At 44.4% G+C, this 131,389-nt stretch overlaps 5 protein-coding genes across 6 annotated transcripts in view; 4 read left to right on the top strand and 1 right to left on the bottom strand.

The window, feature by feature from the left end:
* LOC106600501 (sodium/calcium exchanger 3) overlaps positions 1-318 on the top strand; it is a 195,505-nt gene extending 195,187 nt beyond the window's left edge. The window contains 1 exon segment of the mRNA XM_045707892.2: positions 1-318. This exon segment is cut by the window's left edge and continues 820 nt beyond it. The gene's annotated coding sequence lies outside the window, so the exon portion shown is untranslated.
* Positions 319-17,228: 16,910 nt separating this feature from the next.
* Positions 17,229-69,482, top strand: map3k9 (mitogen-activated protein kinase kinase kinase 9). Its single transcript, XM_014192389.3, has 12 exons — positions 17,229-18,127; positions 23,613-23,830; positions 26,625-26,820; positions 39,960-40,140; positions 45,528-45,676; positions 46,535-46,710; positions 46,988-47,228; positions 56,929-57,057; positions 57,399-57,519; positions 58,002-58,114; positions 59,888-60,763; positions 62,486-69,482. The coding sequence occupies exons 1-12, from the start codon at positions 17,698-17,700 to the stop codon at positions 63,073-63,075; spliced, it is 3,420 nt and encodes a 1,139-aa protein (XP_014047864.1). The 5' UTR covers positions 17,229-17,697; the 3' UTR covers positions 63,076-69,482.
* A 10,137-nt stretch (positions 69,483-79,619) lies between these two features.
* Positions 79,620-83,715, bottom strand: LOC106600624 (tetratricopeptide repeat protein 9A). Its single transcript, XM_014192155.3, has 3 exons — positions 82,920-83,715; positions 82,458-82,640; positions 79,620-79,881 (listed from the first exon to the last, which is right to left on the bottom strand). Exons 1-3 carry the CDS (start codon positions 83,404-83,406, stop codon positions 79,799-79,801), a joined length of 753 nt encoding a protein of 250 aa, XP_014047630.1. The 5' UTR covers positions 83,407-83,715; the 3' UTR covers positions 79,620-79,798.
* A 3,222-nt stretch (positions 83,716-86,937) lies between these two features.
* med6 (mediator complex subunit 6) lies at positions 86,938-93,349 on the top strand. 2 transcript variants are annotated; one of them, NM_001140009.1, is given in 9 exon segments: positions 87,056-87,091; positions 87,395-87,557; positions 88,138-88,229; positions 90,387-90,469; positions 90,821-90,929; positions 91,688-91,806; positions 91,983-92,010; positions 92,240-92,740; positions 92,879-93,349. In NM_001140009.1, coding segments are annotated over 8 exon segments (750 nt in total). In that variant the 5' UTR covers positions 87,056-87,069; the 3' UTR covers positions 92,374-92,740; positions 92,879-93,349.
* A 671-nt stretch (positions 93,350-94,020) lies between these two features.
* Positions 94,021-131,389, top strand: part of pcnx1 (pecanex 1) — a 179,663-nt gene continuing 142,294 nt past the window's right edge. Inside the window, 2 exon segments of the mRNA XM_045707680.2 lie at positions 94,021-94,565; positions 96,321-96,535. Of these exon segments, the coding sequence (XP_045563636.2) occupies positions 94,413-94,565; positions 96,321-96,535 (368 nt within the window). The 5' untranslated portion in view covers positions 94,021-94,412.

Genomic DNA, 131,389 nt, shown 5'->3' with positions numbered 1-131,389 from the left:
TCAAACCAAAACACATTTTTTGTTTTTTGTTTTTTTTTTTACAAAAAAAAAAGAGGAAATCAAAGATACTATTTTCAGATCTTACATTATGGAGAACAAAAAAAAATGTTATATAACTAATGGAAAATATATTGTTGATAATGAGTGACAATTGAATGGACTCATAGTATTTAGTAGTATTTTATTGGCTTAGTTTCTTATTAAGGAACGAATTCAGCAGCAGAGTCGTCAGAGGCAAGAGGAGGAGGAGGAGGAGGAGGAGGAGGAAGAGGAGGAACAACAGAGAACAAGCAGACGGATCAACTATCAAACTACAGACAGGAGGAGGAGGAGGAGGAGGAGGAGGAGGAGGAGGAGGAGGAGGAGGAGGAGGAGGAGGAGGAACAGAGAACAAGCTAAGTACAGACGGATCAACTATCAAACTACAGACAGGAGGAGGAGGAGGAGGAGGAGGAGGAGGAAGAGGAGGAGGAGGAGGAGAAGGAGGAGGAGGAGGAGGAGGAGGAGGAACAACAGAGAACAAGCTAAGTACAGACGGATCAACTATCAAACTACAGACAGGAGGAGGAGGAGGAGGAGGAGGAGGAGGAGGAGGAGTGGAAGAAGGTGAGGAAGACATAGAAGGATAACATTATCAAAGTGCCCTGAACATTACTTCAGTACATCTGTCTATATATAAGTATTTCCATATATTCTGTATATTTTGACTATTTGTTTCAATGTGGTCACATTTAGCTCCTTCAGTCCTACAGGGACTACTGTGGCTTGGTATGGGGGGGGGGGGGGGGGGGGGGGGGTCGTATATTGGGAAAAGGATATCAGTGTCGCAAATGGTACCCTATTCACTATATAGTGCACTACTTTAGACCAGGGCCCATACGGTTCTGGCTTTGCACTTTATAGGGAATAGGGTGCCATTTTAGATGCGCTCCAATGTCTTCTTCATGTTTTCTAAAGATCTATTATATCTCCCTAAAACGTTTAAGAAATTGCATTGTTATTTTTATTTGTTATTACTATGAATAATATCTTGGTCTTACAAAGTTTTCAAAAAATCCCCCCCCCCCAAAAAATTGTGTTTCTGCAGAGAACTGTAACAGATTGATAATTTACAGGTATTTTTCTACTGGTCTTCCATGATGCACTTTGCTAATATACATCTATTTATTGAGACTTCTGCTGTTAAAAAAAATTATAATATGCTACAAAATGCCAATATTGAACTGTAAGACTAGGAACACCTGTCATCCTCTGTAGTTCACTACCTGCATGGTCTGAAAGGGTTGAGATGAGATGGCCTCATTGACAAGCTTTTCATTACATTCACGTGACACTTAATCAGAGTAAATATGCGTTATCATTTGTTACATATTCAAAGGGATATATGCGTTAAATAGAATGCCCGCTGGTATGGATGGGGGTTAGAGAGCAGCCAGGAATGTGTTTGGGTGTAATCATGTATTGAAGGCTGTTATGTTTAATGTGCCTGGTAACTCACAATCTACAGTAAGTTACATCCCACTGGCTCAGAGAGAGACAGAGAGGGAGAGCGAGAGAGAGAGCTGAGACAGAGAGAGCAGAGAGAGAGAGAGAGAGAGAGCTGAGACAGAGAGAGCAGAGAGCTGAGACAGAGAGGGAGAGAGAGAGAGCTGAGACAGAGCCACAGAGAGCGACAGAGAGCGACAGAGAGGGAGAGAGAGAGAAGAGAGAGAGAGAGAGAGAGCAGAGAGAGACAGAGAGGGAGAGAGAGAGAGAGAGAGCTGAGACAGAGCCACAGAGAGGGAGAGAGAGAGAGAGAGACAGAGAGAGAGAGCAGAGAGAGACAGAGAGGGAGAGAGAGAGAGAGAGAGAGAGCTGAGACAGAGCCACAGAGAGGGAGAGAGAGAGAGAGAGACAGAGAGAGAGAGCAGAGAGAGACAGAGAGGGAGAGAGAGAGAGAGAGAGAGACAGAGAGAGCAGAGAGAGACAGAGAGGGAGAGAGAGAGAGAGAGAGAGAGAGAGAGAGGAGAGAGAGAGAGAGAGAGAGAGAGAGAGAGCTGAGAGAGACAGAGAGAGACAGAAAGGGAGAGAGAGAGAGAGAGCTGAGACAGAGCCAGAGAGAGAGCTGAGACAGAGCCAGAGAGAGAGACAGAGAGGGAGAGAGAAAGAGAGCTGAGACAGAGCCAGAGAGAGAGACAGAGAGGGAGAGAGAAAGAGAGCTGAGACAGAGCCAGAGAGAGAGCTGTATGTGGCACTGGAGATGTGTGTAGTGGGTTGTACTGTAACACAACTGGTGATTTGGTTTTATGACATTAAAAACTCATGTATACTGATTTCAAGCTTTCAACAATCAGATGTTGTTTTCTTTATATATCTATAGATCTATAAATATACCATATATACTGTAGTCTATTATATAAGTCAGTCATTGTTGGTCATTTTAAATCTGTGTAGAGAAGCTAAAGAGCAGAGAGGTACAACTGCAGTACCAGGAGTGTATCCACTACAAAAACAAAGAAACTGGGTGGGACCTACCTGAATTTGTCCAATAGAGACTCTCGTTTTCGTTACAAAACGTTTTTCATTTGCTACGGACTGCAACTCATAGAGATCGTCAGCTTGTAGTCCTAAAAAAAATAAATGAAATGTGTTACTTCTGGTTCGTTCAGGCCATTCCTATTGGGAAAATTAATGGCTTTGTAATAAACGTTCAAAAATAATGTCTGAGGTTAACACAGGTCTAGGATATCTTCTATGTTTTGTTCTGTAATATAATATCAGTCAGTTAACATGACTGAATTACGAGGCCTTAGAGGCTTTTTCTGAGGACATACTGTAATTGCTTCAGAATTCAAATAATTGCTTGAAAATTCACACAAAAGTGACATTAGCTGATAAAGATTATCAAAACATATCAGATCTCCTAAGCCGGTGACCTTATTTTCTGCATTTGTCCTAAAATCCCATTAATTCCCCAACAAGACATGGAGGAGGCTGGTGGCTCTTTATGAATACACCCCAGTAACACGATGAGGTCATCAGAGGGCGACCAGGAAGTTGCAGTGATACTCTGGTACCACCAGGGGATGTCAATCTCAACCTCCAGCCCCTGTGATGTGGTTATCTCTTCCCTTCGCTTGGTCTGCTCTGCTCAGGTTTGGACTGCTCAGGTTTGGACTGCTCCGGTTTGGACTGCTCCGGTTTGTTCTGCTCCGGTTTGGACTGCTCCGGTTTGGACTGCTCTGGTTTGGACTGCTCTGGTTTGGACTGCTCCGGTTTGGACTGCTCCGGTTTGGTCGGCTCCGGTTTGGACTGCTCCGGTTTGGACTGCTCTGGTTTGGACTGCTCTGGTTCGGTTTGGACTGCTCTGGTTTGGACTGCTCTGGTTTGGACTGCTCCGGTTTGGACTGCTCCGGTTTGGTCGGCTCTGGTTTGGACTGCTCTGGTTTGGACTGCTCTGGTTTGGACTGCTCTGGTTTGGACTGCTCTGGTTCGGTTTGGACTGCTCTGGTTTGGACTGCTCTGGTTTGGACTGCTCTGGTTTGGACTGCTCCGGTTTGGACTGCTCCGGTTTGGTCGGCTCTGGTTTGTTCTGCTCCGGTTTGGACTGCTCCGGTTTGGACGGCTCTGGTTTGGACTGCTCTGGTTTGGACTGCTATGATTTGGACTGCTCTGGTTTGGACTGCTCTGGTTTGGACTGCTATGATTTGGTTTGGACTGCTCTGGTTTGGACTGCTCTGGTTTGGACTGCTCCGATTTGGACTGCTCTGGTTTGGACTGCTATGATTTGGTTTGGACTGCTCTGGTTTGGACTGCTCTGGTTTGGACTGCTCTGGTTTGGACTGCTCTGGTTCGGTTTGGACTGCTCTGGTTTGGACTGCTCTGGTTTGGACTGCTCCGGTTTGGACTGCTCCGGTCTGGTTTGGACTGCTCTGGTTTGGACTGCTCTGGTTCGGTTTGGACTGCTCTGGTTTGTACTGCTCTGGTTTGGACTGCTCTGGTTTGGACTGCTCTGGTTTGGACTGCTCTGGTTTGGTTTGGACTGCTCTGGTTTGGTTTGGACTGCTCTGGTTCGGTCGGCTCTGGTTTGGACTTCTCTGGTTTGGACTTCTCTGGTTCGGTTTGGACTGCTCTTGTTTGGACTGCTCTTGTTTGTACTGCTCTGATTTGGACTGCTCTGTTTTGGACTGCTCTGGTTTGGTCTGCTCTGGTTTGGTCTGCTCTGGTTTTGTTTGGTCTGCTCTGTTTGGACTGCTCTGGTTTGGACTGCTCTGGTTCGGACTGCTCTGATTTGGTCTGCTCTGGTTCGGACTGCTCTGATTTGGTTTGGACTGCTCTGGTTTGGTATGGACTGCTCTGATTTGGACTGCTCTGGTTTAGGCTGCTCTGGTTTGGACTGCTCTGGTTTGGACTGCTCTGGTTTGGACTGCTCTGGTTTGGTTTTGACTGCTCTGATTTGGACTGCTCTGGTTTAGGCTGCTCTGGTTTGGACTGCTTTGGTTTGGACTGCTCTGGTTTGGACTGCTCCGGTTTGGACTGCTCCGGTTTGGACTGCTCTGGTTTGGTTTGGACTGCTCCGGTTTGGACTGCTCTGGTTTGGACTGCTCTGGTTTGGACTGCTCTGGTTTGGACTGCTCTGGTTTGGACTGCTCTGGTTTGGACTGCTCTGGTTTTGTCTGGTCTGGTTTGGTTTAGACTGCTCTGGTTCAGACTGCTCTGATTTGGTTTGGACTGCTCTGGTTTGGACTGCTCTGGTTTGGACTGCTCTGGTTCAGACTGCTCTGATTTGGACTGCTCTGGTTTAGACTTCTCTGGTTTGGTTTGGACTGCTCTGGTTTGCACTGCTCTGGTTTGGACTGCTCTGTTTGGACTGCTCTGGTTTGGACTGCTCTGGTTTGGACTGCTCTGGTTCGGACTGCTCTGATTTGGTTTGGACTGCTCTGGTTTGGTATGGACTGCTCTGGTTTGGTTTGCACTGCTCTGGTTTGGACTGCTCTGGTTTTGTCTGGTCTGGTTTGGTTTAGACTGCTCTGGTTCGGACTGCTCTGATTTGGTTTGGACTGCTCTGGTTTGCACTGCTCTGGTTTGTACTGCTCTGGTTTGGTCTGCTCTGGATTGGTCTGTTCTGGTTTTGACTGCTCTGATTTGGACTGCTCTGGTTTGGACTGCTCTGGTTTTGACTGCTCTGGTTTGGTCTGCTCTGGTTTAATTTGGACTGCTCTGGTTTGGACTGCTCTGGTTTGGACTGCTCTGATTTGGACTGCTCTGGTTTGGTCTGCTCTGGTTTGGACTGCTCTTGTTTGGTTTGGACTGCTCTGGTTTGGACTGCTCTGATTTGGACTGCTCTGGTTTGGACTGCTCTGGTTTGGACTGCTCTGGTTTGGACTGCTCTGGTTTGGACTGCTCTGGTTTGGACTGCTCTGATTTGGTTTTGACTGCTCTAGTTTGGACTGCTCTGGTTTGGTTTGGACTGCTCTGGTTTGGACTGCTCTGGTTTGGTTTTGACTGCTCTAGTTTGGTCTGCTCTGGTTTAATTTGGTCTGCTCTGGTTTGGACTGCTCTGGTTTGGACTGCTCTTGTTTGGTTTGGACTGCTCTGGTTTGGACTGCTCTGATTTGGACTGCTCTGGTTTGGACTGCTCTGGTTTGGACTGCTCTGGTTTGGACTGCTCTGGTTTGGACTGCTCTGGTTTGGACTGCTCTGATTTGGACTGCTCTGGTTTAGGCTGCTCTGGTTTGGACTGCTTTGGTTTGGACTGCTCCGGTTTGGACTGCTCTGGTTTGGTTTGGACTGCTCCAGTTTGGACTGCTCCGGTTTGGACTGCTCTGGTTTGGACTGCTCTGGTTTGGTTTGGACTGCTCTGGTTTGGACTGCTCTGGTTTGGACTGCTCTGGTTTGGACTGCTCTGGTTTGGACTGCTCTGGTTTGGTCTACTCTGGTTTTGTTTGGACTGCTCTGGTTTGGACTGCTCTGGTTTTGTCTGGTCTGGTTTGGTTTAGACTGCTCTGGTTTAGACTGCTCTGGTTTGGACTGCTCTGGTTTGGTTTGGACTGCTCTGGTTTGGACTGCTCTGATTTGGACTGCTCTGGTTTAGGCTGCTCTGGTTTGGACTGCTTTGGTTTGGACTGCTCCGGTTTGGACTGCTCTGGTTTGGTTTGGACTGCTCCAGTTTGGACTGCTCTGGTTCAGACTGCTCTGGTTCAGACTGCTCTGATTTGGACTGCTCTGGTTTGGACTGCTCTGGTTTTGTCTGGTCTGGTTTGGTTTAGACTGCTCTGGTTCGGACTGCTCTGATTTGGTTTGGACTGCTCTGGTTTGGACTGCTCTGGTTTGGACTGCTCTGGTTTGGACTGCTCTGGTTCAGACTGCTCTGATTTGGACTGCTCTGGTTTAGACTTCTCTGGTTTGGTTTGGACTGCTCTGGTTTGCACTGCTCTGGTTTGCACTGCTCTGCTTTGGACTGCTCTGGTTTGGACTGCTCTGATTTGGACTGCTCCTGTTTGGTTTGGACTGCTCTGGTTTGGACTGCTCTGGTTTAGTCTGCTCTGGTTTGGACTGCTCTGATTTGGTTTAGACTGCTCTGGTTTGGACTGCTCTGATTTGGTTTGGTCTGCTCTGGTTTGGACTGCTCTGATTTGGTTTAGACTGCTCTGATTTGGACTGCTCTGATTTGGTTTGGTCTGCTCTGGTTTAGACTGCTCTGATTTAGGCTGCTCTGGTTTGGACTGCTCTGGTTTGGACTGCTCTGGTTTGGACTGCTCTGGTTTGGTCTGCTCTGGTTTAGATTGCTCTGGTTTAGACTGCTCTGATTTCGACTGCTCTGGTTTGGACTGCTCTGGTTTAGACTGCTCTGATTTCAACTGCTCTGGTTTGGAATGCTCTGGTTTGGTCTGATCTGGTTTGGACTGCTCTGGTTTGGACTGCTCTGATCTGGTTTGGTCTGGTCCAGTCTGGTCCATAAAACCTCCATCAATATGTATTGTTCATCTCTTTCATGAGACATCAGGTCAGTGCCTTTACTACAGACATACTGTATGTACATCATGTTGGGCTCCTGAGTGGCGCTGCGGTCTTCTACATCTCAGTGCTAGAAGCGTCACTGCAGACCCTGGTTCAATTCCAGGCTGTATCACACCCGGCCGTGATTGGGAGTCCCATAGGGCGGCGTACAATTGGCTCAGTGTCGTCCGGGTTAGGGTTTTGCCGGGGTAGGCCGTCATTGTAAATAAGAATTTGTTCTTAACTGGCTTGCCTAGTTATGTAAAATAAATAAATAAATGACAAACAAGCACAGTAACGTGTGTGTGTGTCAAATCAAATCAAAATCAAATCAAATTTATTTATATAGCCCTTCGTACATCAGCTGATATCTCAAAGTGCTGTACAGAAACCCAGCCTAAAACCCCAAACAGCAAGCAAAGCATGTGAAAGAAGCACGGTGGCTAGGAAAAACTCCCTAGGAAAAACTCCCTAGAAAGGCCAAAAACCTAGGAAGAAACCTAGAGAGGAACCAGGCTATGAGGGGTGGCCAGTCCTCTTCTGGCTGTGCAGGGTGGATATTATAACAGAACATGGTCAAGATGTTAAAATGTTCATAAATGACCAGCATGGTCAAATAATAATAATCATAGTAGTTGTCGAGGGTGCAACAAGCACGTCCGGTGAACAGGTCAGGGTTCCATAGCCGCAGGCAGAACAGTTGAAACTGGAGCAGCAGCACGGCCAGGTGGACTGGGGACAGCAAGGAGTCATCATACCAGGTAGTCCTGAGGCATGGTCCTAGGGCTCAGGTCCTCCGAGAGAAAGACAGAAAGAGAGAAAGAGAGAATTAGAGAGAGCATATTTAAATTCACACAGGATACCGGATAAGACAAGAGAAATACTCCAGATGTAACAGACTGACCCTAGCCCCCCGACACATAAACTACTGCAGCATAAATACTGGAGGCTGAGACAGGAGGGATCAGAAGACACTGTGGCCCCATCCGATGATACCCCCGGACAGGGCCAAACAGGCAGGATATAACCCCACCCACTTTGCCAAAGCACAGCCCCCACACCACTAGAGGGATGTCGCCAAACACCAACTTACCGTCCTAAGACAAGGCCGAGTATAGCCCACAACGATCTCCGCCATGGCACAACCCAAGGGGGGGCGCCAACCCAGACAGGAAGACCACATCAGTGACTCAACCCACTCAAGTGACGCACCCCTCCCATGGACGGCATGGAAGAACACCAGTAAGCCAGTGACTCAGCCCCTGTAATAGGGTTAGAGGCAGAGAATCCCAGTGGAGAGAGGGGAACCGGCCAGGCAGAGACAGCAAGGGCGGATCGTTGCTCCAGCCTTTCCGTTCACCTTCACACTCCTGGGCCAGACTATACTTAATCATAGGACCTACTGAAGAGATAAGTCTTCAGTAAAGACTTAAAGGTTGAGACTGAGTCTGCGTCTCTCACATTGGTAGGCAGACCATTCCATAAAAATGGAAACAGGCATGTCAACATAGGTGTCTGTTTGATTATCCGATCCGTTCTTACCCCTCCCCTCCTGAGAGTCTTATAGAAGACAAGAAGAGTTATGTTACCAAGTGCCCACAAACAGAATGATATAAACCAACATTTTTTAAAAATAATTTATCTTATCTACACCAAGGTTAGGCTCAATTCCATTTCAATCAGGGTTGGGGTCAACTCCATTTCAATCAGGGTTAGGGTCAACTCCATTTATATCAGGGTTAGGGTCAACTCCATTTCAATCAGGGTTAGGGTCAACTCCATTTATATCAGGGTTGGGGTGAACTCCATTTATATCAGGGTTGGGGTCAACTCCATTTCAATCCGGGTTAGGGTCAACTCCATTTATATCAGGGTTGGGGTCAACTCCATGTATATCAGGGTTGGGGTCAACTCCATGTATATCAGGGTTGGGGTCAATTCCATTTATATCAGGGTTGGGGTCAACTCCATTTATATCAGGGTTAGGGTCAACTCCATTTCAATCAGGGTTAGGGTCAACTCCATTTATATCAGGGTTGGGGTCAACTCCATTTCAATCAGGGTTAGGGTCAACTCCATTTATATCAGGGTTGGGGTCAACTCCATGTATATCAGGGTTGGGGTCAACTCCATTTATATCAGGGTTAGGGTCAACTCCATTTATATCTGGGTTGGGGTCAACTCCATGTATATCTGGGTTGGGGTCAACTCCATTTCTATCAGGGTTGGGGTCAACTCCATTTCTATTCCAGTCAATTCAGAAAGTAAACCAGATTCCAATTTCCTCATTGAAAAGCATTGAAGATAATTGGAATTGGAATTTCAGTGTACCTGAATTGACTGGAATTGAAATGGAATTCAGCCCTACCCTGGTCTACATACATTCAAACGATATATTTATCATGATGCCTGTCTTGTTTCTTTGATGGCGGATCATTTTGTTAGTTTTGTTGTAATCATTACTTTGTCACGTGAAAGGAGTTGATGCGTGGTCCTGTGTGTCTCAGTTGGAAGAGAATGGCGCTTGCAACAGCAGGGTTTGTGAGTTTAATTTCCAAAAGTATGGAAAATGTATGCACACTACTGTAAGTCTCTCTGGATAAGAGTGTCTGCTAAATGACTACCATGTACATACCCCGTGTCTCTTTCACTCAACATGCTGTTCTGTAGAGCTTCCATCGCTTACTTTGTCTTCAAACTACAAGTCTTAAAAGAAAAACTACAATTACCAGATACTGTACAGGTGCAGGAAGTGAAACAGTGTCATTTTAAAGTCAGATCACTAAGAGATGTTTTTTTTTTTTTTAGACATAGTTGGGCCACACAGTTTGTTGTTTTACACCAGAATGTTGTCATTATCACTAATGCAAAGGCGATAAGAACACATTTTAATGGATTTTCTTTATATCAAAAGAATTGTAATTGGTTAAATATTAATGTCTGAAGTGAAAGGTGCAGGACGGGTCTTTGAGAGCATGTCACCTATTGGTTCTTTGCAAGACAACAGACAGACCTCCATAATACACAACTATTCCATAACTATCTACAGTATGCCCTGTGTTGTAATCACCAGATTACACTGGATTTTGCAGAGGTCAGAAACAGTATTTAAAAAAAATAGACATATTAGAAATTCAAGATCACATTTCTCAAAAGCGTAATTTTTTTTATTGTTGTTGTGTAATCTCATAATGCAGGTCAGAGGAGGTGGATTTGTTTTGTTTGAATATTTATTATAAATCACCATATTTATTATAAATCACCATATTTGTAACAAAATCTTAAAGTTGTTTCTTTTTTGAATCAGCATTGATGTAACAGTATGTATGGCAACTTTGAAATAAACTTTTATTTCACATTGTGATTTGATTTTACAAATATTTAAAAAGACATGATCTCTACTGATGTCCTAGGATATCAAATAGACGTTAATAATATATTTAACAAAAACTTTAATATAGATTTAATATAGACGTTATTAATTTTGCTACTGATAAAAATTAAAAAACAATCCCATGAATTGACATTTTCCTACCATGTCCATCTCACTGTAGCTGGGCCTTAAGCTCTCTGGTCAACAGTAGGGCACTATACTGTAAAGGACTCTGGTCAACAGTAGGGCACTATACTGTAAAGGTCAACAGTAGGGCACTATACTGTAAAGGTCAACAGTAGGGCACTATACTGTAAAGGACTCTGGTCAACAGTAGGGCACTATACTGTAAAGGACTCTGGTCAACAGTAGGGCACTATACTCTAAAGGACTCTGGTCAACAGTAGGGCACTATACTGTAAAGGTCAACAGTAGGGCACTATACTGTAAAGGACTCTGGTCAACAGTAGGGCACAATACTGTAAAGGACTCTGGTCAACAGTAGGGCACTATACTGTAAAGGACTCTGGTCAACAGTAGGGCACTATACTGTAAAGGACTCTGGTCAACAGTAGGGCACTATACTGTAAAGGTCAACAGTAGGGCACTATACTGTAAAGGACTCTGGTCAACAGTAGGGCACTATACTGTAAAGGTCAACAGTAGGGCACTATACTGTAAAGGACTCTGGTCAACAGTAGGGCACTATACTGTAAAGGACTCTGGTCAACAGTAGGGCACTATACTGTAAAGGTCAACAGTAGGGCACTATACTGTAAAGGTCAACAGTAGGGCACTATACTGTAAAGGACTCTGGTCAACAGTAGGGCACTATACTGTAAAGGACTCTGGTCAACAGTAGGGCACTATACTGTAAAGGACTCTGGTCAACAGTAGGGCACTATACTGTAAAGGTCAACAGTAGGGCACTATACTGTAAAGGACTCTGGTCAACAGTAGGGCACTATACTGTAAAGGACTCTGGTCAACAGTAGGGCACTATACTGTAAAGGTCAACAGTAGGGCACTATACTGTAAAGGACTCTGGTCAACAGTAGGGCACTATAAAGGGAATAGGTTTCCATTTGGGACTGTGTTATTAAGGTGACACAACCAAACACACCCTATAAAGGGGATGAACCCATCACATATAATCATAACCAATAATAACATGGACCAGCAACAAGCAGAGTGGAAACCATGTACCAACAAGATCCAGTAAGACTACCATGACTGTACTGTTAAGATGTCTACCATGACTGTACTGTTAAGATGTCTACCATGACTGTACTGTTAAGATGTCTACCATGACTGTACTGTTAAGATGTCTACCATGACTGGTGTGAGAGGCTTGGTTAATGACTGTAAAGTTAAACTGACTGGTGTGAGAGGCTTGGTTAATGACTGTAAAGTTAAACTGACTGGTGTGAGAGGCTTGGTTAATGACTGTAAAGTTAAACTGACTGGTGTGAGAGGCTTGGTTAATGACTGTAAAGTTAACCTGACTGGTGTGAGAGGCTTGGTTAATGACTGTAAAGTTAAACTGACTGGTGTGAGAGGCTTGGTTAATGACTGTAAAGTTAAACTGACTGGTGTGAGAGGCTTGGTTAATGACTGTAAAGTTAAACTGACTGGTGTGAGAGGCTTGGTTAATGACTGTAAAGTTAAACTGACTGGTGTGAGAGGCTTGGTTAATGACTGTAAAGTTAAACTGACTGGTGTGAGAGGCTTGGTTAATGACTGTAAAGTTAAACTGACTGGTGTGAGAGGCTTGGTTAATGACTGTAAAGTTAAACTGACTGGTGTGAGAGGCTTGGTTGATATTCACTCTAATGCTTTTTGACACTTTGGTTCACTCAGACTTGACCTGAGCTGGTATCCATGGAAACGTTTGATATGTCAATGAGGATCGATGTGAACGTCTATGTGACCTGTCCGGAGCGTCCTATTGGCCGTGTCTTATCACAACATAGGTGTCATGACCAAACTGGATGGAATTCAATCAAAGCTGCTATACAGGTTTAACGGTTGACGGGGCTCTACTGTATATCTTTGACGGTAAGATAGAGAAGACATGTACATCCCACATGGCACCCTATTCCCTATTTAGTGCACTACTAATGAATATTCAGTAGGGCCCTTGCTATCTCCTCATAATGTCACAACAACACAACACCCCAAACACCTTACTATCTCCTCATGTCAAAACAACACGACACACACCTTGCTACCCCTCATAATGTTACAACACACACCTTGCTACTCCTCATAATGTCACAACAACACAACACACACCTTGCTACTTCTCATAATGTCACAACACAACACAACACACACCTTGCTACCCCTCATAATGTTACAACACACACCTTGCTACTCCTCATAATGTCACAACAACACAACACACACCTTGCTACTCCTCATAATGTCACAACAACACAACACACACCTTGCTACCCCTCATAATGTCACCACAACACAACACACACCTTGCTACTCCTCATAATGTCACAACAACACAACACACACCTTGCTACCCCTCATAATGTCACCACAACACAACACACACCTTGCTACCCCTCATAATGTCACAACAACACAACACGCACCTTGCTACTTCTCATAATGTCACAACAACACAACACACACCTTGCTACTCCTCATAATGTCACAACAACACAACACACACCTTGCTACCCCTCATAATGTCACAACAACACAACACACACCTTGCTACCCCTCATAATGTCACAACAACACAACACACACCTTGCTACCCCTCATAATGTCACAACAACACAACACGCACCTTGCTACTTCTCATAATGTCACAACAACACAACACACACCTTGCTACTCCTCATAATGTCACAACAACACAACACACACCTTGCTACCCCTCATAATGTCACAACACAACACACACCTTGCTACCCCTCATAATGTTACAACAACACAACACACACCTTGCTACCACTCATAATGTCACCACAACACAACACACACCTTGCTACCCCTCATAATGTCACAACAACACAACACACACCTTGCTACCACTCATAATGTCACCACAACACAACACACACCTTGCTACTCCTCATAATGTCACAACAACACAACACACACCTTGCTACCCCTCATAATGTCACCACAACACAACACACACCTTGCTACTCCTCATAATGTCACCACAACACAACACACACCTTGCTACCCCTCATAATGTCACCACAACACAACACACACCTTGCTACCCCTCATAATGTCACAACAACACAACACGCACCTTGCTACTTCTCATAATGTCACAACAACACAACACACACCTTGCTACTCCTCATAATGTCACAACACAACACACACCTTGCTACCCCTCATAATGTCACAACACAACACACACCTTGCTACTTCTCATAATGTTACAACAACACAACACACACCTTGCTACCCCTCATAATGTCACCACAACACAACACACACCTTGCTACCCCTCATAATGTCACCACAACACAACACACACCTTGCTACCACTCATAATGTCACAACAACACAACACACACCTTGCTACCCCTCATAATGTTACAACACACACCTTGCTACCCCTCATAATGTCACAACAACACAACACACACCTTGCTACTCCTCATAATGTCACAACAACACAACACACACCTTGCTACTCCTCATAATGTCACAACAACACAACACACACCTTGCTACTCCTCATAATGTCACCACAACACAACACACACCTTGCTACCCCTCATAATGTCACCACAACACAACACACACCTTGCTACCACTCATAATGTCACCACAACACAACACACACCTTGCTACCCCTCATAATGTCACAACAACACAACACACACCTTGCTACCACTCATAATGTCACCACAACACAACACACACCTTGCTACCCCTCATAATGTCACAACAACACAACACACACCTTGCTACTCCTCATAATGTCACAACAACACAACACACACCTTGCTACCCCTCATAATGTCACAACAACACAACACACACCTTGCTACCCCTCATAATGTCACAACAACACAACACACACCTTGCTACCACTCATAATGTCACCACAACACAACACACACCTTGCTACTCCTCATAATGTCACCACAACACAACACACACCTTGCTACCCCTCATAATGTCACAACAACACAACACGCACCTTGCTACCACTCATAATGTCACAACACAACACAACACACACCTTGCTACCCCTCATAATGTCACAACACAACACACACCTTGCTACCACTCATAATGTTACAACACAACACACACCTTGCTACTCCTCATAATGTCACAACAACACAACACACACCTTGCTACTCCTCATAATGTCACCACAACACAACACACACCTTGCTATCCCTCATAATGTCACAACAACACAACACACACCTTGCTACCCCTCATAATGTCACCACAACACAACACGCACCTTGCTACTTCTCATAATGTCACAACAACACAACACACACCTTGCTACCCCTCATAATGTCACAACAACACAACACACACCTTGCTACTCCTCATAATGTCACCACAACACAACACACACCTTGCTATCCCTCATAATGTCACAACACACACCTTGCTACCCCTCATAATGTCACCACAACACAACACGCACCTTGCTACTTCTCATAATGTCACAACAACACAACACGCACCTTGCTACTTCTCATAATGTTACAACACAACACAACACACACCTTGCTATCCCTCATAATGTCACAACAACACAACACACACCTTGCTACTTCTCATAATGTCACAACAACACAACACACACCTTGCTACTTCTCATAATGTTACAACACAACACAACACACACCTTGCTATCCCTCAATGTCACAACACACACCTTGCTATCCCTCATTGTAATGGTCGTCGTTAGATGGAGAAGTGAACCAAAGCGCAGCGTGGTAAGTGTTCATGATTTCTTTATTATCACAACACACTCAAACAAAATAACAAACGGCGACAAACGAAAACGTACAGTTCTGTCAGGCAACAGATGCTAAACAGAAAACAACCTCCCACAAACACAGGAAGAAAACAGGCTGCCTAAGTATGATTCCCAATCAGAGACAACGATAGACAGCTGCCTCTGATTGGGAACCATACTGGCCCAAAAACAAAGAAATAGAAAACATAGATATTCCCACCCGAGTCGCACCCTGACCTAACCAAACATAGAGAATAATAAGGGTCTCTACGGTCAGGGCGTGAAAATCATAATGTCACTTATATTTCAAATAGTTGGATTGTTCATTTTTGTTTCAGGGAATTATACATGAAATTAACCTTAACTTATTTTATTAATTTATGCCAATTTTTATTTTAGATTGTTTTGATTTTGGTCAACAACATAATAAAAGAGACAGTTAGAAAAATCCTAGTTTGGATCTATGGTGCATTTTTTTAGACATGGTAGATCTATTGGAAATGATGTTAGCCCACACTGTTAGCCTACGCTGTTAGCCTACACTGTTAGCCCACACTGTTAGCCTACACTGTTAGCCCACACTGTTAGCCTAAACAGTTAGCCTACACTGTTAGCCTAAACGGTTAGCCTACACTGTTAGCCTACACTGTTAGCCCACACTGTTAGCCTACACTGTTAGCCCACACTGTTAGCCCACACTGTTAGCCTACACTGTTAGCCCACACTGTTAGCCTAAACGGTTGGCCTACACTGTTAGCCTACACTGTTAGCCTAAACTGTTAGCCTACACTGTTAGCCCACACTGTTAGCCTACACTGTTAGCCCACACTGTTAGCCCACACTGTTAGCCTAAACAGTTAGCCTACACTGTTAGCCTAAACGGTTATTCTACACTGTTAGCCTACACTGTTAGCCTACACTGTTAGCCCACACTGTTAGCCTAAACTGTTAGCCTACACTGTTAGCCTACACTGTTAGCCTAAACGGTTGGCCTACACTGTTAGCCTACACTGTTAGCCCACACTGTTAGCCTACACTGTTAGCCCACACTGTTAGCCCACACTGTTAGCCTACACTGTTAGCCCACACTGTTAGCCTAAACAGTTAGCCTACACTGTTAGCCTAAACGGTTAGCCTACACTGTTAGCCTAAATCGGTTAGCCTACACTGTTAGCCTACACTGTTAGCCCACAATGTTAGCCTACACTGTTAGCCTACACTGTTAGCCCACAATGTTAGCCTACACTGTTAGCCTACACTGTTAGCCTACACTGTTAGCTTAAACTGTTAGCCTACACTGTTAGCCTACACTGTTAGCCTACACTGTTAGCCCACACTGTTAGAGGTCTGTATTTCAAAAAAAGAATCTACAAATGACTTTCTATGCATTTGAAAATTGTACATTAAAGGCGGAGGGGAATGAGACCCAATAAGCATGCATGGCAGAGAGGCTCATCGATCTACATATAGCACTGCATTCTTAATAACTAGCCTACTCATTATGACGTGTAAATTCAGCGACCGAGCAGAGTTGAGCATGGCACAGCAGCACAGCAGGCTGGGTGGGTACAGCGCTGACCACTGCTGTGCGGCTGAAACCGCTACCTCATTGTTTCTGTTGAACACGTTGCTGTCCATGGTGCTGAATGTTTTATAGTTGCTCTTTATCTTGTAGCGGGTTTGCCTTGTTGTAACCCTGTTAATAATATTGCCACTGTACGGTAAAGGCGTTTTCTACAACATACTTCTATTACGGTTGTGTCACACACACACACACACACACACACACACACACACACACACACACACACACACACACACACACACACACACACACACACAACCTCAGTCCAACACACAACCTGAAGCTATAGGATCAAGGTAAACACGTGATTGATGCAGACGTGCGCCAATCATATCGTAGGAGACAGGAGGCATGATTCCTCTGTTGGCACATTTGGCTGGCTGGGAATAAGAAGACATAGGGTGGTTTATAGCGCATGCACAGCAATAGGGGAATTATTAACGACGGAAAGTGGACGTGGGAAAGGGTTGAGAAAGGAGGAAAATATTGGTCATTTCCTAAATGGGAATTGTGATTCTTGATTTACTCCTGCAGGTAGCTAGGTACCCACTACAGAGATTAATGAATACTGCAACAACCAGAGTGGGGCTGTTTTCAACAGCAGCAGCGACGCTTCACCGGGATTAGCCCACTAGGCTGCTTAGCTCTCACGGTGGCCGGGGTGGCTTTGTACCCAAGGTGCTGCCACCATCCCTCGTGTCCCGGTGCGTGCAGGTGTTGGCTACGAGCTCCGCAAACTGCACCCTGTAATCCAGGACCAGGTTGCCCCTATGGATCGCTTCAATGGATGCCTCCAAACCCGCTTTTGACAACAGCCTGAGTCCCAGCAGAAGGTACGTCTCTTCTCCTGATGGGTTGGAAACTGAAGCGTTTTGCTGGCCGGAGAATGACACTGTCGCCGGGATCGTCGGCGTTGATGCTCCTGCTAGCGGCCCAGGAGGACCGGACCTCTCAGGCTACTGGACCGCTGTGTTCGACTATGATGCTGGGGCGGAAGACGAGCTCAGCCTGCGGAAGGGTGACCTGGTGGAGGTGCTGTCGAAGGACTCGTTAGTGTCCGGGGACGAGGGCTGGTGGACGGGGCTGATCGAAGATCGCGTTGGCATTTTCCCCAGTAATTATGTCAGTATTGGGAATGGAATCTCTGAGAAAATACGGGACAGAGACACGTCGGTGAAGGAATATTCTGATTACGCCGTGCCTTCACTACACCGTGAGTATCTATTATAGCAGCCCACCGTCTGCATACCAGAGGTTGTCGCTATCGCTCATGTTCAATGTTACAATGTTTCATTGTCCTGCACGTTTTATCCCGGTTATCTGGCCACTCGGACAATAACCCCCCCCCCCACACTCTGTAGGTTTACTGCTATGTCATCTCTGTGCAATAGGCTACAATCTATCTACCGGGCAGTCTAGACTCTGTAGCTGGTAGACCGTTATAATGACTGGCGTATTATATATTCTCTCTGTCAAACAAGGCCTTGAGCCTGCACCATAGACTGTAGGTAACTATCAGTACAACACACCCCGCTTAGCATCCTATCAGGGCCGCTCGGCTCTTCCCTCTGTACGTACAGCTTTGAAAGCATCACTGGTACGTACCGCTATGCTGAGCTAGTCTAGTATTGGACTAGAGGGGCCTAACGTCACTCCTTAGTCCAAGGACCTTACATGTTCTGTTTCAAAAGAAAATTGGTTGTGGAAGCCAAAAAACGGTCAAAATACTCCATCTAAAACTTGAATCGATTCTCAACTGCGGTACGGTTCTAGAAACATAAATCCCACTACTTTCATATCACATCAACAACAAAAAACAAACCAAAAAAACGCAAATGCTAAAAACACACTTAACTGTTCACTGTTTTAACTGGTTTTAACACAGTTGCAGCAGACAGTATCTTTCAGTGACAACATGTTTGTAGTGTGTCTTCCGTTTACAACACAGGTGTTCAGAGATGTGTTACAACTCTGTAAACAACAGTTGTATAACATGGAGATGTGGCCTTTGGTAACCTTTAACTCTATTAAAGCTGTGTATCAAAATGATACTTTTTGTTTTTAGAAAATTATTTATCGACAAAATAAATATAAATATACTGTTACTCTGTAGTCTGTATCTTAGATATACTGTTACTCTGTAGTCTGTGTCTTAGATATACTGTTACTCTGTAGTCTGTGTCTTAGATATACTGTTACTCTGTAGTCTGTGTCTTAGATATACTGTTACTCTGTAGTCTGTGTCTTAGATATACTGTTACTCTGTAGTCTGTATCTTAGATATACTGTTACTCTGTGGTCTTAGATATACTGTTACTCTGTAGTCTGTATCTTAGATATACTGTTACTCTGTAGTCTGTGTCTTAGATATACTGTTACTCTGTAGTCTGTGTCTTAGATATACTGTTACTCTGTGGTCTTAGATATACTGTTACTCTGTAGTCTGTGTCTTAGATATACTGTTACTCTGTAGTCTGTATCTTAGATATACTGTTACTCTGTGGTCTGTGTCTTAGATATACTGTACCTCTGTGGTCTTAGATATACTGTTACTCTGTAGTCTGTATCTTAGATATACTGTTACTCTGTAGTCTGTGTCTTAGATATACTGTTACTCTGTAGTCTGTATGTTAGATATACTGTTACTCTGTAGTCTGTGTCTTAGATATACTGTTACTCTGTAGTCTGTGTCTTAGATATACTGTTACTCTGTAGTCTGTGTCGTAGATATACTGTTACTCTGTAGTCTGTCTCTTAGATATACTGTACCTCTGTGGTCTTAGATATACTGTTACTCTGTAGTCTGTGTCTTAGATATACTGTTACTCTGTAGTCTGTGTCTTAGATATACTGTTACTCTGTAGTCTGTGTCTTGGATATACTGTTACTCTGTAGTCTGTGTCTTAGATATACTGTTACTCTGTAGTCTGTGTCTTAGATATACTGTTACTCTGTAGTCTGTGTCTTAGATATACTGTTACTCTGTGGTCTTAGATATACTGTTACTCTGTAGTCTGTGTCTTAGATATACTGTTACTCTGTAGTCTGTCTCTTAGATATACTGTTACTCTGTAGTCTGTGTCTTAGATATACTGTTACTCTGTGGTCTTAGATATACTGTTACTCTGTAGTCTGTCTCTTAGATATACTGTTACTCTGTGGTCTTAGATATACTGTACCTCTGTGGTCTGTGTCTTAGGTCTGAAGCTGGAGAATTCCCAGATGTTGTGGAATGATCTGAGGTGGTTGTTACAGATGTTGGGGAATGTTCTGAGGTGGTTGTTACAGATGTTGGGGAATGTTCTGAGGTGGTTGTTACAGATGTTGGGGAATGTTCTGAGATGGTTGTTACAGATGTTGGGGAATGTTCTGAGGTGGTTGTTACAGATGTTGGGGAATGTTCTGAGATGGTTGTTACAGATGTTGTGGAATGTTCTGAGATGGTTGTTACAGATGTTGGGGAATGTTCTGAGGTGGTTGTTACAGATGTTGTGGAATGTTCTGAGATGGTTGTTACAGATGTTGGGGAATGTTCTGAGGTGGTTGTTACAGATGTTGTGGAATGTTCTGAGATGGTTGTTACAGATGTTGGGGAATGTTCTGAGGTGGTTGTTACAGATGTTGTGGAATGTTCTGAGATGGTTGTTACAGATGTTGGGGAATGTTCTGAGGTGGTTGTTACAGATGTTGGGGAATGTTCCCGGTTTTCTGGGTATTCCCTATATAGTGCACTACTTTTTAACTAGAGCCCTATGGGACCTGGTCAAAAGTAGTGCACTACATGGGTGATAGGGTATGGTTTGGGACCCATCCTCCATGTTTCAGAGGCAGCATGGCTGCTGGCCTACTTTCACATCACGTACTGTACAACATCTCTAGTGAAATATTTATCAAGGTCAGTCAGGCTGCTTAGCAGACTGTTAGTGATTCACAATGTCAACGTTTTACCACCAACATACAGTACCTACATCACCCACAGACTCTATTGTATATGGAGAAGTAGTGCGTCAACTAACGAGAACAGTTAAAGGACTGTAAAGTTCGTCGTAAGAAGGAGACCAAGGTGCAGCGTGGTAGGTGAACATTTTCCTTTATTAAAAATGAACACCGTCAAAATAACAAAATACAAAAAAAAACATTAACGTGAAGTTCTGCAGGCTACACAGTACCGAACAAAAACAAGATCCCCCCCCCAAAAAAAACAGTGGGAAAAGGCTACCTAAATATGATCCCCAATCAGAGACAACGAAAGACAGCTGCCTCTGATTGGGAACCATATCAGGCCAACATAGAAATATATCATCTAGAATGCCCACCCAAATCACACCCTGACCTAACCAAATAGAGAAATAAACATGCTCTCTACGGTCAGGGCGTGACAAGGGCTCTATTCAATCCGCATCGTGGAAGTTCAGCTTTACAACATGATTGAAATTTAAAGTCAGTTTTCCCTCTTTAGCGGAGGCAGCACTCATGGTAAACGCTGCAGATGTCGGGCTCACTTACATTTCTATCTCAGAATCTGTAACGCTTCAGCTTTACAGACTGAATAGAGCCCTAAGTCTTCAGCTTTACAGACTGAATAGAGCCCTAAGTCTTCAGCTTTACAGACTGAATAGAGCCCTAAGTCTTCAGCTTTACAGACTGAATAGAGACTTAAGTCTTCAGCTTTACAGACTGAATAGAGCCCTAAGTCTTCAGCTTTACAGACTGAATAGAGACCTAAGTCTCAACCTTCATGATTTCCTGGTGCATTGTAGCCTGGGTACCAGTCTGTTTGTGCCATCATGCCACTTGCCACTCCTTGTCATGTCGGCAAGGAGTTGATATGATAGCACAAACAGACCTGGAACCAGGCTAGGTGCATTGGTGTCCAATATTGTCTCTTGGTATCCCTGTTTCTCTCTCTCTGTCCAATATTGTATCTTGGTACCCCTGTTTCTCTCTCTCTGTCCAATATTGTCTCTTGGTATCCCTGTTTCTCTCTCTCTGTCCTACTGTATACTAGTATAGGTCTCTGTTCCTCCTTCTCTCCTTTCAGTTCTAGAGGTTGACTCTCTCTGTCCTATCTATGTTGTATGTAAGTTCTCTGTCCCACCCTGTTCCTGTCATCTCTATATCCTTTACACCCTGTTCGTCCTCATGATCTCGTCTCAGTGGTGGACAGGAGTGTCTGTTCCATAGAATTAGGAGTTTGAATTCTAGAATGGACATGAACCTTCTTATGATGCAATAAAGGGCAGACATTTTGGTCAGGGTTGTTAGGTCAACCATGGCCAGACAGTGCTGTGATGAGATATTGTGTAAAATAATGAATTTGAAGACTTTATCTACACTGTATGTGTGTTAGCTAGCCTGCCGGTTTTACAGGAATGATTCTATACATGTTTTCCATTAACTCACAATATGCCAACATTCCACTGAAACAATACAGTCAATCCACATCAATACACTGGTTGACATCAGTTGATGAGAGGACAGACCAGTTGTACTGATAATGTATCATATAATAGGACTCACAGCTTTCCAAGACAACAAAAACTAGTCTGTTTACAGATATTTTTAGAGGCTATTTATATATAAAACTGGTATAAAAACCTGTTTAAACTGTATTCATAATTTATGACAATATTGTAGGTTGACAATAGGTATTATTACACGTTTTTTGATGTATCCATACTTTTGTTCTCTTGCTTAGGTAAAAATCAGGATTCTGCCTCTACTGTCATTCATTCCAATTAGACTGGTTTGGATTTCTCCCTCACCAACATGGCTGCCCATTCTGGAACTTTGAGGGTTTTTTAATTTAACAGGGTCTCTGTGGCCTGTTCATATCACTCTATATATTCCAAAATCACTTTTTGTTCTGTAGCCTGTTATATCTACATTATCTTTTGTCTGTAGCCTGTTATATCTACATTATCTTTTATCTGTAGCCTGTTATATCTACATTACCTTTTGTCTGTAGCCTGTTATATCTACATTATCTTTTATCTGTAGCCTGTTATATCTACATTACCTTTTATCTGTAGCCTGTTATATCTACATTATCTTTTATCTGTAGCCTGTTATATCTACATTACCTTTTGTCTGTCATTGCTCACTCTCTGTCCTCTTTCTCCGTACCCCTGTTCCCTCTCATATCCTGTTCCTTCTCATACCCCGTTACTTCATACCCTGTTCCTTCATACCCTATTCCTTCATACCCTGTTCCTTTGTTCCTTCATACCCTGTTCCTTCATACCCTGTTCCTTCTCATACCCTGTTCCTTCTCATGCCCTGTTCCTTCATACCCTGTTCCTTCATACCCTGTTCCTTCTCATACCCTGTTCCTTCTCATGCCCTGTTCCTTCATGCCCTGTTCCTTCATACACTGTTCCTTCTCATGCCCTGTTCCTTCTCATGCCCTGTTCCTTCTCATGCCCTGTTCCTTCATACCCTGTTCCTTCATACCCTGTTCCTTCATACCCTGTTCCTTCTCATGCCTTGTTCCTTCTCATGCCCTGTTCCTTCATACCCTGTTCCATCATACCCTGTTCCTTCATACCCTGTTCCTTCTCATGCCCTGTTCCTTCTCATACCCTGTTCCTTCTCATGCCCTGTTCCATCATGCCCTGTTCCATCATACCCTGTTCCTTCATACCCTGTTCCTTCTCATGCCCTGTTCCTTCTCATACCCTGTTCCCTCTCTCCTTCAGTTCTGGAGGTTGACTTCTCGGAGCTGACCCTGGAGGAGATCATCGGGGTCGGTGGTTTTGGGAAGGTGTACCGTGCCATGTGGCGGGGGGCGGAAGTGGCGGTGAAGGCTGCGAGGCGCGACCCCGATGAGGAGGAGGGACAGATCCTAGAGAGCGTTCGTCAGGAGGCTAAGCTGTTTGCAATGCTGCACCACCCCAACATCATGGCCCTACTGGGGGTAAGAATCCTGCTGTATCACCCCAATATCATGGCCCTACTGGGGGTAAGAATCTTGCTGCACCACCCCAATATCATGGCCCTACTGGGGGTAAGAATCCTGCTGTTTCACCCCACTATCATGGCTCTACTGGGGGTAAGAATCCTGCTGTTTCACCCCAATATCATGGCCCTACTGGGGGTAAGAATCTTGCTGCACCACCCCAATGTCATAGCCCTACTGGGGGTAAGAATCCTGCTGTATCACCTCAATATCATGGCCCTACTGGGGGTAAGAATCTTGCTGCACCACCCCAATGTCATAGCCCTACTGGGGGTAAGAATCTTGCTGCACCACCCCAATGTCATGGCCCTACTGGGGGTAAGAATCTTGCTGCACCACCCCAATGTCATAGCCCTACTGGGGGTAAGAATCTTGCTGCACCACCCCAATATCATGGCCCTACTGGGGGTAAGAATCCTGCTATATCACCCTAATATCATGGCCCTACTGGGGGTAAGAATCCTGCTATATCACCCCAATATCATGGCCCTACTGGGGGTAAGAATCCTGCTGTTTCACCCCAATATCATGGCCCTACTGGGGGTAAGAATCTTGCTGCACCACCCCAATATCATGGCCCTACTGGGGGTAAGAATCCTGCTGTATCACCCCAATATCATGGCCCTACTGGGGGTAAGAATCCTGCTATATCACCCTAATATCATGGCCCTACTGGGGGTAAGAATCCTGCTATATCACCCTAATATCATGGCCCTACTGGGGGTAAGAATCTTGCTGCACCACCCTAATATCATGGCCCTACTGGGGGATGGAGGGATGAGATATGAGATCCCTGCTGATAAGAATCATGGCCATGGGACATGTGGATAAATGAGTCTCCCTATGGGACCTGGTCAGAAGTAGTGCACTATACAGGGAATGGGCCCTGATCAAAAGTAGTGCACTCTATAGGGAATGGGCCCTAATCAAAGGTAGTGCACTCTATAGGGAATGGGCCCTGGTCTAAAGTAGTGCTCTATGAAGGGAATAGGGTGACATTTGGGATGCAGCCCTACGTCTTCTAACCCAGGTGTACGTCTTCTAACCCAGGTGTACGTCTTCTAACCCAGGTGTACGTCTTCTAACCCAGGTGTATGTCTTCTAACCCAGGTGTATGTCTTCTAACCCAGGTGTACATTTTCTAATCCAGGTGTACATTTTCTAATCCAGGTGTACATTTTCTAATCCAGGTGTACATTTTCTAACCCAGGTGTACGTCTTCTAACCCAGGTGTACGTCTTCTAACCCAGGTGTACGTCTTCTAACCCAGGTGTACGTCTTCTAATCCAGGTGTAAATCTTCTAATCCAGGTGTACGTCTTCTAATCCAGGTGTAAATCTTCTAATCCAGGTGTACGTCTTCTAACCCAGGTGTACGTCTTCTAACCCAGGTGTACGTCTTCTAATCCAGGTGTAAATCTTCTAATCCAGGTGTACGTCTTCTAATCCAGGTGTAAATCTTCTAACCCAGGTGTATGTCTTCTAACCCAGGTGTACATTTTCTAACCCAGGTGTACGTCTTCTAATCCAGGTGTAAATCTTCTAACCCAGGTGTACGTCTTCTAACCCAGGTGTACATTTTCTAACCCAGGTGTACGTCTTCTAATCCAGGTGTAAATCTTCTAACCCAGGTGTACGTCTTCTAACCCAGGTGTACGTCTTCTAATCCAGGTGTAAATCTTCTAACCCAGGTGTACGTCTTCTAACCCAGGTGTACGTCTTCTAATCCAGGTGTACGTCTTCTAATCCAGGTGTAAATCTTCTAACCCAGGTGTACGTCTTCTAACCCAGGTGTACATTTTCTAACCCAGGTGTACGTCTTCTAATCCAGGTGTAAATCTTCTAACCCAGGTGTACGTCTTCTAACCCAGGTGTACATTTTCTAACCCAGGTGTACGTCTTCTAATCCAGGTGTAAATCTTCTAACCCAGGTGTACGTCTTCTAACCCAGGTGTACGTCTTCTAACCCAGGTGTACGTCTTCTAATCCAGGTGTAAATCTTCTAACCCAGGTGTACGTCTTCAAACCCAGGTGTAAATCTTCTAACCCAGGTGTATGTTTAGGTGCACCTGGAGATGCATATACCTGTGTTGATGAAGACATATACCTGTATTGATGAAGACATATACCTGTATTGATGAAGACATATACCTGTGTTGATGAAGACATATACCTGTATTGATGAAGACACACCTGTATTGATGAAGACATATACCTGTATTGATGAAGACATATACCTGTATTGATGAAGACATATACCTGTATTGATGAAGACATATACCTGTGTTGATGAAGACATATACCTGTATTGATGAAGACACACCTGTATTGATGAAGACATATACCTGTATTGATGAAGACATATACCTGTATTGATGAAGACCTATACCTGTATTGATGAAGACATATACCTGTATTGATGAAGACATATACCTGTGATGATGAAGACATATACCTGTATTGATGAAGACATATACCTGTGATGATGAAGACATATACCTGTGTTGATGAAGACATACACCTGTATTGATGAAGACCTACACCTGTATTGATGACATATACCTGTGTTGTTGAAGACCCACGCATGGCATTATAATAAGAATAATAAACATGTATTGCATTTTTTTCTGAACCCTAATAATCATCATTCCTGTATGTTTTAGACGTGTAAAATCGATCATTTCAGCTTATAATGATACGATGTACTGTACTGATTCCTGATTTGGTTCATTTCCACTCCTCTCGTTTAACAGGTGTGTCTCCAGGAGCCGACACTGTGCCTAGTGATGGAGTTTGCCCGGGGAGGACCGCTGAACCGAGCCCTGTCGGGGAAACGTATCCCACCATGCACCCTGGTAGACTGGGCCGTGCAGATCGCCCGTGCCATGCACTACCTCCACTGTCAGGCCATCGTCCCCGTCATACACAGAGACCTCAAGTCTAGCAACAGTAAGAGAATGTTAATATACGTGATATTGAAATAACATAGTAATAACATAGTAGTGACATAGTAGTAATGTAGTAATAACATAGTAGTAATGTAGTAATAACATAGTAGTAATGTAGTAATAACATAGTAATAACATACTAGTAACAGTAGTAATGTAGTAATAACATAGTAGTAATAACATAGTAATAACATAGTAGTAATGTAGTAATAACGTGGTAGTAACAGTAATAACATAGTAGTAACATGTAGTAACATGGTAATAACGTTGTAGTAGCATGGTAGTAACATAGTAGTAACATAGTAATAACATAGTAGTAATGTAGTAATAACATGGTAATACCGTGGTAGTAACATGGTAATAACATAGTAGTAACATAGTGGTAATAACATGGTAATAACATGGTAATAACATGGTAATAACGTAGATATAACGCAGTAATAACATGGCAATAACATGGTAGTAACATGGTAGTAACATGTAGTAATGTAGATATAACGTAGTAATAACATAGTAATAATGTAGTAGTAACATGGTAATAACATAGTAGTAACATAGATGTAACATAGTAATTACATAGTATTAACAGTATTAAAATGGCAGTAACATGGCAACAACATAGTAATAACATAGTAGTAACATAGTAGTAACATAGTAGTACATAGTAATAACATAGTAGTAACATAGTAGTAACATAGTAGTACATAGTAGTAACATAGTAACATAGTAGTAACATAGTAGTAACATAGTAGTAACATAGTAACATAGTAGTAACATAGTAGTAACATAGTAACATAGTAGTAACATAGTAGTAACATAGTAAAAACATAGTAATAACATAGTAGTAACATAGTAGTAACATAGTAGTAACATAATAATAACATAGTAGTAACATAGTAATAACATAGTAGTAACATAATAATAACATAGTAATAGCATAGTAGTAACATAGTAGTAACATAGTAGTAACATAATAATAACATAGTAGTAACACAGTAGTAACATAGTAACATAGTAGTAACATAGTAGTAACATAGTATTAACAGTATTAAAATGGCAGTAACATGGCAACAACATAGTAATAACATAGTAGTAACATAGTAGTAACATAGTAGTAACATAGTAACATAGTAGTAACATAGTAGTAACATAGTAAAAACATAGTAGTAACATAGTAGTAACATAGTAGTAACATAGTAGTAACATAGTAGTAACATAGTAGTAACATAGTAATAACATAGTAGTAACATAGTAGTAACATAGTAGTAACATAGTAGTAACATAGTAATAACATAGTAATAACATAGTAATAACATAGTAGTAACATAGTAGTAACATAGTAGTAACATAGTAGTAACATAGTAACATAGTAATAACATAGTAATAACATAGTAGTAACATAGTAGTAACATAGTAGTAACATAGTAGTAACATAGTAGTACATAGTAATAACATAGTAGTAACATAGTAGTAACATAGTAATAACATAGTAGTAACATAGTAACATAGTAGTAACATAGTAGTAACATAGTAGTAACATAGTAGTAACATAGTAGTAACATAGTAGTAACATAGTAATAACATAGTAGTAACATAGTAACATAGTAGTAACATAGTAGTAACATAGTAATAACATAGTAGTAACATAGTAGTAACATAGTAATAACATAGTAGTAACATAGTAGTAACATAGTAATAACATAGTAATAACATGGGCATAACATTCAATGAATCACTTGTGTTGCACATAGCCATGGGAAGATGTTTTGAGTTGGGGGGTTCTGACCGCGGGGAGGGGAGTAGCCTAAGCATAGGTTAAGATTGGATAACAGTAGTCACTGCCGCCTAAGTTAATTTAACTCATGACTGTTTGCAAAACTGCGCACATCTGTGCTGCATAATTACAACGTGTGTGTGTGTGTGTGTGTGTGTGTGTGTGTGTGTGTGTGTGTGTGTGTGAGGGAGAGAGAACTAGAGGAGTGTTGTAACTAAATTAGGAAACACAACGTTGTGCCTATTAAAACGGAGCACAAATGGACAGTTATGTGATCCGTCGCGAGAGAAAAGCGCTCACCTCGATCCAGCACCATCAGGTGGAAAGCGGCACTCGCTGGGCCTGCGTTAGACAACTGGGCTGGTATTCTACCTCTTTGACATGGGCAGGAGCAGGCCTTCGAGGCCAGGGAGAGAGAATGCCACGTTCCTTATTTGATATTGGTCCCGTTCCCTTTTCTCCAAGTTTTAGAATTATTAACTAATAGAAAATAGAATTAATCAATCAATCAAATGTATTTATAAAGCCCTTCTTACATCAGCCAATGTCACAAAGTGCTATACAGAAACGCAGCTTAAAACACCAAACAGCAAGCAATGCAGATGTAGGAGCACGGTGGCCAGGGAAAAACTCCCTAGAAAGGCCAGAACCTAGGAAGAAACTTAGAGAGGAACCAGGCTCTGAGGGGTGGCCAGTCCTCTTCAGGCTGTGATAGGGTGGAGATTATAAGAGTACATGGCCAAGATGTTCAAACGTTCATAGATGACCAGCAGGGTCAGATAATAATAATCACAGTGGTTGTAGAGGGTGACACAGGTCAGCACCTCAGGAGTAAATGTCAGTTGGCTTTTCATAGCCGATTATTCAGAGTTAGAGACAGCAGGTGTGGTAGAGAGAGAGGGTTGAAAACAGCAGGTCTGGGACAGGTAGCATGTCCGGTGAACAGGTCAGGGTTCCATAGCCGCAGGCAGAACAGTTGAAATTGGAGCAGCAGCACGACCAGGTGGACTGTGGACAGCCAGATGTCATCAGACCAGGTAGTCCTGAGGCATGAGAGAGAGAATTAGAGGGAGCATACTTAAATTCACACAGAACATTGGATAAGACAGGAGAAATACTCCAGATATAACAGACTGACCCTAGCCCCCCGACACAACAAACTACTGCAGCATAAATACTGGAGGCTGAGACGGGAGGGGTCGGGAGACACTGTGGCCCCATCCGACTATACCCCCGGACAGGGCCAAACAGGCAGGATATAACCCCACCCACTTTGCCAAAGCACAGTACCCACACCACTAGAGGGATATCTTCAACCACCAACTTACTATCCTGAGACAAGGCCGAGTATAGCCCACAACGATCTCCCCCACTGCACGAACCCGAGGGGGGCGCCAACCCGGACAGGAAGATCACGTCAGAGACTCAACCCACTCAAGTGACGCACCCCTCCTAGGGACAGCATGGAAGTGCACCAGTAAGCCAGTGACCGAGCCCCCGAAATAGGGTTTGAGGCAGAGAATCGCAGTGGAGAGAGGGGAACCGGCCTGGCAGAGAAAGCAAGGGTGGTTCGTCGCTCCAGTGCCTTTCCATTCACCTTCACACCCCTGGGCCAGACTAAATCAAAATCAAATCAAATGTATTTATATAGCCCTTCTTACATCAGCTGATATCTCAAAGTGCTGTACAGAAACCCAGCCTAAAACCCCAAACAGCAAGCAATGCAGGTGTAGAAGCACGGTGGCTAGGAAAAACTCCCTAGAAAGGCCAAAACCTAGGAAGAAACCTAGAGAGGAACCAGGCTATGAGGGGTGGCAAGTCCTCTTCTGGCTGTGCCGGGTGGAGATTATAACAGCACATGGCCAAGATGTTCAAATGTTCATAAATGACCAGCATGGTCAAATAATAATAATCATAGTAGTTGTCGAGGGTGCAACAAGTCAGTAACACAAGAGTAAGTGTCAGTTGGCTTTTTCATAGCCGATCTTTGAGAGTATCTCTACCGCTCCTGCTGTCTCTAGAGAGTTGAAAACAGCAGGTCTGGGACAGGTAGCACGTCCGGTGAACAGGTCAGGGTTCCAGCAGGTCTGGGACAGCAGGTCTGGGACAGGTAGCACGTCCGGTGAATAGGTCAGGGTTCCAGCAGGTCTGGGACAGTAGGTCTGGGACAGGTAGCACGTCCGGTGAACAGGTCAGGGTTCCATAGCTGCAGGCAGAACAGTTGGAACTGGAGCAGCAGCACGGCCAAGTGAACTCGGGACAGCAAGGAGTCATCAAGCCAGGTAGTCCTGAGGCATGGTCCTAGGGCTCAGGTCCTCCGAGAGAGAGAAAGAAAGAAAGAGAGAAAGAAAGAAAGAAAGAAAGAAAGAAAGAAAGAAAGAATTAGAGAGAGCATATTTAAATTCACACAGGACACCGGAAAAGACAAGAGAAATACTCCAGATGTGACAGACTGACCCTAGCCCCCCGACACATAAACTACTGCAGCAAAAATACTGGAGGCTGAGACAGGAGGGGTCAGGAGACACTGTGGCCCCATCCGATGAAACCCCCCGGACAGGGCCAAACAGGTAGGATATAACCCCACTCAATCACTACACTCAATCATAGGACCTACTGAAGAAATTAGTCTTCAATAAAGACTTAAAGGTTTAGACCGAGTCTGCGTCTCTCACATGGACAGGCAGACCATTCCATAAAAATTGAGCTCTATAGGAGAAATCCCTGCCTCCAGCTGTTTGCTTAGAAATTCTAGGGACAATAAGGAGGCCTGCGTCTTGTGACCGTAGCGTACGTGTAGGTATGTACGGCAGGACCAAATCGGAATGATAGATAGGAGCAAGTCCATGTAATGCTTTGTAGGTTAGCAGTAAAACCTTGAAATCAGCCCTAGCCTTAACAGGAAGCCAGTGCTCCAGATCACTATCCACCACAAGGAGAAGAGTAGAGGGAGAGAGATAGAGGGGAGAGGGACAGACAGAGAGGGAGAGACCCAACTCAACTCAAACTAAACTGTCTATCATACAGCAGAGCGTGTCTGACTCCAAACCCCCACAACTGAATAGATGAGAGCATATCATGAGGGCACCACTTACAGAACAAGAGCTGAGATCTCTCCATACAGAATGGGGCCCAAAACAGAGCTGAGATCTCTCCATGCAGAATGGGGCCCAAAACAGAGCTGAGAGCTCTCCATGCAGAATGGGGCCCAAAACAGAGCTGAGATCTCTCCATACAGAATGGGGCCCAAAACAGAGCTGAGATCTCTCCATGCAGAATGGGACCCAAAACAGAGCTGAGAGCTCTCCATGCAGAATGGGGCCCAAAACAGAGCTGAGATCTCTCCATGCAGAATGGGGCCCAAAACAGAGCTGAGATCTCTCCATGCAGAATGGGGCCCAAAACAGAGCTGAGATCTCTCCATGCAGAATGGGTCCCAAAACAGAACTGAGATCTCTCCATGCAGAATGGGGCCCAAAACAGAGCTGAGATCTCTCCATGCAGAATGGGGCCCAAAACAGAGCTGAGATCTCTCCATGCAGAATGGGGCCCAAAACAGAGCTGAGATATCTCCATGTAGAATGGGTCCCAAAACAGAGCTGAGATCTCTCCATGCAGAATGGGGCCCAAAACAGAACTGAGATCTCTCCATGCAGAATGGGGCCCAAAACATAACTGAGATCTCTCCATGCAGAATGGGGCCCAAAACAGAGCTGAGATCTCTCCATGCAGAATGGGGCCCAAAACATAACTGAGATCTCTCCATGCAGGATGCAGAATGGGGCCCAAAACAGAGCTGAGATCTCTCCATGCAGAATGGGGCCCAAAACAGAGCTGAGATCTCTCCATGCAGAATGGGGCCCAAAACAGAGCTGAGATCTCTCCATGCAGAATGGGGCCCAAAACAGAGCTGAGATCTCTCCATGCAGAATGGGGCCCAAAACATAACTGAGATCTCTCCATGCAGGATGCAGAATGGGGCCCAAAACAGAGCTGAGATCTCTCCATGCAGAATGGGGCCCAAAACAGAGCTGAGATCTCTCCATGCAGAATGGGGCCCAAAACAGAGCTGAGATCTCTCCATGCAGAATGGGGCCCAAAACAGAACTGAGATCTCTCCATGCAGAATGGGGCCCAAAACATAACTGAGATCTCTCCATGCAGGATGCAGAATGGGGCCCAAAACAGAGCTGAGATCTCTCCATGCAGAATGGGGCCCAAAACAGAGCTGAGATCTCTCCCATGCAGAATGGGGCCCAAAACAGAGCTGAGATCTCTCCATGCAGAATGGGGCCCAAAACAGAGCTGAGATCTCTCCATGCAGAATGGGGCCCAAAACAGAGCTGAGATCTCTCCATGCAGAATGGGGCCCAAAACAGAGCTGAGATCTCTCCATGCAGAATGGGGCCCAAAACAGAGCTGAGATCTCTCCATGCAGAATGGGGCCCAAAACAGAGCTGAGATCTCTCCATGCAGAATGGGGCCCATATATAAATATCCTATTTTTACCCCTCTCCTTTACCCCAATACCATTAACATATATATTAATAATGCATTTTAAAAAATTATTTTATCGTTTTGTATTGCAACAACACAAATTCTTACACATTTTCTGCAGTTTTACCACCTCACAACCAGGGAGGGCTTCAGCACCTCCAGCAACCCTTCCCACGGCTATGAGGTTGCACATGACACCTCACACTCGTCAGCCAAGTATTTTCTAAGTGGTAGGAAAAATGTTAGGAGAACCTCAATGATACCCAGTTAGATGAGCATTGATACAGACAACAATGAGAGTTGTAGAAAGTGTGTGTGTGTGTGTGTGTGTGTGTGTGTGTGTGTGTGTGTGTGTGTGTGTGTGTGTGTGTGTGTGTGTGTGTGTGTGTGTGTGTGTGTGTGTGTGTGTGAGCCCTGCAGGATCCCCTAACCCCAAGCCTATTATACAGGATTTTGTCCCATGCTCAGTCCATGCCTTCCTATTGGCTACTTCCAGTCAACATAGGCAGATTCTCCTCTCCCGTTGGCTTGCGGTTAGCCCCGTTCCCTTTGTTGTGTTAGACTGTTTTGGGATGACAAGCCAATAACGGGTCTATCCCAGATACACGCTGTTAATGTACGTAAGCCCACGTCCAGGGGGCATCCCCACACTACATAAAGTTACACTTTATTAGGTTGTTGTTTACCTGGTGAGCACTGGCAGAGCCCCCCCCCCCCCCCCCCCACAAGGCGAAGGGGCCCATGAGCTTTGGGGGCCCCAACCCCTGGAAGTCGGGCCCCCTAAATAGCATATGAACACCTCATAAGCCATGAATTATTTACAGGAAATTCACTTTAAAGCCGCAACATTTTCTCTCAGCCTCATGACAAAATGTGTAGAATAGCAGGAAAGATTTTTATCAAGGATTCTTGAAAGTCGGGACAATCCTAGTCCGGCAAGGAAACAAAGATTTTTTTTCTTCATTTAATTAACAAAATTTTTTTTGCATTATTTGAGCTTTTAGTGGAATTTTATAAGGAAAATATTTGTTTTGGGGAATTTTCTAAATACTTTCAATATTATTCATTTCCATGTCGACTCTATGCCTGGAAATGCCCTGGTCTGGAGCAAAGGATCCCAATTGCAAACTCTCCAAAAAAGTTTTTAAGATAAAAAAAAAACTAGCAATAATGGACATTAACTGAAATAAATGTATATATAGCTTCTTGCAATTAGTCCTCTGTGACTTTAAATAATATTTCTCTCAAAAACTGTTACTCCTAAAAGATGTCTGTTAATTTGGTCAACAGTCAGATTGGTCTAAAATCCTAAATGAATCAGGAATAAGCAGGGTCACCTATACCATAAGGAACCTTTGTTCATGTCCTCATTACATCTAGTGCAACAAGACCACTCATGGTCTGGTGTCACGGCTGTCAAGAGGAGAGGACCAAGCTGCAGCGTGTGTGTAGTTGCACATTTTTATTTACTCTGTGAAACTATGCAATACATCAAATAACTGAATAGACAAAACAACAAACCGTGACGCAGAGGAGAAACAAACACTACTCAAAAATAATCACCCACAAAACCCAGGAAGAAAAACCCCTACTAAAGTATGATCTCCAATTAGAGACAACGAAGACCAGCTGCCTCTAATTGGAGATCATCCCAAACAAGACCAACATAGAAATACAAAAACTAGAACCTAAGAACATAGAAATAGGACACATAGAATAACCCCCCCCCCCCCCCCCCCCCGTCACGCCCTGACCTACTCTACCATAGAAAATAACAGCTTACTATGGTCAGGATGTGACATCTGGAATGTCCTCTACTGTTGATAGATCCCTTTCCTGCAGTCAATGACCAAAAGGCCCTCTTTGGTCTCATGGGTGGAATGTTATTCATATTTTTCATAATTTCATAATTCATTATTTTTTGTAAAAAAAAATTTAACATTGAAAAAAAACAGTGTTTATGTCAAACGGTTTTGTTATATTTCAGTTTTCTGCGATGTACAGTTGAAGTCGTACGTTTACATACACTTAGGTTGGAGTCATTAAAACTCGTTTTTCATCGAATCCACAAATTTCGTGTTAACAAACTATATTTTTGGCAAGTCGGTTAGGACATCTACTTTGTGCATGACACAAGTAATTTTTCCAACAATTGTTTACAGATAGATTATTTCACTTATAATTCACTGTATCACAATTCCAGTGGGTCAGAAGTTTACATACACTAAGTTGACTGTGCCTTTAAACAGCTTGGAAAATTCCAGAAAATGATGTCATGGCTTTAGAAGCTTCTGACAGGCTAATTGACACCATTTGAGTCATTTGGAGGTGTACCTGTGAATGTATTTCAAGGCCTACCTTCAAACTCAGTGCCTCTTTGCTTGACATCATGGGAAAATCAAAATAAATCAGCCAAGACCTCAGAAAAAAAATTATTGACCTCCACAAGTCTGGTTCATCCTTGGTAGCAATTTTCAAACGCCTGAAGGTACCACGTTCATATGTACAAACAATAGTACGCAAGTATAAACACCATGGGACCATGTAGCCGTCATACCGCTCAGGAAGGAGACAAGTTCTGTCTCCTAGAGATGAACGTACTTTGGTGTGAAAAGTGCAAATCAATCCCAGAACAACAGCAAAGGAACTTGTGAAGATGCTGGAGGAAACAGGTACAAAGTGAATCTATATCCAAAACGGCTTAAGGACAACAAAGTCAAGGTATTGGAATGGCCATCACAAAGCCCTGACCTCAATCCTATAGAAAATTTGTGGGCAGAACTGAAAAAGCGTGTGCGAGCAAGGAGGCCTACAAACCTGACTCAGTTACACCAGCTCTGTCAGGAGGAATGGGCCAAAATTCACCCAACTTATTGTGGGAAGCTTGTGGAAGGCTACCCGAAACGTTTGACCCAAGTTAAACAATTTAAAGGCAATGCTACTAAATACTAATTGAGTGTATGTAAACTTCTGACCCACTGGGAATGTGATGAAAGAAATAAAAGCTGAAATAAATAATTCTCTCTACTATTATTCTGACATTTCACATTCTTAAAATAAAGTGGTGATCTTAACTGACCTAAGACAGGGAATTTTTAACTAGAATTAAATGTCAGGAATTGTGGGAAAACTGAGTTTAAATGTATTTGGCTAAGGTGTATGTAAACTTCTGACTTCAACTGTGTATAAAGTGTAATATTGGGATGCAAACTCTAAATGTAATACATTTCAACTCTATATCTGACATGGTACAGGTGTCTTCTTTTATTAAAGCCCATAACCATGTGTGTGAGGTGTAGACTTTTGTTTCAAAGTAGATTTGTTTAAGACTACCAATAAACACTCTGTGTGACCCTGATTTAGCCCACTGCATTAAAAGGTTAAACAAACAAATGTGGAATCCCCATGTTCACAACAACCATAAACTGTCAACTTCATCTGCCTGATAGATTAAGATACGATTCAGGTTCAAATATGTTACATTTTAATTAGGTTTTAGAGTCATAAAGAAACTACGTAAAAACTAAGTTGCTGTGTTTTCTACTTGAATGAAGAATAAACATTTTTTTTTTTTTTTGGTCAAATTTGTCAAATTAATAATTTTCCATATTACAAATGTTTGTATTGAACTTTTATTTTGAGGCAAAAATATGTCTGTTTTGAGTATCTGTTGTCAACTCTGTCAGTGGCTTATCAACTCTTCAACTGATGGCTAACCCCCTTCAAATATATATATTTTGTCAATATTCTGAAGAAAAAAATTCCTGCGCTTGTCCTACGGGATAATGTTTGCTTTATAAATGCTGCTTTTTCTTCTAAATCTAGAAAAACATGCCAAAATGTAAATGAAATTAGCCCTAGATCTGATTTGAATTCCATTGTCAGTTAATTGAATGACTTTAGCCTACTTCTCATATTACGGTTCATTGTACTAAAGCCCATCCGTCTAAACCCACAGAACTACTCCGGTACATGAGGAAGCCCCAGCCTGTAGTCTGCAGACACACCCCTTGTTTCCTATATAGTGCCATGTGGGACACCTGCAGCCACAACAGCGGGCCTGGCATTGTGAGGAAGAATAGAGACTATAACATAGAGGGTAGGGTGGAGAGTAGAGCAGAGATAGTGGGGTGGAGAGTAGAGCAGAGAGAGTGGGGTGGAGAGTAGAGCAGAGAGAGTAGGGTGGAGAGTAGAGCAGAGAGAGTGGGGTGGAGAGTAGAGCAGAGAGAGTGGGGTGGAGAGTAGAGCAGAGAGAGTGGGGTGGAGAGTAGAGCAGAGAGTGTGGGGTTGGAGAGTAGAGCAGAGAGAGTGGGGTTGGAGAGTAGAGCAGAGAGAGTGGGGTTGGAGAGTAGAGCAGAGAGAGTGGGGTTGGAGAGTAGAGCAGAGAGAGTGGGGTGGAGAGTAGAGCAGAGAGAGTGGGGTGGAGAGTAGAGCAGAGAGAGTGGGGTGGAGAGTATAGCAGAGAGCGTAGGGTGGAGAGTAGAGCAGAGAGAGTGGAGAGTAGGGGGGTATATGGAGACTGGTGGTGTATATGGGGACTGGTGGTATATGGGGACTGGTGGACTGGTGGTGTATATGGGGACTGGTGACTGGTGGTGTATATGGAGACTGGTGGTGTATATGGGGACTGGTGGTGTATATGGAGACTGGTGGTGTATATGGAGACTGGGGGTGTATATGGAGACTGGGGGTGTATATGGGGACTGGGGGTGTATATGGAGACTGGGGGTGTATATGGAGACTGGTGGTGTATATGGGGACTGGTGGTGTATATGGGGACTGGTGGTGTATATGGGGACTGGTGGTGTATATGGGGACTGGTGGTGTATATGGAGACTGGTGGTGTATATGGGGACTGGTGGTGTATATGGGGACTGGTGGTGTGTATGGGGACTGGTGGTGTATATGGAGACTGGTGGTGTATATGGAGACTGGTGGTGTATATGGAGACTGGGGGTGTATATGGAGACTGGTGGTGTATATGGGGACTGGTGGTGTATACGGGGACTGGTGGTGTATATGGGGACTGGTGGTGTATATGGGGACTGGGGGTGTATATGGGGACTGGGGGTGTGTATGGGGACTGGGGGTGTATATGGGGACTGGTGGTGTATATGGAGACTGGTGGTGTATATGGGGACTGGGGGTGTATATGGAGACTGGTGGTGTATATGGGGACTGGTGGTGTATATGGGGACTGGTGGTGTATATGGAGACTGGTGGTGTATATGGGGACTGGGGGTGTATATGGGGACTGGTGGTGTGTATGGGGACTGGTGGTGTATATGGAGACTGGTGGTGTATATGGAGACTGGTGGTGTATATGGGGACTGGGGGTGTATATGGGGACTGGTGGTGTATATGGAGACTGGTGGTGTATATGGGGACTGGTGGTGTATATGGAGACTGGTGGTGTATATGGGGACTGGTGGTGTATATGGGGACTGGTGGTGTATATGGAGACTGGTGGTGTATATGGGGACTGGGGGTGTGTATGGGGACTGGTGGTGTGTATGGGGACTGGTGGTGTATATGGAGACTGGTGGTGTGTATGGAGACTGGGGGTGTATATGGGGACTGGTGGTGTATATGGAGACTGGTGGTGTATATGGGGACTGGGGGTGTATATGGAGACTGGTGGTGTATATGGGGACTGGGGGTGTATACGGGGACTGGGGGTGTATACGGGGACTGGTGGTGTATATGGGGACTGGTGGTGTATATGGAGACTGGTGGTGTATATGGGGACTGGGGGTGTATATGGAGACTGGTGGTGTATATGGGGACTGGTGGTGTATATGGGGACTGGTGGTGTATATGGGGACTGGTGGTGTATATGGGGACTGGGGGTGTATATGGGGACTGGGGGTGTGTATGGGGACTGGTGGTGTATATGGAGACTGGTGGTGTATATGGAGACTGGTGGTGTATATGGGGACTGGGGGTGTATATGGAGACTGGTGGTGTATATGGGGACTGGGGGTGTATATGGAGACTGGTGGTGTATATGGGGACTGGTGGTGTATACGGGGACTGGTGGTGTATACGGGGACTGGTGGTGTATATGGGGACTGGTGGTGTGTATGGGGACTGGGGGTGTATATGGGGACTGGGGGTGTGTATGGGGACTGGTGGTGTATATGGGGACTGGTGGTGTATATGGAGACTGGTGGTGTATATGGAGACTGGTGGTGTGTATGGAGAATGGTGGGGAATGTTTTTGACTCCATTCCAGTCCTTACAGTTGTCCCTCCTATAGCTACTCCCACCAGCCTCCTCTTTTGTGTGTGTGTGTGTGTGTGTGTCCGTGTGTGTGGGTGTCCATGTGGGTGCGTGTGTGTGTGGGTGTCCATGTGTGTGTGTGTGTGTGTGTGTTTGTGCGTGTGTGTGTTTCTGCGTGTGCGTGTGTGCGCGTGTGTGCGTGTGCGCGTGCGCGTGTGAGTGCGCGTGTGTGTGTGTGGGTGTGATTCACAGACTCACAAGGACAAAGTGAAAACTTAACATTAATCAAGGCCTGTGTTTCTTCCCTGCTTTCTTTATACTTTAATCATCTCATTCACTTTTGTCTTTTGTTGTTTCTCTTCCTGCTTGCTTCTCTCTCTCCTTTCATCATGGCCTCTTCTTGTTTTCCCTTTTGTTCTTCCCTTTATTTTGGAAAACAACTTTAATAATTTATATTTGAATGACTGCCTGCCATCCTGCCATCCTGCCACCAAAACCCCAAATATCCCTCTTCATTCAAACCCCTCCCACCTTCCAACACACCCATGTTACCGTTATCCCCCCACCCGCTCCAACCAAAACCCTCCTCATCACTCCCTCCCTCCCTCCCTCACTCTCCTGGATCTCACCTGCGACCTCTGGATCAGTCCTGATCCTGGAGAAGGTGGAGATGGAGGATCTGACCAACAAGACGTTGAAGATCACCGACTTCGGCCTGGCGAGGGAGTGGCACCGTACCACCAAGATGTCAGCCGCGGGCACCTACGCCTGGATGGCACCAGAGGTTATCCGCTCCTCCACCTTCTCTAAAGGCAGCGACGTCTGGAGGTGGGCTGGGGGGGGTGGGGGGTGCGCATGGGTCGGGACAGGAAGTGATGAGGCAGGAAGCTATCTGTTCTATCTCACTTAGATCTAGAGGGCTGGAGGAGTCATTTATTCAGTTCTGGATCTGGTAAAGCACTGAGTCATTTATTCAGTTCTGGATCTGGTAAAGCATTGAATCATTTATTCAGTTCTGGATCTGGTAAAGCATTGAGTCATTTATTCAGTTCTGGATCTGGTAAAGCACTGAGTCATTTATTCAGTTCTGGATCTGGTAAAGCATTGAGTCATTTATTCAGTTCTGGATCTGGTAAAGCACTGAGTCATTTATTCAGTTCTGGATCTGGTAAAGCACTGAGTCATTTATTCAGTTCTGGATCTGGTAAAGCACTGAGTCATTTATTCAGTTCTGGATCTGGTAAAGCATTGAGTCATTTATTCAGTTCTGGATCTGGTAAAGCACTGAGTCATTTATTCAGTTCTGGATCTGGTAAAGCATTGAGTCATTTATTCAGTTCTGGATCTGGTAAAGCATTGAGTCATTTATTCAGCTCTGGATCTGGTAAAGCATTGCAGTAGTAGTATGAATACTGCACCCAAATAAGGAACCAACGCTGCAATCGTTTTCAACAAGAGATGACTGTGATCGTCTTATCCTCGTCTGAAACATAGAATAACCTAGCCACATCAGCTCTGATAAGGCCAGGATTTAATTCCATTTAAAGGTCATTTACGATATGCATCAGGAGCAGGCCAGAAGCAGGACTTTCTATGTTGCAGCAGACTCTCGTGACTTATCATTGACCATGCCAGGTGGCTTGTGTCCAGCCCTTGTTTTAGTATGAAATATCTGCCTGGCTGGAGGTGTGGAGGTAGTTGGAGGCTGTGGACAGGGATGGCCCTGTCCCTGTCTCTCTGTGGGGCCATAATGTACAGGTTAGTTGGTCTGTTAGACACTGTCCATCATCTTATGGCAGGCAGCAATGTAGTGCGCTGCCAACCCACACCTCTCTGTGTCCTCCCCCAACAGGACGGGTAGCCTATCCTCATCAGAGAGGTCTTTGAAACCTTGAATAAGGGTTTCAAATTTGGGTAAATGACACTAATTGTTTGATACTTTTTATAATACAGCTCTGTCTCAAGTTCTGCTGTGGTGCAGTGGTTGCACAGCCTTTCCTCAACAGGGAGCCAGGTTTTCCTGTGTCTACCCTTCTCAATGGCAAGGCTGTGCTCACTGAGCCTACACTTTTGATCAGTAACCATGGTCAAATAGTTTGCCACGGTGTACTTTCGATTTAGGGCCAGATAGCACTGCATTTTGCTTTGTGTTTGTGCTTGTGTTTCCCAATAAGTTATGTAGTTTTGTTTTGACTGTGTTGTAATTTGGTTTATTCTGATTGATTGGATGTTCTGGTCCTGAGGCTTCAGTGTGTTAGTAGAACAGGTTTGTGAACTCAGCCCCAGGACCGGCTGGATGAGGGTCCTGAGGCTTCAGTGTGTTAGTAGAACAGGTTTGTGAACTCAGTCCCAGGACCAGCTGGGTGAGGGTCCTGAGGCTTCAGTGTGTTAGTAGAACAGGTTTGTGAACTCAGCCCCAGGACCAGATGGATGAGGGGACTATTTTCTTTGCTCAGCTCTTGGCATTGCAGGGCTTGGTAGTGATATGAGAGGGGTCACTGTATTTTAGATGTTTCAAAACGTACGTTTGTACTATTATTGGATATTGGCCTAATTCTGCCCTGCATGCATTGTTTGTAGTTTCCTCTGGACATGTAGGAGAATCTTGTGGAATAATTACAATGTTGTTGATCCATCCTCAGTTTTCTCCTATCACAGTCATTCAATTCTGTAACTGTTTTAAAGTCACCATTGGCCTCATAGTGAAATCCCTGAGCGGTTTCCTTCTTCTCCGGCAACTGAGTTCGGAAGGACGCCTGTATCTTTGTAGTGACTGGGTGTATTGATACGACATCCAAAGTGTAATTAATAACTTCACCATGCTCAAAGGGATATTCAATGTCTGCTTTTTTATGTTGACCCATCTACCAATAGGTGCCCTTCTTTGCGAGGCACTGGTCTTTGTGGTTGAATCTGTGTTTGAAATTCACTGCTCGACTGAGGGACCTTACAGATAATTGTATGTGTGGGGTACAGAGATGAGGTAGTCATTCAAATATCATGTTAAACACTATTATTGCACACAGAGTGAGTCCATGCAAATTATTATGTGACAAGTTAAGCAAATGTTTATTCCTGAACTTATTTAGGCTTGTCATAACAAAGGGGTTGAATACTTATTGACATTTCAGCTTTTAATTTGTAATTCATTTGTAAAAAATAAAACTACTAATAATTGTGGGGTATTGTGTGCAGTGACAAAAAAATCAACATTTAATCCATTTTAAATTCAGGCTGTAACACAACATTTATTAAAAAGTAAAGGGGTGTGAATACCTTCTGAAGGCATTGTATATTTTGTACCAATTGAGAACTTTGGTCTAATTCCTTGAAATCCGGATAATTTAATTAAGCTCTGAATTGTGGAGACTAACACCAGGGGCTGAGGATTGTTGTAGAATTGTGGCCAATTCATTGATATAAATATTGAAGAGTGCAGGGTTCAGATTGCAACCCTGGCGAAGGCCCCGCCCCTGGTTAAAGAATTCTGTCTATTCTCTCTGCTGTCTATTCTGCTGTCTATTCTCTCTGCTGTCTATTCTGCTGTCTATTCTCTCTGCTGTCTATTCTGCTGTCTATTCTCTCTGCTGTCTATTCTGCTGTCTATTCTGCTGTCTATTCTCTCTGCTGTCTATTCTGCTGTCTATTCTCTCTGCTGTCTATTCTGCTGTCTATTCTGCTGTCTATTCTCTCTGCTGTCTATTCTGCTGTCTATTCTCTCTGCTGTCTATTCTGCTGTCTATTCTCTCTGCGGTCTATTCTGCTGTCTATTCTCTCTGCTGTCTATTCTGCTGTCTATTCTCTCTGCTGTCTATTCTGCTGTCTATTCTCTCTGCTGTCTATTCTGCTGTCTATTCTCTCTGCTCTCTATTATACTGTCTATTCTGCTGTCTATTCTCTCTACTGTCTATTCTGTCTATTCTGCTGTCTATTCTCTCTACTGTCTATTCTACTGTCTATTCTACTGTCTATTCTGCTGTCTATTCTGCCTTCTATTATCTCTGCTGTCTATTCTGCTGTCTATTCTCTCTACTGTCTATTCTACTGTCTATTGTACTGTCTATTCTGCCTTCTATTCTCTCTGCTGTCTATTCTGCCTTCTATTCTCTCTGCTGTCTATTCTGCTGTCTATTCTCTCTGCTGTCTATTCTGCTGTCTATTCTCTCTGCTGTCTAGTTTGCTGTCTATTCTCTCTACTGTCTATTCTACTGTCTGTTCTACTGTCTATTCTGCTGTCTATTCTCTCTGCTGTCTATTCTGCTGTCTATTCTCTCTACTGTCTATTCTACTGTCTATTCTGCTGTCTATTCTCTCTGTCTATTCTACTGTCTATTATACTGTCTATTCTGCTGTCTATTCTCTCTACTGTCTATTCTACTGTCTATTCTACTGTCTATTCTGCTGTCTATTCTCTCTGCTCTCTATTCTACTGTCTATTCTGCTGTCTATTCTCTCTACTGTCTATTCTACTGTCTAATATACTGTCTATTCTACTGTCTATTCTACTGTCTATTCTGCTGTCTATTCTCTCTGCTCTCTATTCTACTGTCTATTCTGCTGTCTATTCTGCCTTATATTATCTATGCTGTCTATTCTGCTGTCTATTCTCTCTACTGTCTATTATACTGTCTATTGTACTGTCTATTGTACTGTCTATTCTGCCTTCTATTCTCTCTGCTGTCTATTCTCTCTGCTGTCTATTCTCTCCGCTGTCTATTCTGCTGTCTATTCTGCTGTCTATTTTCTGCTGTCTATTCTCTGCTGTCTATTCTGCTGTCTATTCTACTGTCTATTCTACTGTCTGTTCTACTGTCTATTCTGCTGTCTATTCTCTCTGCTCTCTATTATACTGTCTATTCTGCTGTCTATTCTCTCTACTGTCTATTCTACTGTCTATTGTATTGTCTATTCTGCTGTCTATTCTGCTGTCTATTCTCTCTGCTCTCTATTATACTGTCTATTCTGCTGTCTATTCTCTCTACTGTCTATTCTACTGTCTATTCTCTCTGCTCTCTATTCTACTGTCTATTCTACTGTCTATTCTGCCTTATATTATCTCTGCTGTCTATTCTGCTGTCTATTATCTCTACTGTCTATTGTACTGTCTATTGTACTGTCTATTGTACTGTCTATTCTGCATTCTATTCTCTCTGCTGTCTATTCTGCTGTCTATTCTCTCTGCTGTCTATTCTGCTGTCTATTCTCTCTGCTGTCTATTCTGCTGTCTATTCTGCTGTCTATTCTCTCTGCTGTCTATTCTACTGTCTATTCTACTGTCTATTCTGCCTTCTATTATCTATGCTGTCTATTCTGCTGTCTATTCTCTCTACTGTCTATTATACTGTCTATTGTACTGTCTATTGTACTGTCTATTCTGCCTTCTATTCTCTCTGCTGTCTATTCTCTCTGCTGTCTATTCTCTCTGCTGTCTATTCTGCTGTCTATTCTGCTGTCTATTCTCTCTACTGTCTATTCTGCTGTCTATTCTCTCTGCTGTCTATTCTCTCTGCTGTCTATTCTGCTGTCTATTCTGCTGTCTATTCTCTCTGCTGTCTATTCTGCTGTCTATTCTGCTGTCTATTCTCTCTACTGTCTATTCTGCTGTCTATTCTGCTGTCTATTCTCTCTGCTGTCTATTCTGCTGTCTATTCTGCTGTCTATTCTCTCTACTGTCTATTCTGCTGTCTATTCTGCTGTCTATTCTCTCTGCTGTCTATTCTGCTGTCTATTCTCTCTGCTGTCTATTCTGCTGTCTATTCTCTCTGCTGTCTATTCTGCTGTCTATTCTGCTGTCTATTCTGCTGTCTATTCTCTCTACTGTCTATTCTGCTGTCTATTCTCTCTACTGTCTATTCTGCTGTCTATTCTCTCTGCTGTCTATTCTGCTGTCTATTCTCTCTGCTGTCTATTCTGCTGTCTATTCTGCTGTCTATTCTGCTGTCTATTCTCTCTACTGTCTATTCTGCTGTCTATTCTGCTGTCTATTCTGCTGTCTATTCTGCTGTCTATTCTCTAGCTGTATTCTGAATTCTGCCACTCTGTTTCCTGCTGATACTGACAAAAGAAAGATATTAATATAAATATAAGCTTATAAAGCATAAGGTTTCAAAACTCCGTTAGCTTTCCCAAAATTCCCAAGATTCCCAGAAATCCCAGTTTTCTGTTTCCATAACTTCTTCCATCTCTTTCCTGATCTCTTCCTCCCAACCCTGTAGCTACGGGGTTCTTCTGTGGGAGCTGCTAACGGGAGAAGTCCCATTCAGGGGCATTGATTGTCTAGCTGTGGCGTATGGAGTAGCCATGAATAAGTTGGCGTTGCCCATCCCTTCCACCTGCCCAGAGCCCTTCGCCCGTCTTATGGAAGGTAAGATGAGCTGATTTCTGTTAGGTATTCTTAAATGAGGTCAATAGCCACCTATTTGTTGAGAGAACGTAAACTTCATTACCTTTTAATAATACAGATGATTCGATTATAAAATATGTATATAAATAAATATATCCATCTCCATCCTGATCCATAATAGATTGATATTTGTACAAAAATAAATTGTAACTTATTTACATTGAGGTCCTCTGTAGATTCATTGAGTACCGTCATATATAACTTTTTTTTATAGAGAGAGAGAGAGATACTAACAGCACATTACATCCAAAGAGTTTTTATAACTAACCCAAGATAGATCACAGCCTGTCGTTTCCAATGGAAACAAATGATTCATGGTTGGGCAGAACAAGAAAGGAGGTGGGCAGAGCCAAGCACGAGTTAGCAGGAGCCTATCGGCGCGTTCTAGCATGTATTTGCATATTTCCGTTAGGGAACGCCTACTGTTTGAAGTGCGCTTGTGTAATAACTCAATTCGCCCTTCCACTCTTTCTAAACAACGCAACTTTGGCAAAGGGTAAAATCTATAAAAACTTAGTCCACTCTGTTTGTAAAATATTGTAGTTTTGGAAGCCGGAAACTGTATTGAGATCAAATGTTTCATCAATGAGAACAGTAGAAAAATGTCGGCCAAAATCCATCTCCTTCTCCCACTGGCGGGCCACTGTGTTTCCTCTCACCACCATATTTGGTAGTGAGTGGAAACGGCCAACAGGATGCTTCACATTTATCACATCCAGTGAAAATATCTGTCTCATTGTTCTATCTGTGGTACATCTAAACACACCACCTTTAACTTCTTCTTCTTCTTCTGCTGCTTCTTCAACTTCTCTCGTCCAGACTGCTGGAGTCCAGACCCCCACCTGCGACCTCTCTTTACCAGTATCCTGGACCAGTTGACAACTATAGAGGAATCAGGTTTCTTCGAGATGCCAGTCGAGTCCTTTCATTCCCTGCAGGACGACTGGAAGATGGAGATTCAGGAGATGTTCGACCAGCTTAGGGTCAAGGAGAAGGTTAGCGGGATAGATAGGCTTCTTAGTCAGCTTTCAAAAGATCAGAGGCCTCTATACTGTGACGGTTTCCACATTATACAATATGGGACCATGTGATAATCTAGCCTGGTTGCAGATTTGTTTGTGTTCTCTTGACAACTTTAATGGTTGTTGAACCAGGCTATGGATAGTGATATGCTGTAGTGTAATCTATAACCCCCCCCCCCCCTCCCGAATTTTTTTTTATAAATATCACCACCATGGTTAAATCTCCCATGACCTCTGACCTTGTCACCAGGAGCTGAGGTCGTGGGAGGAGGAGCTGAGTCGTGCGGCGCTGCAGCAGAAGAGCCAGGAGGAGGAGCTGAGGAGGAGGGAGCAGGAACTGGCAGAGAGAGAGATCCATATCCTGGAGAGAGAACTAAACGTTATCATCCACCAGCTGTATCAGGAGAAACCCCGCGTTGAGAGCAGGCAGGGCAAGTTCAGACGCTCACGTCTCAAACTGAAGGATGGGAACAGGATCAGTCTGCCTTCGGGTAGGTATTTCATCGGTAGGACTGGACGGCAGGCAGTCTGATGTCTGTGGGTCTCAAATGCAAAGGTCAGGATTCATAATGGCTCTGCGCTACTGCCCATTGAAGAGTTGACTGTTTGAGTGCATCTGTGTCTGAATGTTTGTTTCTGTTTCTGTGTGTGAATGCATGTTGCCATGGCAAAGAGTGGCTTATTTAGTTATATATTTATTTAGTTATATATTTATATTTATTTAGTTATATATATATATATATTTATTTAGTTATATATTTATTTAGTTATATATTTATTTTGTTATATATTTATTTAGTTATATATTAGTTACATATTTATATTTATTTAGTTATATATTTATTTAGTTATATATTTATATTTATTTATATATTTATATTTATTTAGTTATATATTTATTTATTTATATATTTAAATTTATTTATATATTTATATTTATTTAGTTATATATATATTTATTTAGTTATATATTTATTTAGTTATATATTTATTTATTTATATATTTATATTTATTTATATATTTATATTTATTTAGTTATATATATATTTATTTTGTTATATATTTATTTAGTTATATATTTATTTATTTATTTATATATTTATATTTATTTATATATTTATATTTATTTAGTTATATATATATTTATTTTGTTATATATTTATTTTGTTATTTATTAGTTATATATTTATTTACATATTTATATTTATTTTGCTATATATTTATATTTATTTAGTTATATATTAGTTATATATTTATATTTATTTAGTTATATATTTATTTAGTTATATATTAGTTACATATTTATATTTATTTAGTTATATATTTATTTAGTTCTATATTTATTTAGTTATATATTAGTTACATATTTATATTTATTTAGTTCTATATTTATTTAGTTATATATTTATTTAGTTATATATTAGTTATATATTTATATTTATTTAGTTATATATTTATTTAGTTATATATTAGTTATATATTTATATTTATTTCGTTATATATTTATTTAGTTATATGTCCCTATATATAAAGATAGGGACATATAACAAAAAAAAAGTTCAAATGCAGGGCCAGGATCCACGAGAGAGAGAGAGAGAGAGAGAGTGGCTTAACCCCTTCAGTTTTAGTATTATGTCCCTGTATATAAAAACAGGATCCACGAGAGAGAGAGAGAGAGAGAGAGAGGCTTAACCCCTTCAGTTTTAGTATTATGTCCCTGTATATAAAAACAGGATCCACAAGAGAGAGAGAGAGAGAGGCTTAACCCCTTCAGTTTTAGTATTATGTCCCTGTATATAAAAACAGGATCCACGAGAGAGAGAGAGAGAGAGAGAGAGGCTTAACCCCTTCAGTTTTAGTATTATGTCCCTGTATATAAAAACAGGATCCACGAGAGAGAGAGAGAGAGAGAGAGAGGCTTAACCCCTTCAGTTTTAGTATTATGTCCCTGTATATAAAAACAGGATCCACGAGAGAGAGAGAGAGAGAGAGAGAGGCTTAACCCCTTCAGTTTTAGTATTATGTCCCTGTATATAAAAACAGGATCCACGAGAGAGAGAGAGAGAGAGGCTTAACCCCTTCAGTTTTAGTATTATGTCCCTGTATATAAAAACAGGATCCACGAGAGAGAGAGAGAGAGGCTTAACCCCTTCAGTTTTAGTATTATGTCCCTGTATATAAAAACAGGATCCACGAGAGAGAGAGAGAGAGAGAGAGAGAGGCTTAACCCCTTCAGTTTTAGTATTATGTCCCTGTATATAAAAACAGGATCCACGAGAGAGAGAGAGAGAGAGAGAGAGGCTTAACCCCTTCAGTTTTAGTATTATGTCCCTGTATATAAAAACAGGATCCACGAGAGAGAGAGAGAGAGAGAGAGAGAGTGGCTTAACCCCTTCAGTTTTAGTATTATGTCCCTGTATATAAAAACAGGATCCACGAGAGAGAGAGAGAGAGAGAGGCTTAACCCGTTCAGTTTTAGTATTATGTCCCTGTATATAAAAATAGCAACAAAGTTCAAATGATTGAGTGACAGGTTGGTGCAAAATCTGCATCTCCGCTGCACTGTGTCAGCACAATGGACAGAGTGCACTGGGGGGCTATGGAAAGCCCCTGGGCGGTTAGGTATGAGTCCTTTGGGTTTCCATAATAAATAAAAAAACAGTGCTCCTCTGTGGTAGAATAACGTGAAAGACCTCCGCTTGTAATATTTTGATTTATAAAGGACGGGGTCAAGTTTACAGTTGAAGCTGCTCCACTGAACTCTGCCTCACGGCCCACCACTACAGAGTTGAGTTAACCTCTCAGCTAGCTGTAACAGACGTTAGTGTTATTCGCCAAATTCGCTTTAACCAGCTAATCTGCCACTGCCACGATGGATATCAGAAATGAAACCACAAGGCCACGTCAAGCCCGGTAGCGATGATGCTGCCGAGCTCCAGCTAAGAGGCTACCACAAGTGTCGCCAGGATAATGGCTCCACAGTCCCTCCTCCAACTCCGACCCAGGTTAGCCTATAGAATCCTATTACCCAAGCTGTATGGTTTTCTGTCCCCCCCCCCAAAAAAACATTAATTTAATAGCAACTGGATCATAGGAAGAGAGTGGCTGGAATACTCAGTTACTGCAGATACGACACTTCCTGGTCAAAAGCACTCAATGGTCTCGGCATTTGAACTTTTATGTGTGTTGTGGTACAGGGGGATATAAACAGAATTCAATATAATTCCAATGCAAGAACCCCCCCCCCATATACCCTCAGACCCTCAATAAGGTTATACAGCTGTACCATCGAGGGTATCTTGACTGGCTGCATCACCGCTTGGTATGGAAAATGCACCAGCCTGACAGCAAGGTGATACAGAGGGTGGTGCGGACGGCCCAGTACATCACTGGGGCCGAACTCCCTGCCATCCAGGACCTCTATTTCAGGTGGTGTCAAAGGAAAGCCCGAAGGCCCGAAGAATTGCCAAAGACTTCAGCCACACAAGCCATAGACCGTTCACTCGGCTACCGTCCGGCAAACAGCACTGGAGCATTGGTTTTCAGACCAACACGCTCAGAGGCCCTCAAGCCTTAACACTGTTAAATAGCCTTAACACTGTTAAATAGCCTTAACACTGTTAAATAGCATTAGACTGTTAAATAGCCTTAACACTGTTAAATAGAATTAGACTGTTAAATAGCCTTAACACTGTTAAATAGCCTTAACACTGTTAAATAGAATTAGACTGTTAAATAGAATTAGACTGTTAAATAGAATTAGACTGTTAAATAGCCTTAACACTGTTAAATAGCATTAGACTGTTAAATAGAATTAGACTGTTAAATAGCCTTAACACTGTTAAATAGCCTTAACACTGTTAAATAGCCTTAACACTGTTAAATAGAATTAGACTGTTAAATAGAATTAGACTGTTAAATAGCCTTAACACTGTTAAATAGCATTAAACTGTTAACCTCTCTAGGGGAGGCGGAACGAAATCGTCCCACACTATTCAACAGCCAGTGACAAATCAGAGCGCCATATTTAAAACCACAAAATGTCATAATTGAAAGTTCTCAAACATAGGACTATTTTACACAATTTTATAGATACACTTCTCCTGAATCGAAACACGTTGTCCGATTTCCAAAAGGCTTTACAGCGAAAGCAAAACATTAGATTATGTTAGGAGAGTACATAGACAAATAAAACCACACAGCCATTTCCAAGCAACTAGCATGCATCACAAATACCCAAAACACAGCTAAATGCAGCACTAACCTTTGATGATCTTCATCAGATGACACTCCTAGGACATTATGTTATACAATACATGCATGTTTTGTTCACTCAAGTTCATATTTATATCAAAAACCAGCTTTTTACATTAGCATGTGATGTTCAGAACTAGCATACCCACCGAAAACTTCCGGTGAATTTACTAAATTACTCACGATAAACGTTGACAAAATACATAACAATTATTTTAAGAATTATAGATACAGAACTCCTTTATGCAATCGCTATGTCCGATTTTAAAATAGCTTTTCGGCGAAAGCACATTTTGCAATATTCTGAGTACATAGCTCGGCCATCACGGCTAGCTAATTTGACACCCACCAAGTTTGGGACAACCTAAACTCAGAATTACTATTAGAAAAATTGGATTACCTTTGCTGTTCTTCGTCAGAATGCACTCCCAGGACTTCTACTTCAACAACAAATGTTGTTTTGGTTCAAAATAATCCATAGTTATATCCAAATAGCGGCGTTTTGTTCGTGCGTTCAAGACACTATCCAAGGGTGACGAAGGGTTACGCGCCCGGCGCGTTTCGTGACAAAAAAATTCTAAATATTCCATTACCATACTTCGAAGCATGTCAACCGCTGTTTAAAATCAATTTTTATGCTATTTTTCTCATAAAAAAGCGATAATATTCCGACCGGGAGTCGTTGTTTACGTTCAAAGACGAAAGAATAAAAACATGGGGTCGTCTCGTGCACGCGCCTCAGTCTCATAGTACTCTGACCGACCACTATCCAAACGCGCTAATGTTTTTCAGCCAGGGCCTGCAAAGCCACGATTCAGCATTTTGCCGCCTTCTGAGAGCCTATGGGAGCCGTAGGAAGTGTCACGTAACAGCAGAGATCCCTTGTTTTGGATAGAGATGATCAAGAAGGCCAAGAAATGGTCAGACAGGGTACTTCCTGTACAGAATCTTCTCAGGTTTTGGCCTGCCAAATGAGTTCTGTTATACTCACAGACACCATTCAAACAGTTTTAGAAACTTTGGAGTGTTTTCTATACAAAGCTAATAATGATATGCAGGAGTAATAATCAGATTAAATCGGGTACGTTTTTTATCCGGCCGTGAAAATACTGCCCCCTATCCATAACAGGTTAAACTGTCATTCAAAGAATTATAGATGAACATCTCCTTTATGCAAACGCTATGAAAGATTTCAAAAAAGCTTCATGAGAAAAGCACTCTTTGCAATAATCTGAGTACTGAGCTCAGATAAATACACTAGGCTATACAGATAGCCGCCATCTTGGAGTCATCTAAAATCATACATTGCATTAGAAATATTCCCTTACCTTTGATGATCTTCATCAGAAGTCACTTCCAGGAATCCCAGGTCCACAATAAATGTTGTTTTGTTCGATAAAGTTAATAATTTATGTCCAAATAACTCCTTGTTGTTAGCGCGTTCAGTAAGCTACTCCAAATGTGGGGAGCGCGTGGACGATGTCGCAACGAAAAGTTAAAAAAAGTTGTATTTACGTTCGTTCAAACATGTCAAACGTTGTAAAACATCAATCTTTAGGGCCTTCAGAACGTGAAGATTCAGTAATATTTAAACCGGACGGTTCCTGTGTCTTGAAAAACGTTTTGGAACGGAGGATCCACTCTCATGAACGCGCGCCAAGAAGTGATGTCATCCCCTGCCTCAACAACTTCCCCGCCTTCTCATTCGGTCTCTGTTCATCGTAGACGCTTCAAACAACTTTGTAAAGACTGTCGACATCTAGTGGAAGCCTTAGGAAGTGCAGAATTATTACTATGTCACTGTGTATTCAATAGGAAACGACTTGAAGAGAGCCCATGCATCCAGATTTCCACTTCCTGGTAGGATTTCTCTCAGGTTTTTGCTTGCCATATGAGTTCTGTTATACTCACAGACACCATTCAAACGGTTTTAGAAACTTCAGAGTGTTTTCTATCAAAATCTACTAATAATATGCATATCCTAGCTTCTGAGTTTGAGTAGGAGGCAGTTTAATATGGGCATGTATTTTTTCCGAAATTGTCAATACTGCCCCCTATCCTTAAGGAGCTGTAAGAGGCTTTAGCATTAGACTGTTAAATAGCATTAGACTGTTAAATAGCATTAGACTGAGGTCGAAGGAATTGTCCGTAGAGCTCCGAGACAGGATTGTGTTGAGGAACAGATCTGGGGAAGGGTACCAATACATTTCTGTAGCATTGAAGGTCCCCAAGACCACAGTGGCCTCCATCATTCTTAAATGGAAGACGTTTGGAACCACCAAGACTCTTCCTAGAGCTGGCCACCCGGCCAAACTGAGCAATCTGAAGAGAAGGGCCTTGGTCAGGGAGGTGACCAAGAACCCAATGGTCACTCTGACAGAGCTCCAGAGTTCCTCTGTGGAGATGGGAGAACTTTCCAGAAGGACAACCATCTCTGCAGCACTCCACCAATCAGGCCTTTATGGTAGAGTGGGCAGACGGAAGCCACTCCTCGGTAAAAGGTACATGACAGCCCACTTGCCAAAAGGCACCTAAAGGACTCTGACCATGAGAAACAAGATTCTCTGTTCTGATGAAACCAAGATTGAACTCTTTGGCCTGAATGCCAAGCGTCACATCTGGAGGAAACCTGGCACCATCCCTACGGTGAAGCATGGTGGTGGCAGCATCATGCTGTGGGGATGTTTTTCAGCGGCAGGGACTGAGAGACTAGTCAGGATCGAAGGAAAGATGAACGGAGCAAAGTACAGAAAGATCCTTGATGAAAACCTGCTCCAGAGCGCTCAGGACCTCCGACTAGGGAGAAGGTTCACCTTCCAACAGGACAACAACCCTATCTCTGGAGAGACCTGAAAATAGCTGTGCAGCGACACTCCCCATCCAACCTGACAGAGCTTGAGAGGATCTGCAGAGAATAATGTGAGAAACTCCCCAAATACAGGTGTGCCAAGCTTGTAGCATCATACCCAAGAAGACTCAAGGCTGTAATCGTTGCCAAAAGTGCTTCAACAAAGTACTGAGTAAACGGTTTGAATACTTATGTCAATGTCATATTTCAGTTTCTTACCTATAATACATTATCACAAATTTAAAAAAAATCTGTATTTGCTTTGTCATTATGGGGTATTGTGTGTAGATTGATGAGGGGAAAAAACAATTTAATCCATTTTAGAATAAGGCTGTAACTCTAACGCCTTGGCCATAGAGAGGGGTTTTTTGTTCTTTATTTTGGTTAGGCCAGGGTGTTACATTGGGTGGGCGTTCTATGTTCATTTTTCTATGTTTTTGTATTTCTTTGTTTTGGGCCGTGTGTGGCTCCCAATCAGGCACAGCTGTAGTTCGTTGTTGCTGATTGGGAGTCACACATAAGGAGCATGTTTTTCCTTTGGGTTTTGTGGCGGATTGTTTCTGTTTAGAGTTTTTCCTGACAGGACTGTTTGGCTGTCGTTTTTTTGTTTGTTTTTGTAAAGTGTTCTCTTACGTTTATTAAAATTCAAAGATGAACACTAACTCCGCTGCACCTTGGTCTACTTCCACAGACAGCCGTTACAGTAACGTAACAAAATGTGGAAAAAGTCAAGGGGTCTGAATATTTTCCAAATGCACTGTACATGCACTCATCATGTGCTGCTTCTGTTATTCTTTATTTTACTCTTATTATTCTTTTTATTTTACTTATTTTACCTTTATTTAACCAGGTAGGCTAGTTGAGAACAAGTTCTAATTTACAACTGCGATGTGGCCAAGATAAAGCAAAGCAGTTCGACACATACAACAACACAGAGTTACACATGGAGTAAAACAAACATACAGTCAATAATACAGTAGAAAAAGTCTATATACAGTGTATACAAATGAGGTAGGATAAGGGAGGTAAGGCAATAAATAGGCCATAGTGGCGAGGTAATTACAATATAGCAATTAAACACTGGGATGATAGATGTGCATTATTATCTATCCTGATGTATAGTCACTTTACCCTGCCTTCATGTACACATCTACCTCAAATACCTTATTATTATCTATCCTGATGCCTAGTCACTTTACCCTGCCTTCATGTACATGTCTACCTCATTATTATCTATCCTGATGCCTAGTCACTTTACCCTGCCTTCATGTACACATCTACCTATAATACCTTGTACTCCTGCACAGTGATCTGGTCCTGGTACTTCCTGTATATAGCTCCACATTGATCTGGTACTGGTACTCCCTGTATATAGCTCCACATTGATCTGGTACTGGTACTCCCTGTATATAGAGCCACATTGATCTGGTACTGGTACTTCCTGTATATAGCTCCACATTGATCTGGTACTCCCTGTATATAGCTCCACATTGATCTGGTACTCCCTGTATATAGCTCCACATTGATCTGGTACTGGTACTCCCTGTATATAGCTCCACATTGATCTGGTACTGGTACTCCCTGTATATAGCTCCACATTGATCTGGTACTGGTACTCCCTGTATATAGCTCCACATTGATCTGGTACTCCCTGTATATAGCTCCACATTGATCTGGTACTGGTACTCCCTGTATATAGCTCCACATTGATCTGGTACTCCCTGTATATAGCTCCACATTGATCTGGTACTGGTACTCCCTGTATATAGAGCCACATTGATCTGGTACTGGTACTTCCTGTATATAGCTCCACATTGATCTGGTACTCCCTGTATATAGCTCCACATTGATCTGGTACTTGTACTCCCTGTATATAGCTCCACATTGATCTGGTACTGGTACTCCCTGTATATAGCTCCACATTGATCTGGTACTGGTACTCCCTGTATATAGCTCCACATTGATCTGGTACTGGTACTCCCTGTATATAGCTCCACATTGATCTGGTACTGGTACTCCCTGTATATAGCTCCACATTGATCTGGTACTCCCTGTATATAGCTCCACATTGATCTGGTACTCCCTGTATATAGCTCCACATTGATCTGGTACTCCCTGTATATAGCTCCACATTGATCTGGTACTCCCTGTATATAGCTCCACATTGATCTGGTATTCCCTGTATATAGCTCCACATTGATCTGGTACTGGTACTTCCTGTATATAGCTCCACATTGATCTGGTACTCCCTGTATATAGCTCCACATTGATCTGGTACTGGTACTTCCTGTATATAGCTCCACATTGATCTGGTACTCCCTGTATATAGCTCCACATTGATCTGGTACTGGTACTCCCTGTATATAGCTCCACATTGATCTGGTACTGGTACTCCCTGTATATAGCTCCACATTGATCTGGTACTCCCTGTATATAGCTCCACATTGATCTGGTGCTGGTACTCCCTGTATATAGCTCCACATTGATCTGGTACTGGTACTCCCTGTATATAGCTCCACATTGATCTGGTACTGGTACTCCCTGTATATAGCTCCACATTGATCTGGTACTGGTACTTCCTGTATATACCTCCACATTGATCTGGTACTCCCTGTATATAGCTCCACAGTGATCTGGTACTGGTACTCCCTGTATATAGCTCCACATTGATCTGGTACTGGTACTTCCTGTATATACCTCCACATTGATCTGGTACTCCCTGTATATAGCTCCACATTGATCTGGTACGGGTACTTCCTGTATATAGCTCCACATTGATCTGGTACTGGTACTTCCTGTATATACCTCCACATTGATCTGGTACTTCCTGTATATAGCTCCACATTGATCTGGTACTTCCTGTATATAGCTCCACATTGATCTGATACTCCCTGTATATATACAGGCTGTATGTAGCCTGTATAAAGCCTGTATGTAGCCTGTATGAAGGCTGTATGTAGCCTGTATAAAGGCTGTATGTAGCCTGTATGAAGGCTGTATGAAGCCAGTGATTTACATGAATTGTTTTATTTATTAATCACAGTGTATTTATGGACATTGGTTGTTGTTTGTGCTCTTCTGTCTCCAGATTTCCAACACAAGATCACCGTGCAGGCCTCTCCCTCTCATGATCGATGCAGGAGTTTACTGGGTAGTCTCTCCAGCCCTCCCACCAGTCCCCAGGCCCCGTTACTACCACGCCTCAGAGCCATACAACGTAAACACTATACACTATTTACATTTACGTTTATTTAGCAGATGGTCTTATCCAGAGTGGCTTACAATCAGCTGATACTGTATATCCTCCTAGGTTTGGGTTGACCATTGACCGTATTTACAGTTCAGCACATGTTCGGTATTATTTGTAAACATGATGTATTGTTAGTTAATATTTATTTACCGTGTGTAATGAAAACAGCTTACTAACCAGAGCTCTCATGACAACAAAAAAACACATTCCATTTTTTTAAATAAATGTCAACTTCTAAAATGGAGTCTTGTTCCGTGTTTTTGTAAATGTGAACTTCTAAAATGGAGTCCTGTTCCGTGTTTTTCCAGTGACTCCAGGAGGAGAGGGGTGTAAAGGTTGGGGCCGGTTGGATGAGGAGGAAGAGAAGAGAGGCTCCAGGAAGAAAGGCCGTATCAGGGGCTCACACAGAGAACACAGTGATGATGAGGGGTGAGGCAGGGTGAGGGGGGAAGGGTCGGGCATGGGGCAGGGTGAGGGAGGGCGGGGCAGGACCAGGGCAGGGTGAGGGAGGGTGGGGCAGGACCAGGGTGGAGCAGGGCCAGGGCGGGGCAGGGTGAGGGAGGGTGGACCAGGACCAGGGTGGAGCAGGACCAGGGCGGGGCAGGACCAGGGTGGGGCAGGGTGAGGGAGGGTGGGGCAGGACCAGGGTGGGGCAGGACCAGGGTGGGGCAGGGTGAGGGAGGGTGGGGCAGGACCAGGGCGGGGCAGGACCAGGGTGGGGCAGGGTGAGGGAGGGTGGGGCAGGACCAGGGTGGGGAAGGACCAGGGAGTCTAACCTGATCGCATGCATGTTTGTGCTGTCTTGCATGACAACGACCAGGCTACAACAGACCTTACTTATACCAAAGAGGATAGTTAACATACCACTATTTAGTGATTCTCTGTAGCTCTTTATCTCCTGTCCCTACCAGCATCAAGGTCCCTCAGGAGGGGAACAGGCAGAGGTCCTGCAGTGCCCCAAATCTCCGCAGGTCACCGAGACACAGCCCCGCCATACCAGGGGTACCCAGCCTCACTGAGATGGGTAAGGACTGAAATAACATTATTAAAAATGGGTAGGGACTGAAATAACATTATTAAAAATGGGTAGGGACTGAAACAACATGATCAGAGATGGGTAAGGACTGAAATAACATTATTAAAAATGGGTAGGGACTGAAATAACATTATCAGAGAAGGGTAGGGACTGAAATAACATTATTAAAAATGGGTAGGGACTGAAACAACATGATCAGAGATGGGTAAGGACTGAAATAACATTATTAAAAATGGGTAGGGACTGAAATAGCATTATCAGAGAAGGGTAGGGACTGAAATAACATTATTAAAAATGGGTAGGGACTGAAATAACATTATCAGAGATGGGTAGGGACTGAAATAACATTATTAAAAATGGGTAGGGACTGAAATAGCATTATCAGAGATGGGTAGGGACTGAAATAACATTATTATAAATGGGTAGGGACTGAAATAACATTATCAGAGATGGGTAGGGACTGAAATAACATTATTAAAAATGGGTAGGGACTGAAATAGCATTATCAGAGATGGGTAGGGACTGAAATAACATTATCAGACATGGGTAGGGACTGAAATAACATTATCAGAGATGGGTAGGGACTGAAATAACATTATTAAAAATGGGTAGGGACTGAAATAACATTATCAGACATGGGTAAGGACTGAAATAACATTATCAGAGATGGGTAAGGACTGAAATAACATTATCAGAGATGGGTAGGGACTGAAATAACATTATTAAAAATGGGTAGGGACTGAAATAACATTATCAGACATGGGTAGGGACTGAAATAACATTATCAGAGATGGGTAGGGACTGAAATAACATTATTAAAAATGGGTAGGGACTGAAATAACATTATCAGACATGGGTAAGGACTGAAATAACATTATCAGAGATAGGTAGGGACTGAAATAACATTATCAGAGATGGGTAGGGACTGAAATAACATTATTATAAATGGGTAGGGATGGAATAACATTATCAGAGATGGGTAGGGACTGAAATAACATTATCAGAGATGGGTAAGGACTGGTATAAGATTGATACTGATAGCCTAACATGCTGACCAGACTGCACGCGTGTTGATTTTGTCCACCCACACCAGATGCCATCAGGACACGGAGGTTGAAATATCAAAACAAACTCTGAACCACTATATTAATTTGGGGACAGGTCAAAAAGCATTAATTATTTATGGCAATTCAGCTAGCTAGCTTGCTGTTGCTAGCTAATTTGTCCTGGGATAAACATTGGGTTGTTATTTTACCTGAAATGCACAAGGTCCTCTACTCTGACAATTAATCCCCAGATAAAAGGGTAAACAGAGTTAGTTTCTAGTCATCTCTCCTCCTTCAGGCTTCTTCTTCTTCTTCGTTGGAATTTATATGGAGGTTGGCAACCAACTTTAAGGTGCATTACCACCACCAACTGGACTGGAGTGTGGACCTCAGTTCATCTTTCAATCACCCACGTGGGTATATGCTCCTAAAAACCAACGAGGAGATGGGGGAAGCGGGACTTGCAGAGCGTCAAGTGTCACAAATAGAACCAAGTTCTATTTTAGCGCCTGGCTACGCAGACGCTCGTTGACGCTCGTGAGCAGTGCGGGTGCAATGATTGAATAACATGTATGTGTAAATTTTATTTTGCGACGTGAGCAGTGGGGTCAGCATGTAACAGAGATAGGTAAGGACATGTACCTTAGCAACAAAGTGTTGCCAATAATCAAAAGCCACAATAATGTAATGTAGTGAAACCCTCTCCTCCCTGTAGAGAATGAAGACTGCTGCTACTCTACTGACCCAGCTGGAGGGGCCAACGCATCCCCCAGCCAATCCTACCTCTGCATCCCCTTCCACAGGGAGGGGCCTGTTGCCGACGGTAACGCAGGAGGAGGCGGGGAGTACTGCCCTAGTTACCATAGCACCCCGGCCCCGGACACGCCCCCCAGTAGGAAGAGTCCTGCCGGGCGGGGGAGGTCAGAGCTGGTGCTACTGGGGTGTGGGGCCTTGCTGGCTGCGGTAGGACTGGGCTTCAATATGACGACTCTGGCCCAGCCTGGGACTGGTTCTAGTTCTGGGACTGAGGGGGCTGCGGAGAGCAGCAAGCCACCTCGCTGGGAGGGCTTCTTCCACCGTACAGGGACAGGGGGCCAGAGACGGAGCAGCAGTCCCCCCACACGCAAGCTCTTCAGGCGGGGAGGGGACAAGGAGAGCCCCCTGAAGCACTCGGTTGCCCCGGTGACGGAGCGGGTTGGAGGCGGACTGTTTCCGTCATCTCTCACACTGCTGTCACTGTCGTCTGTGTCGGACTGTAATTCTACGCGGTCTCTGTTACGATCTGATAGTGAGGAACTGTTGGTCTACCGCACTGCCTCTCCCCAGAACCCTGTTCAGCCTTCTGTCCAGCCTCACACCTCTGTTCACTCCCAGCCCCAGCATGCCTCACTCAACCCCTTGGTCAACACACACCTGGAGAGCTTCAAGCGTCACCCTCGGCAGTCCCTGACCCCGACCCATCTCCCCTCCGCTCCATCCTCCTCACGCTGTCTACACCGGACTCCCTCCGACGGAGCCATCAAGACACGTTGCCCTCCAAACTATATCCACCCTTTTCCTTTACCTGTCAGAGCAACTCTGGAGACCACAGGTATCTTTACTGTTCTCCTACGGACAGTTTCTTGTTGATCTGCTCTAGCTATATGGCCTGATTCATCCTGTCTTAATATCCCTACAGTGAGGGGAAAAAAGTATTTGATCCCCTGCTGATTTTGTACGTTTGCCCAATGACAAAGAAATGATCAGTCTATAATTTTAATGGTAGGTTTATTTGAACAGTGAGAGACAGAATAACAACAACAAAAATCCAGAAAAACGCATGTCAAAAATGTTAGAAATTGATTTGCATTTTAATGAGGGAAATAAGTATTTGACCCCCTCTCAATCAGAAAGATTTCTGGCTCCCAGGTGTCTTTTATACAGGCAACGAGCTGAGATTAGGAGCACACTCTTAAAGGGAGTGCTCCTAATCTCAGTTTGTTACCTGTATAAAAGATGCCTGTCCACAGAAGCAATCAATCAATCAGATTCCAAACTCTCCACCATGGCCAAGACCAAAGAGCTCTCCAAGGATGTCAGGGACAAGATTGTAGACCTACACAATGCTGGAATGGGCTACAAGACCATCGCCAAGCAGCTTGGTGAGAAGGTAACAACAGTTGGTGCGATTATTCGCAAATGGAAGAAACACAAAAGAACTGTCAATCTCCCTCGGCCTGGGGCTCCATGAAAGATCTCACCTCGTGGAGTTGCAATGATCATGAGAACGGTGAGGAATCAGCCCAGAACTACACGGGAGGATCTTGTCAATGATCTCAAGGCAGCTGGGACCATAGTCACCAAGAAAACAATTGGTAACACACTCCGCCGTGAAGGACTGAAATCCTGCAGCGCCCGCAAGGTCCCCCTGCTCAAGAAAGCACATATACATGCCCGTCTAAAGTTTGCCAAAGAATATCTGAATGATTCAGAGGACAACTGGGTGAAAGTGTTGTGGTCAGATGAGACCAAAATGGAGCTATTTAGCATCAACTCAACTCGCCGTGTTTGGAGAAGGAGGAATGCTGACTATGACCCCAAGAACACCATCCCCACCGTCAAACATGGAGGTGGAAACTATGCTTCGGGGGTGTTTTTCTGCTAAGGGGACAGGACAACTTCACCGCATCAAAGGGATGATGGACGGGGCCATGTACCGTCAAATCTTGGGTGAGAACATCCTTCCCTCTGCCAGGGCATTGAAAATGGGTCGTGGATGGGTATTCCAGCATGACAATGACCCAAAACACACGGCCAAGGCAACAAAGGAGTGGCTCAAGAAGAAGCACATTAAGGTCCTGGAGTGGCCTAGCCAGTCTCCAGACCTTAATCCCATAGAAAATCTGTGGAGGGAGCTGAAGGTTCGAGTTGCCAAACGTCAGCCTCGAAACCTTAATGACTTGGAGAAGATCTGCAAAGAAGAGTGGGACAAAATCCCTCCTGAGATGTGTGCAAACCTGGTGGCCAACTACAAGAAACGTCTGACCTCTGTGATTGCCAACAAGGGTTTTGCCACCAAGTACTAAGTCATGTTTTGCAGAGGAGTCAAATACTTATTTCCCTCATTAAAATGCTAATCATTTTATAACATTTTTGACATGCTTTTTTCTGATTTTTTGTTGTTGTTGTTGTTCAAATAAACCTACCATTAAAATTATAGACTGATCATTTCTTTGTCAGTGGGCAAACGTACAAAATCAGCAGGGGATCAAATACTTTTTTCCCCCCACTGTAGATGTTCTACAACTGTTTTTCTTTCTCTATTCTCAAACAGATGGAGGTCTCAGGGGTATAAGTGACAACCAGGTTCCCCGGTTGCCAGATCCAAATCTGGTGTTTCCTCCTACACCCCGCCGCCGCTGCCCTCCTGAACGACCCAAAACCCTGGACTTCCTAGTTAGACCACGCCCCTCGCCACGGGTACGCTGCGACGTCTTCTTGGGCCAGTCACCTGGGCGGGGCAGAGGAGTGGGGCAGGGGAATGGAGAGTCCCCAGCCCACACCACCAGCACAGATACCCCTCCCACGGTGGAGTTTGGCAGGGACATGACCGTGCTTCCTACCCCCTTAGAGCCCCCGACACCATCCCCAAGGAGGGGACACAGTCTGGAGGCACCGACGCCCTCACCAAGGAGGGGACACCCACTGCTAACCCATCACATGGAGCCCAGAGACATGGAGGTACTAGCCACCCCCATGGAGCCCCCTACACCCTGCTCAACCTCCCCGCGGCGGAGGGGGGACAGTCTGCTGGACCAACAGGATGAGGAACAGTGTCTGGACCCAACCCTCCCACTCTGCAAACCCGAGTCCCAGTTCCCCAAATGTTCCCCGTACCGCTACCGGCCTGGGTTCTTTTCCTAACCTGGTCCAGTCTGCGTTCTGATCCTCCTCTGGTCCAACCTGGGTTCTGATCCTAACTCGGTCCATCTAGTGCTACCAGCCTGGGTTTTGGTCGTAAACTGATCCAATCTGGGTTCTGGTCCTAACCCGGTCCTTGTAACGCTACCGGCCTGTGTTCTGGTCCTAACCTGGTCCCTCTAGCGCTACCGGCCTGGGTTCTGGTCCTAACCTGGTCCAGTCTGTGTTCTGGCCCTAACTTGGTCCAGCCTGGGTTCTGGTCCTAACTCAGTCCCCGTACTGCTACCAGCCTGGGTTCTGGCCCTAACTTTGGATCCTCTCTTAAAACACCAACAGAATCCTCTCCTAGAGTCCTAGAAATACACCCAGCCCACACTGTTGGAGGGGAGGAGGACTGGGCCAGCCAGCCCGCACTGTTGGAGAGGAGGACTGGGCCAGACCACACTGTTGGAGAGGAGGGGGACTGGGCCAGCCAGCCCGCACTGTTGGAGAGGAGGGGGACTGGGCCAGACCACACTGTTAAAGAGGAGGGGAGGAGGACTGGGCCAGCCAGCCCGCACTGTTGCAGAGGAGGGGAGGAGGACTGGGCCAGCCCACATTGTTGGAGGGGAGGAGGACTGGGCCAGCCAGCCCGCACTGTTGCAGAGGAGGGGAGGAGGACTGGGCCAGCCCACATTGTTGGAGGGGAGGAGGACTGGGCCAGCCAGCCCGCACTGTTGCAGAGGAGGGGAGGAGGACTGGGCCAGCCCACACTGTTGGGGAGGAGGACTGGGCCAGCCCGCACTGTTGCAAAGGAGGGGAGGAGGACTGGGCCAGCCCACACTGTTGGGGAGGAGGACTGGGCCAGCCAGCCCACACTGTTGAAGAGGAGGGGAGGAGGACTGGGCCAGCCCACACTGTTGGGGAGGAGGACTGGGCCAGCCCGCACTGTTGCAAAGGAGGGGAGGAGGACTGGGCCAGCCCACACTGTTGGGGAGGAGGACTGGGCCAGCCAGCCCACACTGTTGAAGAGGAGGGGAGGAGGACTGGGCCAGCCAGCCCACACTGTTGCAGAGGGGAGGAGGACTGGGCCAGCCCACACTGTTGCATAGGAGGGGAGGAGATCTGGGCCAGCCCATACTGTTGCAGAGGAGGGGAGGAGGACTGGGCCAGCCAGACCACACTGTTGCAGAGGAGGACTGGGCCAGACAGACCACACTGTTGCAGAGGAGGACAGGGACAGACAGCCCACACTGTTGCAGAGGAGGGGAGGAGGACTTGGCCCACTATTAGGCTCTTAGGCTATGGATTGTTCATGCGACAGAATTATATTTTTGTCTGGTCTGAGGAGTTCTTCTCTCACTGCAGACAGGTGCTCTATCCGGAGCAATATATTTAGAAAGCTGGGACATTGAGGTTTCTGCATCATGATGCATTTTACATGACACTACAACATTCTATAACAGCCATGTTATCTCCCCCATTAACATGACACTACAACATTCTATAACAGTCATGTTATCTCCCCATTAACATGACACTACAACATTCTGTAACAGCCATGTTATCTCCCCCATTAACATGACACTACAACATTCTATAACAGTCATGTTATCTCCCCATTAACATGACACTACAACATTCTATAACAGCCATGTTATCTCCCCCATTAACATGACACTACAACATTCTATAATAGCCATGTTATCTCCCCCATTAACATGACACTACAACATTCTATAACAGCCATGTTATCTCCCCATTAACATGACACTACAACATTCTATAACAGCCATGTTATCTCCCATGTTATCTCCCACAGGGCTTCATTAACATTACATGGAGAATATTTAAACAATGCTATGTCACTGAATGTCTAGAATTTAGAACAATATTCAACCTTCTAAAAGTTGGACCTACTCTTTAAATATATGGCTCTGGTCCTGTCTGTCTATTATTAAAGTGGAACTGGCAGCCAATTTGAATGACTTTGCAGATATGAAACAGACAATCATAATATCAGTCGAAAAAATATCAAATTCCCAGTTTATGCAACAAAACCAACATTATAAGAGGTTTTTTAAAAAAAAAATAGGTTTTATTATTTGACTCAATATTCAATGACGTACACTAAGGCATTGTTGGCAGAATAGACGGATGTAGTTCAATACATGATTAATATAATTCACCAATACATTTATTGGTGGTCCCCCCCCCCCCCCCCCCCAAAAAAAAAATGTGCTATCAGGTTGTAAATCACAGTTTGTACATTGTTGTTTGCTGCCACCACCCATTCGGAATACACTGTTTCAGTTTCAATGACTCGATGTTTGACAACAAAAAAAACGGACGAATGTAACTATAAGGCTAATGTCAATACAATCAAACTATCAAGGGCAATGATCACACGTCAGTCATAATGTGGCTAATAGGCTAGCGTATCTATTGATGAAGCAAGTTAAAAACACAGGGCCTAACGTTAGCTAGCTATCTGCTGGGAGGAGTGAGGGACCTCATTTTTCCCCATCATCGTTTTTTTCGGTGGCCACAGCTCGAGAGAGAGCGAGATATACAGGTGTCATTTGGTTAGCTAGCAAGAAATATAAATCGCTTCGCTAGCTAGCTATGCTGAACTTGAACGACTGGTATCCAGTTAGCATATCTCTTGCATTTGTAAATTCACTCTGGCTATCTACTCCGATTTTAGAGCACTCTCGTCTGAATGAATTGTCTGAGAGCGTAGAATAACTCAAGAATGTACGAATGCGCAACACCCGCTGAATATGACCGGTGTTGGTAAATGTTGGCCAAAAAAAATGTTATTAAATTGTTGCCAGCAGCATAGTTAGTCACTAATGCGCTAGATAACATGGAAACATCCTAACCGGGATCTGTTAGGGTGAGTAAAATGGTCAGAGTGAAATATTCTCTCATTTGTGTCTGGAAGTAGCTAGCAAGCTAGCCAACGTTAGCCAGTTAGCTTGGATGCTTTAGAGCGAAACGCTCTGAATTTACGAACCCATCCTTAGTTGTCAATTAAATGCATTTGTCATAGATCAAATGGGTGGGAAGGCAAGTTCCCATCCAGTTGTCAAAAAACGTGGGTTGGAACAAGCATGCGTCATCGGCAGGCATCCTGCAGAAGTACGAGCAGGCTACTATTTCCCCATCGTTTATAGGTGCAATTTTGACAACCAACTAGCTGAAAAATGTTATCTAATGTTCCCTCCTTAGATTTGAGCTCATCTCGCTCTGGCTAGCATTAGTTGTTGATCTTGTTGTTGATGATGTGTATAACCGAGGGAGAGAGAGCCTACCTTTTCATGGATGTTTGATCAATAGGACTGTAAAAGTTCCCATATTTAATTTACATATTTACAGAAATACATTCAGGTATATTTTGTGGGGGTTTTTTAGGTTGTAATGATCTCAAGTCACACTGTTGCTACTTCCTGTAAACACACAGTCCAGTGCGAAGTGAATGATGACAGGTCCATATGGCAAATGGTTTATTTGCATAAAGGCCTACTGTCGCTCTGATTGGCTATGGCACACCGGTCTCCATAGACTCTGGTCCTGGATGAGACAGGTGTTTTTAATGAGGTTTTATGTACTGCAGTGTCTATTAATTGTCCAAAACGCACGGTTGCTTTCCCACTCTATATCGATATACAATTTTCAACAATGCCTTAATCTATGTCATTCCTAAACATTCTATGATTTTATAAAAATGTGAAAATGACCATATCTAAGCGCTTGTTTGTCAGAAAATGTTTTTGTTTATTTTTTAAATAAGTCATATTCTTCTTGTGGGTGTATATGAATAGATTGTAGTAAGATTTCATGTTGTTTAAAAACGCTGTCAGTTCCACTTTAGGCATACTGTAAATCCCTATGACAAGCTGATGCTATGGCTGAAGTTCTCTTGGCTGGGATGATGACTTGGATCCAGCGCAGGCCTAGGGCGCTGCTGATAACTTCACAAAGCTTTACCATTTTTATTTTGTATTCAAAAGTTCAAGATTGTGCATTTTAAACAAAAGTGCACTTTTGGGCAGCGTCATGAATGTAAAGCTTGTTTTGTTTGTTATTTCTCCATTTCTTCAGTGATATGTTCTTTTTTTCTGCAAGCAAAAACCTCAAATCTCTCTGTGTCACTTGATTGATTTGTATCTCGTCACTCTTGAATGTTTTCTGAGTGTTATAATGGCCTGCTGCTTGTGTTGCAGTCACACTTCCTTCCTTTTTGTTAGATCTCTGTAAGTATCAAGCACTCTATATATATTGCATCCCAAATGGCACCCTATTCCCTTTATAGTGCACTACTTTTGACCAGGGCCCAATAAGGGGCCCATTTGGGACCCATACTACATCTTCACCACGAAACACTTCCAGAAATATCCTGATAAAATGTGATGTTAGTAAATTTACACGTCACTTTACACCGCCCATCACCACAGGGCTTCAGTAAAATACACCGCCCATCACCACAGGGCTTCAGTAAAATACACCGCCCATCACCACAGGGCTTCAGTAAAATACACCGCCCATCACCACAGGGCTTCAGTAAAATACACCGCCCATCACCACAGGGCTTCAGTGACATGTATAGCTATAACCATATAGATATAAATATATCTCTATCAGGATTTGGTTCAATTCCAGTCAATTCAGGAAGTACATTGAAATTCCAATTCCAATTCTCTTCAATGCTTTTCTACAAGGATTTGGAATTGGGGACTTGGTTTACTTGATGAATTGACTGGAATTTAAATGGGATTGACCCCGACCCTGATCTCTGCATATATTGCTCTGATTATGCTTATTATAAAAAACATTGTATGTACTTTGTCTGAGGCCTGGGTATGTATGATCCATGACAATTATCAACAGAATATGTGCTGCAGTTTTTCAAGGTGAAACCTGTCTATTGTATAGCCTGTTTTTTGCTATCATAGCAACTCCTTGGCATTCATTGTCATGCCAAGAGCTCAAACAGAGGAGTATATTACAAAGCAGGATCCAACAGCTAACTTGCCTAAATATTCTGAAATATACTTTCTATTTCTTAGGAAGAGAAGCTTGAAATGGGTATAGTCTAACTGACTCAACAACCAAAAAAAACACAGATATAAGTTTAGCTTTCTTAAAGGCCCAGTGCATTCAAAAACGTGATTTTTTTTTTCCCCCCCCCCCTGTGTTTTTATATATATTTCTACACTATGAGGTTGGAATAATACTGTGAAATCGTGAACATGATGATAATGCCCTTTTTAGTGTAAGAGCTGTTTGAAAAGACCGCCTGAAATTACAGCCTGTTTCATTGGGATGGCGTTTTGGGCATTCCATGGTGACATCACCAGGCGGTAAAAAAAAAAGAAGCCCCATTTAGACTTGTCCAATTTGGCCCCTCACTCAGATCACTTTCAGACAGTCCTAGCAAAATTCTTGCTTATTAAGAAATTGCTCTTTGACCAGTTTAATTGAAAACAATCACAGTAAGGTACTTAGTTGTTACCTAGAAATGATTTGATATCGAGATTAAAAAAATAAAAAAATGGTTGCATTGGTCCTTTAATGATCTAGAAAAATCTATTGTTTTTTATGGTTGTTTAACAAAGTTAGGGGCTGCCGGGAGCCTAGCGGTTAACAGCATTGGGCCAGTAACCGAAAGGTCGCTGGTTCGAATCCCTGAGCCGACGAGGTAAAAAAAAAATGGTCAATGTGCCCTTGAGCAAAGCACTTATCCATAATTTCTTCTGTAAGTCGCTCTGGATAACAATGTCTGCTAAATTATGTAAATGTTAGCTGGCTAACTCATTGAGCCTGCTAAGTATTATGCCCTCTGATCTGGGACCACTAGGCTAGGATCTGGGACCACTAGGCTAGGATCTATTGTCCATAGAGAAACATCTGTATTGTATATTACTAACGTATCTCATAAGCTATTGTTGAAATGATTGAAAATTGGATTCAATGTGTCCGTTGTGTTTTCGCGACGGACTTCACTGCATTTTGTCTTGACTGACCAAACCAATCGAAACAGGCCCTGGTGGCGTGTCATAGTTTTTAAAAAATTAATTAATTTATATTTTTCTTTTATTTATAATGCATTTATTTTGATTCTTTATTTATTTTTGTATTTATTTTGTTTTTCGCTTGCTTTTGAATATGTCTCTCGAGTGTTAGTTTCAAAATGTTCACAACGATTCTATTTGTGTCTTGTGTGTTTTAAAAGGGGCTCTGTCATTAAGCTGTATAGCAGGTTTGACAGGTGCAGCCGGGTTAGAAGTGAAAAAGGATGGAGTATACGTCAATGACATGCTCCCAGAGTTGAACTGAGGCTGGCTGTGAAACTTCCTGTTAAAAGCATTGCTTTCTATGGACACACCATATATTGTGTCTTCTTTAAAAGATAATCGATTGACAAACATGACTCTTTCAGTGTTAAATCTGTAAGTTCTCCAACAACCTTACAACCAGTTTCTAGACCACGTGTCCAACTCACTCCACAGAGCTGAGTGTCTGCAGGTTTTCACTCCTCCGCTGTACTTGATTGACAAATTAAAGTCACTGATTAGTGAGGAACTCTCCTCACCTGGTTGTCCAGGTCTCAGTAAGGAACTCCCCTCACCTGGTTGTCTAGGTCTCAGTAAGGAACTCTCCTCACCTGGTTGTCTAGGTCTCAGTAAGGAACTCTCCTCACCTGGTTGTCTAGGTCTCAGTAAGGAACTCTCCTCACCTGGTTGTCTAGGTCTCAGTAAGGAACTCTCCTCACCTGGTTGTCTAGGTCTCAGTAAGAAACTCTCCTCACCTGGTTGTCTAGGTCTCAGTAAGGAACTCTCCTCACCTGGTTGTCTAGGCCTTAATTGAAAGGAAAAACCAGCAGACACTAGCACCTCCATGGAGTGAGTTTGACACCCCTGGTCTAGACCCTGCAGTATCCTATAAACTGAGTTTCATGCTTCCTATCGACTGAGTTTCATGCTTCCTATCGACTGAGTTTCATGCTTCCTATCGACTGAGTTTCATGCTTCCTATCGACTGAGTTTCATGCTTCCTATCGACTGAGTTTCATGCTTCCTATCGACTGAGTTTCATGCTTCCTATCGACTGAGTTTCATGCTTCCTATCGACTGAGTTTCATGCTTCCTATCGACTGAGTTTCATGCGTTATTAGAATGTATCCAATGGGAATGCAGTGTGGAGAATGTACATAACAACTGACTGTTCTGCTCTATATAATAATGATTAAACCAACCTGGGTGCTTTACTCTAAAGATGTATTGTCCCTGGATTAATACATACGAACAGGGTTGGAGAGTCCTGGACTAGATAGATGTAAACCTACAGTAGGTATCTCTCCAGGAACAGGGTTGGAGAGCCCTGGACTAGATAGATGTAAACCTACAGTAGGTATCTCTCCAGGAACAGGGTTGGAGAGCCCTGGACTAGATAGATGTAAACCTACAGTAGGTATCTCTCCAGGAACAGGGTTGGAGAGTCCTGGACTAGATAGATGTAAACCTACAGTAGGTATCTCTCCAGGAACAGGGTTGGAGAGCCCTGATCTACGAGGTGTATTATATCCTTTACACATCTACAAGGTGTAGGCTGTATTTACAGAACATTATGGGTATTGTAGTATATTATGCTATGTAAGCTACTGTACTGTATCCGGAAACTGATACCATAGTCAATAATGGGAAATCTGTTTTTGAAATGGGAATATTATGCTATTGAGTAGAGACTGACTATTCACTGGAGAACCCTAGACTGACTATTCACTGGAGAACCCTAGACTGACTATTCACTGGAGAACCCTAGACTGACTATCCACTGGAGAACCCTAGACTGACTATCCACTGCCTGGAGAACCCTAGACTGACTATCCACTGCCTGGAGAACCCTAGACTGACTATTCACTGGAGAACCCTAGACTGACTATTCACTGGAGAGACAGACTGACTATTCACTGCCTGGAGAACACTAGACTGACTATCCACTGCCTGGAGAACCCTAGACTGACTATCCACTGCCTGGAGAACCCTAGACTGACTATCCACTGCCTGGAGAACCCGAGACTGACTATTCACTGGAGAACCCTAGACTGACTATTCACTGGAGAGACCTAGACTGACTATTCACTGGAGAACATCTAGTGACTTCAGATAGACTGGTTCTAGTGACTTCAGACAGACTGGTTCTGTTCCATTTGGTGACTTCAGATAGACTGGTTCTAGTGACTTCAGATAGACTGGTTCTAGTGACTTCAGAGAGACTGGTTCTGTTCCATCTAGTGACTTCAGATAGACTGGTTCTAGTGACTTCAGATAGACTGGTTCTGTTCCATTTGGTGACTTCAGATAGACTGGTTCTAGTGACTTCAGATAGACTGGTTCTGTTCCATCTAGTGACTTCAGATAGACTGGTTCTAGTGACTTCAGATAGACTGGTTCTGTTCCATCTAGTGACTTCAGATAGACTGGTTCTAGTGACTTCAGATAGACTGGTTCTAGTGACTTCAGATAGACTGGTTCTGTTCCATCTAGTGACTTCAGATAGACTGGTTCTGTTCCATCTAGTGACTTCAGATAGACTGGTTCTAGTGACTTCAGATAGACTGGTTCTGTTCCATCTAGTGACTTCAGACAGACTTGTTCTAGTGACTTCAGATAGACTGGTTCTGTTCCATCTAGTGACTTCAGATAGACTGGTTCTAGTGACTTCAGATAGACTGGTTCTGTTTCATCTAGTGACTTCAGATAGACTGGTTCTAGTGACTTCAGATAGACTGGTTCTGTTCCATCTAGTGACTTCAGATAGACTGGTTCTGTTTCATCTAGTGACTTCAGATAGACTGGTTCTAGTGACTTCAGATATACTGGTTCTTTTCCATCTAGTGACTTCAGATAGACTGGTTCTAGTGACTTCAGATGGACTGGTTCTGTTCCATCTAGTGTCTTCAGATAGACTGGTTCTGGTGACTTCAGATAGACTGGTTCTGGTGACTTCAGATAGACTGGTTCTGTTCCATCTAGTGACTTCAGATAGACTGGTTCTGTTTCATCTAGTGACTTCAGATAGACTGGTTCTAGTGACTTCAGATATACTGGTTCTGTTCCATCTAGTGACTTCAGATAGACTGGTTCTAGTGACTTCAGATGGACTGGTTCTGTTCCATCTAGTGTCTTCAGATAGACTGGTTCTGGTGACTTCAGATAGACTGGTTCTGTTTCATCTAGTGACTTCAGATAGACTGGTTCTGTTTCATCTAGTGACTTCAGATAGACTGGTTCTGTTTCATCTAGTGACTTCAGATAGACTGGTTCTAGTGACTTCAGACAGACTGGTTCTGTTCCATTTGGTGATTTCAGATAGACTGGTTCTAGTGACTTCAGATAGGCTGGTTCTGTTTCATCTAGTGACTTCAGATAGACTGGTTCTAGTGACTTCAGATAGACTGGTTCTGTTCCATCTAGTGACTTCAGATAGACTGGTTCTGTTCCATCTAGTGAATTCAGATAGACTGGTTCTAGTGACTTCAGATAGACTGGTTCTGTTCCATCTAGTGACTTCAGATAGACTGGTTCTAGTGACTTCAGATAGACTGGTTCTGTTCCATCTAGTGTCTTCAGATAGACTGGTTCTAGTGACTTCAGATAGACTGGTTCTGGTGACTTCAGATAGACTGGTTCTGGTGACTTCAGATAGACTGGTTCTGTTCCATCTAGTGACTTCAGATAGACTGGTTCTGTTTCATCTAGTGACTTCAGATAGACTGGTTCTAGTGACTTCAGATAGGCTGGTTCTGTTTCATCTAGTGACTTCAGACAGACTGGTTCTAGTGACTTCAGATAGACTGGTTCTGTTTCATCTAGTGACTTCAGATAGACTGGTTCTAGTGACTTCAGATAGACTGGTTCTGTTCCATCTAGTGACTTCAGATAGACTGGTTCTAGTGACTTCAGATAGACTGGTTCTAGTGACTTCAGATAGACTGGTTCTGTTTCATCTAGTGACTTCAGGTAGACTGGTTCTAGTGACTTCAGATAGACTGGTTCTAGTGACTTCAGATAGACTGGTTCTGTTCCATCTAGTGACTTCAGATAGACTGGTTCTAGTGACTTCAGATAGACTGGTTCTAGTGACTTCAGATAGACTGGTTCTGGTGACTTCAGATAGACTGGTTCTAGTGACTTCAGATAGACTGGTTCTGTTTCATCTAGTGACTTCAGATAGACTGGTTCTAGTGACTTCAGATAGACTGGTTCTAGTGACTTCAGATAGACTGGTTCTGTTTCATCTAGTGACGTCAGATAGACTGGTTCTAGTGACTTCAGATATACTGGTTCTGTTCCATCTAGTGACTTCAGATAGACTGGTTCTAGTGACTTCAGATAGACTGGTTCTAGTGACTTCAGATAGACTGGTTCTGTTCCATCTAGTGACTTCAGATAGACTGGTTCTAGTGACTTCAGATAGACTGGTTCTAGTGACTTCAGATAGACTGGTTCTAGTGACTTCAGATAGACTGGTTCTAGTGACTTCAGATAGACTGGTTCTGTTTCATCTAGTGACTTCAGATAGACTGGTTCTAGTGACTTCAGATATACTGGTTCTGTTCCATCTAGTGACTTCAGATAGACTGGTTCTAGTGACTTCAGACAGACTGGTTCTGTTCCATTTGGTGACTTCAGATAGACTGGTTCTAGTGACTTCAGATAGACTGGTTCTGTTCCATTTGGTGACTTCAGATAGACTGGTTCTAGTGACTTCAGATAGGCTGGTTCTGTTTCATCTAGTGACTTCAGATAGACTGGTTCTGTTCCATCTAGTGTCTTCAGATAGACTGGTTCTAGTGACTTCAGATAGACTGGTTCTAGTGACTTCAGATAGACTGGTTCTGTTCCATCTAGTGTCTTCAGATAGACTGGTTCTAGTGACTTCAGATAGACTGGTTCTAGTGACTTCAGATAGACTGGTTCTAGTGACTTCAGATAGACTGGTTCTAGTGACTTCAGATAGGCTGGTTCTGTTCCATCTAGTGACTTCAGATAGACTGGTTCTAGTGACTTCAGATAGACTGGTTCTAGTGACTTCAGATAGACTGGTTCTGTTCCATCTAGTGACTTCAGATAGACTGGTTCTAGTGACTTCAGATAGACTGGTTCTGTTCCATCTAGTGACTTCAGACAGACTTGTTCTAGTGACTTCAGATAGACTGGTTCTGTTCCATCTAGTGACTTCAGATAGACTGGTTCTAGTGACTTCAGATAGACTGGTTCTGTTCCATCTAGTGACTTCAGATAGACTGGTTCTGTTTCATCTAGTGACTTCAGATAGACTGGTTCTAGTGACTTCAGATATACTGGTTCTTTTCCATCTAGTGACTTCAGATAGACTGGTTCTAGTGACTTCAGATAGACTGGTTCTAGTGACTTCAGATAGACTGGTTCTGTTCCATCTAGTGTCTTCAGATAGACTGGTTCTAGTGACTTCAGATAGACTGGTTCTGGTGACTTCAGATAGACTGGTTCTGGTGACTTCAGATAGACTGGTTCTGTTCCATCTAGTGACTTCAGATAGACTGGCTCTGTTTCATCTAGTGACTTCAGATAGACTGGTTCTAGTGACTTCAGACAGACTGGTTCTGTTTCATCTAGTGACGTCAGATAGACTGGTTCTAGTGACTTCAGATAGACTGGTTCTGTTCCATCTAGTGACTTCAGATAGACTGGTTCTGTTTCATCTAGTGACTTCAGATAGACTGGTTCTAGTGACTTCAGATAGACTGGTTCTGTTTCATCTAGTGACGTCAGATAGACTGGTTCTAGTGACTTCAGATATACTGGTTCTGTTCCATCTAGTGACTTCAGATAGACTGGTTCTAGTGACTTCAGATAGACTGGTTCTAGTGACTTCAGATAGACTGGTTCTAGTGACTTCAGATAGACTGGTTCTGTTTCATCTAGTGACTTCAGATAGACTGGTTCTAGTGACTTCAGATATACTGGTTCTGTTCCATCTAGTGACTTCAGATAGACTGGTTCTGTTTCATCTAGTGACTTCAGATAGACTGGTTCTAGTGACTTCAGATAGACTGGTTCTGGTGACTTCAGATAGACTGGTTCTAGTGACTTCAGATAGACTGGTTCTGTTCCATCTAGTGTCTTCAGATAGACTGGTTCTAGTGACTTCAGATAGACTGGTTCTGGTGACTTCAGATAGACTGGTTCTGGTGACTTCAGATAGACTGGTTCTAGTGACTTCAGATAGACTGGTTCTGTTCCATCTAGTGACTTCAGATAGACTGGTTCTAGTGACTTCAGATAGACTGGTTCTGTTCCATCTAGTGACTTCAGATAGACTGGTTCTAGTGACTTCAGATAGACTGGTTCTGTTCCATCTAGTGACTTCAGATAGACTGGTTCTAGTGACTTCAGATAGACTGGTTCTAGTGACTTCAGATAGACTGGTTCTGGTGACTTCAGATAGACTGGTTCTGTTCCATTTGGTGACTTCAGATAGACTGGTTCTAGTGACTTCAGATAGACTGGTTCTAGTGACTTCAGATAGACTGGTTCTGGTGACTTCAGAGACTGGTTCTAGTGACTTCAGATAGACTGGTTCTAGTGACTTCAGATAGACTGGTTCTGTTTCATCTAGTGACTTCAGATAGACTGGTTCTGTTCCATCTAGTGACTTCAGATAGACTGGTTCTGTTTCATCTAGTGACTTCAGATAGACTGGTTCTAGTGACTTCAGACAGACTGGTTCTGTTCAATTTGGTGACTTCAGATAGACTGGTTCTAGTGACTTCAGATAGACTGGTTCTGTTTCATCTAGTGACTTCAGATAGACTGGTTCTAGTGACTTCAGATAGACTGGTTCTAGTGACTTCAGATAGACTGGTTCTAGTGACTTCAGATATACTGGTTCTGTTCCATCTAGTGACTTTAGATAGACTGGTTCTAGTGACTTCAGATAGGCTGGTTCTGTTTCATCTAGTGACTTCAGATAGACTGGTTCTAGTGACTTCAGATAGACTGGTTCTAGTGACTTCAGATAGACTGGTTCTGTTCCATCTAGTGACTTCAGATAGACTGGTTCTAGTGACTTCAGATAGACTGGTTCTAGTGACTTCAGATAGACTGGTTCTGTTCCATCTAGTGACTTCAGATAGACTGGTTCTAGTGACTTCAGATAGACTGGTTCTAGTGACGTCAGATAGACTGGTTCTAGTGACTTCAGATAGACTGGTTCTAGTGACTTCAGATAGACTGGTTCTGTTCCATCTAGTGACTTCAGATAGACTGGTTCTAGTGACTTCAGATAGACTGGTTCTAGTGACTTCAGATAGACTGGTTCTAGTGACTTCAGATAGGCTGGTTCTGTTTCATCTAGTGACTTCAGATAGACTGGTTCTAGTGACTTCAGATAGACTGGTTCTAGTGACTTCAGATAGACTGGTTCTAGTGACTTCAGATAGACTGGTTCTGTTCCATCTAGTGACTTCAGATAGACTGGTTCTAGTGACGTCAGATAGACTGGTTCTAGTGACTTCAGATAGACTGGTTCTAGTGACTTCAGATAGACTGGTTCTGTTCCATCTAGTGACTTCAGATAGACTGGTTCTAGTGACTTCAGATAGACTGGTTCTAGTGACTTCAGATAGACTGGTTCTAGTGACTTCAGATAGACTGGTTCTAGTGACTTCAGATAGACTGGTTCTGTTCCATTTGGTGACTTCCTTCCTAGCCTTGTTGCAGTGTGGCAATGTGTGCATCCCAAATGGCACCCTATTCCCTATGGGCCCTGGTCTAAAGTAGTGCACTTTTGGCATATGGCACCATTTCAGACACTGCTAAACCATTCAGTTCAATAACCAGGCAGTTCAATGACAAGGCAGGCTCATTATAATCTGTCTCACCATGAGAACTACCAAGAGGAGAAGGTATGTGTGGAGTCATCCTCTCACTCAGCTATGCGCTTCTCTTCTCGTTCAGTTAAGTAAGAGATATTACCATAACAGACAATGTTTCTATTTGAATGTGTTCTGTTGAACGATTGAAGTAATTTGAGAATTCTACGTTTTTTTAATTTGTTTTATTTTGCAACCTCTCTTTATAGAGAGCCATGGTATTAATTGATTGGTTGGCATGTGCTTTTAATAGTTTTAGAGCCTAATTTGATGATACTAAAGCATGTGCAATACAAAAACAATGACTGTAATCGAGAATATAAGTCGAACACCTTTATAATGTAACAGTTGTGTTTTCTTAAAGATACTCTTGTACAATGAATTTCCCTGCTTGCATTTACAAACAAACAAAAAACACAATTCGCTTTGCTATTATACAATTAAAACAAATACAGAAAGCATTTTATTTTATAAAGTAAGCTAGCCTTTTTTCATATTTTGCGACATGCTTCTTTTTAAAGTGTCATGACAATGAGCAAATATGTGCCCTTACAATGTAAACACGGTTAAATTCAATCTCTAAATATAGTCTTTACATATCTATTATAGGTAATGGTAATACCCATGTATTAACGTGACTTGCCAAAGATTTTCAAATCTAAATCATCTATAAATATAAAAACAAAAACAAGTGTTAGTTCAGTTTCTAACAGTGGGAGGTTGGAAAAAAAAGTGATTCCTTAGCCTCGTTTATACCTCGGGGCTCCCGAGTGGCACAGCGGTCTAAGGCACTGCATCGCAGTGCTAGGGGCGTCACTACAGACCCGGGTTCGATCCCAGGCTGTGTCGAAAGCCGACCGTGACCGGGAGTCCCATAGGGCGGTGCACAGTTGGCCCAGCGTCGTCCGGGTTAGGGGAGGGCTTGGCTGGCCCGGGATGTCCTTGTCCCATTGCACGCTGACACGTTCACCAGGTGTACGGTGTTTGCTCCGACACATTGGTGCGGGTTGGCTTCCGGGTTAAATGGGCAGTGTGTCAAGAAACAGTGTGGCTTGGCAGGGTTGTGTTTCCGGAGGATGCATGGCTCTCAACCTTCGACCTCTCCCGAGTCCGTACAGGAGTTGCAGTGATGGGAAAAGACTGTAACTGCCAATTGTCGGAGAAAAAGAGGTAAAAAAAATTTAAAAACCTTTTAAAAATCCAGAACCATCTACATTTGTAAGATATATTTAGACACAATGCCTGTCAGAGGCCGTGTCTAGACTTGACAGTTCATGATCACAGAGTTCTGATCACCTACATTTAAATGTCTACCGTGTCCACAGTGTGTCCTGATTCCCTTTTCCTGCGCTATATTCAAATTCTCCAAACGGTGGAATAGGCAAAATATGATACTGTAGTAGCTAACTAGCCAGCTAAACCTCTGTAGTTAGCCAGCGATCTCGTAAGCAACGCTGAAAGGGATTGTAAAAGGGTTCGTATAACTTTAGCCCCCCCCCCCCAAAAAAAAATAATAATGTTTAACAAATATTAGCTAACTCGCTAGCATTTATGAGTCCAGCAAACACGTTCCTCACACGCTAGAAACTTATTTCCTCCGACGTTATAATGAAAAGGAAAACCTCTCGTTCCCAAAACACGTTTTCTGGAGACTTGTGGGAGGAGTGCTGATGACGTCGACCACTGTACGCGTTTCTGTTAACGTCCAGACTGAGGAGAAATCCGAACACAATACCGAAGTAGTCAACCAGATCTGAACACAATCCTGAAGTAGTCAACCAGATCTGAACACAATCCTGAAGTAGTCAACCAGATCTGAACACAATCCTGAAGTAGTCAACCAGATCCGAACACAATCAGGCCACAAAGCGACTTTGGTGCGTCTAGACCCGTCTTTTCAATGAGAGCTTCGTATTCTGATAGCAGAAGTCGCATGTAAGTATCAAGTGTAGACACGACCCGGGCTACCTCCGGAGAAGATCTAATCACAATAACAATGGGCTTTTAATTGTCTACACCTGTCTAAAAATGTGGGCAACATCGGAATGTGGACAAGATCTGGACAAAGAACACATGGTAGAACCGGGTATAAACGGGGCCCCAGGTGTTAGAAACACATCTTGTGTGAAGGAGGGAGGGCAGGTGCTAGCCTAATTTATCCAGTCACAGTAGTCACTTACAGCCAAATGCTTCATTCAGTGTTTTCTGTTACTATGTCACCATCAGAAGTGTTGTTGGCCTTATTTACACTTTGTGCAATGTTTTGACTGGCAGTGCTGTGCATTATCCATCTGACTCCATGTTGACCAACTAAGTAACAGACATAAACTTTGGAGATATTGACCATCACCAAACGGCAGCTGCACCGTTTCAGTTGTATAAACTGTAAAATACACCAATTGGTATGAATCACATCATTTTACATTTACATTTTAGTCATTTAGCAGACGCTCTTATCCAGAGCGATCGAAGTAATTTACGGAGTAATTGGCAGGAAGAATAAGAAGATGAATAAAAGTGGCTGTGCATATCTGTAAATATCCTTTAAAACACCAAGGCCAGGATTCAATCCAAGCACGCTTGTACAATGCAGCTTTTAAAAGGTAATGTTACCGCATTTACAGATATTGTATTCAAGGTAAGCACTGCAGATATCGGCTCAATTGGAAATTACCAATAAATGTCAAGCGCGGTTTCGGGATTGAATCCCGGCACAAGACTCGTGGTGTACTAGGTCTGGCTGGCACATGAAGAAAGTACACATTTTACGTGAAGTGAGAAGTGAGTTAGTTATTAAAACAGGAAGTGAGTTGGTTGGTTGTTTTATGTGGTCTCTTTCTTCTCCTTCTGGGCAGAACGACGGATCTTCATCTCAGTCAGCTGGATGTAACGGAGAACGTTGGTGTCTGGAATACAAAGACAGAAAAAGGCTGCTTTATCAAAAAAAAAACATTCTTTATTATCTTCTGTTCAAGCAGGAAGCATACGATTTCCATCCAATTGGAATTTGCTGACATCCAGGTAAACTTTGGGGTCACTGTCAAATTAATGTCATTGTCGTGACATTACTTGAATTAATGTGATGACTGTTATTTATCTAATCAACTAACTACTAACTAATCATGTAACAATTAACTCATTAGGAATTTGGGGCACCACGGAAGAAGTGGTTTAACGAGTTACCATCTCCCGAATTAAACTCTAAAGATATATGAGTTATATATTGATAACAGTCATTTATTAATCATTACATCATATCAGTCTCATTCTGAACGTCACACAGACTTCTTGAATCCGCAAGAACCCCCAACCTTTTCTGATTATTCAGTTCCACACAAAATGTATTTAATTATTTATTTACTAACTAATAACATAGAATACACACTTACATGAAACAAAAGTCCCTAGTGGACTGACAAGATATAACGGCTTGTTACACAATGGAGAAGGGGTCTGGCTATCTGTAAGCCATTTGCCAAAGCTGATCTGAGGCCTTTGATCCTCGAACCAGGAGAGTCATGACACCATGCACAAATACAAACGCAACATGTAAAGTATTGGTCCCATGTTTCATGAGCTGAAATAAAAGATGTAATAAAAAATGTTCCATACGCACAAAAAGCTTATTTCTATCACATTTTGTGCACAAATTTGTTTCCATCCCTGTCAGTAGGCATTTCTCCTTTGCCAAGATAACCCAACCACCACCAGACAGGTGTGGCATATCAAGAAGCTGATTAAACAACATGATCATTACACAGTTTTATGCAGTTTTGTCACACAACACAATGCCAGAGATGTCTCAAGTTTTGAGGGAGCGTGCAATTGGCATGATGACTGCAGGAATGTCCCCCAGAGTTGTTACCAGAGAATTTAATGTTCATTTCTCTACCATAAGCCGCCTTCAATGTAATTTTTTGAGAATTTGACAGTACGTCCAACCGGCCTCACAACCCGCAGACCACGTGTAACCACGCCAACCCTGGACCTCCACATCCGGTTTCTTCACCTGCGGGATCGTCTGACACCAGACACCTGGACAGCTGATGAAACTGGGTTTCCACAACCGAAGAAATGTTGCACAAACTGTCAGAACCCGTCACAGGGAAGCTCATCTGCAGGCTCGTCGTCCTCACCAGGGTCTTGACCTGACTGAAGTTCCGCATCATAACCGATTTCAATGGGCAACTGTTCACCTTCAATGGCCACTGGCAGCTGGAGAAGTGTGTTCTTCATGGATGAATCAACTGTACCTGGCAGATGGCAGGTGTAGTATGGTGTAGTGTGGGCAAGTGGTTTGCTGATGTCAATGTTGTGAACAGAGTGCCCCATTTTGGCGGTACGGTTATGGTATGGGCAGGCGTCGTAACTGACTTCAATGGGCAACTTTGATGACCACTGGCACGCTGGAGAAGTGTGCTCTTCACGGATGAATCCCGGTTTCAACTGTACCTGGTAGATGGCAGACAGCGTGTATGGTATCTTGTGGGCGAGCGGTTTGCTGATGTCAACGTTGTGAACAGAGTGCCCCATGGTGGCGGTGGGGTTATGGTATGGGCAGGGATAAGCTACAGACAACAAACACAATTGCATTTTATCAATGGCAATTTGAATGCACAGAGATACCGTGACGAGATCCTGATGTCGTGCCATTCATCCGTCGCCATCACCTCATGTTTCAGCATGATAATGCACGGCCCCATGTCGCAAGGATCTGTACACAATTCCTAGAAGCTGAACATGTCCCGGTTCTTCCATGGCCTTGGTACTCACCAGACATGTCACCTACTGAGCATGTTTGGGATGCTCTGGATTGACGTTTATGACAGAGCGTTACAGTTTCCGCCAATATCCCAAAACTTCACACAGCCATTGAAGAGGAGTGGGACAACATTCCACAAGCCACAATCAACAGCCTGATCAACTCTATGTGAAGGAGATGTGTCGCGCTGCATGAGGCAAATGGTGGTCACACCAGATACTGACTGGTTTTCTGATCCACGCCCCTACCTTTCTTTTCTACGGTATCTGTGACCAACAGATGCATATCTGTATTCCCAGTCATGTGAAATCCATAGATTAGGGCATCATTCATTTATTTTAATTGACTGCTTTCCTTATATGAACTGTAAGTCAGTAAAATCTATGAAATTGTTGCATGTTGCGTTTATATTTTTGTTCAGTGTATATTATATCTATATATTACATTATTATTCCATTATAATTCTTGATTACTTCAAAAGTACCTGTCTCAAATATACCTCTGTAAAGAAAGAAGCTTTTTGAAATTCCAACACAGGACTTGTTTCAGAATTGATTGATCAAATTGAATGACATATGAAATGTGCATAGGTAGAATCTCAATTGGATTTGTTTAATTCCTCAAAATCCTCTCCTCGCCTCCTTTTGAAAAAGCTCAAATGTAACGGAGGAGGAGCAGCGAGTAGTCAGAGGTGGAATTGAGAAAAGGCCTAATCCTCACCCGCTGGCTGCTGTTTGTGGGACTCCTTGAGGTAGTGTAGAGCCTTGTGGAAGTCTCCTAGGTGATAGTAGGCCACCCCAGAGCGATACAGAGCCTTGAAGTGGTCCCCTTCCTTACGCAGCACCTTCAGACAATAGTCCTTCACACGCTCATAGTTAACCAGCTCCATGTGCAACAGGCACGCTGAGAGGACAGAAAGACGGGTATTATCAAAACAAGAATTGAGACCGTTCATTTGAATTTGGTCAAACAGGAATTCAGTCTAAATGGCTACAGACAGTATGAATGTAAATGTAAATCTTCATGCCTAAGTTTGACAGCAGGATTAATACAATTCTAAACAGGTGGTGGTGATGATGATGATGGTGATGTAAAGCATTAATAAACCATCAAGTCTGCAGCCTATAATATGTGCCCTGTTTCTTTTCATAACAGAAAAATGATGTAATGATCATCATGTACCTGCCAGACTGTTGTAACATTCCAGCTCGGCGTTCTCCATGGCACCTTTCTGCTCGTCTGTCAGGCTGTCTGGCTTGGTTATAGTAGGCAGCACAGAGGAAGGAGACTTAGAGCTGGCATCAGGGTCTCCCAGCACCCGGCACAACCCCTTCATCTCTAATAAAGCGCGGTGGTACTTGCCAATCGCTTCCCGGTACTTCTTATCCTTGTAACACTGTGTGCCTTGAGTCTTGAAATCGATGGCGCGCTTCACAACGTCCGCGGGTTCGGACCGTTCGGAATAAGGCGGTTTGACAGGTACACCGCCGTGCTGGTGCTGCCGGCCGCTATGTTGCTGGTGCCGGGCATCCCTTGGTCTATTAGCGGGAGGCTGAGCATACTGTAGCAGCTTCGGGGCACCACTGACGTTGAGGCCGCCCGTCACCGTTCCACCATCCACTCTACAAATACCATCATATCCAGTCTGGTTTACGCTCATCTTCTCCATAATAAATGATCTAGGCTATTCGACGCCCTTTACACTCAAATGATATCCGTCCCAATGTATGACTGGTTTTTCACGGGGAAATATATCGATTCAGTCCCGCGTCATGCTACCGCTGTATTCGTGCTGTCTTCGTGCATCCCCCCAGCTATTTTCTTGTGTCGCAACGTAGCCTTGCGCTAGGCAAGACTGGCGCACGCACGCCTGGACCCTCGCTCGCCCGCTATATCTTCGGTAACAGTGGATTCGATCGTGGGTTCATCCGACCCTCTCTCTTCATATAATCAGAATTATAGAATCTCTGCATGAGTTTCTTTCGACAGGCTGATGCGGGAACACCTCGCTTCAGAGCCAGTGGCGGTTCTAGACTATTTCAACTCGGGGGGGCCAAGCTGGGGCCAGTTGTACTGTTCGAGGGGCCAGTTACATTAGAAGTTATTGTTGTCATATCGTTTTCTTCACTGCATTGCAGGCAAAAGACCATGTTCATAATCATTAGTGTTCCGCGTTGCCACTGTCTAATAACTGATGTAAAAAAATGATGATAGCAAAAATGTGTTATGTTAAAATTAATTCATACTCCACATTTAGGGGGGCCACAAGGGGTTCCAAAATTGTTGTCACAGGGGTACTGTTGTCACACGGGCACTGCCCCCCCCCCCCCCCCGCCCCCCCCAGAACCGCTAGTGTTCAGAGCCTGTAGCCTGAATAGAGCATGGTTCCCCAGCAGGCGGCCCGAGGGTTTTATTTTCTGAGCAAAAATGAATACAAAAATAAAAATAAATACATTTCGTTGTTGGACATAAAATACTGTAAGATCACCAGGAAATCCGCTCAAAGTGATTTTAATTTAGGAAATCTGTTCCCAAGTAGACCTATTGTCACAAATAAATAGATGGGCATATGTGATCGTATCTCACTGTAAGAAAGGTTTGAAATTATTCTGTTTTTGTCAAATACTTTATCTGTTTGGGATTATTGCAGTCAATTTGCATTATTTATAACTATGTTCCGGTTCTGCCCAAGGAAAAATCGTCCCAAGGTTGAACGCAATTGGGAACCCCTGCAATAGACATTATCTCTCAGGCCCATATCTATACTGCCAGGGGGGCCTGAGCGATAAAGGGCCCAAGAGATGATGCCTGAACTCGTCCCACCAGTAGGTGACAGCCTGAGAGATTATGTCTGCATACCCCTCTCTGTAGCCTATCTCATTTTACATTGACGATTTACACATTTAGCAGACAATATTAACCAGAGGGATTTACAGTTAGTGCATTAATTTTAAGATAGCTAGTTGGGACAACCACATATCAAAGGCATAGCAAGTACACTTTTCCTCAATAAAGTAGTTTTCAACAAGGGGTGCTTTCGGTAAGGAGGGGCAGTTCCTCTTGCTGCTCCGTAGGTAAGCACCATGGTCTTGTAGTGGATGTGATCTTCGACAGGAAGCCGGGGGATTGTGTGGAGGAGCAGGGTGACATAAGGACTTTGAGCGTGCAGGCCTTCCCCGGAGGAAGAGCAGCACCGTCTTGTCGAGCTGTTGAGCTTGAGGTGGTGGGCCGACATCCAAGCTGAGATATCTGCCAGACACGCAGAGATGGGTGTCGCCCACCTGGCTGGGGGAAGGAGAAAAGTAGTTGAGTGTCAACCTCATAGCAAAGACAGGAGAGACCATGTGAGGATATGACGGAACTGAGTGGCTTAGTGTATAGAGAGAAGAGGAGAAGGCCTAGAACCAAGCACCACATCCAGACAGTTATTTAGTCTACAGGTCTACTATTCAGCCCCCAGACAGTTATTCAGTCAGTAGGTCTACTATTCAGCCCCCAGACAGTTATTTAGTCTACAGGTCTACTATTCAGCCCCCAGACAGTTATTTAGTCAGTAGGTCTACTATTCAGCCCCCAGACAGTTATTTAGTCAGTAGGTCTACTATTCAGCTTCAGCACCCAGACAGTTATTTAGTCTACAGGTCTACTATTCAGCACCCAGACAGTTATTTAGTCAGTAGGTCTACTATTCAGCACCCAGACAGTTATTTAGTCTACAGGTCTATTATTCAGCTTCAGCCCCAGACAGTTATTTAGTCTACAGGTCTACTATTCAGCCCCCAGACAGTTATTTAGTCTACAGGTCTATTATTCAGCTTCAGCCCCCAGACAGTTATTTAGTCAGTAGGTCTACTATTCAGCCCCCAGACAGTTATTTAGTCAGTAGGTCTATTATTCAGCCCCCAGACAGTTTTTTAGTCAGTAGGTCTACTATTCAGCCCCCAGACAGTTATTTAGTCTACAGGTCTACTATTCAGCACCCAGACAGTTATTTAGTCAGTAGGTCTATTATTCAGCACCACCCCAGACTGCAAATAACTATCCCAAATAGACACTGACCACTGAAGTGCAGTTGTTTGGGTGTGTCTAGAAGTTCCAACCGAGTTAAAGCTGTCTTGACTTGCACCCCACTGAGGTACGTACAGCCAGCACAGGGTATCCCAGCTCTGACACTGCCCATGTTTGCTACCACAATGGCACCCTATTCCCTATTTAGTGCACTACTTTTGACCAGGACCCTATAGGCTCTGGTCAAACGTAGTGCACTATATAAGGACTAGGGTGTCATTTGGGACAAAATCTTAATTATAGGCTACACTCACTGCCACACTCTACCATTCCAGGGCTTTCCCAATATCCCATAATCTTACTCAGATAGCAGCATATCAATAAAATTAATAGCAAGGACATTATTGTAGGTTGTAGGCCTGGCAATTAATTCCCAATCCCTTTCATTAGGTTCTCTCTAGCTCGTTTAATTATATTTTTCCAATAAATCCTTCATAATAAGGTCTATTTGATCTTTCTTCCAGTGGCCTAACTAATTGAGCATTTTGCATCTGTCTATGCCAGCTGTCAGCTCACCATCTGGATAAGGGGGGGCATATTGGCTTCGGCTGGTGAGTTTCCCCACAAACTGGCAGTAAAAACAAGACTAGTGGTTAATCTTTGATAAAAATAGACTGACTGCTGAAATCATTAGCTCTCTCGGTGTGTCTGTCTGTCTCTCACGTGGCTAATATATCCTGAAACCATTAGACTACTGAATTGTAAATAATTGCAAAGAAGTGTAAAGAGATGTGATAACCTTGGATTGACCTATCCAACCATACGTACAATCTTAGTTTTACACTCCCTACGTCCTCAAGAAATGGAGGAAACGCATATTCTAACGGGGCCTCGTGGTTTTGTCTAGAAACTGTACTTTTCGTAGCAGGTTTAGGAGAACTTACGCAGCAGGTTAGGATAATTAACATAGCAGATTGGGAGAATTAGGTTAAGGTTAGGAAAAGCGTTACGGTTAGATAAAATTCAAGCAACTTTTGATGTCAATTAGACAAAAAGCTGTATTTATGCTGTGTTCATAACAACTGGGAACTCGGGAAAAATACGAGGTCAGGTCATGACGTCAGTGATCTTCAAATCGGAGCTCAAGAGGCCCGAGTTCCCGAGTTGGATTACAGTTCAAAACCATTTTCCCCCCAGTCGGAGCTCGTTTTTTTCCCCGAGTTCCCATTTGTTTTGAACGCAGCATTAGACCTGACCGGGCCTCACGCTGCTGATTACGTCATCCACCAGCGACAGATGCTTCTGTGCGACATTTGTTTACACGATGGCGTCGGTGGATTTGAGAGGTAGCGAAGTGTTTCTTTCATTAATTGAAAAGTAATGTATTCTGTGTCCGATTGAAAATCGAAGAAATACTCATGAACACTAATGTATACTCTCTCTTACGATTTCTGAGAATTAAAATAAATAGCTTTCAGGAACGTCATTTGCTTGACAGCACAAAGCTAGCTAGGTTTAACTGACTCGTTAGCTTAGCAAGACAGCTAACGATCTGTTTACCAAATGTGCACGTTATACCTACATGTTACCTACTTATTCTTGAAATAAAACGTGTAGTAACTCCATTCGTTACCTGCTGCTCTTTCTAGACAACAACCTGCTGGGGATATCGTGGGTTGATAGTGGCTGGGTGCCCATCCTCAACCCTGGCAACGTGCTGGATTATTTCTCCGAGAGGAGTAATCCGTTCTACGACCGCACCTGCAACAACGAGGTGGTGAAGATGCAGCGGCTCACTCTGGAACATCTCAAGTAAAGGGTTTATTTCGTTATTGGCTTTGAATATGGCTGACACACTGGCTACGAGCTGGTTTCCAGTGTAAAAGGGGATACCTAGTCAGTTGTCCTACTGAATGTATTCAACTGGAATGTGTCTATCGCATTTAACCCAACCCCTCTGAATCAAAGAGGTGCTGGGGGGGAGATGCCTTAATCGACATCCACGTCTTCGGCGCCTGGAGAACAGTGTTTTAATTGCCTTGCTCAGGGGCAGAACGACAGATTTTTACCTTGTCAGCTCGGGTATTCGATCCAGCAACCTTCCGGTTACTGGCCCAACGCTCTAATCAGTAGGCTACCAGGGGTTGTTACTTTAAAATAGTGATTTATTAGGCCAACATATTACTCGTTGGATCTATTACACTAACACTGCCCCTGACACAGATTAAACCGATTAGTCCCATTGACAGTGTCCAATGAAAATGCTTTTTAATCCAGGACCAGGTGTAACCTGTGTCAGCAAAACCGTCCATTCCAGCCCATGGATCATTTTCTGTGAGTGTAATAATATAGTTACTAGCCTAACTGACATTCAATTATGTGTCTATTTCAGTCAGATGGTTGGAGTGGAGTACATTCTCCTTCATGCCCAGGAGCCCATCCTCTACATCATCAGGAAACAGCAGAGACAGTCTCCTACTCAGGGTGATCCACAGAGAACACACACCACAGACTTCCAACACACACAAACACACACTACAGACTTCCACAAAACCAGAGACAAAAAGTCAAATAGTTCCAATACCGTTCGTAGAAACATGTCAAACGATGTTTACAATCATTCCTTAGAGTCTTTTTAACATAAATCTTTGATAATATTCCAACCGGACAATAGCCTATTCATTACAGAGGAAAAAGAAGGAAGGGCGCACCGGCGTGCTCACGCAGTAAACAACTCGTTGGTCCCAGGCTTGAGACAGCTCTTATTCTCTGCCCAGTAACAGTAGAAGCATGAAACAAGGTTCTAAAGACTGTTGACATCTAGTGGAAGCCTTAGGAAGTGCAAAATGACCCCACAGACACTGTAGTTTGAATAGGGGTTAGATAGAAAAACTACAAGTCACTTCCTGGTTGGATTTTTTTCTCAGGTTTTTGCCTGCCATATGAGTTCTGTTATACTCACAGACATCATTCAAACAGTTTTAGAAACTTCAGAGTGTTTTCTATCCAAATCTACTAATAATATGCATATCCTACCTTCTGGGCCCGAGTAGCAGGCAGTTGAATTTGGGCACGTTATTCATCTGAATTTCTGAATACTGCCCCCTGTCACCAAGAAGTTAACAAACTATAGTTTTGGCAAGTCGGTTAGGACATCTACTTTGTGCATGACACAAGTAATTTTTCCACCAATTGTTTACAGACAGATTATTTCACTTAATTCACTGTATCACAATTCCAGTGGATCAGAAGTTTACATACACTAAGTTGACTGTGCCTTTAAACAGCATGGAAAATTACGTCATGGCTTTAGAAGCTTCTGATAGGCTAATTGACATAATTTGAGTCAATTGGAGGTGTACCTGTGGATGTATTTCAAGGCCTACCTTCAAACTCAGTGCCTCTTTGCTTGACATCATGGGAAAATCAAAGGAAATCAGCCAAGACCTCAGAAAAAAAATTATTGACCTCCACAAGTCTGGTTCATCCTTGGGAGAAATTTCTAAACGCCTGAAGGTACCACGTTCATCTGTACAAACAATAGTACGCAAGTATAAACACCATGGGACCACGCAGCTGTCATACCGCTCAGGAAGGAGACGCATTCTGTCTCCTAGAGATGAACGTACTTTGGTGTGAAAAGTGCAAATCAATCCCAGAACAACAGCAAAGGACCTTGTGAAGATGCTGGAGGAAACAGGTACAAAAGTATCTATATCCACAGTAAAACAAGTCCTATATCGACAAAACCTGAAAGGCCGCTCAGCAAGGAAGAAGCCACTGCTCCAAAACCGCCATAAAAAAAAAGCCAGACTAAGGTTTGCAACTGCACATGGGGACAAAGATCATACTTGTTGAAGAAATGTCCTCTGGTCTGATGAAACAAAAATAGAACTGTTTGGACTTAATGACCATCGTTATGTTTGGAGGAAAAAGGGGGAGGCTTGCAAGCCGAAGAACACCATGCCAACCGTGAAGCACGGGGGTGGCAGCATCATGTTGTGGGGGTGCTTTGCTGCAGGAGGGACTGGTGCACTTAACAAAATAGATGGCATCATGAGGTGGAAAATTATATGGATATATTGAAGCAACATCTCAAGGCATCAGTCAGGAAGTTAAAGCTTGGTCGCAAATGGGTCTTCCAAATGGACAATGACCCCAAGCATACTTCCAAAGTTGTGGCAAAATGGCTTAAGGACAACAAAATCAAGGTATTGGAGTGGCCATCACAAAATTCACCCAACTCATTATGGGAAGCTTGTGGAAGGCTACCAGAAACGTTTGATCCAAGATAAACAATTCATAGGCAATTCTACCAAATACTAATTGAGTGTATGTAAACTTCTGACCCACTGGGAATGTGATGAAAGAAATAAAAGCTGAAATAAATCATTCTCTCTACTATTATTCTGACATTTCACATTCTTAAAATAAAGTGGTGATCTTAACTGACCCAAGACAGGGAATTTTTACTAGGATTAAATGTCAGGAATTGTGGAAAAACTGAGTTGAAATGTATTTGGCTAAGGTGTATGTAAACTTCTGACTTCAACTGTATATTGTGTGCTCATCTTCCCATGTCCTTTATTCCAGGCTCTAATTCTATATCCTGTACTGTGTATTGTGTGCTTCTATCCCCAGTCATCCCTTTGTCTGACTACTACATCATAGCAGGGGTGGTGTATCAGGCTCCTGATCTGGGAACAGTTATTGGATCCAGAGTGGTAAGAGAGAGTTAACCCCCTGGCATTGTCATTACTATACTATAGTGTTATGATTATGTTGTTATGACTGTTATTACTATGTTATTATTATGTTATTACTTTGGGTTTTTAGAAAAGTGTGGAATTATCTTGGTTTATGTTGGGGTCAATTCCATTTCAATTCCAGTCAATTCAGAAAGTAAATCAAATTTTAAAAAAGCATTCAAGAGAATTGGAATTGCAGTATACTTCCTGAATTGACTGGAATTGAAATGGAATTGATCTCAACCCTGGTTGACATGTGAGTTGATTGGGGTTCTGTCGTCATGTATTGACTGCTGTTATTTCCCCCCCCCCCCTGTCTCCCCACAGCTGTCTGCTGTCCATGGTGTCCAGTCTGCCTTCGATGAGGCCATGTCGTACTGTCGCTATCACCCATCTAAAGGATACTGGTGGCACTTCAAAGACCAAGAGGAGAGAGGTATGTTAGCCAGTGTTGGTGTCAATTCCATGTCAATTCAAGTCAATTCAGGAAGTACACTGAAATTCAAATTATTTTCAATGTGGGAAAATGTGGAATTGGAATTTGGTTAACTCTAACCCTGGGTTGTGGTTGTATTACAGTTTTCGCTGTTGTTTTGCAGGGGAGTTTATTGGTACATTGGTTTTCATTCCGAACAATAAATAATAATTTTTAATGTGTGATGCCTATTAAGCATGTTTCAATAAACCTGGCCTTATTAAGGCAGGTATGAAGTAAATCATTGCTTTCCCATGACCTTGATAATACATGTACTGCATCTCATGTATTTCAACCATTCTCCTCATCACTGGTATTTTCCGTCTGCAACAAGATGGCATTTGACCAGACATGGCAGCTCTGATTCTAGCTCCTAAGCAACTTTCCTAGTCTAGTCAATTCCATCCTAATAAACTATAGCTGTGTATATATATATATACTATTCTATCCTATCTATACTAAATATTCGATCCACATAATGTCTATACACCCCATCACATGTATATATTTATACTCCGGACTCCGACATTGCATCGTTCTAATATTTATATATTTCTTAATTCCATTCTTTTACTTTTAGATTTGTGTGTATTGTTGTGAATGGTTAGATATTACTGCACTGTTGGAGCAGTTTCACTACACCCACTATAACATCTGCTAAATATGTGTATGCGACCAATAAAATGTGATTCTTTTTTTTAATGATTTGATGTCTATAGATGCCAAAGCCAAGCCAAAGTCGAAGAAGAAAGAGGAACCCGGTTCCCTGTTCCAGAGACAGCGTGTCGACACACTTCTACTCGATTTGAGGTCCAAGTTTCCTCCAACGTTTTATCAGGTATGACACACCACCAATCAATCAGTTAGCCATAATTATGGATCATGTTGCTAACATCTCAGCCAATATACATTATACCGATTCATTCAATTGTAACATTGTATTATTGAGGTTCACATTTGGTCCTCTATATTCTGCTGTAATTTTTTTTATTTTTTATTTTGCAACAATTTTAGCCTAAGCCTGGTGAGAAGCCCATTCCAGGTAAGAGTGTACAGCTAATATTGCAGAACCATTTGCTATTATTTTACAATAGGTTTTAGACATTTAACAATAACTAAATGTTGATGAACATTACTGTTGGAAAAGGTTAGGTCATGTTTCCAAATCTGGACATTTTGTCATCTTTTCTTTGGTCACGGAGTCTTGTTTTGTCACCTTGTGTCCTGTTTTCGGGTTGCCTGTCTAATCTACTGTATTGATTCTGTTGTAGTGGAAGTGAAGAAGGAGTCTGAACCCCCAGTAGAGCTGGTGAAACAGGAAGAGAGAGAGCCAGCTACCAAGACCTCTGCTCCAGCTCCCCCCAGCAGCAAACCTCCTCCGGAGAAACGGGCCAGGCTGCAGTGATGACCGATGGCCACTCCTGTATATATTTCTGATAATGTCCATTCTTCAAAAGAAAAATAATAAGGAGAAGAAAAAAAGAAAACACACATTGCTCTTGCCAGTATCACCTTTTGTTAATTCTTGCTTATATGTGAGCCTCTTGGCCTTCGCCATGATGTCCATTCTCACATTGGCAAGGCACACAGAAAGGACATAATGGGACAGGTACAACCCTATCTGACTGAACAATGCTAAGGAAGTTGTTTGTGTCTGATGGAAGGTGTGTGGAAATGGACCTACGTCCTAGTTTCCAGACCAAACAGACCATAACAACCCATCATCCTGTTTCTGAAGGGCCTTGACAGTCAATTATCATGGAAAGGCAAATGAATAGTCACAAATGGCACCCTATTCCCTATATAGTGCACTACTTTTAACCAGGGCCCTGGCACACTATTTTCTGTAAAGGGCACTACTTTTAACCAGAACCCTATAGGCCCTAGTCAAAAGTAGTGCACTATATAGGGAATAGGGTGCCATTTGGGATGCTGACATGAGCAGACGATATGAGTTGTCTGTCCCAGTACCGGACCTCATGGGACATTCCATCCATGTTCTAGAACTGTCTAGTTACTGACAACATGTACATCTTACTATCGCCCCAAGACTTCTCTCTGTGATGATGCTAGAGGTGAGAGGTTAAGGACCCAAGTGGATTTACAATTTGCAGTTTTTTGGGGGTAATATTGAAACAGTGAGATCACCGGTAAATCTCTATGCACTGTTGACATCAGCAGTATCTTACTCCGTCGTGACTGTGGGAGACTTGTTTTTTTGGCATTATCTCTGAAGCATAAATACACATCCACACAATTTATTTTTTCAATATGTTATTGTTTTTTTTCCACATCAGGTGATCCTGAATCCATTGTCTGTTTTCATTGAAAAAAAAAAATGTTTCATGCTTTTCTGAATATAATAATTTTCAAAAATTCTACAGTGACTTGAGTTTGTAATTATTCATCAAAACATGTATTTTAATGTGATTAAATGTATGTAATCTATTGTAACCAGGTGTGGTCAATATAGATTGCTTTGGGCATCAGCTATGGGATCCTCCTGAGATATTGAAGAGCCCTACAGTTGGACCAATCTCATTTGATGAGAGTCAAGGAGATTTTAGTGTCTAGATGATTTAACTTGATGATCAATTCATATATTTGACTAGTAACTTGTAAATCTGTCATGATTGAAAATACAGCAGTGGAAGTTATGCCACAACACTCAGAGCTCCAGAGTGCCACAGTGGTCTCAGGCACTGCATCTCAGTGCTAGAGGTGTCACTACAGACCCTGGTTCGATTCCAGGCTGTAGTACAACCGGACAGTGATTGGGAATCCCATAGGGCGGTGCACAATTGGCCCAGCGTTGTCTGGGTTAGGGTTTGGCCGTGGTAGGCCGTCACTGTAAATAATAATGTGTTGTTAACTGACTTGCCTGGTTAAATAAAAATAGGGCACACCGAGACTTTATGAAAATCAGTACAGTACCAAAAGGGGGCGCTATTTAGCTAGTGTAATATTGTGTGACCGTTTTCAAACTACCCTCACAGAGTTGTCTTTGCTACACTCTTTTTCCATTGACCGTTTATGTGAAGATGGGTTAGTGCTATCCGGGATCCTTGGGATATCATTATCCTAAACTCTAACCTTAACCCCTACCTTAACCATAACTCTTACCTTAACCTTTTTTACATTTCATCTCTAATGGATAGGGACCATTACGTAAGGACGTCCCAAGGATACCAGATAGCACGGACCGAAGAAGAAGAAGAAGAAGCAAGCAGCTCGCAGGGCGTGGTGGGATAGGAGACTACTCAGTGGAGGACCGAGTACAGAGCCCCAGCTGGCTAGATGCAGAGAAGATGGATGCAGTGTGGATTTTCAGGCCAGTGTCTGAAAACACTGCACTGTTGGTAATGTTTCACGACGGCTAGCCTTCGTGTCGCCCCGTTTATTTTAGTCGTTTTTTTTCTTCAAGGAATCGAAGGGGATAAAAACATGGGGTCTCAAACTCTACAGATACTCAGACAGGGGGTCTGGGCTTCAATCACAGGCGGATGGTACTATGATCCCCATCAAAATACATTTGTAAATGCTCTACACCTCTACCTCTGGCTATTTCTACTATGTTTCCCCTTCACGCTTTACATGGTAAGTCTGTTTTAACATTTATATCTAATCTCAGTAAAGTCCAGATATGGTTTACCGTTAGAGAGGCTCCTTCCCTGGCTGCTGTAATGTCATGCTAGCCAAACCGCGAATGCTAATGCTAACAGCTAACCGTTGGCTAGTCAGGTTAGTCACTTAGCTATCTAGTTAACGGCACGTAGTTAACGTTACCTAGGTAACTAGTTAGGTTGCTAGACATTTTATTTGTTTTGAGATGTAAATGTTTCCCTGGAATAAACTAAATAAATACTAGTTGACGTAACTGTTTTCAGTTTCACCGTTATGTTTTGTTTGTCAGGTGTGACAGTTAGCGAAACAATAAATGGCATTGTTAGCTGACACATTTTACATTGTCCATAAAAATCAGATTGAGGGAAATACTTTTAAACACGACCAGGTTTGACTAACTAACCAATCCCCCCCCCCTCCCGGGCAACAAGTCGTGGCTAATATGTCTGTTGTAGAAAAAAACAAACAAAGATAAGCTAATTAATAGAATACAGATATTATGTTAGATCGCTGTCAATGCTAGCTAGCTATCAGTCTATTATTAGTTAACAATGTATGTCTTGTCTCTAGTATACTGGTGGCAAGATCTAGCAGGTCTTCAAGCTGACCCATGTTGTCAGCAAGCCAGCACAAAAGCAGACTTCTAGGAAAATGTTGTCATTAAAAACAACGATATTCTGGAATGGTTGGAGAGTAGGATGGATTACAAACTGCTACACAATCAAATATTCCTGCCCCTCACGTTACTGTAAACACTATCTGCACAACCAAATGTAAATGAGTTATCTTTTAAAACAGCTTTTTATTTCTACCTCACTTTCAATATTGAGGGGGGGGCTATAGTTACAGCTGTTTCCAATTGAAATGTTACTCAGTCCAGTTGCTTGGTGTTGTGTAATTAGGCCAGTACTGTGATTAGCAGTGGTTTTGACTCAAGTCAGGATATGTATACCAAGTGCTTTATTTTAACTCAGGATGTTTTTTTATTTTATCTTTATTTAAACGAGGCAAGTCAGTTAAGAACAAATTCTTATTTACAATGATGGCCTAGGAACAGTGGGTTAAACTGCCTTGTTCAGGGGGCAGAACGACAGATTCTGTCATTGTAAATAAGAATTTGTTCTTAACTGACTTGCCTAGTTAAAAAAAAAAAAACAATCTCTAATGGGAATATAGAGGAGCTAGTTCACTATACTGACGTGATGACTCTATTAACCACTATGATGACTAATCACTTTTCACAAGACCTGAAAACTGCAAGCTCTCTGACCTTTTATTTAACAAATTCTTATTTTCAATGACGGCCTAGGAACAGTGGGTTAACTGCCTTGTTCAGGGGCAGAACGACAGATTTTTACCTTGTCAGCTCGGGGATTCCAACTTGCAACCTTTCAGTTACTAGCCCAACACTCTAACCACTAGGCTACCCTGCCGCCCCACAGTCTTGCAGACAACCCAGGTTCGATGATTGGCCAGTTAACACAAAATGCTGACATGGTGAACTCTCATTACTGGAGGGGGAAAGACTATGTAAATAACACATTGTCTTTTAGGGGTTTTTCAAAGTTGTGTTTATTGATTCTACTATTGAAAGAAAGCAAACATCAGTCCATGGATGAACAATCCAAGTTTTTATTGTAGTTGAATGCATTGCTTTTCAATTGCTCTGTATAAGAGTGTCTGCTAAAATGACTAAAATATAAATGTCAAATGTGTGTTTTCTTCCAGGCACTCCCGCCCACCATGGTGATAGTAGGAATCTACTGTGGTGTGATAGCTGGTATGTTCCTGCTGCTGAAGACTGTGAACTACCGGCTGCATCATGCCCTGGACGAGGGAGAGGTGGTGGAGCACCGGGCCAAGGCGAAAGAGAGCAACAGAACCAGCAGTGAGGGGGCCAACGAGGGCAACGCCACACGTCAGGAGGACAGTAATGGACCAGGGTCAGTTAAGGTGTCTTCATGCTTCCCAACTGAACAAAAACATCCAAAATGAATGACAGATTACTTGAGTTATCTTAGATGAATTCTGACTATTTTGGGGACTGGCTACGGTGTCTTAAAATGGACAAACAGTACTGTTGCTGCTTCCCCCCCCCGTTTTTCAAGCGAAGGTCTTTTTAGGGAGTATCGTTGGGTTCGGCTAGCCGAGTCCGGCTAGGCGCCAGCTGAACTGAAGCGTTTAGCCTTTAGGGAGCTCTTCGGTTCAGGGTTGATGTTGGTGGTGGTACATTTTTTAGATATTCTTACTCTAACTTTCACTATCATAAACATACTTTTTTTCAATGGCTGAAGCAAGGACACACATTGTTTTCAGAGAAGTGTTGTTTATCACTAAATGGCAAGCATACCCTATCTATTCTCTTGTAGGGCTGTGGTTTATTGGATACTAGGGCACCAGACCTGACCCTTGACCCTAAAATCAGAGATGAATCATGGATTTAATTTTCTCTGGCAGTGTGAAGTAAGCTCGGTGTTTGTGGGCCAGGGTCAAAGGTTTATCTGTTGTTGTGAAGACGGGGACTGAGCAGGTTTCACATGCATGTTTGCAGTGCAAATCAATTCCGCTAGCAAGCTACCTCTTCACCTCAAGGCCACAAGACCAGTGAGGAAAGGGACTGATTTTGGGCAATCAAACAGATTTTTGTTAGTGGAAAATAGGCCTAGTTCACATTTAGCAAGAACGAAAACTAATGTGTGAGGTCACAGCTTATTAACTTACTGGCCAACCCCTGTAGAGTGAATCATTCTCACATTCCTGAAGGAGACCAAAGCAGAGCAGCTTGAAGTGGAGAGTGGAGTGAGGAGCAGGATGCTAAGAAAAATAAGGGAGAAATTACCCTCCACCACAGCAGTAGCTGAGTCAGTGGATTACCCTCCACTACATCAGTAGCTGAGTCAGTGTATTACCCTCCACTACAGCAGTAGCTGAGTCAGTGTATTACCCTCCACTACAGCAGTAGCTGAGTCAGTGTATTACCCTCCACTACATCAGTAGCTGAGTCAGTGTATTACCCTCCACTACATCAGTAGCTGAGTGTGTATTACCCTCCACTACAGCAGTAGCTGAGTCAGTGTATTACCCTCCACTACAGCAGTAGCTGAGTCAGTGTATTACCCTCCACCACAGCAGTGTATTACCCTCCACCACAGCAGTGTATTACCCTCCACTACAGCAGTAGCTGAGTCAGTGTATTACCCTCCACCACAGCAGTAGCTGAGTCAGTGTATTACCCTCCACTACAGCAGTGTATTACCCTCCACTACATCAGTGGCTGAGTCAGTGTATTACCCTCCACCACAGCAGTGTATTACCCTCCACTACAGCAGTAGCTGAGTCAGTGTATTACCCTCCACCACAGCAGTAGCTGAGACAGTGTATTAATCAAATCAAAATCAAATTTATTTTTATATGGCCCTTCGTACATCAGCTGATATTCTCAAAGTGCTGTACAGAAACCCAGCCTAAAACCCCAAACAGCAAGCAAAGCATGTGAAAGAAGCACGGTGGCTAGGAAAAACTCCCTAGGAAAAACTCCCTAGAAAGGCCAAAAACCTAGGAAGAAACCTAGAGAGGAACCAGGCTATGAGGGGTGGCCAGTCCTCTTCTGGCTGTGCAGGGTGGATATTATAACAGAACATGGTCAAGATGTTAAAATGTTAAAATGTTCATAAATGACCAGCATGGTCAAATAATAATAATCATAGTAGTTGTCGAGGGTGCAACAAGCACGTCCGGTGAACAGGTCAGGGTTCCATAGCCGCAGGCAGAACAGTTGAAACTGGAGCAGCAGCACGGCCAGGTGGACTGGGGACAGCAAGGAGTCATCATACCAGGTAGTCCTGAGGCATGGTCCTAGGGCTCAGGTCCTCCGAGAGAAAGACAGAAAGAGAGAAAGAGAGAATTAGAGAGAGCATATTTAAATACACACAGGACACCGGATAAGACAAGAGAAATACTCCAGATGTAACAGACTGACCCTAGCCCCCCGACACATAAACATTTTTTACATTTTTTTTTTTTTACATTTTAGTCATTTAGCAGACGCTCTTATCCAGAGCGACTTACAAATTGGTGCATTCACCTATAATATCCAGTGGAACAACCACTTTACAATAGTGCATCTAAACTACTGCAGCATAAATACTGGAGGCTGAGACAGGAGGGATCAGAAGACACTGTGGCCCCATCCGATGATACCCCCGGACAGGGCCAAACAGGCAGGATATAACCCCACCCACTTTGCCAAAGCACAGCCCCCACACCACTAGAGGGATGTCTCCAACCACCAACTTACCGTCCTAAGACAAGGCCGAGTATAGCCCACAACGATCTCCGCCATGGCACAACCCATGGGGGGGCGCCAACCCAGACAGGAAGACCACGTCAGTGACTCAACCCACTCAAGTGACGCACCCCTCCCATGGACGGCATGGAAGAACACCAGTAGGCCAGTGACTCAGCCCCTGTAAAAGGGTTAGAGGCAGAGAATCCCAGTGGAAAGAGGGGAACCGGCAAGGCAGAGACAGCAAGGGCGGTTCGTTGCTCCAGCCTTTCCGTTCACCTTCACACTCCTGGGCCAGACTATACTTAATCATAGGACCTACTGAAGAGATAAGTCTTCAGTAAAGACTTAAAGGTTGAGACTGAGTCTGCGTCTCTCACATTGGTAGGCAGACCATTCCATAAAAATGGAGCTCTATAGGAGAAAGCCCTACCTCCAGCCGTTTGCTTAGAAATTCTAGGGACAATTAGGAGGCCTGCGTCTTGTGACCGTAGCGTACGTGTAGGTATGTACGGCAGGACCAAATCGGAAAGATAGGTAGGAGCAAGCCCATGTAATGCTTTGTAGGTTAGCAGTAAAACCTTGAAATCAGCCCTTGCCTTAACAGGAAGCCAGTGTAGGGAGGCTAGCACTGGAGTAATATGATCAAATTTTTTGGTTCTAGTCAGGATTCTAGCAGCCGTATTTAGCACTAACTGAAGTTTATTTAGTGCTTTATCCGGGTAGCCGGAAAGTAGAGCATTGCAGTAGTCCAGCCTAGAAGTAACAAAAGCATGGATTAATTTTTCTGCGTCATTTTTGGACAGAAAATTTCTGATTTTTGCAATGTTACGTAGATGGTAAAAAGCTGTCCTTGAAACAGTCTTGATATGTTCTTCAAAAGAGAGATCAGGGTCCAGAGTAACGCCGAGGTCCTTCACAGTTTTATTTGAGACGACTGTACAACCATCCAGATTAATTGTCAGATTCAACAGAAGATCTCTTTGTTTCTTGGGACCTAGAACAAGCATCTCTGTTTTGTCCGAGTTTAAAAGTAGAAAGTTTGCAGCCATCCACTTCTTTATGTCTGAAACACAGGCTTCTAGCGAGGGCAATTTTGGGGCTTCACCATGTTTCATTGAAATGTACAGCTGTGTGTCGTCCGCATAGCAGTGAAATTTAACATTATGTTTTCGAATGACATCCCCAAGAGGTAAAATATATAGTGAAAACAATAGTGGTCCTAAAACGGAACCTTGAGGAACACCGAAATTTACAATTGATTTGTCAGAGGACAAACCATTCACAGAGACAAACTGATATCTTTCCGACAGATAAGATCTAAACCAGGCCAGAACTTGTCCATGTAGACCAATTTGGGTTTCCAATCTCTCCAAAAGAATGTGGTGATCGATGGTATCAAAAGCGGCACTAAGATCTAGGAGCACGAGGACAGATGCAGAGCCTCGGTCTGACGTCATTAAAAGGTAATTTACCACCTTCACAAGTGCAGTCTCAGTGCTATGATGGGGTCTAAAACCAGACTGAAGCGTTTCGTATACATTGTTTGTCTTCAGGAAGGCAGTGAGTTGCTGTGCAACAGCTTTTTCTAAAATTTTTGAGAGGAATGGAAGATTCGATATAGGCCGATAGTTTTTTATAATTTCTGGATCAAGATTCGGCTTTTTCAAGAGATGCTTTATTACTGCCACTTTTAGTGAGCTTGGTACACATCCGGTGAATAGAGAGCCGTTTATTATGTTCAACATAGGAGGGCCAAGCACAGGAAGCAGCTCTTTCAGTAGTTTAGTTGGAATAGGGTCTAGTATGCAGCTTGAGGGTTTGGAGGCCATGATTATTTTCATCATTGTGTCAAGAGATATAGTACTAAAACACTTTAGTATCTCCCTTGATCCTTGGTCCTGGCAGAGTTGTGCAGACTCAGGACAATGGAGCTTTGGAGGAATACCCAGATTTAAAGAGGAGTCTGTAATTTGCTTTCTAATGATCATGATCTTTTCCTCAAAGAAGTTCATAAATTTATTACTGCTGAAGTGAAAGCCATCCTCCATTTGCGAAGGCTGCTTTTTAGTTAGCTTTGCGACAGTATCAAAAAGAAATTTCGGATTGTTCTTATTTTCCTCAATTAAGTTGGAAAAATAGGATGATCGAGCAGCAGTGAGGGCTCTTCGATACTGCACGGTACTGTCTTTCCAAGCTAGTCGGAAGACTTCCAGTTTGGTGTGGCGCCATTTCCGTTCCAATTTTCTGGAAGCTTGCTTCAGAGCTCGTGTATTTTCTGTATACCAGGGAGCTAGTTTCTTATGACAGATGTTTTTAGGGGTGCAACTGCATCTAGGGTATTGCGCAAGGTTAAATTGAGTTCCTCGGTTAGGTGGTTAACTGATTTTTGTCCTCTGACGTCCTTGGGTAGGCAGAGGCAGTCTGGAAGGGCATCAAGGAATCTTTGGGTTGTCTGAGAATTTATAGCACGACTTTTAATGCTCCTTGGTTGGGGTCTGAGCAGATTATTTGTTGCAATTGCAAACGTAATAAAATGGTGGTCCGATAGTCCAGGATTATGAGGAAAAACATTTAGATCCACAACATTTATTCCATTACCCTCCACTACATCAGTAGCTGAGTCAGTGTATTACCCTCCACTACAGCAGTAGCTGAGTCAGTGTATTACCCTCCACTACAGCAGTGTATTACCCTCCACTACAGCAGTGTATTACCCTCCACTACAGCAGTAGCTGAGTCAGTGTATTACCCTCCACCACAGCAGTAGCTGAGTCAGTGTATTACCCTCCACCACAGCAGTAGCTGAGTCAGTGTATTACCCTCCACCACAGCAGTAGCTGAGTCAGTGTATTACCCTCCACCACATCAGTAGCTGAGTCAGTGTATTACCCTCCACCACAGCAGTGTATTACCCTCCACTACAGCAGTGGCTGAGTCAGTGTATTACCCTCCACTACAGCAGTAGCTGAGTCAGTGTATTACCCTCCACTACAGCAGTAGCTGAGTCAGTGTATTACCCTCCACTACAGCAGTAGCTGAGTCAGTGTATTACCCTCCACCACATCAGTAGCTGAGTCAGTGTATTACCCTACACTACATCAGTAGCTGAGTCAGTGTATTACCCTCCACCACAGCAGTGTATTACCCTCCACTACAGCAGTAGCTGAGTCAGTGTATTACCCTCCACCACAGCAGTGTATTACCCTCCACTACAACAGTAGCTGAGTCAGTGTATTACCCTCCACTACAGCAGTAGCTGAGTCAGTGTATTACCCTCCACTACAACAGTAGCTGAGTCAGTGTATTACCCTCCACTACAGCAGTAGCTGAGTCAGTGTATTACCATCCACTACAGCAGTAGCTGAGTCAGTGTATTACCCAACACTACATCAGTAGCTGAGTCAGTGTATTACCCTCAACCACATCAGTAGCTGAGTCAGTGTATTACCCTCCACCACAGCAGTGTATTACCCTCCACTACATCAGTAGCTGAGTCAGTGTATTACCCTCCACCACAGCAGTGTATTACCCTCCACTACAGCAGTAGCTGAGTCAGTGTATTACCCTCCACTACAGCAGTAGCTGAGTCAGTGTATTACCCTCCACTACAGCAGTAGCTGAGTCAGTGTATTACCCTCCACTACAGCAGTAGCTGAGTCAGTGTATTACCCTCCACTACAGCAGTAGCTGAGTCAGTGTATTACCCTCCACTACAGCAGTAGCTGAGTCAGTGTATTACCCTCCACTACATCAGTAGCTGAGTCAGTGTATTACCCTCCACCACATCAGTAGCTGAGTCAGTGTATTACCCTCCACTACATCAGTAGCTGAGTCAAGTGTATTACCCTCCACTACATCAGTGTATTACCCTCCACCACATCAGTAGCTGAGTCAGTGTATTACCCTCCACCACAGCAGTGTATTACCCTCCACTACATCAGTAGCTGAGTCAGTGTATTACCCTCCACTACAGCAGTAGCTTAGTCAGTGTATTACCCTCCACCACAGCAGTGTATTACCCTCCACTACATCAGTAGCTGAGTCAGTGTATTACCCTCCACCACATCAGTAGCTGAGTCAGTGTATTACCCTCCACTACATCAGTAGCTGAGTCAGTGTATTACCCTCCACCACAGCAGTGTATTACCCTCCACTACATCAGTAGCTGAGTCAATGTATTACCCTCCACCACAGCAGTGTATTACCCTCCACTACATCAGTAGCTGAGTCAGTGTATTACCCTCCACTACAGCAGTAGCTGAGTCAGTGTATTACCCTCCACTACAGCAGTAGATGAGTCAGTGTATTACCCTCCACTACAGCAGTAGCTGAGTCAGTGTATTACCCTCCACTACAGCAGTGTATTACCCTCCACTACAGCAGTGTATTACCCTCCACTACATCAGTGTATTACCCTCCACTACAGCAGTAGCTGAGTCAGTGTATTACCCTCCACTACAGCAGTAGCTGAGTCAGTGTATTACCCTCCACTACATCAGTAGCTGAGTCAGTGTATTACCCTCCACCACAGCAGTCTATTACCCTCCACCACAGCAGTGTATTACCCTCCACCACAGCAGTGTATTAGCCTCCACTACATCGGTAGCTGAGTCAGTGTATTACCCTCCACTACATCAGTAGGTGAGTCAGTGTATTACCCTCCACTACATCAGTAGCTGAGTCAGTGTATTACCCTCCACTACAGCAGTGTATTACCCTCCACCACATCAGTAGCTGAGTCAGTGTATTACCCTCCACTACAGCAGTGTATTACCCTTCACCACAGCAGTGTATTACCCTCCACCACAGCAGTGTATTACCCTCCACCACAGCAGTGTATTACCCTCCACTACATCAGTGTATTACCCTCCACTACATCAGTGTATTATCCTCCACTACATCAGTAGCTGAGTCAGTGTATTACCCTCCACCACAGCAGTGTATTACCCTCCACTACATCAGTAGCTGAGTCAGTGTATTACCCTCCACCACATCAGTAGCTGAGTCAGTGTATTACCCTCCACTACATCAGTAGCTGAGTCAATGTATTACCCTCCACCACAGCAGTGTATTACCCTCCACTACATCAGTAGCTGAGTCAGTGTATTACCCTCCACTACAGCAGTAGCTGAGTCAGTGTATTACCCTCCACTACAGCAGTGCCTTCCCTGTAGCTCAGTTGGTAGAGCATGGTGTTTGCAACACCAGGGTTGTGGGTTCGATTCCCACGGGGGGCCAGCACAGAAAAAAATGTATGAAATTGTATGAAATGTATGCATTCACTACTGTAAGTCGCTCTGGATAAGAGCGTCTGCTAAATGACTAAAATGTAAATGTAAATGCAGTAGCTGAGTCAGTGTATTACCCTCCACTACAGCAGTGTATTACCCTCCACTACAGCAGTGTATTACCCTCCACTACATCAGTGTATTACCCTCCACTACAGCAGTAGCTGAGTCAGTGTATTACCCTCCACTACAGCAGTAGCTGAGTCAGTGTATTACCCTCCACTACAGCAGTAGCTGAGTCAGTATATTACCCTCCACCACATCAGTAGCTGAGTCAGTGTATTACCCTCCACTACAGCAGTAGCTGAGTCAGTGTATTACCCTCCACCACAGCAATGTATTACCCTCCACTACAGCAGTGGCTGAGTCAGTGTATTACCCTCCACTACAGCAGTGGCTGAGTCAGTATATTACCCTCCACCACATCAGTAGCTGAGTCAGTGTATTACCCTCCACTACAGCAGTAGCTGAGTCAGTGTATTACCCTCCACCACAGCAGTGTATTACCCTCCACTACAGCAGTAGCTGAGTCAGTGTATTACCCTCCACCACAGCAGTGTATTACCCTCCACTACAGCAGTAGCTGAGTCAGTGTATTACCCTCCACTACAGCAGTAGCTGAGTCAGTGTATTACCCTCCACTACAGCAGTAGATGAGTCAGTGTATTACCCTCCACTACAGCAGTAGCTGAGTCAGTGTATTACCCTCCACTACAGCAGTGTATTACCCTCCACTACAGCAGTGTATTACCCTCCACTACATCAGTGTATTACCCTCCACTACAGCAGTAGCTGAGTCAGTGTATTACCCTCCACTACAGCAGTAGCTGAGTCAGTGTATTACCCTCCACTACATCAGTAGCTGAGTCAGTGTATTACCCTCCACCACAGCAGTCTATTACCCTCCACCACAGCAGTGTATTACCCTCCACCACAGCAGTGTATTAGCCTCCACTACATCGGTAGCTGAGTCAGTGTATTACCCTCCACTACATCAGTAGGTGAGTCAGTGTATTACCCTCCACTACATCAGTAGCTGAGTCAGTGTATTACCCTCCACTACAGCAGTGTATTACCCTCCACCACATCAGTAGCTGAGTCAGTGTATTACCCTCCACTACAGCAGTGTATTACCCTTCACCACAGCAGTGTATTACCCTCCACCACAGCAGTGTATTACCCTCCACCACAGCAGTGTATTACCCTCCACTACATCAGTGTATTACCCTCCACTACATCAGTGTATTATCCTCCACTACATCAGTAGCTGAGTCAGTGTATTACCCTCCACCACAGCAGTGTATTACCCTCCACTACATCAGTAGCTGAGTCAGTGTATTACCCTCCACCACATCAGTAGCTGAGTCAGTGTATTACCCTCCACTACATCAGTAGCTGAGTCAGTGTATTACCCTCCACCACAGCAGTGTATTACCCTCCACTACATCAGTAGCTGAGTCAATGTATTACCCTCCACCACAGCAGTGTATTACCCTCCACTACATCAGTAGCTGAGTCAGTGTATTACCCTCCACTACAGCAGTAGCTGAGTCAGTGTATTACCCTCCACTACAGCAGTGCCTTCCCTGTAGCTCAGTTGGTAGAGCATGGTGTTTGCAACACCAGGGTTGTGGGTTCGATTCCCACGGGGGGCCAGCACAGAAAAAAATTTATGAAATTGTATGAAATGTATGCATTCACTACTGTAAGTCGCTCTGGATAAGAGCGTCTGCTAAATGACTAAAATGTAAATGTAAATGCAGTAGCTGAGTCAGTGTATTACCCTCCACTACAGCAGTGTATTACCCTCCACTACAGCAGTGTATTACCCTCCACTACATCAGTGTATTACCCTCCACTACAGCAGTAGCTGAGTCAGTGTATTACCCTCCACTACAGCAGTAGCTGAGTCAGTGTATTACCCTCCACCACAGCAGTAGCTGAGTCAGTATATTACCCTCCACTACAGCAGTAGCTGAGTCAGTGTATTACCCTCCACCACAGCAATGTATTACCCTCCACTACAGCAGTGGCTGAGTCAGTGTATTACCCTCCACTACAGCAGTGGCTGAGTCAGTATATTACCCTCCACCACATCAGTAGCTGAGTCAGTGTATTACCCTCCACTACAGCAGTAGCTGAGTCAGTGTATTACCCTCCACTACAGCAGTGTATTACCCTCCACTACAGCAGTAGCTGAGTCAGTGTATTACCCTCCACCACAGCAGTGTATTACCCTCCACTACAGCAGTAGCTGAGTCAGTGTATTACCCTCCACCACAGCAGTGTATTACCCTCCACCACAGCAGTAGCTGAGTCAGTGTATTACCCTCCACTACATCAGTAGCTGAGTCAGTGTATTACCCTCCACTACAGCAGTAGCTGAGTCAGTGTATTACCCTCCACCACATCAGTAGCTGAGTCAGTGTATTACCCTCCACCACATCAGTAGCTGAGTGAGTGTATTACCCTCCACCACATCAGTGTATTACCCTCCACTGCAGCAGTAGCTGAGTCAGTGTATTACCCTCCACCACATCAGTAGCTGAGTCAGTGTATTACCCTCCACCACATCAGTGTATTACCCTCCACCACAGCAGTAGCTGAGTCAGTGTGTTACCCTCCACCACAGCAGTGTATTACCCTCCACTACAGCAGTGGCTGAGTCAGTGTATTACCCTCCACTACAGCAGTAGCTGAGTCAGTGTATTACCCTCCACTACAGCAGTAGCTGAGTCAGTGTATTACCCTCCACTACATCAGTAGCTGAGTCAGTGTATTACCCTCCACCACAGCAGTGTATTACCCTCCACTACAGCAGTAGCTGAGTCAGTGTATTACCCTCCACCACAGCAGTGATTTACCATCCACTACATCAGTAGCTGAGTCAGTGTATTACCCTCCACCACAGCAGTGGCTGAGTCAGTGTATTACCCTCCACCACAGCAGTGTATTACCCTCCACTACAGCAGTAGCTGAGTCAGTGTATTACCCTCCACCACAGCAGTGTATTACCCTCCACTACATCAGTAGCTGAGTCAGTGTATTACCCTCCACTACAGCAGTAGCTGAGTCAGTGTATTACCCTCCAGCACATCAGTAGCTGAGTCAGTGTATTACCCTCCACTACAGCAGTAGCTGAGTCAGTGTATTACCCTCCACTACAGCAGTAGCTGAGTCAGTGTATTACCCTCCACTACAGCAGTAGCTGAGTCAGTGTATTACCCTCCACTACATCAGTAGCTGAGTCAGTGTATTACCCTCCACTACAGCAGTTTATTACCCTCCACCACATCAGTAGCTTAGTCAGTGTATTACCCTCCACTACATCAGTGTATTACCCTCCACCACAGCTGTGTATTACCCTCCACCACAGCTGTGTATTACCCTCCACCACAGCAGTGTATTACCCTCCACCACAGCAGTGTATTACCCTCCACTACATCAGTAGCTGAGTCAGTGTATTACCCTCCACTACATCAGTAGCTGAGTCAGTGTATTACCCTCCACTACATCAGTAGCTGAGTCAGTGTATTACCCTCCACCACAGCAGTGTATTACCCTCCACTACATCAGTAGCTGAGTCAGTGTATTACCCTCCACCACAGCAGTGTATTACCCTCCACTACATCAGTAGCTGAGTCAGTGTATTACGCTCCACTACATCAGTGTATTACACTCCACCACAGCAGTGTATTACCCTCCACCACAGCAGTGTATTACCCTCCACCACAGCAGTGTATTACCCTCCACCACAGCAGTGTATTACCCTCCACCACAGCAGTGTATTACCCTCCACCACAGCAGTGTATTACCCTCCACTACATCAGTGTATTACCCTCCACTACATCAGTAGCTGAGTCAGTGTATTACCCTCCACCACAGCAGTGTATTACCCTCCACTACAGCAGTAGCTGAGTCAGTGTATTACCCTCCACTACAGCAGTAGCTGAGTCAGTGTATTACCCTCCACTACAGCAGTAGCTGAGTCAGTGTATTACCCTCCACTACAGCAGTAGCTGAGTCAGTGTATTACCCTCCACTACAGCAGTAGCTGAGTCAGTGTATTACCCTCCACTACAGCAGTAGCTGAGTCAGTGTATTACCCTCCACTACAGCAGTAGCTGAGTCAGTGTATTACCCTCCACTACAGCAGTAGCTGAGTCAGTGTATTACCCTCCACTACAGCAGTAGCTGAGTCAGTGTATTACCCTCCACTACAGCAGTAGCTGAGTCAGTGTATTACCCTCCACTACAGCAGTAGCTGAGTCAGTGTATTACCCTCCACTACAGCAGTAGCTGAGTCAGTGTATTACCCTCCACTACAGCAGTAGCTGAGTCAGTGTATTACCCTCCACTACAGCAGTAGCTGAGTCAGTGTATTACCCTCCACTACAGCAGTAGCTGAGTCAGTGTATTACCCTCCACTACAGCAGTAGCTGAGTCAGTGTATTACCCTCCACTACAGCAGTAGCTGAGTCAGTGTATTACCCTCCACTACAGCAGTAGCTTAGTCAGTGTATTACCCTCCACCACATCAGTAGCTGACTCAGTGTATTACCCTCCACTACATCAGTAGCTGAGTCAGTGTATTACCCTCCACCACAGCAGTGTATTACCCTCCACTACATCAGTAGCTGAGTCAGTGTATTACCCTCCACCACAGCAGTGTATTACCCTCCACTACATCAGTAATTGAGTCATTGTATTACCCTCCACTACATCAGTAGCTGAGTCAGTGTATTACCCTCCACTACAGCAGTAGCTGAGTCAGTGTATTACCCTCCACTACAGCAGTAGCTGAGTCAGTGTATTACCCTCCACTACAGCAGTGTATTACCCTCCACTACATCAGTGTATTACCCTCCACTACAGCAGTAGCTGAGTCAGTGTATTACCCTCCACTACAGCAGTAGCTGAGTCAGTGTATTACCCTCCACTACAGCAGTAGCTGAGTCAGTATTTTACCCTCCACCACATCAGTAGCTGAGTCAGTGTATTACCCTCCACTACATCAGTAGCTGAGTCAGTGTATTACCCTCCACCACAGCAGTGTATTACCCTCCACCACAGCAGTGTATTACCCTCCACTACAGCAGTAGCTGAGTCAGTGTATTACCCTCCACCACAGCAGTGTATTACCCTCCACCACAGCAGTGTATTACCCTCCACCACAGCAGTGTATTACCCTCCACTACAGCAGTGGCTGAGTCAGTATATTACCCTCCACCACATCAGTAGCTGAGTCAGTGTATTACCCTCCACCACATCAGTAGCTGAGTCAGTGTATTACCCTCCACCACAGCAGTGTATTACCCTCCACTACATCAGTAATTGAGTCATTGTATTACCCTCCACTACATCAGTAGCTGAGTCAGTGTATTACCCTCCACTACAGCAGTAGCTGAGTCAGTGTATTACCCTCCACTACAGCAGTGTATTACCCTCCACTACATCAGTGTATTACCCTCCACTACAGCAGTAGCTGAGTCAGTGTATTACCCTCCACTACAGCAGTAGCTGAGTCAGTGTATTACCCTCCACTACAGCAGTAGCTGAGTCAGTATTTTACCCTCCACCACATCAGTAGCTGAGTCAGTGTATTACCCTCCACTACATCAGTAGCTGAGTCAGTGTATTACCCTCCACCACAGCAGTGTATTACCCTCCACCACAGCAGTGTATTACCCTCCACTACAGCAGTAGCTGAGTCAGTGTATTACCCTCCACCACAGCAGTGTATTACCCTCCACCACAGCAGTGTATTACCCTCCACCACAGCAGTGTATTACCCTCCACTACAGCAGTGGCTGAGTCAGTATATTACCCTCCACCACATCAGTAGCTGAGTCAGTGTATTACCCTCCACCACATCAGTGTATTACCCTCCACTGCAGCAGTAGCTGAGTCAGTATATTACCCTCCACCACATCAGTAGCTGAGTCAGTGTATTACCCTCCACCACATCAGTGTATTACCCTCCACCACAGCAGTAGCTGAGTCAGTGTATTACCCTCCACCACAGCAGTGTATTACCCTCCACTACAGCAGTGGCTGAGTCAGTGTATTACCCTCCACTACAGCAGTAGCTGAGTCAGTGTATTACCCTCCACTACAGCAGTAGCTGAGTCAGTGTATTACCCTCCACTACATCAGTAGCTGAGTCAGTGTATTACCCTCCACCACAGCAGTGTATTACCCTCCACTACAGCAGTAGCTGAGTCAGTGTATTACCCTCCACCACAGCAGTGATTTACCATCCACTACATCAGTAGCTGAGTCAGTGTATTACCCTCCACCACAGCAGTGGCTGAGTCAGTGTATTACCCTCCACCACAGCAGTGTATTACCCTCCACTACAGCAGTAGCTGAGTCAGTGTATTACCCTCCACCACAGCAGTGTATTACCCTCCACTACATCAGTAGCTGAGTCAGTGTATTACCCTCCACTACAGCAGTAGCTGAGTCAGTGTATTACCCTCCAGCACATCAGTAGCTGAGTCAGTGTATTACCCTCCACTACAGCAGTAGCTGAGTCAGTGTATTACCCTCCACTACAGCAGTAGCTGAGTCAGTGTATTACCCTCCACTACAGCAGTAGCTGAGTCAGTGTATTACCCTCCACTACATCAGTAGCTGAGTCAGTGTATTACCCTCCACTACAGCAGTTTATTACCCTCCACCACATCAGTAGCTTAGTCAGTGTATTACCCTCCACTACATCAGTGTATTACCCTCCACCACAGCTGTGTATTACCCTCCACCACAGCTGTGTATTACCCTCCACCACAGCTGTGTATTACCCTCCACCACAGCAGTGTATTACCCTCCACCACAGCAGTGTATTACCCTCCACTACATCAGTAGCTGAGTCAGTGTATTACCCTCCACTACATCAGTAGCTGAGTCAGTGTATTACCCTCCACTACATCAGTAGCTGAGTCAGTGTATTACCCTCCACCACAGCAGTGTATTACCCTCCACTACATCAGTAGCTGAGTCAGTGTATTACCCTCCACCACAGCAGTGTATTACCCTCCACTACATCAGTAGCTGAGTCAGTGTATTACGCTCCACTACATCAGTGTATTACACTCCACCACAGCAGTGTATTACCCTCCACCACAGCAGTGTATTACCCTCCACCACAGCAGTGTATTACCCTCCACCACAGCAGTGTATTACCCTCCACCACAGCAGTGTATTACCCTCCACCACAGCAGTGTATTACCCTCCACCACAGCAGTGTATTACCCTCCACTACATCAGTGTATTACCCTCCACTACATCAGTAGCTGAGTCAGTGTATTACCCTCCACTACATCAGTAGCTGAGTCAGTGTATTACCCTCCACCACAGCAGTGTATTACCCTCCACTACAGCAGTAGCTGAGTCAGTGTATTACCCTCCACTACAGCAGTAGCTGAGTCAGTGTATTACCCTCCACTACAGCAGTAGCTGAGTCAGTGTATTACCCTCCACTACAGCAGTAGCTGAGTCAGTGTATTACCCTCCACTACAGCAGTAGCTGAGTCAGTGTATTACCCTCCACTACAGCAGTAGCTGAGTCAGTGTATTACCCTCCACTACAGCAGTAGCTGAGTCAGTGTATTACCCTCCACTACAGCAGTAGCTGAGTCAGTGTATTACCCTCCACTACAGCAGTAGCTGAGTCAGTGTATTACCCTCCACTACAGCAGTAGCTGAGTCAGTGTATTACCCTCCACTACAGCAGTAGCTGAGTCAGTGTATTACCCTCCACTACAGCAGTAGCTGAGTCAGTGTATTACCCTCCACTACAGCAGTAGCTGAGTCAGTGTATTACCCTCCACTACAGCAGTAGCTGAGTCAGTGTATTACCCTCCACTACAGCAGTAGCTGAGTCAGTGTATTACCCTCCACTACAGCAGTAGCTGAGTCAGTGTATTACCCTCCACTACAGCAGTAGCTGAGTCAGTGTATTACCCTCCACTACAGCAGTAGCTGAGTCAGTGTATTACCCTCCACTACAGCAGTAGCTGAGTCAGTGTATTACCCTCCACTACAGCAGTAGCTGAGTCAGTGTATTACCCTCCACTACAGCAGTAGCTGAGTCAGTGTATTACCCTCCACTACAGCAGTAGCTGAGTCAGTGTATTACCCTCCACTACAGCAGTAGCTGAGTCAAGTGTATTACCCTCCACTACAGCAGTGTATTACCCTCCACCACATCAGTAGCTGAGTCAGTGTATTACCCTCCACCACATCAGTGTATTACCCTCCACCACAGCAGTCTATTACCCTCCACCACAGCAGTCTATTACCCTCCACCACAGCAGTCTATTACCCTCCACCACAGCAGTGTATTACCCTCCACCACAGCAGTGATTACCCTCCACTACGTCAGTAGCTGAGTCAGTGTATTACCCTCCACTACATCAGTAGCTGAGTCAGTGTATTACCCTCCACCACAGCAGTGTATTACCCTCCACTACATCAGTAGCTGAGTCAGTGTATTACCCTCCACCACAGCAGTGTATTACCCTCCACTACATCAGTAGCTGAGTCAGTGTATTACCCTCCACTACAGCAGTGTATTACCCTCCACCACATCAGTAGCTGAGTCAGTGTATTACCCTCCACTACAGCAGTGTATTACCCTCCACTACAGCAGTGTATTACCCTCCACCACAGCAGTGTATTACCCTCCACCACAGCAGTGTATTACCCTCCACCACATCAGTGTATTACCCTCCACTACATCAGGAGCTGAGTCAGTGTATTACCCTCCACTACATCAGTAGCTGAGTCAGTGTATTTCCCTCCACCACAGCAGTGTATTACCCTCCACTACATCAGTAGCTGAGTCAGTGTATTACCCTCCACTACAGCAGTAGCTTAGTCAGTGTATTACCCTCCACCACATCAGTAGCTGACTCAGTGTATTACCCTCCACTACATCAGTAGCTGAGTCAGTGTATTACCCTCCACCACAGCAGTGTATTACCCTCCACTACATCAGTAGCTGAGTCAGTGTATTACCCTCCACCACAGCAGTGTATTACCCTCCACTACATCAGTAATTGAGTCATTGTATTACCCTCCACTACATCAGTAGCTGAGTCAGTGTATTACCCTCCACTACAGCAGTAGCTGAGTCAGTGTATTACCCTCCACTACAGCAGTAGCTGAGTCAGTGTATTACCCTCCACTACAGCAGTGTATTACCCTCCACTACATCAGTGTATTACCCTCCACTACAGCAGTAACTGAGTCAGTGTATTACCCTCCACTACAGCAGTAGCTGAGTCAGTGTATTACCCTCCACTACAGCAGTAGCTGAGTCAGTATTTTACCCTCCACCACATCAGTAGCTGAGTCAGTGTATTACCCTCCACTACATCAGTAGCTGAGTCAGTGTATTACCCTCCACCACAGCAGTGTATTACCCTCCACCACAGCAGTGTATTACCCTCCACTACAGCAGTAGCTGAGTCAGTGTATTACCCTCCACCACAGCAGTGTATTACCCTCCACCACAGCAGTGTATTACCCTCCACCACAGCAGTGTATTACCCTCCACTACAGCAGTGGCTGAGTCAGTATATTACCCTCCACCACATCAGTAGCTGAGTCAGTGTATTACCCTCCACCACATCAGTAGCTGAGTCAGTGTATTACCCTCCACCACAGCAGTGTATTACCCTCCACTACATCAGTAATTGAGTCATTGTATTACCCTCCACTACATCAGTAGCTGAGTCAGTGTATTACCCTCCACTACAGCAGTAGCTGAGTCAGTGTATTACCCTCCACTACAGCAGTAGCTGAGTCAGTGTATTACCCTCCACTACAGCAGTGTATTACCCTCCACTACATCAGTGTATTACCCTCCACTACAGCAGTAGCTGAGTCAGTGTATTACCCTCCACTACAGCAGTAGCTGAGTCAGTGTATTACCCTCCACTACAGCAGTAGCTGAGTCAGTTTTTTACCCTCCACCACATCAGTAGCTGAGTCAGTGTATTACCCTCCACTACATCAGTAGCTGAGTCAGTGTATTACCCTCCACCACAGCAGTGTATTACCCTCCACCACAGCAGTGTATTACCCTCCACTACAGCAGTAGCTGAGTCAGTGTATTACCCTCCACCACAGCAGTGTATTACCCTCCACCACAGCAGTGTATTACCCTCCACCACAGCAGTGTATTACCCTCCACTACAGCAGTGGCTGAGTCAGTATATTACCCTCCACCACATCAGTAGCTGAGTCAGTGTATTACCCTCCACCACATCAGTGTATTACCCTCCACTGCAGCAGTAGCTGAGTCAGTATATTACCCTCCACCACATCAGTAGCTGAGTCAGTGTATTACCCTCCACCACATCAGTGTATTACCCTCCACCACAGCAGTAGCTGAGTCAGTGTATTACCCTCCACCACAGCAGTGTATTACCCTCCACTACAGCAGTGGCTGAGTCAGTGTATTACCCTCCACTACAGCAGTAGCTGAGTCAGTGTATTACCCTCCACTACAGCAGTAGCTGAGTCAGTGTATTACCCTCCACTACATCAGTAGCTGAGTCAGTGTATTACCCTCCACCACAGCAGTGTATTACCCTCCACTACAGCAGTAGCTGAGTCAGTGTATTACCCTCCACCACAGCAGTGATTTACCATCCACTACATCAGTAGCTGAGTCAGTGTATTACCCTCCACTACATCAGTAGCTGAGTCAGTGTATTACCATCCACCACATCAGTAGCTGAGTCAGTGTATTACCCTCCACTACAGCAGTAGCTGAGTCAGTGTATTACCCTCCACCACAGCAGTGTATTACCCTCCACTACAGCAGTAGCTGAGTCAGTGTATTACCCTCCACTACAGCAGTAGCTGAGTCAGTGTATTACCCTCCACTACAGCAGTAGCTGAGTCAGTGTATTACCCTCCACTACAGCAGTAGCTGAGTCAGTGTATTACCCTCCACTACAGCAGTAGCTGAGTCAGTGTATTACCCTCCACTACAGCAGTTTATTACCCTCCACCACATCAGTAGCTTAGTCAGTGTATTACCCTCCACTACATCAGTGTATTACCCTCCACTACAGCGGTGTATTACCCTCCACCACAGCAGTGTATTACCCTCCACCACAGCAGTGTATTACCCTCCACCACAGCAGTGTATTACCCTCCACCACATCAGTAGCTGAGTCAGTGTATTACCCTCCACTACATCAGTGTATTACCCTCCACTACATCAGTGTATTACCCTCCACTACATCAGTGTATTACCCTCCACTACAGCAGTGTATTACCCTCACCACAGCAGTGTATTACCCTCCACCACAGCAGTGTATTACCCTCCACTACATCAGTAGCTGAGTCAGTGTATTACCCTACACTACATCAGTAGCTGAGTCAGTGTATTACCCTCCACTACAGCAGTTTATTACCCTCCACCACATCAGTAGCTTAGTCAGTGTATTACCCTCCACTACATCAGTGTATTACCCTCCACTACAGCGGTGTATTACCCTCCACTACATCAGTGTATTACCCTCCACCACAGCAGTCTATTACCCTCCACCACAGCAGTCTATTACCCTCCACCACAGCAGTGTATTACCCTCCACCACAGCAGTGTATTACCCTCCACTACATCAGTAGCTGAGTCAGTGTATTACCCTCCACTACATCAGTAGCTGAGTCAGTGTATTACCCTCCACTACAGCAGTGTATTACCCTCCACCACATCAGTAGCTGAGTCAGTGTATTACCCTCCACTACATCAGTGTATTACCCTCCACTACATCAGTGTATTACCCTCCACTACAGCAGTGTATTACCCTCCACCACAGCAGGGTATTACCCTCCACCACAGCAGTGTATTACCCTCCACTACATCAGTGTATTACCCTCCACTACATCAGTAGCTGAGTCAGTGTATTACCCTCCACTACATCAGTAGCTGAGTCAGTGTATTACCTTCCACCACAGCAGTGTATTACCCTCCACTACATCAGTAGCTGAGTCAGTGTATTACCCTCCACCACAGCAGTGTATTACCTTCCACCACATCAGTAGCTTAGTCAGTGTATTACCCTCCACTACATCAGTGTATTACCCTCCACCACAGCGGTGTATTACCCTCCACCACAGCAGTGTATTACCCTCCACTACAGCAGTAGCTGAGTCAGTGTATTACCCTTTACAGCAGTGTATTACCCTCCACCACAGCAGTGTATTACCCTCCACTACAGCAGTGGCTGAGTCAGTGTATTATCCTCCACCACAGCAGTGTTTTACCCTCCACTACATCAGTAGCTGAGTCAGTGTATTACCCTCCACTACATCAGTAGCTGAGTCAGTGTATTACCTTCCACCACAGCAGTGTATTACCCTCCACTACATCAGTAGCTGAGTCAGTGTATTACCCTCCACCACAGCAGTGTATTACCTTCCACCACATCAGTAGCTTAGTCAGTGTATTACCCTCCACTACATCAGTGTATTACCCTCCACTACAGCGGTGTATTACCCTCCACCACAGCAGTGTATTACCCTCCACTACAGCAGTAGCTGAGTCAGTGTATTACCCTTTACAGCAGTGTATTACCCTCCACCACAGCAGTGTATTACCCTCCACTACAGCAGTGGCTGAGTCAGTGTATTATCCTCCACCACAGCAGTGTTTTACCCTCCACTACATCAGTAGCTGAGTCAGTGTATTACCCTCCACCACAGCAGTGTATTACCCTCCACTACAGCAGTAGCTGAGTCAGTGTATTACCCTCCACTACAGCAGTGTATTACCCTCCACCACAGCAGTGTATTACCCTCCACTACAGCAGTGGCTGAGTCAGTGTATTACCCTCCACTACAGCAGTGGCTGAGTCAGTGTATTATCCTCCACCACAGCAGTGTATTACCCTCCACCACATCAGTAGCTGAGTCAGTGTATTACCCTCCACCACAGCAGTGTATTATCCTCCACTACATCAGTAATTGAGTCATTGTATTACCCTCCACTACATCAGTAGCTGAGTCAGTGTATTACCCTCCACTACAGCAGTAGCTGAGTCAGTGTATTACCCTCCACTACAGCAGTAGCTGAGTCAGTGTATTACCCTCCACTACATCAGTAGCTGAGTCAGTATTTTACCCTCCACCACATCAGTAGCTGAGTCAGTGTATTACCCTCCACTACATCAGTAGCTGAGTCAGTGTATTACCCTCCACTACAGCAGTGGCTGAGTCAGTGTATTACCCTCCACTACGTCAGTAGATGAGTCAGTGTATTACCCTCCACTACAGCAGTAGCTGAGTCAGTGTATTACCCTCCACCACATCAGTGTATTACCCTCCACTGCAGCAGTAGCTGAGTCAGTATATTACCCTCCACCACATCAGTAGCTGAGTCAGTGTATTACCCTCCACCACATCAGTGTATTACCCTCCACTGCAGCAGTAGCTGAGTCAGTATATTACCCTCCACCACATCAGTAGCTGAGTCAGTGTATTACCCTCCACCACATCAGTGTATTACCCTCCACCACAGCAGTAGCTGAGTCAGTGTATTACCCTCCACCACAGCAGTGTATTACCCTCCACCACAGCAGTGTATTACCCTCCACCACAGCAGTGTATTACCCTCCACTACAGCAGTGGCTGAGTCAGTATATTACCCTCCACCACATCAGTAGCTGAGTCAGTGTATTACCCTCCACTACAGCAGTAGCTGAGTCAGTGTATTACCCTCCACTACAGCAGTGTATTACCCTCCACTACATCAGTAGCTGAGTCAGTGTATTACCCTCCACCACAGCAGTGTATTACCCTCCACTACAGCAGTAGCTGAGTCAGTGTATTACCCTCCACCACAGCAGTGTATTACCCTCCACCACAGCAGTTGCTGAGTCAGTGTATTACCCTCCACTACAGCAGTAGCTGAGTCAGTATATTACCCTCCACCACATCAGTAGCTGAGTCAGTGTATTACCCTCCACTACATCAGTAGCTGAGTCAGTGTATTACCCTCCACCACAGCAGTGTATTACCCTCCACCACAGCAGTGTATTACCCTCCACTACAGCAGTAGCTGAGTCAGTGTATTACCCTCCACCACAGCAGTTTATTACCCTCCACCACAGCAGTGTATTACCCTCCACTACAGCAGTAGCTGAGTCAGTGTATTACCCTCCACTACAGCAGTGTATTACCCTCCACTACATCAGTAGCTGAGTCAGTGTATTACCCTCCACTACAGCAGTGGCTGAGTCAGTGTATTACCCTCCACTACGTCAGTAGATGAGTCAGTGTATTACCCTCCACTACAGCAGTAGCTGAGTCAGTGTATTACCCTCCACCACATCAGTGTATTACCCTCCACTGCAGCAGTAGCTGAGTCAGTATATTACCCTCCACCACATCAGTAGCTGAGTCAGTGTATTACCCTCCACCACATCAGTGTATTACCCTCCACTGCAGCAGTAGCTGAGTCAGTATATTACCCTCCACCACATCAGTAGCTGAGTCAGTGTATTACCCTCCACCACATCAGTGTATTACCCTCCACCACAGCAGTAGCTGAGTCAGTGTATTACCCTCCACTACAGCAGTAGCTGAGTCAGTGTATTACCCTCCACTACATCAGTAGCTGAGTCAGTGTATTACCCTCCACCACAGCAGTGATTTACCATCCACTACATCAGTAGCTGAGTCAGTGTATTACCCTCCACCACAGCAGTGTATTACCCTCCACTACAGCAGTAGCTGAGTCAGTGTATTACCCTCCACTACGTCAGTAGATGAGTCAGTGTATTACCCTCCACTACAGCAGTAGCTGAGTCAGTGTATTACCCTCCACCACATCAGTGTATTACCCTCCACTGCAGCAGTAGCTGAGTCAGTATATTACCCTCCACCACATCAGTAGCTGAGTCAGTGTATTACCCTCCACCACATCAGTGTATTACCCTCCACTGCAGCAGTAGCTGAGTCAGTATATTACCCTCCACCACATCAGTAGCTGAGTCAGTGTATTACCCTCCACCACATCAGTGTATTACCCTCCACCACAGCAGTAGCTGAGTCAGTGTATTACCCTCCACTACAGCAGTAGCTGAGTCAGTGTATTACCCTCCACTACATCAGTAGCTGAGTCAGTGTATTACCCTCCACCACAGCAGTGATTTACCATCCACTACATCAGTAGCTGAGTCAGTGTATTACCCTCCACCACAGCAGTGTATTACCCTCCACTACAGCAGTAGCTGAGTCAGTGTATTACCCTCCACCACAGCAGTGATTTACCATCCACTACATCAGTAGCTGAGTCAGTGTATTACCCTCCACCACATCAGTAGCTGAGTCAGTGTATTACCCTCCACTACAGCAGTAGCTGAGTCAGTGTATTACCATCCACCACATCAGTAGCTGAGTCAGTGTATTACCCTCCACCACAGCAGTGATTTACCATCCACTACATCAGTAGCTGAGTCAGTGTATTACCCTCCACTACATCAGTAGCTGAGTCAGTGTATTACCATCCACCACATCAGTAGCTGAGTCAGTGTATTACCCTCCACTACATCAGTAGCTGAGTCAGTGTATTACCCTCCACCACAGCAGTGTATTACCCTCCACTACAGCAGTAGCTGAGTCAGTGTATTACCCTCCACTACAGCAGTAGCTGAGTCAGTGTATTACCCTCCACTACAGCAGTAGCTGAGTCAGTGTATTACCCTCCACTACAGCAGTTTATTACCCTCCACCACATCAGTAGCTTAGTCAGTGTATTACCCTCCACTACATCAGTGTATTACCCTCCACTACAGCGGTGTATTACCCTCCACCACAGCAGTGTATTACCCTCCACCACAGCAGTGTATTACCCTCCACCACAGCAGTGTATTACCCTCCACCACAGCAGTGTATTACCCTCCACCACAGCAGTGTATTACCCTCCACCACAGCAGTCTATTACCCTCCACCACAGCAGTGTATTACCCTCCACTACATCAGTAGCTGAGTCAGTGTATTACCCTCCACTACATCAGTAGCTGAGTCAGTGTATTACCCTCCACTACATCAGTAGCTGAGTCAGTGTATTACCCTCCACTACAGCAGTGTATTACCCTCCACCACATCAGTAGCTGAGTCAGTGTATTACCCTCCACTACATCAGTGTATTACCCTCCACTACATCAGTGTATTACCCTCCACTACAGCAGTGTATTACCCTCCACCACAGCAGTGTATTACCCTCCACCACAGCAGTGTATTACCCTCCACTACATCAGTAGCTGAGTCAGTGTATTACCCTACACTACATCAGTAGCTGAGTCAGTGTATTACCCTCCACTACAGCAGTTTATTACCCTCCACCACATCAGTAGCTTAGTCAGTGTATTACCCTCCACTACATCAGTGTATTACCCTCCACTACAGCGGTGTATTACCCTCCACCACAGCAGTGTATTACCCTCCACCACAGCAGTGTATTACCCTCCACTACATCAGTGTATTACCCTCCACCACAGCAGTCTATTACCCTCCACCACAGCAGTCTATTACCCTCCACCACAGCAGTGTATTACCCTCCACCACAGCAGTGTATTACCCTCCACTACATCAGTAGCTGAGTCAGTGTATTACCCTCCACTACATCAGTAGCTGAGTCAGTGTATTACCCTCCACTACATCAGTAGCTGAGTCAGTGTATTACCCTCCACTACATCAGTAGCTGAGTCAGTGTATTACCCTCCACTACAGCAGTGTATTACCCTCCACCACATCAGTAGCTGAGTCAGTGTATTACCCTCCACTACATCAGTGTATTACCCTCCACTACATCAGTGTATTACCCTCCACTACAGCAGTGTATTACCCTCCACCACAGCAGTGTATTACCCTCCACCACAGCAGTGTATTACCCTCCACCACAGCAGTGTATTACCCTCCACTACATCAGTGTATTACCCTCCACTACATCAGTAGCTGAGTCAGTGTATTACCCTCCACTACATCAGTAGCTGAGTCAGTGTATTACCTTCCACCACAGCAGTGTATTACCCTCCACTACATCAGTAGCTGAGTCAGTGTATTACCCTCCACCACAGCAGTGTATTACCTTCCACCACATCAGTAGCTTAGTCAGTGTATTACCCTCCACTACATCAGTGTATTACCCTCCACTACAGCGGTGTATTACCCTCCACCACAGCAGTGTATTACCCTCCACTACAGCAGTAGCTGAGTCAGTGTATTACCCTTTACAGCAGTGTATTACCCTCCACCACAGCAGTGTATTACCCTCCACTACAGCAGTGGCTGAGTCAGTGTATTACCCTCCACTACAGCAGTGGCTGAGTCAGTGTATTATCCTCCACCACAGCAGTGTTTTACCCTCCACTACATCAGTAGCTGAGTCAGTGTATTACCCTCCACCACAGCAGTGTATTACCCTCCACTACATCAGTTGCTGAGTCAGTGTATTACCCTCCACTACAGCAGTAGCTGAGTCAGTGTATTACCCTCCACTACAGCAGTGTATTACCCTCCACCACAGCAGTGTATTACCCTCCACTACAGCAGTGGCTGAGTCAGTGTATTATCCTCCACCACAGCAGTGTATTACCCTCCACCACATCAGTAGCTGAGTCAGTGTATTACCCTCCACCACAGCAGTGCATTACCCTCCACTACATCAGTAGCTGAGTCAGTGTATTACCCTCCACCACAGCAGTGCATTACCCTCCACTACAGCAGTAGCTGAGTTAGTGTATTACCCTCCACCACAGCAGTAGCTGAGTCAGTGTATTACCCTCCACCACAGCAGTAGCTGAGTCAGTGTATTACCCTCCACCACAGCAGTGTATTACCCTCCACCACAGCAGTGTATTACCCTCCACTACAGCAGTAGCTGAGTCAGTGTATTACCCTCCACCACATCAGTGTATTACCCTCCACCACATCAGTAGCTGAGTCAGTGTATTACCCTCCACCACATCAGTGTATTACCCTCCACCACAGCGTTAGCTGAGTCAGTGTATTACCCTCCACCACAGCAGTGTATTACCCTCCACTACAGCAGTGGCTGAGTCAGTGTATTACCCTCCACTACAGCAGTAGCTGAGTCAGTGTATTACCCTCCACCACATAAGTAGCTGAGTCAGTGTATTACCCTCCACCACAGCAGTGTATTACCCTCCACTACAGCAGTAGCTGAGTCAGTGTATTACCATCCACCACATCAGTAGCTGAGTCAGTGTATTACCCTCCACTACATCAGTAGCTGAGTCAGTGTATTACCATCCACCACATCAGTAGCTGAGTCAGTGTATTACCCTCCACTACATCAGTAGCTGAGTCAGTGTATTACCCTCCTCTACAGCAGTGGCTGAGTCAGTGTATTACCCTCCACCACAGCAGTGGCTGAGTCAGTGTATTACCCTCCACCACAGCAGTGGCTGAGTCAGTGTATTACCCTCCACCACAGCAGTGTATTACCCTCCACTACAGCAGTAGCTGAGTCAGTGTATTACCCTCCACCACAGCAGTGTATTACCCTCCACTACATCAGTAGCTGAGTCAGTGTATTACCCTCCACTACAGTAGTAGCTGAGTCAGTGTATTACCCTCCACTACAGCAGTAGCTGAGTCAGTGTATTACCCTCCAGCACATCAGTAGCTGAGTCAGTGTATTACCCTCCACTACATCAGTAGCTGAGTCAGTGTATTACCCTCCACTACAGCAGTTTATTACCCTCCACCACATCAGTAGCTTAGTCAGTGTATCACCCTCCACCACAGCAGTGTATTACCGTCCACCACAGCAGTGTATTACCGTCCACCACAGCAGTGTATTACCCTCCACCACAGCAGTGTATTACCCTCCACCACAGCAGTGTATTACCCTCCACCACAGCAGTGTATTACCCTCCACCACAGCAGTGTATTACCCTCCACCACATCAGTAGCTGAGTCAGTGTATTACCCTCCACTACATCAGTAGCTGAGTCAGTGTATTACCCTCCACCACATCAGTAGCTGAGTCAGTGTATTACCCTCCACCACATCAGTGTATTACCCTCCACTACATCAGTGTATTACCCTCCACTACAGCAGTGTATTACCCTCCACCACATCAGTGTATTACCCTCCACTACATCAGTAGCTGAGTCAGTGTATTACCCTCCACTACATCAGTAGCTGAGTCAGTGTATTACCCTCCACCACAGCAGTGTATTACCCTCCACTACATCAGTAGCTGAGTCAGTGTATTACCCTCCACTACATCAGTAGCTGAGTCAGTGTATTACCCTCCACTACATCAGTAGCTGAGTCAGTGTATTACCCTCCACTACATCAGTAGCTGAGTCAGTGTATTACCCTCCACTACATCAGTAGCTGAGTCAGTGTATTACCCTCCACTACATCAGTAGCTGAGTCAGTGTATTACCCTCCACTACATCAGTAGCTGAGTCTGTGTATTACCCTCCACTACAGCAGTAGCTGAGTCTGTGTATTACCCTCCACTACAGCAGTAGCTGAGTCTGTGTATTACCCTCCACTACAGCAGTAGCTGAGTCTGTGTATTACCCTCCACTACAGCAGTAGCTGAGTCTGTGTATTACCCTCCACTACAGCAGTAGCTGAGTCTGTGTATTACCCTCCACTACAGCAGTAGCTGAGTCAGTGTATTACCCTCCACTACAGCAGTTTATTACCCTCCACCACATCAGTAGCTTAGTCAGTGTATTACCCTCCACTACATCAGTGTATTACCCTCCACCACAGCAGTGTATTACCCTCCACCACAGCAGTGTATTACCCTCCACCACAGCAGTGTATTACCCTCCACCACAGCAGTCTATTACCCTCCACCACAGCAGTGTATTACCCTCCACTACATCAGTAGCTGAGTCAGTGTATTACCCTCCACTACATCAGTAGCTGAGTCAGTGTATTACCCTCCACTACATCAGTAGCTGAGTCAGTGTATTACCCTCCACTACAGCAGTGTATTACCCTCCACCACATCAGTAGCTGAGTCAGTGTATTACCCTCCACTACATCAGTGTATTACCCTCCACTACATCAGTGTATTACCCTCCACTACAGCAGTGTATTACCCTCCACCACAGCAGTGTATTACCCTCCACCACAGCAGTGTATTACCCTCCACTACATCAGTAGCTGAGTCAGTGTATTACCCTACACTACATCAGTAGCTGAGTCAGTGTATTACCCTCCACTACAGCAGTTTATTACCCTCCACCACATCAGTAGCTTAGTCAGTGTATTACCCTCCACTACATCAGTGTATTACCCTCCACTACAGCGGTGTATTACCCTCCACCACAGCAGTGTATTACCCTCCACTACATCAGTGTATTACCCTCCACTACATCAGTGTATTACCCTCCACCACAGCAGTCTATTACCCTCCACCACAGCAGTCTATTACCCTCCACCACAGCAGTGTATTACCCTCCACCACAGCAGTGTATTACCCTCCACTACATCAGTAGCTGAGTCAGTGTATTACCCTCCACTACATCAGTAGCTGAGTCAGTGTATTACCCTCCACTACAGCAGTGTATTACCCTCCACCACATCAGTAGCTGAGTCAGTGTATTACCCTCCACTACATCAGTGTATTACCCTCCACTACATCAGTGTATTACCCTCCACTACAGCAGTGTATTACCCTCCACCACAGCAGGGTATTACCCTCCACCACAGCAGTGTATTACCCTCCACCACAGCAGTGTATTACCCTCCACTACATCAGTGTATTACCCTCCACTACATCAGTAGCTGAGTCAGTGTATTACCCTCCACTACATCAGTAGCTGAGTCAGTGTATTACCTTCCACCACAGCAGTGTATTACCCTCCACTACATCAGTAGCTGAGTCAGTGTATTACCCTCCACCACAGCAGTGTATTACCTTCCACCACATCAGTAGCTTAGTCAGTGTATTACCCTCCACTACATCAGTGTATTACCCTCCACTACAGCGGTGTATTACCCTCCACCACAGCAGTGTATTACCCTCCACTACAGCAGTAGCTGAGTCAGTGTATTACCCTTTACAGCAGTGTATTACCCTCCACCACAGCAGTGTATTACCCTCCACTACAGCAGTGGCTGAGTCAGTGTATTATCCTCCACCACAGCAGTGTTTTACCCTCCACTACATCAGTAGCTGAGTCAGTGTATTACCCTCCACCACAGCAGTGTATTACCCTCCACTACAGCAGTAGCTGAGTCAGTGTATTACCCTCCACTACAGCAGTGTATTACCCTCCACCACAGCAGTGTATTACCCTCCACTACAGCAGTGGCTGAGTCAGTGTATTACCCTCCACTACAGCAGTGGCTGAGTCAGTGTATTATCCTCCACCACAGCAGTGTATTACCCTCCACCACATCAGTAGCTGAGTCAGTGTATTACCCTCCACCACAGCAGTGTATTACCCTCCACTACATCAGTAATTGAGTCATTGTATTACCCTCCACTACATCAGTAGCTGAGTCAGTGTATTACCCTCCACTACAGCAGTAGCTGAGTCAGTGTATTACCCTCCACTACAGCAGTAGCTGAGTCAGTGTATTACCCTCCACTACAGCAGTGTATTACCCTCCACTACATCAGTGTATTACCCTCCACTACAGCAGTAGCTGAGTCAGTGTATTACCCTCCACTACAGCAGTAGCTGAGTCAGTGTATTACCCTCCACTACATCAGTAGCTGAGTCAGTATTTTACCCTCCACCACATCAGTAGCTGAGTCAGTGTATTACCCTCCACTACATCAGTAGCTGAGTCAGTGTATTACCCTCCACCACAGCAGTGTATTACCCTCCACCACAGCAGTGTATTACCCTCCACTACAGCAGTAGCTGAGTCAGTGTATTACCCTCCACCACAGCAGTGTATTACCCTCCACCACAGCAGTGTATTACCCTCCACCACAGCAGTGTATTACCCTCCACTACAGCAGTGGCTGAGTCAGTATATTACCCTCCACCACATCAGTAGCTGAGTCAGTGTATTACCCTCCACTACAGCAGTAGCTGAGTCAGTGTATTACCCTCCACTACAGCAGTGTATTACCCTCCACCACAGCAGTGTATTACCCTCCACTACAGCAGTAGCTGAGTCAGTGTATTACCCTCCACCACAGCAGTTTATTACCCTCCACCACAGCAGTGTATTACCCTCCACTACAGCAGTAGCTGAGTCAGTGTATTACCCTCCACTACAGCAGTGTATTACCCTCCACTACAGCAGTGTATTACCCTCCACTACATCAGTAGCTGAGTCAGTGTATTACCCTCCACTACGTCAGTAGATGAGTCAGTGTATTACCCTCCACTACAGCAGTAGCTGAGTCAGTGTATTACCCTCCACCACATCAGTAGCTGAGTCAGTGTATTACCCTCCACCACATCAGTGTATTACCCTCCACTGCAGCAGTAGCTGAGTCAGTATATTACCCTCCACCACATCAGTAGCTGAGTCAGTGTATTACCCTCCACCACAGCAGTGTATTACCCTCCACTACAGCAGTGGCTGAGTCAGTGTATTACCCTCCACTACAGCAGTAGCTGAGTCAGTGTATTACCCTCCACTACAGCAGTAGCTGAGTCAGTGTATTACCCTCCACTACATCAGTAGCTGAGTCAGTGTATTACCCTCCACCACAGCAGTGTATTACCCTCCACTACAGCAGTAGCTGAGTCAGTGTATTACCCTCCACCACAGCAGTGATTTACCATCCACTACATCAGTAGCTGAGTCAGTGTATTACCCTCCACCACATCAGTAGCTGAGTCAGTGTATTACCCTCCACTACAGCAGTAGCTGAGTCAGTGTATTACCATCCACCACATCAGTAGCTGAGTCAGTGTATTACCCTCCACCACAGCAGTGATTTACCATCCACTACATCAGTAGCTGAGTCAGTGTATTACCCTCCACTACATCAGTAGCTGAGTCAGTGTATTACCATCCACCACATCAGTAGCTGAGTCAGTGTATTACCCTCCACTACATCAGTAGCTGAGTCAGTGTATTACCCTCCACCACAGCAGTGTATTACCCTCCACTACAGCAGTAGCTGAGTCAGTGTATTACCCTCCACTACAGCAGTAGCTGAGTCAGTGTATTACCCTCCACTACAGCAGTAGCTGAGTCAGTGTATTACCCTCCACTACAGCAGTTTATTACCCTCCACCACATCAGTAGCTTAGTCAGTGTATTACCCTCCACTACATCAGTGTATTACCCTCCACTACATCAGTGTATTACCCTCCACTACAGCGGTGTATTACCCTCCACCACAGCAGTGTATTACCCTCCACCACAGCAGTGTATTACCCTCCACCACAGCAGTGTATTACCCTCCACCACAGCAGTGTATTACCCTCCACCACAGCAGTCTATTACCCTCCACCACAGCAGTCTATTACCCTCCACTACATCAGTAGCTGAGTCAGTGTATTACCCTCCACTACATCAGTAGCTGAGTCAGTGTATTACCCTCCACTACATCAGTAGCTGAGTCAGTGTATTACCCTCCACTACAGCAGTGTATTACCCTCCACCACATCAGTAGCTGAGTCAGTGTATTACCCTCCACTACATCAGTGTATTACCCTCCACTACATCAGTGTATTACCCTCCACTACAGCAGTGTATTACCCTCCACCACAGCAGTGTATTACCCTCCACCACAGCAGTGTATTACCCTCCACCACAGCAGTGTATTACCCTCCACTACATCAGTGTATTACCCTCCACTACATCAGTAGCTGAGTCAGTGTATTACCCTCCACTACATCAGTAGCTGAGTCAGTGTATTACCTTCCACCACAGCAGTGTATTACCCTCCACTACATCAGTAGCTGAGTCAGTGTATTACCCTCCACCACAGCAGTGTATTACCTTCCACCACATCAGTAGCTTAGTCAGTGTATTACCCTCCACTACATCAGTGTATTACCCTCCACTACAGCGGTGTATTACCCTCCACCACAGCAGTGTATTACCCTCCACTACAGCAGTAGCTGAGTCAGTGTATTACCCTTTACAGCAGTGTATTACCCTCCACCACAGCAGTGTATTACCCTCCACTACAGCAGTGGCTGAGTCAGTGTATTACCCTCCACTACAGCAGTGGCTGAGTCAGTGTATTATCCTCCACCACAGCAGTGTTTTACCCTCCACTACATCAGTAGCTGAGTCAGTGTATTACCCTCCACCACAGCAGTGTATTACCCTCCACTACATCAGTTGCTGAGTCAGTGTATTACCCTCCACTACAGCAGTAGCTGAGTCAGTGTATTACCCTCCACTACAGCAGTGTATTACCCTCCACCACAGCAGTGTATTACCCTCCACTACAGCAGTGGCTGAGTCAGTGTATTATCCTCCACCACAGCAGTGTATTACCCTCCACCACATCAGTAGCTGAGTCAGTGTATTACCCTCCACCACAGCAGTGCATTACCCTCCACTACATCAGTTGCTGAGTCAGTGTATTACCCTCCACTACAGCAGTAGCTGAGTTAGTGTATTACCCTCCACCACAGCAGTAGCTGAGTCAGTGTATTACCCTCCACCACAGCAGTAGCTGAGTCAGTGTATTACCCTCCACCACAGCAGTGTATTACCCTCCACCACAGCAGTGTATTACCCTCCACTACAGCAGTAGCTGAGTCAGTGTATTACCCTCCACCACATCAGTAGCTGAGTCAGTGTATTACCCTCCACCACATCAGTGTATTACCCTCCACCACAGCGTTAGCTGAGTCAGTGTATTACCCTCCACCACAGCAGTGTATTACCCTCCACTACAGCAGTGGCTGAGTCAGTGTATTACCCTCCACTACAGCAGTAGCTGAGTCAGTGTATTACCCTCCACCACATAAGTAGCTGAGTCAGTGTATTACCCTCCACCACAGCAGTGTATTACCCTCCACTACAGCAGTAGCTGAGTCAGTGTATTACCATCCACCACATCAGTAGCTGAGTCAGTGTATTACCCTCCACTACATCAGTAGCTGAGTCAGTGTATTACCATCCACCACATCAGTAGCTGAGTCAGTGTATTACCCTCCACTACATCAGTAGCTGAGTCAGTGTATTACCCTCCTCTACAGCAGTGGCTGAGTCAGTGTATTACCCTCCACCACAGCAGTGGCTGAGTCAGTGTATTACCCTCCACCACAGCAGTGGCTGAGTCAGTGTATTACCCTCCACCACAGCAGTGTATTACCCTCCACTACAGCAGTAGCTGAGTCAGTGTATTACCCTCCACCACAGCAGTGTATTACCCTCCACTACATCAGTAGCTGAGTCAGTGTATTACCCTCCACTACAGTAGTAGCTGAGTCAGTGTATTACCCTCCACTACAGCAGTAGCTGAGTCAGTGTATTACCCTCCAGCACATCAGTAGCTGAGTCAGTGTATTACCCTCCACTACATCAGTAGCTGAGTCAGTGTATTACCCTCCACTACAGCAGTTTATTACCCTCCACCACATCAGTAGCTTAGTCAGTGTATCACCCTCCACCACAGCAGTGTATTACCGTCCACCACAGCAGTGTATTACCGTCCACCACAGCAGTGTATTACCCTCCACCACAGCAGTGTATTACCCTCCACCACAGCAGTGTATTACCCTCCACCACAGCAGTGTATTACCCTCCACCACATCAGTAGCTGAGTCAGTGTATTACCCTCCACTACATCAGTAGCTGAGTCAGTGTATTACCCTCCACCACATCAGTAGCTGAGTCAGTGTATTACCCTCCACCACATCAGTGTATTACCCTCCACTACATCAGTGTATTACCCTCCACTACAGCAGTGTATTACCCTCCACCACATCAGTGTATTACCCTCCACTACATCAGTAGCTGAGTCAGTGTATTACCCTCCACTACATCAGTAGCTGAGTCAGTGTATTACCCTCCACCACAGCAGTGTATTACCCTCCAATACATCAGTAGCTGAGTCAGTGTATTACCCTCCACCACAGCAGTGTATTACCCTCCACTACATCAGTAGCTGAGTCAGTGTATTACCCTCCACTACATCAGTAGCTGAGTCAGTGTATTACCCTCCACCACATCAGTAGCTGAGTCAGTGTATTACCCTCCACCACATCAGTAGCTGAGTCAGTGTATTACCCTCCACCACAGCAGTAGCTGAGTCAGTGTATTACGCTCCACCACAGCAGTTTATTACCCTCCACTACAGCAGTGGCTGAGTCAGTGTATTACCCTCCACTACAGCAGTAGCTGAGTCAGTGTATTACACTCCACCACATCAGTAGCTGAGTCTGTGTATTACCCTCCACCACAGCAGTGTATTACCCTCCACTACAGCAGTAGCTGAGTCAGTGTATTACCCTCCACCACAGCAGTGTATTACCCTCCACTACATCAGTAGCTGAGTCAGTGTATTACCCTCCACTACAGCAGTAGCTGAGTCAGTGTATTACCCTCCACCACATCAGCGTATTACCCTCCACTACATCAGTGTATTACCCTCCACTACATCAGTGTATTACCCTCCACCACAGCAGTGTATTACCCTCCACTACATCAGTAGCTGAGTCAGTGTATTACCCTACACTACAGCAGTAGCTGAGTCAGTGTATTACCCTCCACTACAGCAGTGTATTACCCTCCACCACAGCAGTAGCTGAGTCAGTGTATTACCCTCCACTACAGCAGTGTATTACCCTCCACTACAGCAGTGTATTACCCTCCACTACAGCAATGTATTACCCTCCACTACAGCAATGTATTACCCTCCACTACAGCAATGTATTACCCTCCACTACAGCAATGTATTACCCTCCACTACAGCAGTGTATTACCCTCCACTACAGCAGTGTATTACCCTCCACTACAGCAGTAGCTGAGTCAGTGTATTACCCTCCACTACAGCAGTAGCTGAGTCAGTGTATTACCCTCCACTACAGCAGTAGCTGAGTCAGTGTATTACCCTCCACCACAGCAGTGTATTACACTCCACCACAGCAGTGTATTACCCTCCACCACACTGACTCAGCTATTGATGTGCTGGAGGGTAATACACTGACGTGCTGGAGGGTAATACACTGCTGTGGTGGAGGGTAATACACTGACTCAGCTACTGATGTGGTGGAGGGTAATACACTGACTCAGCTACTGCTGTAGTGGAGGGTAATACA

The sequence above is a fragment of the Salmo salar genome, chromosome 01 (genome assembly GCF_965601325.2).
Source record: "Salmo salar chromosome 01, fSalSal1, whole genome shotgun sequence".
In the NCBI taxonomy this organism is placed as follows: Eukaryota; Metazoa; Chordata; class Actinopteri; order Salmoniformes; family Salmonidae; genus Salmo; species Salmo salar.
This window is presented reverse-complemented; position numbering and strand designations above follow the sequence as displayed.

What these genes read in the sequence shown, in the direction of transcription:
- map3k9 (XM_014192389.3), top strand. Translation starts at nt 17,698, where the DNA reads ATGGATGCCTCCAAACCCGCTTTTGACAACAGCCTGAGTCCCAGCAGA. An exon ending in CAGGATCAGTCTGCCTTCGG is followed by an intron (nt 47,229 to 56,928) that starts GTAGGTATTTCA and finishes TTCTGTCTCCAG; the next exon opens with ATTTCCAACACAAGATCACC. An exon ending in AGCAACTCTGGAGACCACAG is followed by an intron (nt 60,764 to 62,485) that starts GTATCTTTACTG and finishes ATTCTCAAACAG; the next exon opens with ATGGAGGTCTCAGGGGTATA.
- LOC106600624 (XM_014192155.3), bottom strand. Translation starts at nt 83,406, where the DNA reads ATGGAGAAGATGAGCGTAAACCAGACTGGATATGATGGTATTTGTAGA. An exon ending in ATGTTACAACAGTCTGGCAG is followed by an intron (nt 82,641 to 82,919) that starts GTACATGATGAT and finishes CTGTCCTCTCAG; the next exon opens with CGTGCCTGTTGCACATGGAG. An exon ending in CCACAAACAGCAGCCAGCGG is followed by an intron (nt 79,882 to 82,457) that starts GTGAGGATTAGG and finishes TTTGTATTCCAG; the next exon opens with ACACCAACGTTCTCCGTTAC.
- med6 (XM_014191820.2), top strand. Translation starts at nt 87,070, where the DNA reads ATGGCGTCGGTGGATTTGAGAG. An exon ending in CTCACTCTGGAACATCTCAA is followed by an intron (nt 87,558 to 88,137) that starts GTAAAGGGTTTA and finishes TGTCTATTTCAG; the next exon opens with TCAGATGGTTGGAGTGGAGT. An exon ending in GAGACAGTCTCCTACTCAGG is followed by an intron (nt 88,230 to 90,386) that starts GTGATCCACAGA and finishes TTCTATCCCCAG; the next exon opens with TCATCCCTTTGTCTGACTAC.